Source organism: Dreissena polymorpha, chromosome 8 (assembly GCF_020536995.1).
Source record: "Dreissena polymorpha isolate Duluth1 chromosome 8, UMN_Dpol_1.0, whole genome shotgun sequence".
NCBI classification, from domain to species: domain Eukaryota; kingdom Metazoa; phylum Mollusca; class Bivalvia; order Myida; family Dreissenidae; genus Dreissena; species Dreissena polymorpha.
The window spans coordinates 25,930,446-26,074,624 of record NC_068362.1 but is presented as its reverse complement, the minus strand read 5'-3'; the positions used below and the strand labels follow the sequence as shown (position 1 = coordinate 26,074,624).

The 144,179-nt window shown below is 35.0% G+C and overlaps 4 protein-coding genes and 1 long non-coding RNA gene across 8 annotated transcripts; 2 read left to right on the top strand and 3 right to left on the bottom strand.

The window, feature by feature from the left end:
- Positions 1–51,502: 51,502 nt before the first annotated feature.
- On the bottom strand, positions 51,503–72,302 carry LOC127841620 (uncharacterized). 3 transcript variants are annotated; one of them, XM_052370582.1, is made up of 5 exons: positions 58,003–58,787; positions 57,322–57,448; positions 56,322–56,461; positions 54,041–54,218; positions 51,503–52,134 (listed from the first exon to the last, which is right to left on the bottom strand). In XM_052370582.1, exons 1-5 carry the CDS (start codon positions 58,360–58,362, stop codon positions 51,878–51,880), a joined length of 1,062 nt encoding a protein of 353 aa, XP_052226542.1. In that variant the 5' UTR covers positions 58,363–58,787; the 3' UTR covers positions 51,503–51,877. The 3 variants fall into 3 exon arrangements, with proteins under 3 accessions (XP_052226542.1, XP_052226541.1, XP_052226540.1); XM_052370581.1 differs by lacking the exons at positions 51,503–52,134; positions 56,322–56,461 and adding exons at positions 63,331–63,956; positions 72,043–72,302 and having other exon boundaries at positions 53,322–54,218; positions 57,322–57,456; positions 58,003–58,371; XM_052370580.1 differs by lacking the exons at positions 51,503–52,134; positions 56,322–56,461 and adding exons at positions 63,331–63,956; positions 72,043–72,302 and having other exon boundaries at positions 53,324–54,218; positions 58,003–58,371.
- A 2,085-nt stretch (positions 72,303–74,387) lies between these two features.
- LOC127843103 (uncharacterized) lies at positions 74,388–76,465 on the top strand. Its single transcript, XR_008032096.1, has 2 exons — positions 74,388–74,505; positions 74,958–76,465. It is a non-coding gene; the product is annotated as an uncharacterized LOC127843103 (long non-coding RNA).
- Positions 76,219–86,255, bottom strand: LOC127843102 (uncharacterized). Its single transcript, XM_052372916.1, has 5 exons — positions 86,136–86,255; positions 78,374–78,429; positions 77,927–78,007; positions 77,277–77,434; positions 76,219–76,877 (listed from the first exon to the last, which is right to left on the bottom strand). The coding sequence occupies exons 1-5, from the start codon at positions 86,154–86,156 to the stop codon at positions 76,822–76,824; spliced, it is 372 nt and encodes a 123-aa protein (XP_052228876.1). The 5' UTR covers positions 86,157–86,255; the 3' UTR covers positions 76,219–76,821.
- Positions 86,256–92,215: 5,960 nt separating this feature from the next.
- On the top strand, positions 92,216–99,469 carry LOC127840398 (uncharacterized; the record flags this gene model as incomplete). Its single annotated transcript, XM_052368810.1, has 3 exons — positions 92,216–94,368; positions 98,687–98,840; positions 99,203–99,469. Coding segments are annotated over 3 exons (2,574 nt in total), but the record flags the coding sequence as incomplete, so codon positions are not given.
- Positions 99,470–107,935: 8,466 nt separating this feature from the next.
- Positions 107,936–143,483, bottom strand: LOC127840949 (uncharacterized). 2 transcript variants are annotated; one of them, XM_052369412.1, is made up of 12 exons: positions 143,234–143,483; positions 140,789–140,945; positions 140,335–140,496; positions 138,540–138,698; positions 135,750–135,813; positions 133,177–133,264; positions 129,094–132,427; positions 128,191–128,317; positions 122,490–122,646; positions 118,497–118,605; positions 115,380–115,513; positions 107,936–113,845 (listed from the first exon to the last, which is right to left on the bottom strand). In XM_052369412.1, exons 3-12 carry the CDS (start codon positions 140,488–140,490, stop codon positions 113,812–113,814), a joined length of 4,362 nt encoding a protein of 1,453 aa, XP_052225372.1. In that variant the 5' UTR covers positions 140,491–140,496; positions 140,789–140,945; positions 143,234–143,483; the 3' UTR covers positions 107,936–113,811. The 2 variants fall into 2 exon arrangements, with proteins under 2 accessions (XP_052225372.1, XP_052225371.1); XM_052369411.1 differs by having other exon boundaries at positions 107,936–115,513; positions 143,234–143,482.
- Positions 143,484–144,179: the final 696 nt, after the last annotated feature.

The following is a 144,179-nucleotide window of genomic DNA, read 5'->3' as shown; positions in this document are numbered from 1 at the left end:
GGTCAAGGTTAGAAGGTTAAAACATGGATTTCTTGTACTTCAAACAACAGCAAACAAAAGCAAAAAGTAAAGAAATGTTTCCCTTGTCCACGCCTCTTCTCGTAAACAAACCAATGCAGGAATATTAATGAAACTTGCTAAGTGCTAGTACTAAGCCTAAATGTAAATTATCAGGATTTTTAGTTAGGTTAATGTCAGGGTCACATGGTTAAACAAGAAAAGTGTTTTTAGAAACACTATGTCCCCTATTGCGCCGCTTTGAAGCTATATATTTGACCTTTGACCTTAAAGGATGACCTTGACCTTTCACCACTCAAAATGTGCATCTCCATGAGATACACATGCATGCATGCAAAATATCAAGCTGCTATCTTCAATATTGCAAAAGTAATGGCAAATTTTAAAGTTTGACGCAAACATACACTCAAACCAACAAACAAACCTACAGACAGATAGACCTACAGACAGGGAAGAAACAATATGTCCCCCACTATAGTGGTGGGGGACATAAAAAAAGTTCTTGGTAGCAATTATTCCCATAAACCACTGAAAGGTGTCAATCAAACTTAGAAGGAATTACGCTAATGCTACATATTGTCAGGAAGTCTAATTTCGGTAACGGACATGACACCAAAACCTCCACAATCTGATCAGTGTAAACTTTTTATATAAATGATGATTATTTGCAAGTTAAATATTTACATAGCATTTTACAGTCTGTGATATTTTCTAATTTAGTATATGAAGTTAAATGTATCTAATCTGTTTAATTAAATAATGTACACATTTACATCCATTGTTGCAGGATCTGTTGCTGGGAAACATTCTGCTCCCCCATCGGATTTATGTACAATACTTTGTTGTCTTTCGGTTGCACAACCTGAAGAAAATAAAAGAGGCCCCCAGAGGGCCTAGGGGTGCTAACCTGAATAATATGCGATCTTAATAATTAGTCCCACTGGCAGGAATCTTGAAAATTTAACCTATTTAGAAAATTTTTAAAGTTTTTTTCTATGTACATATATAAAAATAATTTGACTGCTCCAGGTTGGGGATATTTTTTTGAACAAGAAAAATAAATTTAGCAATCAAGATGAAAATACTACGGTATAAATTGTTCATGCCAAAAACCTATTATCTATGCCTTATGTTTTCAGAGAAGGTTTTTTTTAGTTTTTACTAACTACATACTTTCTTGTATGAACACAATGGCCCAGCAGGACAGGGCAAATTTTAACCTGTGTGCCTAAATTTGAACAATATTGGCAGATGTCCACTTGGCAATGTTGTATGCACAATATTTATCCTATATGCCTTGTGGTTTAAGAGAAGACTATTTGTGAAGTTTTTTTAGTATATACATGTAGGGAAAACATATTGGGCCCCAGGGTGGGCCTAACTTTTGGCCCCAAGCCTGAAATCTCAACAATCTTTGTAGAAGCCCACTATACGAATGCCAAAAATGTAAGCTCTATGCCATGTGTTTTGAGTGAAGATTTTTGAAGGGTTTACTGTTCACATAGAGGAAAAACAGATTCATCACAGGACAGGGCAAATTTTGGCCCCAGCTCTGTTATGGAATCATTTTTTGTAGAGGCCCAGTAGACAATGTTTCATGCCATTTATACATGTATCCAAGTTAAAAATTGGACAACCGTGATATTTCGCAAGTAAATTGAGAATCATTTTCACTTACTATAAGAGACCAGTGGAATCCACCCTCATTGACTGCTCCAACCAGATGATCATACTCCAGTATCTGCACCTTTGCATAGAAAATAGTACACTTAAGACAAGAGCAACGCTCGGCGGAAGGTTCAGTCTTGAATAAATGGAAGCTTGTCAGAATTATTTTTAAATCACAAAGACCTTGACCTTTGACCTAGTGACCTTAAAATTGAGTGTGGTGTGTAGAACACATCAAAGTGCATCTACATATAAAGTTTCAAAATTGTAAGTGAAGCACTTTCATTTTAGAGCCAAAGTAAAGGTTTTAGCACGACACAGACGTCGGACAGCACGAGCTGGCTATGACAATACCTCGAGTTTTCTCTGAAAACAGCCGAACTTATAATACTCAATCAAGTTATTCTTGAAAATAACAATATAGACTTCTTTTAATCAATGCTTTATATACGTTTATTCATTGAGACCATCAAACAATTCCTAATACCGGTAAATACCAAGTAAATGCACAGATTTAACATGAACCTTCATGCAGTTATGACCATTTTTCATAATATTTAAAAATATTTCAATGCTTAAAAGTTTTTACATGTTCCAGCAACTGTCACAAAATCTCAGCCCTTTAATTTCAGGTGAGCTAAAATATGGTTTCCATCATATTGGTCAATGCAAAGGGTTATTTCTTAATAACGTTAATGTGCTGTCATTTTAATGTAAATGTTTAAATGTTCACGGAAATGCCTCAAAGTTAAGGTATTAAGATTTTATTATTGAACATGCTACATACCTCGCTTAAATACCTGTGTTTATCAGGGTCTTGTCCCAAAAATATGGCAGTCCATACTGTACTTGCTACATGGAGAACACTGCCATCCAAAGGCAAACACAGCAGATGTAAAAATGCATCCATTATCTAAAATTAAGTATTTAAGACATGCCATAATTAAACAATCATTTTAACACATGAAGTCAGAACAACCAGATATACTGTTATCATGACAACAAAGTTTGTGTGTTCATTGAAATGTTTTCCATTTATGTGTTGGCATTGTATATTTGTTTATATGTTTTTAATTAATTGGTTATTAAAATATATTCAATAAACTCAAGCCAAGCCAACAATTTCTCTGTTCAAGTAAGAAACAAGTACACATCAGTGAACAATGAAATAATAATAAGAACACCATGAACAATTTAGAAGCAAGACATGGATTAAATAATCACTGGTACAACTATCTGTGTAAACAACAAACAATAAAACACCATTTACTCTACATTATTAGAAGGAGACTATTATTTTCTGAATGCAAAATTAAATATATAAGGAAAATAAATATTATAGGTATTAATGTTCAAACAGGTCACACAATTTTACGGCAGTTAAATTGTAAGAACATTTGGTTTGATAAAAAGGTCACGAGGTCCGGTAATATTAGAATCATTTCCAAATTTGCCAAATTATTATCGGAAAAATCCGAGGACCGACGGTATTTCGGAAAGACTGCAATAGCAGAAACAACACATGTTCTTTAAACCCATTATGTCTTTCGCGTCTCTGTTCTTAAAGATCAATGGCACTGACATCTTCATATAAATATTTGATGCAAATGTGCCAAAAATATACCGTACATATGTGGTATGTAATTTGCAAAACTAGCATGATTTTGTAGTAAGTGGGAAAAGATTGAAGTGATAGAAAGTCCTGAATTATTTTTGATGTAGGGCCAACCTAGTCATGGTGTTGAGGAGCGATTGTGTTAAAAAATTATGCAAGAAACATGTAAATAATTATTTCAAGATAAATGAGATTTTCAAGTCTGCTTGCAAATTTTTAGCAAAGGCAAATTGACAGACAATACTTCAGTATGTTTTTTGGTAAACGTACAGCTTAATTAAAAAATGTTCACATAGTCAGTATAGTGAATCGATATGCATGACAATGTTCTGTGCAAGTGAATTTCATATAAACTTAGCCTAAGTCTTAAGCATGATTACTGTGTTCTAGAGCTTTACATTTGTTGGTCATGTCGATGTAATGTTTTAAATCTATAGCCAGTGGCCAAGGTTAACGATTCCGACAACACTTATTTGCATGTACATGTAACCCTTTTGGCTTTATCATCGTGAACTCACTTTTGAAGCGAGTCAACAGCATCTTGAAACCCATAGAGAAAGTGTAAACAATAAGCTAGGTGCGGTATTTAACAGGCACAAAAATTCGATTCGAAATATTAAAACACCTGTAGACTGGGGTGACCCACGTCTTGCCAAAATAAGGGCACCATATAACACACTATGCATCTGCGGAAGTGCAGGTCAACAGAACAGGAACTTCAAAATGCTAGAGGGGGGTAAACAATAAGCAATGTGCAGCATTTAACAGGCACATATCTTCGAATACCAAAATGACCATAAAAAAAACACTGGAATCGCACTGTTAAAATACCTGTAGACTTCGGTGACCCACGTCTTGCCAAAAAAAAACAAAACGTTCGCACGTTTTGATTTCTTCCTCTCTGATGTAATTGTCGGCGTCAAAAAAAGAGGGAAATTTTAACACCGCCATTTTTTACAACAGACTAAGTTATCTCCCTTCGTGGGCGGAGTTATAGAGAATACTAGGTTAGCGTTGAATACAGAGAAGTTTATGTTGCGAGGCTTAGAACGCCGGAAGCGCGAGCCTTTATAACCAAAGCATATACTTTTGACATTTAACTTAAATATTAAGAATGTACAACAAGCCATACACATATCGCACAGTTCATGAATAATCTGCTATGTTTGCTTTCCTATTTCACGTTAGGCATAGAGCTGTGTAAAGTATAAGATGGTAAAAATAGCACTACACTGGAATTGGGAACGTCCCATTTTGTACACGGGTATTTTCTACTCATTCATCTGTTGTGTACTGGAATGTTTTCCATTCTTTGTGTATTTATATATTAAATTATTTTCTCGTACAATAAGGGCACTTACCATAGATAAATAAAACATTGTGCAAGTTTAAACATAATTATGCCAAGGCTCGCGCTTCCGGCGTTCTAAGCCTCGCAACATAAACTTCTCTGTATTCAACGCTAACCTAGTATTCTCTATTGGCTGATTAATTTATTTGGAATACAGCGTTACCGCAATCAGAAGGGGAGCTTATTCCAAAGATGTTTTTTTTTTATTGTTTTTCCATTCGGTACCCCTCGCACGTTATTTGATTACGATTTCTCCATAGATGGTCATATTACAATCATTCATAACGTTAATTTATAGATGTTTGTGTTGTGACGTATATGGTTATGATTACCATATAAGGCAAAGACGGCCAGGGACCAGACGCGTACGGTCTATATTAATAGAATAACTTAAGCTTGTGCAATCTCCCAATACAAGCCCCTCAATGGCTACGACAGCACCTAATATTACTTCAAATCTAACCGTAATGTCGTGGAACGCCCGAGGGGTTGGCTGTCATGAAACCAATAACAAATTGTATGAGCTCCAAAATTATGTAAATAATAATGAGATACATGTTGTATGCATCCAAGAAACAAACTTTAGAAGCAAAAATAAACAAGTTCAATTAAAAGGATACCAAGAACCCGTGAGATCAATAGAAGGAAAAAAGGCAACGGCCACGGGGGTAGCTATATATGTAAAATTGGGAATCCCATTTACTGAAATTAAGATTAACCAGGATTGCCCGATTGAGTCGTGTGCTATCACACTCTACCTCGATAAAAACCTGTCCTTTCGTATCCAATGTGTCTACGCTCAAACTGTAGAAAATACTCTCAAAAACTACTCAAAATTTTTTCACTCTTTAGATCATAGACAAAACAATATTATCATTGGCGATTTTAACCTCAAACACCCTTGCTGGAACCCCGAGGGCGATCCACGATGTGATGATCATGCGGAAAATCTACTATTTTCTATTTTACTATTAAAAGTACTAAATAACACAAGCCTCAATTTCTTAAACGACGGGCAGGTCACGAAACTGGCCGACCGCGCCGGCCATTCTGACAGCGCGATCGATCTCGCCCTTATATCAGCTAAATTACAAGCGATAAGCGACTTTAATGTACTCGACAATTCATTTGGTAGCGACCATCTCCCTATCGTGGTGAATTTAAAACTGAAAATTGAACACACCCTTCCGCCAATACAACATAAGTGGAAAATCCATAAGGCTACACCTGATCAATGGAATAACTTTAAAGTTCAATGCAATAACGAATTTCTGCCCAACGAAGATAATACTGACTCTAACACTCACTTCCATTCCAATCTAAATAAACTCACGACAGCGCTAGACAATTCTATTCCTATAGTCAACAAAAAAACTAAAAAAATTAAACGCTCAGTACCTTGGTGGAACGAGGAATGTGAAACCGCTATTAAATACCGAGAAAAATGCAGGAAAAAATGCATCAAAATCAGAACGGGCCCCAAATATGAAAAACTTAAAGAAGCCCGCGCTAAGGTAAAACAAGTAATTAAAAAAGCAAAACTAGATAGCTGGAACGAGTTCTGTAACAATCTCTCGTATAAAACCACTAGCAAAGAACTATGGTCTCAAGTACACCGTATGCAAGGCAGACCGCCTCCTATAACTCCGATATTCCGCATCAATAATGAAATACTTGTAACAAACGCAGATAAAGCTACGGCCTTAGTACGCCACTACCAAACGGTAAGCAGTGACGAAGGCTACTCGCTTGCTTTCATAGCGCGAAAACTTAAAACTAAAAATGAATTTCCAGAATGGCTCGAATCTCATACACAGACCAAAACTCACAAATACAATTCGCCTTTTAGCTTATTCGAACTAGAAACAGCCTTACTGACTTGTAAAAACGGCGCGCCAGGTGATGATAATATACATTACAAAATACTGAAACAACTCCCTCTCTCTGCAAAACAAGAGCTCCTTGCCTTATACAATAAATCATGGGCCGAAGGCACCCTCCCGGATGAATGGCATGAGGCAACAATTATACCGATCCTCAAACCTAACAAACCCAAAGAATCTCCAGCCTCATACCGGCCGATCTCGTTAACATCAACGTTTACAAAACTAATGCAAAAAATGATTAAACCTCGATTATGCGCTTATCTTGAAAAACACAACCTAATTTCGAAAAATCAATCAGGGTGTAGAGCCCACCACTCGTGCGAAGATCATATAGTGCGCCTCGAAGCCGACATCAGAAGAGCTCAAAATCTAGGCCAATCGGTAGCAGCTGTTTTCTTAGATCTCACTGCCGCGTTCGATAAATTATGGAATGAACATGCGATCCATATGTTACATACATTAGGTATAGAGGGCACCATGCTCAAATGGCTCGCAGCCTTCCTCACAACGCGGAAAATAAAAGTAAGACTACATGACGCGACCTCCGAAACGGTCGACACAACAAACGGCTGCCCCCAGGGAAGTGTCCTCTCCCCCATATTAATTTCCGTTACAATGAATTCGCTAGAACGCACGATTCATAAACATAACGCACAAAATAAAACAGGCCTAATTGATCTTTCCCTCTTTGTAGATGACAGTGCCATATGGACTACCTCATGGTCGCCTAAACTAGCAATTGATAAAATTCAAAACGCCCTGACTGCTATAGAAACTTGGAGTGCATCATACGGCTTTCAAATTAATCCCTCTAAAACTCAAGCAATTGTTTTTTCTAACCGCGCATCCAAAACAACTTATAAAAAAATCACAGAACTTCCGCAATTAACACTATGTGGCGCTCCGCTTCCGTACCTCGACAAAATTACTTTCCTAGGAATGACATTTGATAAATACCTAACATGGGAAGAACACATCCTCAAATTAACAGTGCGCTGCCAGAAAGATCTTAATTTTCTCAAATGCATCCAAAAAATTACTGGGGCACAGACAAGAAAGCACTGATGAGTATTTACAAAGCCACTATCTGGGCAAAGATAAATTACGGAAGCATAGCATATAACTCAGCCAGCGATACACTACTCAAAAAACTACAAGTCATCCAAAACACGGCACTCAAAATAATCACGGGCACACGTAAAACCACAAGCACCGTTCTTATCCATCTCGAGTGTGGAATGCTTGACCTGGACCAACAAAGGCAAATAAATCAAATGAAGTACTACGCGCGCACTAATCCTATGGAAAACAACCTACCGATCAACTCAAAGGTCACCGAAGACCCGGCCTACCGTAAACCTAAAAGTCGCATTGGAGTCCCGTACGCGCAAAATGTCCGAGCGGTTAATTTATACTACAAAATTAAAGAAATTGAACTCCAACCACCTACCTACTACAGCCTTAGTGAAATAGTAAAACCCGACATCGACTTTCATCTATCAACACTGATTAAAAAATCCGAAATCGACTCCAATAGCGCAACCATAGCCTTAAATTACATAAATAATACATACGGCGGGTATACACAAATTTTCACAGATGGTAGTAAAAACGAGGATTTAAAATTAGCCGGCGCTGCGTACGTAGTATACAACCCTCAAAATGTCATTATTCACCACAACAGATTAAAACTTAAAAAAGAACTTTCCATATTTGCCTGCGAGCTAGCAATAATTAATGACGCAGTAAGGTGGCTTAACACGCTTAACACGCACGAACAGACTAACTACGCGATTCTAACCGACTCCCTTAGCGCATTGCAAGCACTACACGCAGGATCCTCGAAAACGCGACCAGATTTGATATACGCAGCTCTAAAAGGTATCACAAAACTGACTAATAAAAACATATCTCTTAAACTTATATGGATACCTAGTCATGTAGGCAAAGAATACGCAGATAAACTTGCCAAGTTAGGATCCCAAGACGGCCTACTCTCTGAGCTAAAACCCAGCGCACGCGAAATTATAGCCATTATAAACCAAAAAGCGTACAATGAACAGGACTACAAATGGTCAAAATACTGCACTGAGCATGATTTACCACTTATCACTAACCCCAGCCATAAGATCCATATCTATAGCCCCATTAAGCAAGAAGATAGGGCATATACGCGTATGCGCTTAGGGGTGACTAGGTTACACGGTGATAGCTACAAAACTGTTCTGTGCCCCAAATGCTGTGTCCCAGACACCTTCGAACATTTATTCTTCATATGCCCTCAACACGCGGCCCAAAGACTAGAACTAAGTGCAGGTATAATAGCAGCATATAACAATATTTCTGTTATAATTTATCGCAGCCTACTGTTAATGCCCCCGAACAAGATCGGATCCGTTATAAGACAACATGTTTTTAAATTTTTGCGGGATACGGGATATCTCAATAAAATATAAATACACTAATTACATCGCATATTAGACAAACAGTTAAAATACTCCGATAAGCGAGCTTCCACTGCGTATGCCTTATTAAAATAAAATATAAATATTACCAGTTAAATACACAAGATACATTGTTTCCTTAGCAATCTAAATATTATAAATATTACAATATAAATACACTAGATAAATTGTTTCTCTAATTATTAAACCGTAGACCCCGATAGGGACGCCGCGTTGGTGCGGGAGACGCCGCAAGGGAGTAAGTATTATAATAGTATATATATATGTATGTGTGAATGTCAGAGTTTAAGCCCTCACATAGTTGAAACCAGACATCTACATATCATCTGGACAAGATCCAATTTACAATTAAACACGATAAATAGCAATTTATGATCCATAAACTGAAAACCACTACCAAAGGACTGGAATTGATTTTCGTGAGAATTACGATATCACATTGTGATCATCAGGCTACAGTATAGCCCTCACAAAATCGAAACCAGATATATACATATTAGCTGAAATAAACTCAAATGAGAGTTGGAATCTCAATACAGCACCAACAACACACAATGCTAAAAATATATATATGTATTTTTTTTTTGAATCAGAGTTTATTTACAGGTCCTACCGGCCTCTTCACGAGGTCTTTGAGGTTCGACCTGATATATATATGTATTGATTTATCCCAAGATATTATATAGACATCATATATCCGGAACAATATCTCTTCATCCCCATACTAATAGTAACTTAAGGTTTAATTCCCATATATATTGCAAAACAAACATAAATATGCACAGAAAGGACTATTTTACGAACTTTGAGTATTTCCATTATCTCCCTTGCATAAGCAAGATATAAGGAAAATCGCATTAAAATCAAAATTAAGGGTAAAACTAGACGCATACCTGCACTTAATCTATAAAATAAAGCGATACAGTAGGGCATACTAACTATCCAGAGTCTTCTTGCATAAACTATCTTCCTTAGGCTTATCCGTAATAGCAAAAATATGCGTATAAACAAATCGCGTAACTTACAAAAGTGCGAATAAAGCGCGTTCCGGTGCCGGACTAAACACACATTTAGGTAACTACATAACATCTACCCTGTCTGCCGGACCCCGCCCGTGGACTATAGCCATAAAGGAACCCTCTGTGCGGGCACGGACGACGGTCACTTCCGTATGTCACTGGGGCTGCTCGCCCGGGCCAGCACAGAGTGAACCTACGGTATTATCACGGCCTGAGCATAACGCGGATATGACAACCGACCTATAGTTATGCGTCGCAGGGCATAGCCAACGGGTCACTCCTGTGTGTCAGTGGGGCCCCCTGGTCTGTGCCCTGTGACGACGCCACGGACGGGCAAGGGCTGACAAGCTACCCAGTAAAACATCAACAACACTCTCTTACTAAAACGACGGAAGGGATTACGGTACCGAATATAACTGTCAACCAAATCATGTAATGTATCGGCCGCCTGTCTCGTTAACAACCGCGACCGTACAACATAAACGCAACTTAACCCTAAGGGCACGCTACCAGAATCAATGACGGATAGGTACGCTTGATAAAAATAAAAACGAACATCTGTAACCACTATGTAAAGATATGGACAATTCTAAAATCCCCCCTTTGTAAACCAAAAAATCGGGCTAACAGTATCCGGGTTCCGCGAGACCCTCCCCCCCCCCCTGTGCTGGTCCTCGTTATTTTAAATTTTTGCCGCTGCACCCAGCACGCAGCAGCCGACGACGACGGTAGTGGGGTAAGCACGCAGACACTACACTTCCGCACAGAGACGGAAGCCGCATCAAGTGCGCACTCAGGTAACTCAATAGAGAAACCTTCAGTACAACCCCTTTAGATGTAGATATCACAATCATTTTATATATGCATTATATTAAAAAAAAATGTTGGATGGAGCGAGTCGGCTGGGGTGGTGAGGCGCCCCCTCCTCACACTGCGGCACAGTCGACACGACCCACCCAAGATTACCAAAAAAAGAAAAGTGATGATAATTAGTATATTTGTTTCTCAGTGTATAGATAGAATAACTCATTGCAGTCCATTTATTTACTAACCATTGAAATAGCCACAATAACACATAGAACTGCTGCCTCTGATATCATACATAACCCGAACCAGAAAAGCGCTCACTCTCCTTATACCAAACTACCATAACCACAGCCCATCTCTTCTATCATCAAATAAATGATCTATCAAAAACAAAGTCTGGCCCTCACAACACCACAGTGCCACAGGCAATCACCTCAGAAAGAAGAAAGAAAATCTCGAAATTGTTAAAGCCCACAAAACAAAATAGTCATCTTGGTCCATTTACACACACTCAGTCCCTCTCTTCTATCATCTAATACATGATCTGTCAAAAATCTAGTCTGACCCTCAAATCAACATACAACCATTACCCAAAATAGCAACAGAGAGTGCCCAAGCTACTATAACATATGACACAAGGCAGCAGATCTCTATATGTACCAATACTAACACTATATACTAATATGTTCTCAGCGAGAGACGCTACATGCCGTCCCTCTTGAAAAATACTGAAAAGAATTACTGTTTGCAGTTCATTGGTACACTAACCTTTATATGTTCCTATGTAGCCGGCTCGAGCCCTTAGCTCGACATACCCTAGACCAGACCACAATACTAAACCTGGCATATTACACAAACACATAGGAATGCTGTCTTTGCTTTTATAACCAGAAACACTAACGTGTGCGCTCTCCCTAATACCAAATTTACTCAAACTCAGCCCCTCTCTTCTTTCATCAAATAAATGACCTATCAAAACTAGTCTGGCCCTTACAACACCACAGTCTCACAAGACACTTAACACATCAATAAGAAAGAATTTACAAAACGATTGTCTGCCCCCCAACGAACTAGATATCTCGGCCCAATCAAACAAACATAGTCCCCTTCTTCTATCATCGTATACATGATCTTTCAAAAACTAGCCTGCCCTACGCAATAACATCCAAACTACATACCAAATAACAACAGAGAGAGCCCACGTTACCGCAAGTTATGGCACAAAACAGCAGAACTACACATGTATATAAACACCAATACTAACACTATGTACTAATATGTCCTCCGCGAGGGACGTTAAACGGGGGTGCAGTGTATCGGTGCTATACACCGGGCACTTAAAAGAACCAGGGGCGTCTCTGGAATCGGGGCGTTTCCTGTATCCTGCTCGAACCCCCACTAACACCTCTCATGGGGCGGAGAGCACAACAACCACACTTGGGTAAATGAAAGCTAGAACACAGGACATAATCTATAATACCATGAGTTTTACAAATTAACATCAAACATAAATAAATCATATGATATTTAGATCATTTATTTACTTTACCTATCCAATTATAAAAGTAAATACAACATAACAGCAAAATTAATACATCCCAGCTTGATACATGGTCTGGATGTTTGGCAGGCGGGTGGGAAGGAACGATGGTGACTCTGGATAGGGCTTTGGATGGCTCCGTGGTTGGTTCTCGACTGATTTGTTGTCGCGCGCAGCAAGTGGGTGGATGAGGGTGCTTGTCTCGGGGGTCTTCAGCGGTTGGGTGCTCGGGCCGGGGCAGTATGCGGGCGCGGGGGGGGGGGGGCTCGGGCTCGCTCGGCGTGGATGCGCTTGTGCGGGGGCGGCGGGTTCTGCGATCTGGGAACTGCAACAATATTCAACCCTTCACGACTGACCGACGACCGTAAATTACCGACAGACACCTCCTCTTCCGCTCCAGACAAATGCACAACAATCACATACCACACACTATACACAACCATACACAGATCACCACCAAGGAACCCGGAACGCACGGGCGTGGTGCTCTCATACGCGCCACCCGTAATGAGTGGGGGTGTGAGAGCGATACGTGTGTGTGTTCCGGGTCCTATGTACCGGGTGGTGTTGGGATGTGGGTCGCGTTGAGTGTCTTGTACATTAGTAATGTGCGGGACACTCGGCGGGATCCGCTCCTCATCACCACCTTTAGGTAGATAGCACATTAAGGTCTCATTGGCCAACGTGCAACGAACTCTTTTAAAAATTAAAGTATTTGGCGAATACCCGGGAAACCGGTGTAAATTTGACCTACTTTGACTCTAAAATTAATCTTTTTCCCCTGAGAGGTCACAGGGGCAGGTCGGGCTACCGTAACCTCGTGAAGAGGCCAGTAGGACCTGTAAATAAACTCTGAAACACACACGGGACCAGAGTCGCTCTGTTACTGCGAAGTTTTCAAGATGTCTGCCTCCAAGGATACTGTAAACAACATTTCAGATCATGAGTTTGGTAATTTTAATCTTCGGACACAAGGATGACGACAATTAAGGTATACTTACATAATCATTTATCGATTAACATTCCTACATAAAGTAAAAACCTTCAAACACCAAGGTAGTGCAAAAATCAACTGCAATCGGCTTGAACAAATTTGATGAAGATCGGATTAAAACTATTTGATTTAGAGAGAGTAAACCCTGTTGCACAGGCAGCAGTATCATAAATTAGCCCCCCACCCCCACCCCCGGGACACTCCCCCCGAGTTTACCCCAGGGGTTCCAGATTGTTAAATGTACACCTATTGTGTATCGTTTGACTTTTCAACATCAAATATTGACAAAAATACATTGTTTGAAAAAATAACCCTCGTATAGGTATTATATGAACCCCTGGGGTAAGCTCGGGGGGGGTAGGGTCCCCGGGCGGGGGGCAAATTTATGATACTGCTGCCTGTGCACTGTTGTGGACTAAGCCCGTCGCTCACCTGCACACAACATGTGTTCGAATGGTATGACCCATTTTAACTTGGGTATAAAACAAGGCACTGCCTCTTCTTATGTCTGTGTATTTGTAATGTTAATAGGCTTCTTTTGTTTCTCTTTTTTTTTCGCTCTGTTTCGGACAATTCCGAAGACGGTATGTAACTTTTTCTTCTTCTTTCTCTCTCTTTTTTAAGTACCCCGCATAGTCCTTCTTTTTTAATCTCTTCCTAGTATAGTCCTGGCAAATGTCAACCCTAGACTTCACCATGGTCAACTGAAAAAATAAACCAGACAATCATTTTCAGAAAATCGGCAAACGTTGAAAAATATATCAACTGTTCCGCTTTTATCTTTTAACATCGTCGGACACCCCCGGTCTATTCATTACGTTACTCTCCATTCCTATGAGCGGAGCGTAATCAGCAGCCGTTGGTATCCGACGATGCTTCCCGGGCGTCTTCATACAAATATAGCGGAGATAAACAACCTTGTTATTCCAGGAACATGTGGAATAGCGATGACGTCATATCATTTCACGTAATTCTTAATTATTACATCAGCTACTTGAATTACAAGTTTTCGTATCGGACATTTCAGTCTCGGACATTTCTTGCACCCTTATTTCTTTTCTTAAACTGAATACTTTTCCGGACATCTATGTCTTTTCTGGTTATAAATGCTTGTAATGTCAAGCCATTTTAAAAGAGATAAAAAATTAACCATACACTTATTGACAACGAATAGAATTGTCGTATCGGACATTTCAGATTTAGGTAATTAAGACACCTGAACTCACTCTCTCGTGTATAATTCAGATTTTTAATGGTAATAAGCAAAGTGAAACTTAAAGAGTCATATGATGCATTTCTTAGAGCTGCCAAACAAAATCGGATATCTTTCATGTGGGTATAAACGTTCTTGCAAGTAGCTCTGGAATATGTGGTCTCGGACATTTTATATGTGTTCTATGTTTAACGACATTAAACAGCGTGCGTGTTCAACTAGATATTTACTAACTTTTTACTAATTTGCGATTGGCAGGCTCCAAAGACCCGACTCTTACTAAAAATAATGGAAACTCGTTATTTTTTACATCCATAATGACAGAGTAAGCATGTAAAAAGAGAGCTTTCCTCCGACGACAGTCTCGAACATTTCATTTTTGTATCATTTTTACTTATTTAAGGCAATGTAAGTATCACCGACAACTTATTTTGTAGTTTTTCTTATTGATATAAAAGAAACAAAATATTTGACATGAAAGTTGGCCTGTCAAAAGAAAATGTTCAAGCTGTAGCCATTGAAAACTAAAATCCCAATTCCCGTGAGAATGAGTGAATAAGAAAGTGTGTCGAACTTACGCTATGATAGTGTTAATTATGTATCACGATATCGACAAATAAAAAGTCTTTATTGTAAATAATCTTGTTTATAGTGGTTAACTTGTATTCTATATTAAGTACTAGATCTGCGTTTACACTTTGTTATGGTCTTGATATTGATGCCCGCGATACAATTCATTTTGGAAACAATAGTGACAACCAGGTGATTTAACATACATGTACCATTGTCAAAATTAAGTTAAATCATGTTGACATTGGTGGGGTATCATGCACATGTAAATTCATTGGGCCCAAGTTGCAGAAAACAAATTCAAACAAACAACTGTACTGTTTACATTGAAAATTAAAAAAAAATGTGCAGATGAAAGACTGTCAGTCAGTCTGACAAGAACATTTTTTTAAACCTATTTATTTAAGCTCGATTGCATAGAAAGCCTAAAAGTAAGGATTATTTGAAACACTCTCAAGTCTGTTTCCTGGGTTTCAATTGGGGAGATCTAAAGAACGCTCCCACAGAGGGGTTCCAACCCTTGACCTCATAATCGCTAGGTGGACACCATATCCACTACGTCACGACAACAAGAACAGTTGATATCACTTCCAGTTTTTATATCCAGGGCCCTCAATCCACTTTAGGGGAAGCGGGTCGCTCATGAGGGGGAATTTTCGCGGCGTTTCTCTTTTTGGGAGATTTTTTTACTTGTCTCTAATTATTACATTTGTACATGTTTGCACTATATTCATTTCTTTTTTCATAATTAAGTATGTATGACAATATTAAATTGAAAACGAATTGAGATATAATAATCATGAGACACATCTTTAAAATATATTATTTTTTTAATCAGGGGGAATTTCCCCCCCCCCCCCCAAAAGGGGAAAAAAATATATATTTCAGGTGGGGGACTGCGAAATTCGGCCGCGGATTTGATAGATTGAATTATCATTTATTCAAATTATGCCTTTATTTATAACGGGGTATGGCAAGGATTCATCTTCAACAACACTATTCAACTGTAAAATACATTGCATCAACACTGTTTCCTGTTACTGTAGATTTTGACAATTTAGATGCATTTGTTTAGTCGGAGTCAGAATTCTGTCAGACTGTTTTAAATTTTGCAAACAATGTTGCAGGATACGAAAATGCATTTTTTTTATGTTCCTTACAAACTCAAAGAGTCTCTTGTTGACAATTTATTTTAAGGATTACATGTATAGTCACTAAGTGTTTGTGTTCATAGCACTTTATCATAAATGGTAATCATTATCTTGAAAATATTTGGACTACATGAATTCTTTTCTTATTGTGACAATAGTGGTTAAAACTGCATTGTAATGTTAATTGTACTAGTGCGTATACAATTTACCTTTTAGAATTACATGTGTAGTAATTAAGTGTTTGTTTTCATAGCTCATTATTGTAAACGGTACTCATTATCTTGATAATATTTGGACTAAATTAATTGTGACAATAGTGGTTAAAAACTGCACAATAATGTTAATTTTACTAGTGCGTATAAAATTTGTTTGTTTCCACTAATATTGCAAAAGAAATATTTCAATATTAATTAGAGTAGGTAGGTTGGCATTTCCTTTTTTAAATGATTTTTATTTTATACACAAGCTATTCCTTCTGAAACAAAGATATCCAGAGACAAAAATCTCCCAATTGCCTATATAACATTCTTTCCATATGCTAAAAAGTTGGCCAAATTATGTTTTTGAGATATCATAAAATGTAAAAAAGAAATAAAAAAAACAAGTACTTTTTATTTCAACGGCAATAAAATGCTTAGGGTCTGCTCCGCACACAAAAAGGGTCCGTCGGCTTTTAAAAAACATTTTTTTTTCGGCCTAGTTGTTCCTGTTGTGGATTACCCAGTTTCTGCCTGTTTCGAGTTTTATTTGTTATCCCAAAGTCCTGCTTTAAATATGTGTGGGACTATGTTTTAGCTTTGAAACTTGAAACTTGCTAATTTGATAAAACACCTATTTATATAATTATACTCAATGGCGTTGTACAAAACATATTTATGTACATTCAATTGATAAAATATAAGAGTGATTGATACTATTATGCAGCATTAATTAAAAGATTAATAATCTAAAATTGTGTGATATAAATAAAAATGCCGTACAAAACTTAAGCAATTAAACAATACCGGCTACAATATTCAAACACAGTAAAAGTAAAATAGTATGTAATAAATTGTTATAACTAGGTTTAAGACAATACTTATAATGGTTTTATGAGCAAATTTTTGGCAACATAAAGACACTGTATTTAATTAACTTTAAATGAACATTAACATAAACATTAGCTTTAATTAATAGTAAAACAGTATAGCTTTAATCAGGACATTCCAATTTCTATTAGGCAGTTTATGTCTGTATTTTTTCAGAAATATAAGACATGGTGTTCAAATTGAGTACGCATGTTAACTATAACCAGGGGAAGCATATTTCCAAATGGCTATTTGCAAAAAAAAATAACAATTTCTACTTTCCAACATTGAGTTTATTGCGCTTACTCTAAAATATCTCATTAGTTTAGGTTAGATTATCTTTTTTTTGTATTTATCCATTCAGTCATTTTATCTCAATAAGATTGCCACATTTTAAACAACTCTCTTTTATACATTGTTCTGGTGGACTGTATTACTGACACTCAAAATAGTGTAAAATGTTGTAAATTGTCATAAAACATTTCAACAAACAATTGTAAAACAGTTGTACTCAATCATGTTCAACTCAATTTGTTTTTATACATTTAAACATTTGTAATGGTATACTAGAGAGTCCTTAACAATTGTCAAATTATATTTTCAGAGTCCATCAATGGTTGTGAAATCAAGGATATTCTGGTTGTGAAATCAAGGATATTCTATTGGAAGGAAAGACATGAATGCATTCAAGTTTCCTGTGAGCAATATGATTTCCTGACTTTGCCTAACAGTATAAAACAAGAGAGTTAAACACTTGAAACTTATAAGATGTGCTCCAAGAACCTGAAACGGTAACTCCAGCTCTCTACAAAAGCATCATCTGGAATCCAACTATGTACAATCAAAAAATTAATGTGTGTCTTAATTTTGTCTTTTAAGAGCCCTGACGGGTCTTGAGATATCAGATGTTTTAAAATTCATTGTGTTTGTGCCGCAAGTTTTATGAACTGGTTATAAAGCTTATGTATAAAGAACCGTTTAGTGCCTGGTTAGCTGCAGTAGAGCAGTCATAGGAATTGGGAGATCTGTGGAATCCCTTTGTGACTTGCAAATTTTTTCAACCTGTTCTTAAAAATTGCTTAGTTGGTCAGTGTGTTAATATTTCAATTTTCAGGTCTGGTTTAAAGAAAGTTATTTAAAGGCAATGTGCAAGGTTTTCCTTAATAAAAGCATGTACACAGGAAAAAAAAGCTTCATATCAGATATTTTGTAATAATCAGTTTGTGGTCCGTCCATAGCTTAACATGAACATAGATATTGTTAACTTTTATTAGTACTATATACCAATAATAAATTAAAGGTTGTATCTTGCATCTTCTAATCCTTAAAGTGGCACAGTGGCCTAGTGTGTGTGTTGTTTATCTATGAAATAAGTTTATGGAAAATCTATTATATCTAAATATACTTTTCTATTATACCATAAAAATAGTCATGTATTAGTTTTAGTACATTTTAAAAGTACATAGGTGAGACTGTATCAATTTACTGATGTTTTTATCAGTGTGAATAATGAATAACATGTATGTACATTAAGGTCCCTTATTAATCTTTTGTTGAACGGTCATATAGAATGCAATGTATCTATTTTATGAATGTTGAAAGACATTTGTACAATACATTGCATATAGACTGGGACTATAAAAATGCAATAAACTTGCTTGCTAAAACATTTGAATGAAGTTGAAGAAAGGTAACTCTTTAGGGCTTAAAAATGGTTGGCAATATGGTTCGAGTTACTTCCCTTCAAGCTTACATATGGCAATTTTACGTAATACATTATGAGAACTGATTTTAAGTTTATATTACATTGGAGATTTATATTATCACCACGATTCATCTTAATCAAGGAATGACCATGGTGATTGGAGGATCTTTTCAGATGTGTAATTGTTTGCGCAATAATGCATTTTGTAATGCCGGACACTATATTGAAAGTGTATGACATTTTTGATAGGGTCGGTGGTGGTAATGTAGTTTTTACCATGTATAGTCATGATAGTCATGTAAAGTACATTGATAAGCGTTGAATAAGTCTCTTATAATTCCTTTTATGAATGGCCAATGCTGTATCTATAGCTTTATGTTTTATATATGAATTGTGAAAATTGTAAATATTGAATGAGACTATAATAAACTATAAAACGTGCACTTTAACGCTCATGTACATTTCATTCATAAATATTTTACCTTTACGTGTAGTACGATTTGCTTGTGCCTGCGAAAATTGTTCCGGGAACAATGTTTTATACCCCCGAATGGCGGCATATAGTGATCGCACTGTCCATCTGTCCGTCCGTCACACTTAGCGTTTAGGTTTTGAAAAATATTCATTACTTTTAATTGGCTTAAGATGTAACATTCATATTTCGTATGCATGTGTGTATGGACAATGCCTTTCCATACGCACACACATTTTGACCCCTTGAACTTAGTGTCCGCGTTTAGGTTTTGAAAACTGCGTTTAGGTTTCGAAAAATGCTCATAATTTCTATCAAAGCGTTTATCGTAGGCATATGTCTTCCTATGGAGACAGCGCTTGTTATAAGTATTAAAATACACCTTTTAACAGAATATTTAAACAACAAGGCATGTGTTTTGAGAAATCATTTAATAATTTTATTGTAATGGATAAAGTTATTTAGAAATTAAAATACCGTCCTAGCCGTCGATATGCCCCTTTTACAAGGCGATATATGTATCACAATTGTTGTACACTTCAAGGGACGATTAAATATCTCACAGAAAAATACTAGCAACGTTATTGAGGTATAAAAAATATTTTTTTAGTCACAAATATTTCGGAGGCCTTAGATAATTTACAATTATTAACAGCGCTAAGCTATGGCAAGCGGTTCGACGTATAATCCCAAGATTAGTTTCTCGCTTGAAGATTGCACATGGCTTCCAGAACCCAAGTTTTTATTCAATATCATAGGTTTCCACCAGAACCCAAGTAATAATAAAATGTGCATCAAACGGCGATAGCCTAGGTTCTTATTTGAAAACGAATGTTTCGACATACATTGAATACACGGGTCCTGCTATGTGCTTATGCCTACTTTTGAGAATCATCGTGAAAGTATAGACGTAATTAACGAACAAACATGCCTAAGCTTATTGAATTAGACAAAAAACAATCAAAACGGAAAAATTATATGTTCATGCGTATGGCAATGTCAAATCACGTCCGTACACTTAACGTCATTAACTTAGGAAAGGAAACAACAAAATACAAAGTTTGGTCTGATATACATGTGTCATTAAAGATCAGGGTGTAATTAAAGAGCATGTAAAGTTTTGAATATATATATGCTGAAACGTTATGTTATAATACACAAATGTTTTACTGTAACATAACTTTTTTTACGATAAGTGGTACAGAAACTACACGCCGAATATCTTAATAAAGATATTTCCTGTTTTTGTTAATGACAAACCATAATTCGTGTACAGTAATTTACGATCAATAACCAAAGAAACTCTATGGATATATTTAAATATACTAGTATGCTACTAATACATGTATGCAGAGCTCCAGATCAGACGCTTAAAGTCTTAAAGTCGTACAAAATGAAAAAAAGGGTTAGTAACAAACTTACATTATGTGCGTACGGTAACACATTGAAAAAATAAAATAAGAAATCAAAATTTGCGATCATGCGTAAAACTCAGTATCAATGCATATATTGTAAACATTTGATCAATGAGTTCTTACTCGTCTAGGCCCTCATTAAAATTATGAAATCAACAGCACTTTGACGTTATTATGAATTGCAGACCATCTTTAAAACAGTAAAAGCCAAACGTTTTCCATTATCTGGTCCTTTTTTCGCAAATAGTCTGCTGTAACGCGGCAATTGTCATGAGCTCTTCTTAGACTATAAACCTAAATGCTGATGTGCCAAAAATTATACTTACCGGTAAAAACGAATTAATAATACACTGTAAGGCTGGATTTTTTACTAAAGTGTAAACCAAGATTTTGCTGAAAAAAGTTATCTGGAACTCTGTATGTATGTTGAGAGGAATGCCATTACATAATTTCAAATTTACTAGAGTACACTTATATTGCACCACATAAAATGCTATAAAACTATAATATTGAAATGCACATATAAACTTTAATATAGATGGGTAGGTATTTCGTGTCAATCTCTTTCACATATGAAATAGCATTCGCTCATTTGGAAGTCATGCTATGCTGCTTAAAGTACATATAGATGCATGACTTAATTTAGATTAAGGAAACTTAAACACAAGGTATTTGCCAAGATTCATAAGAGTCAAATATATACGAGAAGTAAGAGCGTAATCGTGCGCAGCGAAACTTGACATATAGAATTGAACCTCTTATTTCTTTCTTTCGAATAGTTTCATGTCTCCGAACTTATATGCAATACGCACGGTGTTTTTATATGCGGATTAATACTCCGTTTTAGAGCCATAATTAATGAACGCATCAATATTTTCAAAAATAAACACCGGATTACCGGTAATGTACACCGAAATATGTTTACATACAGTTTTGATATAAACATTATAGAGCTGAAGGTTTTAATAATGCATATAAAGTCATAAATATACACCGGTTGTTTTGTTGTATATAAAAAAATAGACAAATGTGGAAAGTTTTTTTAAACTTTATTTAATTATGCAAGTAGAGCCTGGTAAAATAGCTCCCGTTTAAAGTATCCCTATTGCTTAAGTGCATTAATTTATATGAAAATATGGTAAATATTGTATTTATTTTTGTATTTTAGTACATAATTGTATTTGTATTGTAATTTAGTATGTATTTATAGAGTGGTATAATGTTGAACACTTGCAGACAGAGAATATAACCGTAATGCTCCAACATAAGACCCTGTCTGCATGGGACTTAGAGAGAATTGGGCTATGAAGAAGAAACATCCCCCCAGAGTGGCGTTAAGACAATATTTAAAAGAAAGTTAATAATAATATTTATATATCCAAAGGTAATGACGTACTTGTCGCCAAACAGTCACCTTTATAGGGCCACATAACAATTTGAAAGTAAAACAATGTACTTAAAATTAAACAAAACAAGTATTTTATACATAAAAGTGGATTATTTACATTATGTACAGTACTATATGCATTTATTTATAAGTTAAATTCCAGTTACCACCCTGGGGGCTAAAATGGGAAGTTTTGGAAGTGTAGGCAGGAATGAATGGCGGGTTTCCACTTTCCAGCAGGGGTAATACCACTAGGGTGATCTAAGGGAGATACTTTGTATAGGAGCACTATTTTAGGATGGTTTTGTCCCCTGGACCAGAGGGAGAGCATGGTAAATGGAAACTAATAAGAGTACAAATGGAAAGAAAAATAAAACAATATGATATTTGAGGTTCTTGCATATTTTCGATAGAATATAAAATTGGTAAAAAGACCAAATTATACTTGAATGCAGAAAAAAAAACACTAAAAGCTCTTGTCCCTCCAATATAACTTAAATATAGAGGATAACAAAAGAGAAAATAGTACAAAAGTACCTTATTTGCTATATAATATAGCAATTTTAACAAAAATTAAGGAAAATACAAAGGTACATTATTGGCTATAATGAACAAGATAGCAATATTAAGAAAATCTACAATAATACCAAAGAGTTGGTATTACCCAGGATAGGGCTAAGTAAGGGTTTTGTAAAGTATAAGGCCCTGCACCGTGCACTCCAGTCTGACATGGCTCTTCGCGCTTGAAGGGGAAAGGGTGGGGTGTCAAAGGGCAATGGAGGGGGGTGCAATGCAGCCAACAAATCCGGGTTACTGGACGGCCTCGTCCCTTCTTTTAATAAAAGCTGCCATAAAATATGGTTGTATTAAGAAACTGAAAATGTAAATGGCGAACTCGCGTTATACTAAATTAAAAAATGTGTTAAAATAAAGAATATCAGGTCAATGCCATTGGCCTGATTTAGAAAGGGCGGTGGAACAATACGCCCATTAAAAGCTAAAACAAAGTTGTGTCAAAGTGACACATATCCAACACAATTACAATAGGATTATGTCAGATCTGTGTAAAAAATACACGGTTTAAAAGATTCAGTCTCATGACTGTATAATTGGGTGGGGGTTGGCTGCTCTCCCTCCCCAATGACCTAGATCTTGTCAGTTATCTGACAGTCTAGAAGGTATTTGGCGAGGGCAGAAAAGACCGGGCCCCTAGCTGCTCCCTTGGGGTCTAGCACGTTGGAAAGGTTAAAACTAGTCCATGGGAGTGGAATGCAGCTTCGAGGTGGTCCCTCTGGTCTTATGGTTTTGACTGTGCAGCAGCATGTGGGGCGCAGTGAAAAATTACGGCAATTTAGAACTTTTCTTTTTTTCGTTAATTGTGGTTGACAATCCCTTTAAAGTCTTTGTGATCTGAACATTTTGTAATATTTCATTATTTTGCAAAGTACTGAGCAAAATAAGATATAATGGTCAGGACAAGATGTTTTTGGGTAAGGACATGTGAAATTTTGGTCCCTGGTGCGACCAGACAACTGGCTTCAAAAGTTAATGTCGAGCCCTGAAATGTACGATTCACTGACCATTTATTTACTCAAACCGATAAATATGACAAACTGTCACAAACACAAACAGCTGGCGATCTCTATCAAACTCTTAAAAAAGTTGGTTTACTAAGAATACATCTATATCAACTTAAACTTATCAAGTACATGTAGTTGTTTATTATTTTGTTTAAAAGATCCATGTATGAGTACCGGTTAATAAACTTTTGTAGACCACACTCGAAAATGAAATAAAGCTTGACATGATTTTGATATACATGTATGAGAGTGAAAATGTAATGTAACAATGACCCGATCTTATCCAGAAAATGAACTATAAAAGCGCTAGATGATCCAGAACGATTGGATGGACATCCTGAGTGCATGTGAAAACTGTTCAGACCACCTACTAAAGTATCAAACCAGAATATTGCTTACAATCTGCGATTTATGTTATAACATTACACACTAAATGTCGTATAGTGTCATTGACATGAAAAACTACAAGTATCAAATTTAAAAAAAAATGGGGGCGAAATGACCAGGGAGGAAACATCTTGGGAGCGAAACAATATGCGAAAATACTTTGGCGCAAAACGTCCACAAATCTTTAACATAACCGTTAAGCAACTCCAAATGGAGTTATTGTTCTGCGCTTTGCAACAGTGAAAATAATATATATGATCACTCATGGGCAAGACTGAACTTTAACTGTACGCAGTTGTTTACCACTATCAACAAAGCAAGGCTTTGGGGGCAGAAGGCTTTTAGCCCCCGATACTAAGGAATTATTTAGGATTAAAAGGGTTATTAGGTGTTGCGTTTTGTGTTAGGTGTTGCATGCTTAGCAACGACGAAAGTATATGCTTATGCATTCTTTTTTTACGTACCGGTTAAAGCGGGTATATACGATTTTTTTATATGTGTTTAATTGTAATATATTGATAAAATATGTTACAATAACATAAAATGGGAAAGAAAAATTATACATTAAAGCCGAATTTCATAAAATGCAGCAAAGACAAATTAGCGCCCCGAGCCGATTGTGACGTACATATTTTCCTACAATAACCGAAGCATTCGTCTTTGTATTAGGATCGGAGTTAGTGTTCGAGTGTCGTATGAATAGATATCGTTGCGGGAATTCAAATCAACCGTTAAACTAAGTTTAGCTTCACATCGTACATGTATGGTATACATGCTGGCGAATTCGGCTGTACAGCCGTTTTCAATTTCAGAATTAATTATCTGGCTTATTTCGCATTTTTCGACACATGTTCTTCTAAACTTTTATTTTAATTTATATTGAAATATATATATAATAAATTTTTACACATTTTATATAAATTCATAAATATTTGACAAAATCGTATATACCCGCTTTAAGTTCAATCGTCCCCACTCATGCAATAAAATAATAAGCTACCCTGGTCCATATAAACGTACTCCCAGAGCCTTTGATGATTTTTGCTATGGCGGCTTTGGGTTATACAGCTGAGAGTTAAATTATTGCAACTAATGCTACCCAAACCAACAAATATCCAGACATAGTATCAGCCATAATTAAATCTGTTAGCCATATATTTGAAATGATGGTCATCAAAATATTCAGTGACCTATTTATCAGACCTATTCACACACCCATGTGCATTGTCACTTTAAATATGTGCAAACACTATTAATCATATAATCATTAATTCAATTTATTAAAACAAAACTCGTTTCTTATGTTGCTCTATGGCTTCAATCATACGGACAATGATGTTAGCAAGTTCTTCCATCCTCGGATGTTCGGTGCACATTCTCCTAACATTCAGCAACAACGAATTAAGGGTAAGGAGAGAGTCGTTCAAAACATTCCTACTTTGATCACCAAGTAGAATTCTACCGAATAATAAAACAATTCTTTAGCTCTCTGAACGAATTGCGCCGCCATTTTCTTCGAATATAGCATTTACTGCGGGGTCAATATTGCTTTTTACAAATTATTTTACTTAATAAAATCATTAAAGGACAAAAACATATGAACAAACACATGAATAAGCTTATTAGCTATCTTTATTCTTCCGTATTGATTTTATTTAAATTTATTGTTTAATATTTAATTATTTTCTTTAAAAAATCTCGGTTTGTAGCGGCAAAAATGATTGGTTGAAAAATGACCCAAACAAATAAATGTAACAGCAGGCATAAAAATATACCAACAGTCATAATTTGTCAACGCTGTGACAAAATTGTAACCGCAGTGACAAAATTTATATCACCGCAGTGATAAATTGATTACCGCAGTGACAAAAATGTCACCGCGGTAACAATTTTGTCACCGCTGTGATATCTTTTTTTAGCTGTTGGCGTATCTGTACTTTTGACCCAGAGGGTACGTCATAGAATAGGGTAAGTCCGTCCCTTTGCCCTAATGTCAATTCATCTGTATAATAACGTGGAATGAAATATATAACAACAACGCCATAGATGAATTATATTCCAAATTAATCATTATATTTCAATTTCTTTTAATTCATTCATTTCTCCAAATATATAAATGCATTCTGATGGCTACATGATTGGACCTTTTTTGTCCGTTCAAATCTAAATCTATGCGAAGAGTTTCCAATTGTTCGACAAAACATGCACCTTTAAATTGACAGGTTAATTTTTATAAAATTAAATTCGCTTCTTTTCATTTCTTGATTGATCAGTAGTATGCGTCTCCGCAATCGCAATATTTACTGATTCAATGATGCAGGAAACGTGAAGACAACATTATTTACGTTAGACCGATGTTATATATGGATGACCTATATTATAATTCTCGAAGCAATGAGATTACACTTTTAATTGGCACGTTCGTCCAGTTCGACGGATGTTTTAGATTTTCGGACTTGATTATAATTCTCGAGGCAATGACACTGACTACTATTACATATTTAGTCTGTTAGAACATCTGTTAAAGTCTCTATAACGCTCAAAATAAATTAAAATTTCGTTAAGTATTTTGTAAAATAAAGTTAATACCTTAACAATCAGTGTTCCTTACAGCAATAGCCAAAATTTCAACGCTAGATGTGGTATGATTACATAGATTTTTGTAGATACAAAATGCTCGTTTTTATTTATTTGTGGCCACAATAATTCCCGCGAATATATCTATTCATACGACACACGAACACCATTTTAGTGTCCATGTGTCGTATGAATGGATATGCAAAACAATAATAAAACGAGCATTTTGTATCTACAGACATCTATTTTACCAGACCACATATGACGTTGAAATTTCGGCAATTGCAATAAGGAACACTGATTTTTAATTGGTAAAGTTTATTTTACGAACAATTGTACGAAATTTTCGTTGATTTGGAATAGTAATGTTACTTTAAGTATATAGCCTTGAGGAACATTTTGATCCTTCCAGTTACTGGTCTAGAGCAGTTTATCAATGTATGTTAAGGTGTGCCTGTTTTGCGAAATTTTATTGTAAATTCATATTCCTTATAATAAGAAATATATTTTTATAGTTTCCAAAATTCGAGAATTCTCTTATTTATAATTTTAAATGAAAGATTTATTTATAATTTCAAATTTATAATTTGTAATAAATACTAAAAACATTCATCACGTTGCATTATGGTAAAAGATGTATTTATGATTTTAACTTATTTATAGTTTTAATATTCAATAATTATCATCACGAAATTTTTTAATACGTCAGTTTTATATCGATAACATTAAATGCAATATGAAGTATGTATCGCATCATTTCGTTCTACTGTTTAAGCATTACGGACGATGCACCATGCAGGATATTTCCCATGTAAATGGTCTGCTTGGCTAACAAGAGTTAAACCAACGAAATAATATATTCATGATCGTCAATTAAATGACTTATTAGATTTATTTACAGCTTTTATGTGTTTTGAATGGCGAAAGCGTTATTCATATAAACGTTATAAATGTAATTTTAGATGCGACATTTTAAGATGTTATCAACAATTTAATGATGTACACAGCTCCTTCCTAGCTACTGAGCATGTCTGCTCCATTGAAAAGAAACATACTTATTACTGTCCTCACCAACATATGGACTATCGTTGTATCACACTTACAGTTTTTGTTGTAGTATATGTCCTTTTTAAAGCCTCTGTAACACTCCAAATCAAAATTTCGTAAAGTATTTGGTAAAATAAAAGTTAAACAATTAAAAATCAGTGCTCCTTATGGCAATTGCCGAATTTCAACGCTAGATGTGGTCTGGTAAAATAGATGTTTGTAGATACAAAATATTCATTATTATTTCTGCTTTGCATATGGTACTATTTTAGTGTTCGTGTGTCGTATGAATAGATATATTCGCGGGAAATTAAAATGGAATTAATTGTCATAAATAAATAAAAACCAGCATTTTGTATCTACAAATATCAATGTAATGAAACCAAATCTCGCATTGAAATTGTGGCGATTGCTATAAGAAACACTGATTGTTTAGGTGTTAACTTTATTTTACGAAATACGTTGATTTTAAAGTAACATTACTATTAAAAATCAACGAAAATTTCGTACAATTGTTCGTAAAATAAACTTAACCAATTAAGAATCAGTGTTCCTTATGGCCATTGCCGAAATTTCAACGTCAGATGTGGTCTGGTAAAATAGATGTTTGTAGATATATAATGCTCGTTTTTATTATTGTTTTGCATATCTATTCATACGACACATGAACACTAAAAAGGTGTTTGTGTGTCGTATGAATAGATATATTCGCGGAATTAATTGTGGCCACAAATAAATAAAAACGAGCATTTTGTATCTACAAAAATCTATGTAATCATACCACATCTAGCGTTGAAATTTTGGCTATTGCTATAAGGAACACTGATTGTTAAGGTGTTAACTTTATTTTACGAAATACTTAACGAAATTTTCGTTGATTTGGAACGTTATAGAGACTTTAAGCGTTATAGAGACCTTAAGCAGCTATGAGGTGTTTTTCATCGTTATATTACGCTTTGTAAGTTGTACTCGTACACGAGTGTTAGATACTTCTTGTTGAGATAGATAATTGAGATTAAATAACTCAAAAGAGCAAAGAAGCATTAAAGCAAACACATGCATAATGCACTATACAGATTGATGGTTAATTTTTTTTTGTTATAATATACTTCAATGGACTTTTTCAAAGACTTTGGTTTCTTGTGTGTTTATTGTTCATATCAGTTCATATTTATTTCTTCAAACATCGTTTACATTTGGAATAACCTAAACTTACTGCAGGTGCGCGATAACAAGTTTAATAACTGTTAAATGTGTTTTAAGTTCTGTGACATGTGGAAGCAAGAGCTAAATAATTGAGATTAAATAACTCAAAACAGGTATAAAAGCAAACATATGTACAATTTACTACAAAGTGTAAAGTAATAACACATTGTTCGTGGAGAACACACAGTAACAAACGAAGTTCATTTCACTTTTCATCGCGATTTATTTCTGTTGAATATTTTCTAATACAACAACGCTTGCTAATTTTCGTGAAGTACAATGAAGTCGGTTGACCGACTATCTTATGTTACGATCAATGAAGCCGTCGGCAGGTGCTAGAAAGAAATTATCTTATTTGACCATGTCAAATTATATTTTTGATGGCTTTTCAAGATAAGTAAATTTGGACTGTGTTTCATAACTAATCTTGTTTGACATCTTTACGTATATAACCTACCTATAGGCAGTCACGTTTTGATTTGCAATGTGATAATTGTGGTACATGTAAATGTAAACTTAACGTTCTCTTATGATTTGGTATATATTTAAATTAAGATTCTATAATTTTATTTAAACCCTTATTTTCTCTATAATTAAACATCTATTACATTCTATTCTTTATAATTAAACATCTATAAATAATCTCCAAAATTCAAGAATCCTATCTATGAAATTATGGTCGTTGTGATAAAGATTTATTAATAATTTCCTACAAGTATTACTTTATAAATACCAACTAAATAACAAAAGATTGATCGTTAATTGTTTTGTAGCAAGATACATGTACTTCCAGGGACTTTTTCAAAGACTTTTGTTTGTTTTGTTTGCTTTTTAGTTAATATTTATTTCTTCACATATCGTTTAAATTTAGCATAACCCCAACTTACTTAAGGTGCACGATACAAAGTTTAATTATTTTTTATGTTGTTTAATTAGTTTTGTGAAATTTGGAAGCAATATCTAACGCGCTAGGGCATTAAGGCTGTATAACTTATCAGCGTATTTAACATTCAATGTTATTAATACGCACATTTTGGAAATTATCAATGAAGAGCGTTATAAATGCTTAAATAGTTTACATACTTATATGAATGGTTACCCATACACGAAATTACATTTTAAACCCTTCTCCTGGTAAAAAATGTTATTTCAGTTGTTTTAAAGGGATCTTTTCACGCTTTGGTAAATTGACAAAATTGAAAAAAGTTGTTTCAGATTCGCAAATTTTCGTTTTAGTTATGATATTTGTGAGGAAACAGTAATACTGAACATTTACCATGGTCTAATATAGCCATTATAGGCATCTTTTGACGATTTTAAAACCTAAAAATTATAAAGCGTTGCAACGCGAAACGATTGAATAATTTGGAGAGTTCTGTTTTTGTCGTTAAATTTTGTGAAACTACGAAGATTGCTTATATAAGGTATAAAATACGTCAAGTATGTGTACTCGGCGGAATAGCTCAGTAGGCTAAAGCGTTTTTACTTCAGGACTCTGGCAGGACTCCAGGGGTCACAGGTTCGAAACCTGCTCCGGGCAATGTTCTTTTCCTTTTTTTAATTTTATTCTTGATTTTTTACTGAAGCCTTTACGATCCAATGTTTACATTTATCAATATAAAGCATTTAATGAATGAATTAAAAAATGCCAAAATCTGTGAAAAGGCCCCTTTAATACAATGTATACATACTGCATTGAATATATGACTCTTCTTTTTAAAAAATGTCATTTTGCCAATTTGTGAACTCGTTTTTTAATTAAAACAAGTATTCCACAAACTCTGTGGAAATGTATCCGTCCTATCCAGAATAACAGCAAATAATTACTAATGCCAGGAAAGCCTGAAAAAGAATGTAACATCATTTATAAAACACTTTTCGTCAAAACCTCAGTTATGTACGTGCACCAGGTATGAATAGTGCACTTATGCGGACTCCTACACATTATTTTGCTATTACGGTATTTTTAATTTAATAACATATTCTGTATTATCTATTATTTTGAATTATAACTCAAACTTATTTCGTAGCCTAGTGACTTCGAAACAGTTCCGGAAATTCTAACTAGTGCCTGGTCGTAGACTAGTGATTATCAATAACAAAAGACAAGCTGGCTTGTCTTTGGTCGGAGCCTGCTGACTCAACGATTGTCTGCTAGTTCATAGACTAAGCCTATTTAAACCCACAGACTTCCTGTCTGCCTTGTGACCAGTCGTAGCCTTTTAACACCCACATACTCCCTGTCTGAATTGTGACCAGTCGTAACATTTTAACACCCACAGACTCCCAGACAGACATGCTACTGACAAGATATAGACATGTTACTGCCAAATGGACTGCCAGACAGACGGGCAAGTTCCTGTATAGCCAACACCTAGTACGATCGGCCTTGATCAACATCAATGCACGGCTAACCATACGCTAATCATTCAGCGATACTTGGCATGTCTTTGAGGTATGGGCAAGTTCATTTTTCTTCTTTTCTATAGCCGTCTCGAGTTTGATGAAAATCTCAGAACATGAAGCATCTGCCAGCGTCGTCTCGCCCCTAAGAAGGAAAGAATACAATTCCTCGGCTTGACCCAGCAGTACTTAATCTCGGGATCTTACTGGGTCAGTTCGGCTATAAACTGGCTGTGCAGGCATTTGTCATCAAGTAAATGGCCCCACAAGGCCCTCTGGATAGCTTTCTCTGCAATAATGTGCATAATTACATTTGCCCCATATACAGTATCAAGAATATATATTTTTAAAACAGTGCCTTCCATGAGAGATCTTATGCCCCAGCAAGTTGATAACTTTATGAAAACACCCCAATATCAGAACAATGTTTTCAGGCAATTACTTTGTGGCGCCTCAATGATGATTATAGCAGCCTTCCAATACAAGGGTTTGTCAAACGTCACAATTGTGGGAAGTTTGTGCTTCATGACAAGGCAAACAAAGTCTAATGTTGACAGAATGCACGATTTGTCCCCAGAGTACATATTTATTTACATATAGACAAGAATTAGTGTATGCTATTTTCAATGCAAAATATTGTTGAACTTATCATCAAGGGAGGTAACTTTTTAAAACGTGATTTTATAAGACATGATCTAAGTCTCAAACAGAACACATATGCTAAGACACAAATAAAGCAATGCATTTAGAAATTAACAATATGTGCTGTCTGAATAAAAAAAAATTAACATTGTAACATGTTGTTGCAGAGGATTACTTCGAATAGCTTTCTCAATAAGGCCTTTGGGCCTCTTCAGCCGACTTAAACCAGGTTAAAGGTCTTGACCTATGTTTAGGTAAATAACACTGAAACGTTTGTCGCTTAGTATTGCGATGTTGAAAAAACATATCGGACGTACCGTCATAACTCTAAGATTTCAAACGCTTAAAAATAATTAAATGGTTTCATCTCCGAACATTTAGATACATAAAAATATTCCTAGAAGTCATTGTCCGAAAATTGGAGACCCGCTTAAAAAGGCATATTGCAACAACGATAGGATATTCCTCGATTTGACGACACTTCTCAAATTATAAAGTGTGCTAGTAAATACCACTTCGCAAAGTATTAAATAATTGAAGCTATGTTTGCAATGAATCTAAAACCATTTAATATCGATGATGTTGTTTTACAGAAAGATTTTAATTTGATCACCAAGTAGAAATAGGAGCATTTAATATTCCGTAGGATGACCCTCCACAACTATCAGTATAATCACAATCGGCAGTTGTTCCCGAGGTGATACAACATGAAAACGGTGAATATATCAAGAAGATTGCAAGATAACATTAAGCTTGCAGCTGAATCATATTTACCGTAAGTTTGTGTATTTCGAAGTTTATGAGGTCATTCCGCGCCTGAGGCGTAATAATTATCTAGCGTATGTCAGGTATACATGCCTACGTACCCAAAATAAAGCATGTTTGTGTTTGTGGTCATATGGACGCCATGAAGAATTTCTTCGATGCGTAATAGACTTACATTATTTTTAATTATCTAATTGTTTTATTTGCATCATAAAACCTATGTAAAGACACCAAAAATCAACAAATGTGAGTGGACACTTGCATAGTTATTATCATATGAGTTTTGTTCGCGGCCATCTTGGCAGACATTATGGATGCAATGTTATATTTCTGTATGATTTGATACACTTACACAATGTCTGATGATCCTTATGTGTTCTTTGACCCCTTAAACCTAGTATTAGACACCAAAATTATCCTATTTGAGTGGATACTCACATAGTTATGATCATAAATAGGTTTTAGCGGCTATCTTGGCGGCCATCTTGAAAAACCAATTTTCCGGAGGTCAAAGTTTGGTAAACTTGTGTATGTAATAAAATACCTTCTTCGCTACAAGGATCAGAAAAATACCTTTTGTAGCAATTTTTATAGGTTGATCTTTTTTTCATTTATTGACCCTACTAAAAGTTCCTTGTTACTCCTAAAGACACCAAACAGTCTGGCTAGTGCATTTGTTGTAGCCTAGTGGCTTCCAAAGACTCACAGGCAGTCTGAAGTGTCGGTAATTGTAGCCTAATAACTCTCAGTGAGTGTTTGTATTTTGTTTCCCGATCGAATCCGTATTGCTCTTAAACATTCTAACTGGCTCTTGAACTTAGCTCTGTGATTCCTAAAGACTCACATGCAGTCTTGCTAGTTATTTGATTTACCCAAGTTTATCCAAAATACTTACACACATCTTTGACATGAGTCTTGTTCTGAGAAAATTGGACATAATGCATGTGCGTAAAGTGTCGTCCAAGATTAGCCTGTGCAGTTTGCACAGGCTAATCAGGAACGAGACTTTTAGCTTTGATGACATTTTTCATTAAAATGAAGAAAAAATATAATTTAGGCGGAAGGTGTCGTCCCTGATTAGACTCTGCGAACTGCAAAGGCTAATCTGGAACGACAATTGACGCACATGCATTATGCCCAGTTTTCTCAGAACGCGATTCTTATTGCGGAGGCTTAGCTTGGTGCCTTTCAAAGTCACATGACTCTATTGCTAATTCATAGACGTAGCCTATTGGCATCCAAAGACTCTCATACAGTCTGGCTAGTTCCTTGACGTTGCATAGTGACTCTGTAAAACTTTCAGACAGCCTGACTAGTTTGTGAAAGTAGCCTCTCATACCTTCTCTGCAAATGCGCTTGCTGTCTGCAGCTGCGCTTTTCGCATTTAGCATAATACCCATTTTCGCATTTCGCGGCCCACGTATCATAAAATATTAATGTTCTGATGAGACGTGCACATGTTCAACTTTACTATTCTTGGTTCGGTTTAAGCTAATCGGTGTAAATGATAGTATATACACCTATTTGTCACATAATGTTTTTGGGTTGGGAATCGAAACGGCGACGTAAACTAAAGAATGATGTATAAAAACTACCTTCGTAATGACATGATGAGCCTTATAGGCAAAATGTGTCTGTAATGGTCAGTACTAGTATTTTTAAACAATCGATTATATTGAGATTTGTTCATGTAATAGCTTATAACGGTAATTAATAGATAGAACTTATATTTACAGGGCAAGACGACAATTACATCTTATTTAAATCGCAACCACCCGAATAAATAACTCAATTTATATAACAAACGGTATATATTTACAAATTATGATATGCAATATTGTATAAATGCATATAATGCTGCCTTCCATACGGAGATGCACTTTATACTCGTCACCGGTTAAGATCGGCTGCACCTGCACAGGAAGTGTGAATCGATTAACTGATCGCAGTGATATTCTCAGAAAGAACTATTTTAAAAATGAAATACAAAAAAAACGCATGTTTCGTTAAAAACGTATGAATTTAGAAGGAATGCCTCACCTGGTCATGTTAAATTAGTTGCCAATAGACTTGTTAATGTTATACGGTCGTTTATAGCGAAGGAATGGACGTCTACTATGGGAGCGTGCGTGACTAATTATTTACGGAAACAGCTATTACAGTTGGTGAACAAATAACTTTTCTAGAACTTTTCAATGAGATGTTTCCATCGAGTTCTGTCAAAAGAAGTTACACATATCAATCCACGGAAAAAACATGGATATTTGCGATTGAATGCTTTTGATAAGAGTTAAAGTTAAAAGTGCTCTACAAACAAAGTCTAGTCACACGGGTCGTTCACATTGACTTGTCGATGCCATACCACATTATGTCTTCTAATACAATCGAACGATACGGTTTGTGACATCGTACACTCAGATTTATTTGTCATGTGCACATCACAAAATCAGTATCAAAATGAAAACAATCCGCTTTGTTTACGCCATTTTGCTTCCGGTGTTCATAAATACAGGTTATAAGTTAGGAAATTATCTCCCTTTGCAATACATAGTAACATCAAAACCCGAATGATAATTCGTAAAAATGTCAAATAAGTACCTTTTAGTGATGAAAACACGATATAATGATTCAAATACCAAACGTCGTCTGCGTGGTCGCCATTTTTAAGGATTTTCTGTGAAAGTTAAGGAAGGTATGCAACTGCCTTACATTTTAAGGGGAAAACGCTTGACTTAAGGATTTTTCTAAGGTTAATTTCTTTATGAATAAGACCTTAGTTTTTTTCTTAACTTTGAGGGAAATTCCACTTAAAACTTAGGTTATTTTATAAAACTAAGGTAAAATTCCACATTAGGTGCTTTATGAATACCGGCCCAGACGTCTCACCAACTTTCAGAAAAAACACACTGCTGATAGTTAATCAATGCATTAAAGTTATTTTTACAAAAAAATCACATTTATAATTGTTAGAAATCTATGAAGTACCTTTAACAACAGAACACCTGCTGGATATCGATAACATAATTAAACAGACTAAGATTAAAAAGCGCAAAGCAAATCTCGGTATTACGAAAGTTTCATTGACAATTTATCGGTCGCGAAATTATGTGACAACTAATAATTTTACTACAAAAGTCAATAAACTAGCCACAAGGAAATTATTATGCGTCAATTTTATGGGGTGACTAACTGTTTATACCCCAATTACGACAATCTGAGTTTCAGAATGTGTATTCGTTTGAGTGTATAAACTATCGACATATCTACTCTGAAGTTTTAGCAGCGCATGCGCAGGAACATTTTATGAATGTTAACGAAAATACGATGTAATGTTTACTGCTCATATTTATTTTAAGCTCTCTTTTATTTCCAGATTTTAATTCTTTAAAATAAATAAATTGTTGCTCTTTTATTATTTAACGGACATTCGGATCGGCAACATAGCATTATCAATCGGCCCTGTCTTAAACGTTGGTCATGTCCGACCCTTTTTAGAATGTCTGCTCGTGGCATCGGAGATGCCTTTGTAACGTATTAAACGAAGTTGTTACATCAAAAACACGAAACATTCGCAGAATGTGTGCAGTTTTGGTTGTAAAACACGTAAAATTGCCGAAATTTTCGACAATGTTACCAAACGCCATATGCGTTTATACGTGATTACCTCTCATGAAAATAAAGCGCTAACAACTTAAAATTTCACGGAAAATTCGTCTTTAAAAGCTTTAGGGTCGGCGGGTTCTGTTTGGTAGGGTCGGGTTGCCCGAAAAACAGAATCCTTTTTTTTGTCCCATCAAAACTCGTAAACAACTGAAATGTTATCCGAACCCAGACATCCCAAAAATGCTGAGAGTAAAAACGCGTTCGGTTTGAGGTTACATGGCCGTCAACAGGCAAATCTTTGCTGGGAGTGAATATGTGGGCGCTAGATTGTAAAATTGATATATATGTCAGCCGCCGCAGCAATAATACCTTCGACTTTGTTTTTTATGTTGATAATAATAATGTTCTTTCTTAAAACTGATTCATGACCTATTTGTTTGTGCAGCTAAATATGGGGATAAGTACGTTAAAATTTGACTGTTTCAAACATATTGTGGCTTCTTTTTCCTGAACGTGCATTACGATGATCTGAATAATTAACGACATTGGCTATTTATCTAAACGATTTTATCAAAGACGTTAATACTTAATTTTCTTTTATCTCATTGAGCATCAACAAGTTTGCATGTTTTGTTAAGATATCGATATTGGAATACGAATGTATGGAAATGTATATGGTACACCCTGATACTGTGATGATGTCCACATTCTATGACGGCATGATATGAAAAAGGTGTCATGTCGCCAAAAATAACCCATCGTGTCGACTGTAACTACAATGGCAAGTCATTTTCAAAAGAGCAGATAAGTTGTCAAGACTTAAACAACTCGCATGTTGACATAAGCGCCTAAATCTCTGCCGATATTTTAACCTTTAGCCGTATTGTAAATTTATCTATTTCTGTGTTGTTTACTGTATAACGGCATATATATTGATGACTTGCAAGTAACATAATGTTGACATGGCGATATAACTGAAGGAGTCGATATAATTTATGTGGACAAAGGTCGTTGTTTAAAAATTATGGAAGCGTATATGGTGCCCAAATAATATGGTCATGCCGGATTAGTTTATATCGGCTTACTGTGAAATAACATTTTTAGTTCAGTTTTTATTGTGCTATATTGTTATGTTTATTTTTGCTCATTTTGAGTTCAGTTTTTATCGCAAATTTTCTATTGAGCGTAATTAAGTACTTTCCGTACGATTCATCCATACACTAGTTCTGTATGGCTTTTACATAGATAGTGACACTTTTGTTCAGTTCTTTCAGATAAACCAAATTGAGGGACACTTTTTTAAGTTAAAACATTATAGGTCTGTTGTTAATCTTGATTTTGTTATCCCCCGCCATAGGCGGAGGGATATTGTTTTGGCGTTGTCCATCCGTCCGTCTTTCCGGCACTTTTGTGTCCGGAGCCATACCTTTGAAGTGCTGTGGCGGATTTTATTAAAACGTGGTATGAGTATATATATGGATAAGAGGATGATGCACGCCAAACGGCATTGTACACCATCTGTTAATAATGGGGTTATGGCCCTTTATATCTTGAAAACAATGCTTTTTAATATAAGCTTAGAGCTTTATCTCCATTATCACATGAGTCAGAGGCATGAAACTTGCCATAGTTAATCTCAATCATCTGTGGGTGTTCACATTCAACACCCATAATCCTAGGGTCTAAGGTCAAGGTGACACATTGTGGTCAAAGGTCACAAATTTGATTCATTATTAGGTCATTCATTTACTATGCATCAAAGGATTTTGTAATAACTGCATTTTATTGTCTGCAAACCCATCAAATGAGTTATAAAAAATAATTGAGAAAAGGCACAACCATTCACTTATTGAAGTCAGCCTTTGTCATATAAATGTTCTGAATTATTTGCACACGAGTTTAACTCGTCTTTCTTTTCATATCATTCCCTCAGGTGAGCGACCTAGGGCCTCTTTGCCCTCTTGTTTGTGTTACTTGTTTTGTTGTTTAAGGAGATATCACTTTCTAACATACGCTATAAAATTAAAGGGATTTAATTAACATGTTTTCAATATGCATGTATCTTTCATATAATGTTTTTAAAATTATCATTTCTGGCCCACCATAATTTTTCAAGTGTACTATTTTTTGACTCCAGTTGTTAACATTTTTTCTTGCACAAAAGTATCCTTTCTCTAACATTATCTTCTACAGTAGTGTAGGTTCCAGCTGGTGTCAATGGATTTATGAATAAAACAAGAAAAAATGACTTCCAAAGCCCAAGAAGAAAGTGGTTTATAAGGTGAAAACATGTTATTATTGACTCTTTTTGAAAGATTTCATTAGAACTGGTTAATGTATCACTGAAGTATATGTTATTTTAATTGTGCACATTGTTCCAAACTTCATAATAGAATGTTAATATAAGCAATTACATTATCCCACCCACTTCTGACCATTTCAGAAAGTGATATGTCCTTAACTTTGTTTTCATTTGTCTTACTTTTTCTGAATAAATACTGAAAAACAGTTTGAAACTCATTAGCTGTTATGTGGTTTTATAAATCATCTTTTTAAATTTGATATTTAGAATAAGAGATTTATTATTTAAATTATCAGCTTCTATGCGAAGATTTGAAGCTCAACTTTTGTTAAATCTGAATAAAGTTTTTATTGAATCGGATTGTAATGCTCACCATTATAGTATCTGATTGATACTTCACTGCAGCTATTGAAGTGTTAATCTTGAACGCGAATTTTCGGTCTTTTAAATGTAAGATGTTTAGTTGTCTCCAGTTGAAAATGTATATGTTTTTTGGTGAGGAACTAATTTGCATAAAGCCGAATTAAATACCAAAACTAACCTACTTACATCGATGAAGCGAAAAAAAGAGCGTTTCAATTCTTATACATGTAATAACAATATCAGTCTGCATGTGCATATGTTTTCAATGGTTTGGCTAAAAGACAATATAATTTGGGATTTATTCGTGCATGAATTTAGTAAGCGCCTCCTTTTCCAATACGCGGTTTCGATTGTGTACATGTCGCACATGGCATAATTAATCCAAGTAGTCCCACGATTGATTTCCTCGTGCGCTTCGTAGAGGCAACTCGCTTCATTGAATATTAAAGCTCAGTCAAATGACATACTATAGCCAATTAGAATAATGTACACTAGTGAAACATAGGGCACTTGTAATTATGTAATCAACTGCAAGAAAAATAAAATGCCATTAAAGCGGGTATATACGATTTTGTCAAATATTTATGAATTTATATACTGTAAAATGTGTAAAAAAAAAACGTATTATATATATATATATATATATATATATATATATATATATATATATATATATATATATATATATATATATATATATATATATATATATATATATATATATATATATATATATATATATATATATATATATATATATATTTCAATATAAATTAAAATAAAAGTTAAGAAGAACATGTGTCGAAAAATGCGAAATAAGCCAGATATTTAATTCTGAAATTGAAAACGGCTGTACAGCCGAATTCGCCAGCATGTATATCATACATGTACGATGTGAATCTAAACTTAGTTTAACGGTTTATTTGAATTCCTGCAACGATATCTATTCATACGACACACGAACACTAACTCCAATCCTAATACAAAGACGAATGCTTCGGTTATTGTAGGAAAATATGTACGTCACAATCGGCTCGGGCCGCTAATTTGTCTTTGCTGCATTTTATAAAATTCGGCTTTAATGAATAATTTTTCTTGCCTATTTTGTGTAATTGTAACATATTCTATCAATATATTACAATTAAACACATATAAATAATCGTATATACCCACTTTAAAGGCAAGCGTTACTTTTATATTCGCCGTTCATTTTTGTCGTTTTACAATGATGAGTGCACGTATAATCGGCGATTAAATGCATAATTCGCTTTCAATAACACATTAATAATCCTGTTGAGTATATATTTACATGCAGTAGTTCAGTGTACGAAAAATTATCAAATTTGCATTTTACCCGCTAAACTTCCAGATAAATATTTTGGTAGCCTAACATTTTCAAGGACCTTTAATAACGTACCTTCTTTTTTTAAGAAAAATACTTCTACGAAATACTGTATTCAAATAACCTTATTATATAGGGTCATATAATAAGTATTGTAATAAGAAGCAGAAATACAAATCAAGGGACGTAATGCAAAAATATTATATAATGTAAGTACGCAGTTATCTCTCTTGCCTTATCGTTTAACGGGTGATATCCGCGTGTATGTGTTTTTATGAGCACAAACATTGATGTCAATAACAAGGTATTAATTCTCATTGTAAATACATCCATGCCTCTGTCGTCTTAGACTTTAAAAAAACATGTACGATAAACAAATACAAGTCTTATTACAGACAAAAATTATCTCAATCAAAATATGGTTTGTGTTTGGTCCCTTGTTCAATAAAAATCATGAATAATGTGTGTAGTAGTATTAGCAGCAGTAATAATTGCAATATATTATGCATAAGAAAATCAAGTACACAAAGTAGGAGCGATAACAGTTATATCAAAACCAAGTTACTTAAATTGTACTTAAATCAGAAGTAGTTATAACATTATTAAATGCTGAGCATTAAAAGCAAGCAGTAGGAGATCCATGGTATGATTCGAGTGAAGAATCTTTGCTGAGAAGCGGCGCATTTTATGACCAGGTTTAAGTTCTTAAGTATGTAACGAAATTACAAATTGTTCGTGGAAAACATATAGTAACAAACAAAGTTCATTTCTCTTTTCATCGTGATTTATTTCTGTTGAATATTGTCTATAACAACGCTGGCTAATGTACGTGTAATTCAATTTTACAGCACGGCGAACAATATGGCCGCCACGACAAGAAAACGTGACTGCTCTACTTTATTGTCTTTTTAGAACCATGAAAAATCAAACTGACCTATAGGCTGTATACAATTTTGATTTGCCATTATTAATATGTCGGTTGACCGACTCTCTTATGTTGCAGATGCTTTACAGAAATTATCTTATATGAACATGTCAACGAATATTTTTGATGGCTTTTCAAGATAAGTATATTCGGATTGTGTTTCATTACTAATCTTGTTTGACATCTTAAAGTATATACCTATAGGCAGTCACGTTTTAATTTGCATTATGTCCCGATTTAATGAAGCGGTCGGCAGGTGTTTGACAGAAATTATCTGTGTTTCATAACTAATCTTGTTTGACATCTGAAAGTATATGCCTACAGGCAGTCACGTTTTAATTTGCCGTGATAACCGTGGTACGTTTTAATGTAAAATTAATAACTTTCTCTTATCATTTGGTAAATATTTAAATTAAGATTCTATAATGTTATTTAAACCATTATTTTCTCTATAATTAAACATATATTACATTATTTTCTTTATAATTAAACATCTATAAATCTCCACAATTCCAGAATCCTATTTATGAAATTATGGTTGTTGTGATAAAAGATTTATTAAAAAATTTATACGATTACTTATTTATAAATACCAAGAATGTTACAAGCATGAAGACACTAAGATCAGTTCCAATGTATCATTCCTTTACTAAGGACAGTTACAAGAGTTACAGATTGTGTATAAACTTAGATGAGCTATGACAGATTCCCACGACGAGAGTCAGCTTCTAAAGTAAGAATATTTGAGCCTTGTTTTGAGAAAATACGGCAAAATGCATGTGCGACGACACTTTCCGCTTTTATGGTATTTTTAGTTTCAAGGAAGTCCCTCCTTACCGAAAATCAAGTTTAGGCGGAAATTGTTGTCACTGATTAGCCTGTGCGGACTGCACAGGCTTATCTGTGATGACACTTTACGCAAATGCATTAAGCCCAGTTTATCAGAACAAGGCTTATATTAAGATGAGAATTTGTACAATCCCCTAAAAGTGCAAGGTTCTTAAGCGTTAATATAAACTCTGCGGTTTTATTGATTTGTAAAGTTAATTTAAAGTGTATTTCTAATAATTACAGATGTCTGTTTCACGTACATTGCTCTTTTTCGTTGAGTGTTTTAATCGTTAAACATGCGATAAAACTTTTCTGCAGAAGTCTGCAATAAACAAAGGCATTTGTTCTTTTGATTGTTTTTGTTTTGTTTTTCATTTGTAAGATTTTTTACCGTTTTCAACAGTATTTCATTCCTATTTAGGATAACATTTACACAACTGACACGAGTCCTGGTCCAAAATGTTCACCTGTAATGTGTGCACATACGTATTTCAGTGGCTATCCTAATTGTATCAGATTAACCCATTTATGCCTAGTGGACTCTCCCATCCTACTAAATTGGATCGATTTATTTCTATATTTAGAATATTTCATACAGAAATTCCTTTTAGCAAACAGCGCAGACCCTGATGAGACGCCGCGTCATGCGGCGTCTCATCTTGGTCTACGTTGTTTGCAAAGGCCTTTTTTCTAGACGCTAGGCATAAATGGGTTAAGGTAAGATATTAAGATAAGGTAAATTTAAAATTGGCCGTCTAAGAGATTGCCTGATAAATGATGACATATTTTATAATGTCGGGCGGAGAGCGAACCCGAACCTATGGAACGCCTTGACTGTCTTATAATACCAAAACTTGTGATATTACGTCAATCTGACTCTGCATGAATGCCTGTAACCATTATATATATGCATAATCACAATATATAAATACATAATTTGAATATATACAGATAAAACTTTAATATATAAAGATATAATTTTCTTATATATAGATAAAATGTAAAATTATACAGATATTAATGTATTATACACAGATAATCTTCCATTATATAAAGGTATTTCTTCTTTATATGAAGGCAAAACATCTTTATATGAATGCCTGAAACCATTATATATATGCATAATCACAATATATAAATACATAATTTGAATATATACAGATAAAGCATTAATATATAAAAATATAATAATCTTCCATTATATAAAGGCATTCCTTCTTTATATGAAGGCAAAAGATCTTTATATGAATGACTGTAACCTTTATATATATGCATAATCACAATATATAAATACATAATTTGAATATACACAGATAAAGCATTAATATATAAAGATATAATAAACTTCCATAATATAAAGGCATTACTTCTTTATATAAAGGCAAAAGACCTTTATATAAACATAAATCGTAATTATATAAACACATATCGTCTTTTTATGCAGATAAAATTTGAAAAATACGTTAAAAATCATTAACGATAACATTTTATATACGAAGCTTTTATTACACACGGAAGACAATTTGTTCTGCATCATTTTACAACAATGGATATGGATTTGATACTTGAGCGACTTGGAGTGGAAGAAGGAGTGATACGGCGCTTCAGACAGGAGAAGATAACACCGGACATCATATCACTTATGTCACTGTACGACTTTAATTGCTTGGGTGTAAATGACAAAACAACTATCATGAAATTGCGTGTTGAATGTGTTTGTTACCGGAGTAATCCGTGGGCACATAATAATGATAGTACACGGTGTCGGAATATACGTTTTGAAATTTCAAGTATCATGATTGAAACATTGTTCGAAGCCGGATATTCAGTGAAGGACACTAGTATTGCACTTGGGGTTTCTGAAAGTACCTTATTCCGGAAGATGGGTCAATTTGGCTTGTCAAAGCTCGCATTTACAGAAATTGATGAAGAAGAACTAAACATTGTTGTTGCCACGACCATCACTGAATTTCCTAGGTGTGGAGAAGAAATGCTGCGAAAAGTTTTACTTCAAAAAGGAATTAAGGTACCATGATTTTACTATGCATAACTAGATCTTTTTATAATTGAAGGCGTATACGGTACATTGTTGATTGATTTTAGTAGACAGTCTATAAATAAACAGATACATTTGTCCGTGCAGATTCCAATAAAGTATTGTCAAACAATTGAAAACTAACTAAATTGTTAAGACTAGTTTTAGAGTACAGTTTGATTTGTGCCAAACAATCTTGGCTAAATGTAGAAGTAAATTAAAGCATATTCATTTTTGCATAAAACCAACATAAAGTATTATTTCTTATACAGGTTCAACGTTTCAGGCTTCGTCAGTGTCTGAAACACCTAGACGAAGATGGAATTCGTGCACGAAAAAGAAGGCGATTACGACGTCGCATTTACAACGTTTCAGCTCCAAATTGTTTATGGCACATTGACAGCAACCATAAATTAATTCGATGGCATTTTGTTATAATAGGCGGCATTGATGGTTTCAGTTGTTTAGTTACATATCTTAGATGCACGGACAACAACAAAGCGGAGACAGTTTTGCATTGCTTCAGAGATGGTGTTTCGAAATTTGGAGTTCCTGACCGGGTCAGATCAGATCAAGGCCGTGAAAATATGAAGGTTGCCGACTTCATGATAAATGCTCGCGGGACAGGACGTGGAAGTATGCTCACTGGTAAAAGTACACACAATCAACGTATTGAACGATTGTGGAGGGACGTGTATGACGGAGTCTTGAGTTATTTTTATGACTTATTTTACTTTTTAGAGGACAATGGCCGGCTTGACATTTTAAATGAAATAGACTTGTTTGCACTTCATTACGTATTTATTTCAAAGATAAATGAAAGGTTAAACACCTGGCAAGGTGCATGGAATCACCATCGAATACGAACAGTGAACTCAACACCAATGCGGCTTTACACGGCCGGTATGATGGACAACCCATCAGCACATGTTGATGATATTCTTCCAAACACTCGTACAGAATCTTCGTCTGATGAGGATATGGAGTCCCTGGACAACAGGCCAGTATTATCATCTCTTCAAATTAGTGTTGAAGAAAACCGGATGCGACGGCTCCACGAGCTATGTCCTCAAAACTGGAGGTCAAACAATCACGGCATAGACATCTTTTTGACAGCTAAACAGATATTAAGTGAATGACAACACAATTGATTGCTCGATTTTTACAAGCTGCTTTATGATTTCCAAGCGAAGTTTAAGGGGCCTGTTCATAGACGTTTAACCTTTGCAGAAAGTGTTTTCGTGACATCTATACCAACATACGTTTCAATTATCAAAGCAATTTATTTAGTCCCCGATATGTAAATTGACTTAATTAAATCTACTAAAACGCAAGTATTCATTTTTATAATATTTTGTACTTAATTATGGTTATTATAGTGTATTAAAATCTATACTTCAAGATACAAATGCACTTCCTTCATTTGCGCTATCAACGTAACATTTTCATTTTCAATATTAATTGGGAATGAGCAATTTTATGATGACGGAGGTGCAAATTCAGCATACTCCGCCTGCACATTATTTTATCACATGCTATACCTTGCTTCCCCATATTATACAGCCATTACGAATAGTTTTATAATAAACATGTGTAATATACCTTTAAGCGTTTTTATTGGCTAGTTTTCATTAAACTGACCACGTGATAATACGGAATATTACGCTAGTCAATTGTTTCAATTGTTCCGCCCCAGAGACATGCCTGTTCGTCCGTCGGAACTGACATTTACCCAGCACACTTCAATGTATGTGACCTACTTTTCGCCACTAATGTATACCTCAAGTTTGCACCATTTGATGACTAACAAGCATAACAAAAATAATCATATTTATGGTTTGTTACATTCATTTCCTCGTTTATGAACTACTGTAGGTCAAGAGGGTTGATGTGAATGAGGAAATACGGTGTTATTTTTGTCAACACCATTTCAATCATATAACGGAGTTCAGCTGCTTCTTAGTGCAACAAGCAAATTCGTTGAATTGATATCCCCCGCCAAATAAGAGCTTTGTCACAGAAAAAAGCTTTTTTTAAGATACAAAGGGCCATAACTCTGTTATTAACAGATGGTGTACAATGCCATTTGGCTTGCATCATCCTCTTATTTATATATATACTCATACCAAGTTTCAAAGAAATCCGTCAAAGCTTTTCCAAGATATGGCTCTGAACACACAAGTGCCGGACGGACGGATGGATGGACGGACAACGCCAAAACAATATCCCTCCACCTTTGGCGGGGGATAACAACTATGGCAAGTTTCATGGCTCTGGCTCATGTGTTAATGGAGATAAAGCTCTAAGCTTATAGTAAAAAGCATTTTTTCAAGATACCAAGGGGCATAACTCCGTTATTAACAGATGGTGTACAATGCCATTTGGCGTGCATCATCCTCTTATCCATATATATACTCATACCAAGTTACAATGAAATCCACCAAAGCACTTCCAAGATATGGCTCCGGACACAAAAGTGCCTATAGTAAAAAGCATTTTTTCAAGATACAAAGGGCCATAACTCCGTTATTAACAGATGGTGTATAATGCCATTTGGCGTGCATCATCCTCTTATCCATATATATACTCATACCAAGTTTCAATGAAATCCAACAAAGCACTTCCAAGATATGGCTCTGGACACAAAAGTGCCGGACGGACAGCCGGAAGGAAGGATGGACGGACAACGCCAAAACAATATCCCTCCGCCTCTGGCGGGGGATAATAAGTTAATGTACTTATTACTCCTCAAAACAGTAAACATTACTAACATGTCGGTTGATAAAGTAACCATTCTGCTGTCATAAGTTAAATAGCTTATGATGGCAGGGATTTGAAATGAGCTTTGCTTGGAACAAGGTTGAGTACAAGAGTGTTAACAAGCCCGTCCACATAACCCAGTCAATTTGAGCTAATGACCTAGTTTATGACCCCCATGACCAAGTTTTACACTCAGCCGAGATATTGGGATATATGTTCCAGCAAAGTTCCATGGAGGCAAAAGTGTGTCATTGAGATCTAGAGTGGACAGAAGCTAATACGTTTACATACACGCTGGACATAATTAAGGCAACAACACAAGCGTTTCATGAGCATACTTTGCTCAGGTTATTTTATTTACTTTCAATTACAAATAAAACAAATTTTCTTAAATAAAACAAAACATACATGGAAAACAACTAAAATATAGGAATCAAAACAGTAATAAAGCACTTTCATTTAAAAATCTTTGGCTCCATTGTTAACAAAGTTATCTCCTATCTCTATTATTTATTTGAAAAAATAAAACTAAATATAAAATTACTAAGAAATAATCCCCAATGATATTTACTGGCTCAAGAAAAGTTGCTGTATATAAATAATTTAGCAAAAAACCTACACTAATGCAATAAAAAATAAAGAAATATGATACATTATTTCAATCACTCTATTATGTATTTACAGTTGGTCAATTGAGATTATTTTGAATTTGTAAATAAAAGTTTCATGCAGCTTATCATTTTGTTTTCATATCTAGTTACAAGAACATAACAATAACACATAGAACTACTTACATAGCATGTACTGTGTTCACATACAAACACACAGTATGAACATGAAGAAAACAGCATAATCAAACATACCTGCACAAACTATTCCCACTGTACATACAGGAATCGAGCAAGATTCAAGAAGAACAAGCAAATTCGTAGAATTGATATCCCCCGCAACATATATTTTGTTCAAGGATGGGTGCAAATCGGACGGATGACGTACTACTATACAAAGGGCCATTACTCCATTATTAACAGATGTTGTACAATGCCATTTGGCGTGCATCATCGTCTTATCCATATATATACTCATACCAAGTTTCAATGAAATCCGCCAAAGCACTTCCAAGAGATGGCTCCGGACACAAAAGTGCCTATAGTAAAAAGCATTTTTTCAAGATACAAAGGGCTATAACTCCGTTATTAACAGATGTTGTGCAATGCCATTTGGCGTGCATCATCGTCTTATCCATATATATACTCATACCAAGTTTCAATGAAATCCGCCAAAGCACTTCCAAGATATGGCTCCGGACACAAAAGTGCCTATAGTAAAAAGCATTTTTTCAAGATACAAAGGGCTATAACTCCGTTATTAACAGATGGTGTACAATGCCATTTGGCGTGCATCATCGTCTTATCCATATATATACTCATACCAAGTTTTAATGAAATCCGCCAAAGCACTTCCAAGATATTGCTCCGGACACAAGTGTTCCGGACGGACGGACAGACAACGCCAAAACAATATCCCTCCGCCTCTGGCGGGGGATAATTACATATCTCATGCTGGCTGTCTATAATTTTCTTGGGCATTTTCATTTTGCTTCTAAATGAAGTAACACAGACTAACCTCAAATAACTAAACATTTAATAAGATTCTCAATTACATGAACGCAGCTCGTGTGCATACTTTCACAAAGTTGTACAAAAGAAATATCACATGAAGTCATTCAAACGGACACGGGCAACATGTTATTGCTAGAACTATACCTTTAGCTCATTAATTACGTCTTTACCTGCACCATATGGTCTTGTCTCAAAAGATTGCCATTCATGCTAAGCAATTACAAGTACAAGTCGCTGTCACAGACCACAAAGGTTATGCTCCCTGAATGTGCTTTGTCTCTAATTTTGGCAATACACCTACAACAGTGGCTGAAAAATGGAACATGTGTAAGGCTCAGAGAACTTGCGCTTAACAACATGTAATAACATAGGAATCTTTAAAGGACAATAACTCAGACAAGAAGAACTAACTAATTCCCCTACATGCCACATTGACACTGAATATTTAACCCGTTGTTTTCACAAAGTAAGAGAAACTAATTTTATTTTATTTTAAAGAATAATTTATTATCATGCAAGTGTGACCTTGACCTTGGAGATATCGGTGTTGGTCTTTCACCTGACATACTGTTCAATGATGGTGAACAAATGCACTGAGTCATTCACAAATCTCACAAGGAATGACATAGTTATGGCCCAGACAAGGTCAATTTATGGCCATATATGACCTTTGAACTGAAAATGTGACCTTGACCTTGGTGATATGGACAGAATTTTTTCGCATCACACACCGTGTAATGATGGTGAACAAACCTGCCAGATGATTTAAAAATCTCACAACAAATGACATAGTTATGGCCCAGAAAAACTCGTCTATGGGCATATTGACCTTCCAACTCAAAGTGTGTCCGTGAACTTGGAGATATTGACATACTTCTTTTGCATGATGCACCGTCCCATAATGGTGCACAAATTAACCAAGTCATTTTAAAATATTACGATTAATGACAAAGTTATGGTCCGGACAAAGTTTTGGGACAGACAGACAAAGTGATTCCTATATAGCCCCCCCCCCACCAATGGTAGTGGGGGTAAAACAGATGAGATTTTTTAAAGTTTTTCCTTTCGCTTGCCATGGCAACAAGAGCCAGAGTTATTCATGGAATGCTTTTGTTTGAAAAACTTTAAAAGAGCTTCATGCAAGGAACATTCTTGCCAAGTTTAATTAATATTGGACCAGCTGGTAAGGAGGAGATGTCGTTTAAGTAAATAGGTTGACACAAGATACAGGACGACCAACAAAGACAGGTCACAATAGCTCATAAGTAACAATTTGTGAAAAAAAACTTTTAAACAATGAAAAAGATATCACAAAAATATGACAAAAACATAGGGTTACATACCATTAGGAACAAAACCAAATTACACGTCATTTTTATGATTTTGATTTGGGGAAATGGTCAAAATGTTAAATATGAGGAAAAGTTACCACTGAGGAGATAATATGGTTTTTAAAAGTAAATTTGAAGGTAAACAGCATAGTTTTTCTTGGGTAAAAGGGTCAATATACTTTGCTGCTGCAAAAGAAGGAAACAAGCCCAGACAACACTTAAATGAACATCACATTTACAATGTAAACAAGCAAAATGTATTGCATGTAAATAAGACATAATTAACAACATGCTAATAAGCAAATTCAAAGAATTGATATACTTTACACATTGTGTACACTACAATACAGTAAAATTTGTAAATGTTCATGGAAAAAAGGCTTATTTTCATGCTCAACCAACAATGAACCTATCATTAAAAAAAACATTATTACAAAATTACATGAAGATTAGGCATCAAATTTGACCTCTAGTGTTCACATGGTTTTTCTTTTTTGACCTAGTGTTTGACATCTTAATGACCCAATTTCAAACCGAGTCCAGATATCATTGGGACTAATTATCTGACCAAGTTTCATTTAGATCGGACAAAAATGTAGACTCGAGCGTTCACATGGCATATATTGACGATGCACAAAAAAAAGGACTATATGCACAAAAAACAAAGGACTATCACATAAGCTCTACATAGGGGCTATAGTGCTCAGGAGAGGTAATAATGTTATGGGGACAAATGTGCTGACCAAGTTTCAAGATTGCAAAAAAAGGTTGGCCTCTTGAGGGTTCACAAAGTAAATGTTGATTACACCAATATAACTCACATACTACATTCAAAACATTTTTTACTACATACATATACACAACTAGAGCTTTGTCACAGACGTGACATATACCCCAAAATGCTGCAGTGACATTGAATATTTTGCACGCTGTCTTCACAAAACAAGAGAAGCTAATTTATGGCGATTTGGAAGAATGATTATGCCATTGTCTTTTATGGCCATTTTGACCTTTGAACTCTTGAATTCTTTTGCATGACATGCCGTCCAATGACTGTGAACAAAATTAATGTAGGGAGTCATTTTCAAATCTTACAATGAATGACATAGTTATGGCATGGACAAGCTCATTTATGGCCTTTTTTGAATTTTGAACTCCAAGAGTGACCTTGACATCGGAGATATCGACTTAATTCTTTTGCATGACACACTGTCCACTTATGGTGAACAAATGTACCAAGTCATTTTAAAATCTAATGATAAATGATATGGTTATGAACTTATGGTCCAGACAAACTTTCAGTTTAAAACGCAGTTAGTGACCTGTGACCTAGTTTTTGACCCGGCATGACCCATATTCAAACTTGACCTTGACAACATCTAGATACAACTTCTGACCAAGTTTGGTGAAGATCAGATGAAATTTTTGGGACAGACAGACCGACCGACTTGACCTTTGAATTCAAAGTGTAACCTTGACCTTGGAGACATCGACGTCCTTCTATTGCATGACACACCGTCCTATGATGGTGAACAAATGTACCAAGTGATTTTGAAATCTAATGATAAATGACATGGTTATGGTCCGGACAAACTTTCGGTTTAAAACGCAGTAAGTGACCCGTGACCTAGTTTTTGACCTGGCATGACCCATATTCAAACTTGACCTAGACATCATCTAGATACAACTTGTGACCAAGTTTGGTGAAGATTGGATGAAATTTTGTGACAGCCCGACTGACCGACAGAGTGACTCCTATATAGCCTCTATTACCAATGGTAATGGGGGTATAATTATATGTGAATGTCATTTTTTATTCTAAACCAAAGAATGTGTTACAAAATGCTAGATCAAACAAATTGAACAGTTCCTCTTGCAGTGGTAGTGGATTACTTTCATCTGGCAATGATAAATTCATTCTGTTTATGCAGGTATTTGCAGTGGGCAGGAAATTAGCACTTTCCATAAATTGAATGGAAGGCTGAAGAGCAAAGCCCAAGGCAGGTTCCTCCTCTGTACCAGTGGCAAACCTTAATATGCTCCCAAGATTTACAGCACCTCGTCTGCCACCTGAAGATATACATAATACTAAAATAATTTGGTAAATGTTAAACTGTTTATACACACTTACCACTCTGCAAGTGGCAATATTAAGGATATATCAACTGTTACAATCATGTGTGTGTGGGGGGGGGGGGGGGGGATTTTGATGTGAAATAACTTTTTAGGAATGATTTATGAAATTTTAAATTTTCATAATAATACTTACCTTGAAAATTTAATGGAATAAGCTAACTTACTTAAAACATCCAACATGCTTTAACAGTATTTGAATGCTTGCTTTACAGAAATTATTCTATAATGTTTTGGGCAAAATTTTCGTTTAAAAGGTATGACATATAATGCATAAATATACTGTTGCACCAACAGACAGGGCAAAAACAATATGTCCCCCAGTATAGACTGGGGGAGGTTCAAGGTTGATGAATCCGGAAGTCAACCAGTGAATAGTTTACACAGAAAATAATATGGCTGCCAAATAACATCACACACCAGTTTAAAATGCAGTTTAAGTATTGCCAGCAAATAAACACACCTTGCTGAACAATTAACAGGAGGGTATATATGGAGGCTTATAGTGGTACACAACTGAGACTATAAATAAAATGCACAAACAAGAGTAAAATAACAAAATAATCGTTAGAAGATCTGTGTAATATATATTACACAAGTAGTCATTTCGCTTGCAATTGGAGTGTTTAACTGCAATATAGCGATTGAAATACTAAGTACCAAATTATGCTCTCTGGTGATGACAATATCATTTAAGACAAGCATAGTTTGTACTAAAATATGCGTTGGACAAGACTACTTGGTTTCTAAAAGATGGACCTTTTTCAAATTAAACATAACCATTATGAACATTTGAACTCTTTAACTATGGTAATATACATGACCCTGCCTTTGTGAAGATGAACAAAATATCTTTTGACTGCTACTGTGCAATTGGGGGATAAATATAAACATTACCAAACACAGACAAGAGGATCAATTGACAATAGCCAGAGCTCCAGATAAGGATTTGTGAAATTAGTAACGGTACTGCCACTGACAGAAAGTACTACCCGTGTTCTTGGATATTGAAGGGTGCATAACTGACTTTACAGAAACATTTGCAGCAATTATAATTAATATATGTAGTTCTTAAACAGTTACTGTATTAGGTTTTCAATTCTGAATTATGATGCAAACCCAACTTCACATTAAAACTCATGACTAATACTATTTCTTCATTTTTCTTGACAAGAAAACACAAGCCAACTAGTAAGCTAAGTAAATGAACACTTATTTCACTGTCTCATCCGTTTCCCATCGTGTTTTCTAACGTTTTAAGCCATCGATGCAATCAAATCGTTTAATATCGGGGCGACAATGTCTTTTTCTGGGTTTACAGATTTAATGTCAGGATGGTTAGACGACACCGTATGTAGTCATTATTTGACAACAAAGTGTTGTTCTGAACCGCTTTCGGTTAAGCCGGCATTCCATTGCGCGCAGACATATTGTTTTTGACGGATTTACAAGTTACAGGAAATCACGCAACAGAATAGACAATAATATATGAACCCAGTCTACAACTTTTCGGTAATTTAAATTAACGAAAAAAGCCGTTAGGTTAGAGACCAACAAATCACGCCGCGCTGACGCAGACGAATCGGTACGGCCAGATTTTGTTCGTAAATGCGTAAATGGATATTAAAGTCGTAATTGTACGTCCAGTTTATAAAAATTAATGCGTAAATCTTCATGAAAAAAGGCGTTTTTACGGCTGTACGGCCCTTATCTGGAGCTCTGAATAGCGTTTGACAATCTTTTCCTTTGAAAAGTGGAGCTATTTAGACACAATTTAAGACTTTAGTGTATACAAAAAGGATGCATACCACAATTGAATGTATAAACACTGAATGGAACTTACTTGCAGCTTCACGCATGTATTTGATGAACAACGTGTATGTGGAATTCTCTCTCTGTCTTCTGTTTGACCCTTCAGCACTAAACTGTGGGTTCAATAGGTGTGTCAACATCTTCACCGTTAAAGGATTCGACTGTTGAGGTGTGAACAGGTGAATAACAGCTGGCAGTTCTTGAACAAGCTGAAAACGAAGGTTCAACAAAATCTTGCTGTTCAAAAACTTAAACTCAAACTGCAATTTCTATTGCAACTATACAGGATTTTAATGGATATACACATTCCAAAAACAAGATAGCCATAATATCCCTTAATCGCTCACGATAGAGTGATTGTTTTAAAATATAAAATTAATGTGCTCATAAGAATGGATTTGACTTTGTTATATTAAGATACATGAAATTAACTACATTCAATTTGTAGACCCAGAATCTGATAATGTCAAGAGTTATATATTCTGGTCATATTAGTCACATGGGTTCAAAACTTTGCCCTCTATTGTGTTAAAGATTTTGTAAAACAAGAAAGAAGGCAACTCAACTGATGGATATGATTTGCAATATTTAAATGCTGGACATTGGCCAAATGCTTTTGTATGCTATTGGTAAAAAAAGTTATACTGGTACATCATGATAATAATGTACAACTAGAGCTTTGTCACAGACCAGACGAATACCCCCATATGCCACACTGACACAGAATATTCCGCATGTTGTCTTCACAAAAAAAGAAAAGCTTATCCTACCAAGTTTCATGTTAACAGGTCAAACCAAACTCAAGTTATTGAGCGGAAACCATGATACGGATCAACTCTCTTTACTTAAGTCACAGTGACCTTGACCCCAAAAGCAGTCTGAGGCAAGGTCTCGTCATTAGCATCCTTTAAATCATGTTTCATTACGGTATCTAATATGAAATAGAAATTTTTGATCGGAAACCATTTTTCTATTGTTAGCCACGGTGACCTTGACCTTAATCTGATGCAGGGCTTTTTTCCAGCTGATTTTATAGCCGTTATTTGGTCATATTTCCAATGGCAAAACATATCCCAAATCGAGTAAAAAAATCCCAATGGATAGCCTCAGTTTTAAAAATTCAAAAATAATGAAATTTTTCAGTGCAGAAAAGGACTGGTAGGTTGAAATCACCATTTTAGTGATTGGTTTCAGCTCATGTCGTTCTATTTTATGATAAGTTACCAACATTTTCATAATTTTTTAATACTACTAATATTTTCCCAATTTGTGGTCAAAAGATGCTTAAATTACTAATTTCAAGGGTATAAGTCATGTTCCCAAAGTGGTGAAAAAAAGCCCTGTGATGGACCCCAAAATCAATCCCGAGCAAAGTCTTGATACAAGGCACTATCCTAGTTTCATCAACAGGTCAAACCAAACTCAAGTTATTGAGTGGAAACCATGAAACGGCCCAACTGACAGACAAGTGCACTCCTATATACCCCCCTAAACTTTGTTTATGGGGATATAATAATTGAATGGGAACTTAATTGTTTTACATGTTTTGTAATAATACATATATCATCCTTCTTCGCTGGTCAAATGCACAATTCCATTATGTTGAAGCACTCGTTTTGTTCATAACAAAGTCATGAATGAAGATATATTATTTCGGTTATAAAATAAATGGTATTGTCATGTATATGGGTTTGGTTAAGACATTTAAGTGGTAGTCTGCAAAACCACACATTGGGCTTATAAAAATGGAGAAAAAAACAACAACCCACCTATACTTATTTTAAGGGCCATACAATTAACTTTAAACAAGCTTACAGTTAGTATTGCACGCAATACATGTCCCCTACCATCACCTACCTGCATTACTTGAAGGTTAGCTGTGTTTATACGGCAGCATCTGCTAGATTTACAATGTTATTTGTGCATTTACAGTTACAGCATGCACGATAGTTGAAGAATGTGAATTTAATGTATGTTAATTGAAACCAAATTTCTATTTTTAGTAACAGTGACCTAGATATTTGACCCTTTGACCCCATATGCAATCCCACACCAGATCTTCCCCTAAGCTACCTACAGACCAACTTTCAAACAAATCCATCAGCCCTAAGTGAAGTTATCATCCGGAAACCACCTCGGATAGACACACGGACAGACAGACTGACATCGACAGACACTATAGTCCCCTCTGGAAACAGGCAGGGGACTAATAAGCATGTTTTGTATACCGTAATAAATGTTGGTTCATCCGCTGTACATTGGTTTAACTGCTCTAATCAGAACTTCTATTTGCAACATTCAATATTATTTACCTGAACAAGACCAAGACTGTCAAGACCTTTTCTTAGGTCCTGGATGTACTTGTCTACAGGCAGCACTTGATTGAATACTTTCTCCACTAGCTCTGCTGACATAATTCTAGGTAATCTTCCGTTTTGAATAGTGCTCAGAGCTGGAATGTTAAATGTACCTCAAAATATTTATATATTTTTGTACATGTCTCATTGGGAAATCAACTCCTCACCCAAGAAAAGTTTTTCACATTAGACTATGTAAATGACCAACTGAAAGCAAAATAGTTGATTTCCCCTCTAAACGGGAATCCTCACTTAACCTGAATTTCCTCTTGGTCCCAGGGCAATTTCATGGCAAGGGCATAAAAATGCAATAAAATATTATTAAAGTTAAAAGTTAGAAGGTTTTATGATATCTAAAAATAACAAGCTGTAAACACCTTAAAGGGACCATCAACTACGAATGATGAAAAAAGAAAAGTTCTAAAATAGAGTTCTAAGTTCTATGTTATATACCAGTCCTGGTATTTTAATCAAAATAAACTAATATAAATTGTACAAAAATACGTTATTTTAGAACTTTTCTTTTTTCGTCATTCGTGGTTGACGGTCCCTTTAAAACTGAGAATAAATTACCTTGCTGAAATGTGATATACTATCATAAATTTTCAGAATAAACAATTTGAGATGCTCATTAAAGTTACATTTTACTGCAGTGGCCTGTTTTTGAACAAGGATTTACAAATAAAAGCAAAACAGCACCACTTTGGCAATTATTTTAAATCACTATGGGGGAAATTTGTTTCTGAAATGGGAGAACGTCATTATATACATTTTCACTGTGCTTATGGGGCTGAATTTTTGCCTCATATATCAGAGTTCAAGAACCCTGTATGTACAACTGGGATAATGTATTTTTCAAAGCCTGAATGACTTGGACTTTGCCTTTGGAACACTAAGTACAGGCCACTATATGGCACTTTGTCCCAGTCAAATAAGCTTAATTTAATAAGTTTACCCAATATTCTGCCAACAGCTTCATAGTCATCTGACCACTCTCTCACTGGCTCGAAGTATTCTTCCTTAATGCAATGCAGGACAAGAGAGAAGAATTCCTTTCTTGGACCTCCAAAATCAGCAGCACACTGCAAAACTAAATGACAGGTACAACCCACTAGATTTGTTACAGACACTAATGTTCGCATTTTTTTTTACCAAAATGGTGAATCACCGCATGTTAAAATTGGGTCTTGCACATATACAGTTTTTCCTTATGACACATGTCCAGTTTCAAGTCAATTACTTACACAATTTATGAGTAGTTTGATCCACCTGTTGGAGCAGTCAGAGAGAGATGAACAAACCCACAGCCGACCAACCAACAAAATGACAACTACATACTCCCTTGCAAACTTCGTTTGCTGGGGTGTAAAAGATTACGTTATTCCCATAGCATGGCTAGGCAAGAACCCGCTGACACTAAAACAAGGAAATTCAATGCCCCAAAATTTCCAAACCTCTTTGCAACATTCTTTCTATATTTTTCAAAGTTTGAAAAATCATATTTATGAAAAATGTAATATAGTGAAACACAATAATCACAAACAGGGAATTATTTTCAGTGAAGTAGACTTGGAATTGGAAAATCGTATGGTCATTTGGGTATGTGGATTTTTTTCTACACTTTATATGTATTTACCTCTCCATAGAACTGAACTTCAAGGCATTTCCTCATGTCGCTTATTGCCCTTATTTCCTCAATTGCTGTTTTCAGTAGATCGCCTCTGTCTACCAAAATGAAATTGGTTTCACCATAAATGCCCGTAGATGATGTCTCTTCTGTTAGTTCTAATGGTCTCCCAGTGACAATCTCTTTTTGAAAGATCTTTAGCACATGAATAGGATCAGACACATCATTGGATTTACAAAATGTAGTACACTTTTTAACAATTGTACTTAAATAATCTCCATTATGCTGGTCCTCACTGCCCGGGAGTACATTGTCCAGGGTCACCATGGAAGTTATGCTGGCAATCTCTGGTAAATCATGGAATTCCATGGAAAACCCCTGAAATTGAAACAACTGTGGTGAGGGGTGTATAGTGTGGGGGTCTGGGCATTTATTACATTATCTTCCAAAAATAAGAAAAGAGGGCCTGAAAGGCCCAAAGTCGCTCACCTGAGATAACAAGATATTTTTGGGACAAATCTTCTGACCAAGTTTCACAAAGATCAGAAAATAAATGTGGCCTCTAGAGTGTTAACAAGGTTTTACTATAGCCATATAAGGAAAAATGCCCCGCCCCCTGGCAGCCATGTTTTTCAACCAACCGGCATCATTTTTGAACTAATCCAAGATATTATCGGGATGAATCTTCTGACCAAGTTTCATGAAGATCGGACAGTAATGTGGCCTCTAGAGTGTTTACAAGATTTTACTATAGCCATATAAGGAAAAATGCCCCGCCCCTTGGAAGCTATTTTTTTCAAGCAAACATAATTATTTTCGAACTCATCCAAGATTTATTGAGACACATCTTCTGACCAAATTTCATGAAGATTGGACAATAAATGTGGCCTCTAAAGTGTTAACAAGGTTTTACTATAGCCATATATACCCATATAAGGAAAAATGCCCCGCCCCTGGTGGCCATGTTTTTTAAGCAACCAAAACCATTTTCGATTTTCGAACTCATCCAAGATATCATTGGGACAAATATTCTGACCAAGTTTCATGATGATCGGAAAATAAATGTGACCTCTAGAGTGTTAACAAGGTTTTACTATAGCCATATAAGGAAAATAGCCCAGCCCCTGTGGTGGCCATGTTTTTCAACCAACCGGCATCATTTTTAAACTCGTCCAAGATATTATTGGGATGAATCTTCTGACCGAGTTTCATGAAGATCGGACTATAAATGTGGCCTCTAGAGTGTTAACAGGATTTTACTATAGCCTTATATAGCCATATAAGGAAAAATGCCCCGCCCCTTGGCGGCCATGTTATTCAAGCAAACGTAACCATTTTCGAACTCACCCAAGATATCATTAAGACAAATTACCTGACCATATTTCATCAAGATTGGACAATAAATGTGGCCTCTAGAGTGTTAACAAGGTTTTACTATAGCCATATAAGGAAAAATGCCCCGCCCCCTGGCGGCCATGTTTTTCAACCAACCGGCATCATTTTCGAACTCGTCCAAGATATTACTGGGATGAATCTTCTGACCAAGTTTCATTAAGATTGGACAATAAATGTGGCCTCTAGAGTGTTAACAAGATTTTACTATAGCCATATATAGCCGTATAAGGAAAAATGCCCCGCCCCTTGGCAGAGACAGATAAAACCTCAATACAAACAAGCAAATTCGTTGAATTGATATCCCCGGCAAATATGCTTCTGGACACAAAAGTGTTCTGGACGGATGGAGAACAACCTTTGACCTCAATGTGTGACCTTGACCTTAGCCCCTAGGATTATGGGTGTTGAATGTGAAGCACACCCAGATGATTGAGAACATCTATGGCAAGTTTCATGGCTCTGGCTCATGTGTTAATGGAGATAAAGCTCTAAGCTTATATTAAAAAGCATTTTTTCACGATACAAAGGGCCATAACTCCGTTATTAACAGATGGTGTACACTGCCATTTGGCGTGCGTCATCCTCTTATCCATATATATATACTCATACAAAGTTTCAATGAAATCCGCCAAAGCACTTCAAAGATATGGCTCCGGACGGACGGACGGACAGAAAGAAGGACAGACAACACCAAAACAATATCCCTCCGCCTATGGAGGGGATAATAACTCATGACTGCATGCTTTAACAGGACAATACGAGATGTGCCCCTTACATTACAATACATGACATCCCCTTTTCTTTTTTCTTTTTTAATTATGATTCGTGCGTGATACATCAACTACTGTATTGTTACATAAGTGAAAAGGTATATGAAAGAAAGAAATTAACATAACCTGTCGTAACACATTATATATTACATCTCTCTTCATAAAATCATAATGGGACTGTGTCTTTTAAAGGGGCCTTTTCACGTTTGGGTAATTTACAAAATTGAAAAAAGTTGTTTCAGATTCGCAAATTTTCGTTTTAGTTATGATATTTGTGCGGAAACAGTAATACTGAACATGTACCATGCTCTAAAATAGCCATTATATGCATCTGTTGACTATTTAAAAACCCGAAAATTATCAAGCGTTGCAACGCAAAACAAATTTGGAGAGTTCTGTTGTTGTCGTTATATTTTGTGAAACTTAACAAGGATTGCTTATATAAAGTATAAAATACATCTGGCATTGTATCCAGAACAGGGGCGTAGCTAGCATTTTTTAGCTGTAGGCCCGGATATAATACATAAAAACGGGGGGTCCGGATGTCCTCCCCTGGACAATTTTTAAATCCTATAACGCCTGTGGTGAGATTTGAAGCTTATCTAGACAAATAATAAGATATTTGCCGAAAATATAAGACTTTTGCCTGTTTTTCTTTGATATTTTACTGTTTATCTCGATGTTAGTGAACTAAATTTTACTGTATTATCTTCATACCAGAGAACTAAATTTTAAAACAATATGGAACAGAGAAACATTTAAAAGTGTTACACCACACTTATTCACAAGTCAAACCATGAAAATTCTTTCCAATAATACTGGCTGCATGTCTATAACGGCACCGTAACGTGTTGAGTGTTAAACTAACTTATAGTTCATCTATTACACTAATTATTCTAACAAGTGCATCAATTACAAGAAATCAATATTTCTACACTTAACTGAGGCAAATGTGTTGATGATTTCATTGATCGAAACATCCGTTTCTCTGTGATTTAATTTCCGCGGTCATTTACATCATTCGGAATGTGTCAGAATTGATTGTCTTAGGATAATGTCAACATGAAATGCAGATTTCTAACCCCTCACCCACCTCAGGGCCAACATTTTAATGTTTAAAAAAAATGTAGGCCCAGGCCTGCTTTGCCTAAAAGCAGCTTTATATCCAATGTTTACATTTATCGATACAAAGCATTTAATGACAAACTTCAAAACATGCCAAAATCTGTGAAAAGGCCCCTTTAAACCTCAGAGTTTTAAATGGTTATTGAAAATAGAACATTCCATATGAACAAAATTCAATTTAATTAATATAGAACTTCTTTTTAATTAAATAGTGAATTGAAGTTCATTAAATCAAAATATTAAACAACATGTACGACAAAAGTTATTCACTAAAATAAATGTTCCCTATAAAGTTTCCATAAAATTGTCTCTGTTATCTCAGATTCAGGTTATGTTCAGGACAAAATATTTTTCTAACAAATGCCAGATATACTCATCTCAGGTTTCAGCTAGGAAATGATGGCAAACTGTGTTCACAACAAAAACAAGCTAGAAAGTAGATACACCTAAAATCAAAGCGCTGAAGGCACTGATATTGTTGGCTATTGCATAATCTTAGACGCAACTCAGTTTTCAAAATTATGTTATAGCTTTTTATATGTCAAGTTTGAAATGAACACAACCCATTCAAATTTATAAAGAGTTTGTCTTAAAGCACAGGTTGAGATGTGTTTTTTTTCTTCAAATACTAGTAATTAATAAGAAAGATAATTTAAGCTTCATTTTGGAAAAACAGGGCTTAATGCATATGCATTCATTGTCATCCCAGTACCACAGACTCTAAATCTTTAAACGAAAATCAACATAAAATCAGAGGGTGTCGTCCTTGATTGGCTTGTGCGCATTGCACAGGCAAATCAGTGTGCACAGGCTAATCTTATTTGACATGCATTAAGCCCTGTTTTCCCTAAAAGCACCAAATATGTACAGATTTTGAATGTATTTGAAGTTTGAAAGCAAAAGCCTTGATACTTTAGAAGTAAAGTGGATCTTAACACAAAATTTAACCAAATATTCAAAGTTACTAAGTCAAAAAGAGCCATAATTCTGTCAAAATGCCAACCAGAGTTATGCAACTTGTCCTGTACAGTCCCCTTATGGTAATTAGTGTTGCAAGTCTGAAAGCAATAGCTATGATACTTTAGGAGTAAAGTGGATCAAAACACAAAACTTAACAAAATTTCCAATTTTTTAAGTATGAAGTGGCCATAATTCTGTCAAAATGCCAGTTAGAGTTACATAACTTTGCCTGCACAGTCCCCTTATGATAGTTAGTAAGTGTTGCAAGTTTATGAGAAGTGCTAACAAGGTTCCAGGAACATCCATCCAGACAGATCTCTGGACAGCACAAAAAAAAAAGTTCCCCCCCCCCCCCCCCCACCAATATGGGGGGGAAACATAATTTGTGCAACTTTATTTATTGGTGTTAGTGCAAGTTATTGACACGACACGAAACCATTGCAATTTTTTGCACATTCACACACACAAACACACGGACAGGGTAAACACTATATGCCTGCAGCCATTTCATGGTGGGGGCATAACAACAAAACATTGCTACTAATCCAAAATAACATAATTATTTATGCATTAGTTGGACATAAAAATGGTTATTTTTTTTATTTTTTATTTTTTCTTGTCATAATTTGAACCATTGATTTTAAATATACATGTACCTTTAAAAACGTGTAACAATTAAATTAACATATTGTATTTATTTAAAACTTGACACACTGTGCACAGAAAACTGACAAACGCAGATAATCTGCATAACAGTGATTTTAAACAATCTAAAATATGATTGGGAGAAAAACTGCCGCAACACCCCTTAAAACAAAAACTGCCGCAACACTCCTTAAAACAAAAACTGCCCACAGACAGGGAGCAATGACTTCCAACTGACTGTCTCCATTAAAATATAAAGAGAACTGACGAAGCCCCTGGTGGCTATTTTGTTTTATAGAACAAAATTTCTCTGACCAAGTTCAATAAGTATTTTAATAATTAAATCTGTGTACAGTCTGGTTTTGATTATAACATTTTTATAAGGCGAGCAAATACATGCAAGTGTATTCACTTATAAATACCGTAAACAAAGTGCACGTACCTGTTGATGAATTATCTCTGAAGCACTTTCAGGAAGTTCTTCATCTGAATTTCCCTGTGAAGTATACAGGTACGTTCCTGTATGGTCCAGATTTGTGGCTATACAGGACTCAACATGGTTACGTATCTGACCTAAAGAAACGTCCTGTTTGCATATGTCACACTTTGTCATTAACTCTGTTTCTTCATCTTCTGTTACTACCTCAACCGTCAAACACTTTTGAATGGGTCTAATATAAAATTTACCTTGAGGTCCTACAACACTTTTCAATGTTTTAACATCCCATTTACAATTAAGTTTTTTCAATTCTCTGCACGAACTGTTACAATGTAATAGCTCAAAGCCCCCACACTGTTCAAGTTTTGTAAACGCTTTAATAAGAGTGTCGTGAACACTTTGTTCTTTTGCATCTCCTTCAAAAGTTACTTTTTTCAAACCCAAACCTGCCTTGTATAAGCATTCTTTTTCAGCACTGTTAGGTACCTTATTTTGATGATTGTTTGAAAGGCACATAAAATTAGCAGTCCAAGTTCGTGGACGTTTTCTTTTGCCTATAGAAGTACTGGTACTAGGCTGCCTGCACCTACTTGGCATAAATAAAGAGTTCCTTTCTCTTAATGTAGCGTCTGAAAAAAAAAAGCCAAGGTTATCTTTCTTACACATTATTAACTGCATTCTGAAACAGAGATGAATATTATTTTGCTGTTCACACAATATATTAATTTCAAATATCTAGAGCACTACAACATATGACAATGTGCGCTGCAGCACTGAGATATTCATTGTGTTAGCCAAATGAAAAACACACACAAATGAGCAGTTGTGCAGAGAAGCTCTACAGGCCTTTTTCTAGAGATTCTGTGGGTCAGAATATCTTACTGATTCCCAATGCAAAATATGACTCAATATGTTTTCCTAATTTGTAGGCAATTTTCCAAATTATATAATAAAAGCCAAAATAATATGTAAAAAAAAATATCTTATAACAAGACGGCCATGATGGCCCTTTATTGTTCACCTGAGGATTGAGTCAACATATTTTTGTCAATATTATAATATTTTTGTCAATATTAACATGTGCCATATTATTTCAATATGGCACATGTATGTTCTGAACAAATTTTATTAAGATTGGGTCAAACATGTTGCCTCTAGGGTAAAAACAATCTTTCCTAAGATTTGACCTAGTAACCTAGTTTTTAACCCTGGATGACCCATTTTCAAACTCATTTGAAACTTCAATGAGAATCACATTCTTACCAAGTTTCATAAAGATTAGGTAAAAAATGTCACTTCTAGGGTGTCAAAAAGCTTTTCTAAGATTTGACCAGTCCTAGTGACCTAGTTTTGGACCGCAGGTGATTTTTTTTTCAAACTCGTCTTTAAAGTCTGCAAATTCATATAACAACCCGGAATCCTCATGGACGAGATTTCTTAATAAAAGATTTCATTCGGAACTCGCGCACTGTTGTTTTTTTCCGATTTCTGAGCGCGCGCATGGTCTTGAGCAAATAATTTTCTTCTATTTTTTTAGATGACATTTAAGGAAAAACATCGCAATAGGGCTATATACATTGACATATAAATAACCAACTTATACAGGCTTTTTCCGCCCTATGCCACGGGTCCGAAATTCGGCCCCATTCCCAATGCAAATCTGGTTGTTTTTTTCCCAATCGAAAAAAAAATTCCCAATTCCAAAAAAAAAAAAAAAAAAAAAAATTTTTTTTTTTTTTTTTTTTAACTTAAAATATATAAGTTTACCTGATCCGGTGTAGAAAATAGAAAGTGTTGCATAATTTAATTATCTGTTTCCTTGAATTTGTTTTAAAAACTGTAAAATATGTTAATTATTTAAGACTTTCCTTATTTTCCTCAAAATCCGGCGCTTCACACGATTTTTTTCACCTCAAAAAAGGCCAGGCCTTTTCCCCAAATTCAGATTAAAAAACCTGCACTTATCTCACACGTCCATAATACTTTGTAAAATTTTAATAATAAGTTATCAAAATAGTCGTTATTTACCAGTTAACGGCTTCTTTGAAATATAAGAAACACTATTTACATGCGATCATTTTTCCCAATTGAGCCAATTTTGCGAATAATTTAGTTCCCAAAATGGGGGTTTTCACGACGTGAAATTCCCAAAATTCCAGTGTGGCGTATTCCCAAAATGGAGCGGAAAAAGCCTGTTATATGAATCAATATATTAGTTCTAGTACTACGAATGGACTGAGGATATTTATGTTTTTGTTGTTTGGTACTTGTCTTTATTATTACCAATACATGTGAATAGTTTAATATATATACGATAAAGTAAATGTCTTTGTATTTCCGTTGACAAACTTCCATTAAAACTGTATGCCCAGGCCTACACACAATTGTATAATAATGCAATGACATAATTACGTCCCCAAACCTGTTAATATGTTTCAAATTTGACCCCAGGGGCATAATTTGAACAAACTAAGAAGAGAACTATTACATGTCACTACATACCAAATTTGGTAGCCCTATGCCATACGGTTATGGACAAAAAGATTTTTAAAGTTTTCCCACAATAGGCCTTATATAAGCATATGTTCAATTTTGTGACCCTCGGGACAGGGTCAATTTGACCCCAGGGGCATAATTTGAACAAACTTGGTAGAGGACTATAAGGTGTCACTACATACCAAATTTGGTAGCCCTAGGCCCAATGTTTATGGACAAGTAGATTTTAAAGTTTTCAAAAAATAAGACCTTTATAAGCTTATATTCAATTTTGTGACCCCCGGGGCAGTTTCAAATTTGACCCCAGGGGCATAGTTTGAACAAACTAAGAAGAGAACTATTACATGTCACTACATACCAAATTTGGTAGCCCTATGCCATACAGTTATGGACAGAAAGATTTTTAAAGTTTTCACAAAATAGGCCTTATATAAGCATATGTTCAATTTTGTGACCCTCGGGGCAGGGTCAAACTTGACCCCAGGGACATAATTTGAAAAAACTTGGTAGAGGACTATAAGATGTCACTACATACCAAATTTGGTAGCCCTATGCCCAATGGTTATGGACAGGAATTTGTAAAGTTTTCACAAAATAGACCCTATATAAGCATATGTTCAATTTTGTGACCCCCGGGGCAGGGTCAAATTTGACCCCAGGGGCATAATTTGAAGAAATTTGGTAGAGGACTATAAGATGTCTCTACATACCAAATTTATTAGCCCTAGGCCCAATGGTTATTGACGAAAATTTTGAAAGTTTTCACAAAATAGGCCTTATATAAGCATATGTTCAATTTTGTGACCCCCGGGGCAGGGTCAAATTTGACCCCAGGGGCATAATTTGAAGAAATTTGGTAGAGGATTATTAGATGTCTCTACATACCAAATTTAATAGCCCTAGGCCCAATGGTTATGGACTGGAAGATTTTGAAAGTTTTCACAAAATAGGCCTTATATAAGCATATGTTCAATTTTGTGACCCCCGGGGCCGGGTCAAATTTGACCCCAGGGGCATAATTTGAAGAAATTTGGTAGAGGACTATTAGATGTCTCTACATACCAAATTTGATAGCCCTAGGCTAAATGGTTATGGACGATAAGATTTTGAAAGTTTTCACACAATAGGCCTTATATAAGCATATGTTCAATTTTGTGACCCCCGGGGCAGGGTCAAATTTGACCCCAGGGGCATAATTTGAAGAAATTTGGTAGAGGACTATTAGATGTCTCTACATACCAAATTTGATAGCCCTAGGCCCAATGGTTATGGACCAATGATTTTGAAAGTTTTCACAAAATAGGCCTTATATAAGCATATGTTCAATTTTGTGACCCCCGGGGCAGGGTCAAATTTGACCCCAGGGGCATAATTTGAAGAAATTTGGTAGAGGACTATTAGATGTCTCTACATACCAAATTTGATAGACCTAGGCCCAATGGTTATGGACGAGAAATTTTGAAAGTTTTCACAAAATAGGCCTTATATAAGCATATGTTCAATTTTGTGACCCCCGGGGCAGGGTCAAATTTGACCCCAGTAGCATAATTTGAAGAAATTTGGTAGAGGACTATTAGATGTCTCTACATACCAAATTTGATAGCCCTAGGCCCAATGGTTATGGACAATAAAGTTTTTGAAAGTTTTCACAAAATTGGCCTTATATAAGCATATGTTCAATTTTGTGACCCCCCGGGCAGGGTCAAATTTGACCCAAGGGGCATAATTTGAAGAAATTAGGTAGAGGACTATTAGATGTCTCTACATACCAAATTTGATAGCCCTAGGCCCAATGGTTATGGACGAGAAAGTTTTGAAAGTTTTCACAAAATAGGCCTTATATAAGCAATTGCATATGTTCAATTTTGTGACCCCCGGGCAGGGTCAAATTTGACCCCAGGGGCATAATTTGAATATGTTTAATTTTGTGACCCCCGGGCAGGGTCAAATTTGACCCCAGGGGCATAATTTGAAGAAATTTTTGTAGAGGACTATTAGATGTCTCTACATACCAAATTTGATAGCCCTAGGCCCAATGGTTATGGACGAAAAGATTTTTTAAGTTTTCACAAAATAGGCCTTCTATAAGCAAATTTTCATTTTTGTGACCCCCGGGGAAGGGTCAAATTTGACCCCAGGGGCATAATTTGAACAAATTTGAAAGAGGTTCACCCCAGGAACATTCCTGAGAAATTTCATCAGAATTGGACCAGTACTTTAGGAGAAGATGTTTTAAGGAAAAGTTAACGCACGCACGCACTGACGCACGCACGACGGACACAGGACCATGACATAAGCCCCGCTGGCCTCTGGCCAGTGGAGCTAAAAACCCAGACTGGACCGAGTTCCGAATTACAACTATTGCATTAGTCAAAACTTACAAGTTATGCTATTCCAGATATGAAAACACTAACACTGTTTGGATTCCGATTGTAGCCATATTGCACTGTGTTTATTGAAAGCTGCATAGTGTTACGTCATTGGTCGTTTATAAATAACTTGTTTATCTATACATAGGATTGGCATTCCTGCCATAAATTTTCAGACCAAATCTGGGACTTTGACTTCAAATTACCGGGACATGTATACATATAGCGATATATATAGACATACATGTACGATATATGCACTTTTGGTACGCATTTTTTTCGCGATATCCAAGCTATGTAATTAGGTAAATTTCACATGTAACTTACCTGTAATAAACAAAAATTAACATCCATGAGATCAATACACAAACAATAAGTCCAAACGCCTATCGGAAATACACTAGATCTATTAACGTCAAATTAAGCATTACTACTTTCATTACTAGATACAAGCCACATGTTGTTGGTGTTAGAAAAAGGTTGTGAAGTTGCTTTTGTGTACATGGTCACATGATCTGCAGGAAACACGTGGGCGTATCAACTGCCACATAAAAACTTTGTAGTAGATCTTTACTTTTGTATGAAAATTATGTAGCGCGTAGTTGTAAAATAAGGTGATCTTTACCGTAAACGATACTTTTACAGATAAAATTTTGTAAAACAAGCAAAATGCGCCTTATTGGTTATGCCTATACGTCCCTGGTTATGCTTTTTGTCTATTAGGTAGTTCAGTGCTGATTTGATTTACATTCACTGTACATGTATACACTCAAACAAGGACTGTGTGCAACACATTTGCCAGATTTCCGATCCGGGACATATGGCAGGTATGGGATTGCATTTGGATGAAATTAATATGCCAAGAATATCCTGTCGATTTAAGATGAATTTTTTTATTTTGCCATGTGTGTTTATTAATATTTTACATTTCAGAAAGATTTCAATTGTGTAGTCCTTTTTGTTAACCAGCATTTTTTTTCCTTCTTTAACTAGTACCGGGGAACGGTACCTTTCCCAAAGCCTACCGGAGGCTTCCCAATTTTAGCACCGGACTTTTCCCAATCTCCATATCTACCGTTCCCAACGATCCTCAGTGCCTTTCCCAATGGCCAGTGCCTTTTATGTTCGCTGAAAATATCTTTTTCCCGTGAAAGAATTTCATCGTTACATAAATCAGTCTTCCTTACATAAATAAACTTTATCAACACTAATTTTTATCAGCAATTTCATCAAAAAAAAATCTTAATTGGACATCATAATGAGTCAATTAACGCCAAATACTACCGGAAACGATTAAAGAAAGAAACAATTACCAGCTGTTAATAGAGTTTGAGCGATTGCTTTTAGTTAAATGTAACTTTGTGCCTGTGTCACTGTGAGGAGAGATTAGTTTGACTTTGATCTGATTATCACCTGTTTAGAATTAAACATATAATTTGATAATTCCTTATTATTATTTTAAATTGTTATTAATTGATATCACTGAAAATGTTAACACAAAAATTACTTTCCAGGGCTTGTGAGACTTTTAAGGGCTTAAACACAATTATTAATATCATATTTTATGCAACCCCAGTGATAATCATTAAAAAAAAATCTATTGACAGGCACATTCCTACTGAAGTGGCAATTACACAATTGTGGTGAGGATTTCCAAGTGTTCTATTATTATAAATGTTTGGACTATATACAATTAAATCACCACATTGAGTTCATTTACAACACAACACTTTGATAATATTCTTGATCATATTTTATTTTCTATTTAACCACAAGTTTCATAATATTCCAAAATAAGCTATTTTTACTTTAACACTTAATATTAAGTTCTTTCCTTATTGCTGGTCTAAATGCAACTGATGTTTACTTCTTGCTGGTCTTATTGCAACTGATATTTACTTCTTGCTGGTCTTATTGCAACTGATGTTTACTTCTTGCTGGTCTTATTGCAACTAACTCTAAAATCCCTAAAAACCGAGAATTTCTAAAGTATCTGGTGTCTGTCATAAATCAAAGAGATACAGAATTGACATGTTCTCTGATTACAATTAAGAGAGAGCTTGGAAATGTAAACATCTAACCCCATTTGAACTAATTAATAAAGCCATTAACCCAAGTTTATCAGTCCCATCGCCATGCTCTAGGGAGTCTACAGGTCAGGGAGTCAAGTATCAGCCCCACCATGATGTCTGGTAAATTACTCGCATTTCGCGACAACAATTTTCACATGACATGTTATGATTGTCAAAATATCATCAATAGTAGTTTTTCTGTTAAAACCTAGAGCTTAAAATGCTTTGTGATGCAGAATATACATGTACCCCCTAATGATAGATAAAATGCATTTTAACGATTCCCAATTCATCAATTTTGCAACTCGATTTTTTTCCCAATTTATTGATTTTGCGACTTGTTTTTTTCCCAATTTGAAGATTTAACGACGCAAAAATTCCCAATTGGGGAAAAAAAACGCTGTTAACTGATTTTACAGTGTTGTCATTATTAACCGATTGGCGATCCATATCATCGGTTGAAAATCTCGAAAAATCGGTTGTTTTTTATCCGATAGTGAATTAAATTAAGTGGTGTCACACCGCATTGTTTTTATGAAACATCGTTGACGATTCGTTGGTCTAAAACAAAAGAGCCAATCAGAAGCGTTGTAACAGAAATATTTAACACCGCGCCGTTTTTGATTAAAACATCGTTGACGATTCGTCGGTCTAAAACGAAAGAGCCAATCAGAAGCGTTGTAACAGAAATCAATGTAAATTCAGCATGGAGTCTGCGTGGAAAGAAACGAAAAATAAACCTTTGAGATTTCGGATTTAAAGAGAAATCTAGTTAGAAAGAAAATGACACAGTTGATTTTTCTTCCTGTTTATATTGTTAGTTATTGTTCAATAACTATCTGTTATATTTGTTTTGGTTCTCGTTATCTTTTTTGCGCTGTTTTAGATCGGCTTCGTTCACGATTGTTGTGACTTTTCTTAGTGCCGTTTGTTGTTATGGTCTGATCGCTGAAAAGGGGGTAAGTTTTCCGCATTATCAGAATTGAACTTTCGAATTGTATTCAACTTTTTATATTTTTCCACAATCACCCTTGCTTGAAGTTGTTGTTTTGTAGTTATTACTTTGTTGCGTTTTTTCCCCATATAGATCTAGTTTTAAATTAAGTAAGGATTGAAAGCTTCTTACATTATTACTTCGTTTTGCCATTGTAATGGAGCAGAGGACAAATGAGGAGGACCCCTAGACCCCCGGCTTAATCTGTTGCTTTATTACAAAAATCTGTTGTTCCAAATAATAATGAAAACACTGATTTTAGCAAAAGATTAGAACCTGCACATAAGTATCTTTTCATCCGAAGTAATTTATATTTAAGAGTAAGAAACAAAAACAATGTGTATTTTGTTAACAATATCTATTTTAAAGATCTACAAAGTGATATTCTGACATAATTCGCACACTTTAAAGGGGTAATGGTGGTCTTTACATGTAACTAATGATAATTGCATGTGTTAGCAAAGATTAAACAGGAAGAACTGAAATAAAATTTGAAAAACAATTTGCAATAGGAAAACGATCGTAAATTAATCATTATTTGAACTATATAAATCTAAGATGGCACAACCATAATTTTGATTAAAATAGTCCAGTTTAACAAAATAAATCAAAGTTTCAAAGGAAAAACATTTATATTTTGCTGTTAACTTGACTTCAAATGGCCTTGTGACTTGTTCATTGGTTTGCATTGGCATGTGGATTTGCTAACGACAGACAGGAAAAACAATGACACTGTACTGAATAACCAAATAAACATTTAATAAAATATATTAGAAAAGTGTACCTGTCGAGATCCTAGATCCAGATGCGGCCGTATCGCTCTCAGCCATGGGCATGATGGGCATGGATTGCCATTGGCAATGCTGCACTGCATTTTTAAACTTAATTCTTTCACCAATGGTCACCAGACCTAAATTTGTTAACTGGTTATCTTCTAACGATTTACAAATCTCAATAGAATCTATTTTTTTACTCATAAAATTTTGATACAGTGAATGTAAACCAATTGAATGCAAAACACTCCTTACGGCGTCGTCTGCCATGTTGTAGAGGTTAGTGTTATATGCAGACGTGCACAACATATTGAATTCAGAAAACAGATTTTTGTGCAGATTGTGTACACGTGATGAACAGTGGGAGATGTATATTCTGCGGCTGTATTAAAAATTGTTATGCAGATTTTTAGTGCAGATGATGATGAAACCGTATTCGTCTGCGTCAAGAATTGTGCAGACGTGCAAAACAGATTGAGTTCTGTATACCGATTTATAGTGCAGGTTGTGCAACTTCTATTTACATGTAAGCGTTAGATGCAGATGTGCACAACAGATTGAGTTCTGAATACAGATTTATTACTAGTGCAGATTGTGTAACTTCTATTTACATGCTTCAATACAATCTTCGCAAGTTTTGTACGCATGTTATAGCGTTGGGGAACAAACGAGCACCTATAAATCTGCAACCAGATAACGTTTTTATCGTGCGTATACCATTTAAATCTGGTTTATACGAGATTGTTGCTTATTGATCTGTGTTCACTGAAATGCGCGTATACGGTCTTAACCGCATTTTATCCTATAACCAGATAAAGATCGATAGTATAACAACGATCGTATAAACATACGGCCTGGTTCCAGTGAAAGGCACATAATTTAATTGTTGGGTCGACGAAAACTTCCCGGAGGCCCTGCCACATCCCGGCTTCAAAATCGACCATGAATTCTTTCACTCGAGTTTCGTTATGGAGGATGTCCATGACGCCTTTGAAAACCTGGAAAATAATTGGAAAAATGACGCGTGTGTTAAATCATTTTTATTTTTTTATTCATGATTTTATTGATTTTATTAGTCGCTCAACTTTCAAGTTTGCATGAGTGTGAAAACATTCACAGGCTGTGAGCGAATGTTTGTTAATACTGTATATTTAAGCATATGTAAATATCCGTAAGGGTACGAACTGTAAGGGTAATACAATTACCTGTGTGTAGTCTTCACTGGTTTTTCTGGCCATCACCGCAAACAGTAACGGAAGCTGCTTCATGTCGTCACCGGACCTTACGATGAGCAATAGTTTAAAGCGGTATACATCACCCAAATAACGCAAAGATAACGGTCCAGTGACTTCTGACATTTATCTGAAAGGTTTTATGATCGTTATCAGGTCGTAAAACACATCTGTTATGTGTCACCGGATTAACGGACATTGGTTGATTACCCGATAATATGCAAGTATCCAACAATTTAGATTCATTATTTATGGGGAAACAAAAGCTGCCTGACCTAAAAAATGTAAGACACAACAAATAATTATATTATAAGTTTACTTACCAGAATCACAGCCTATGTGTTGCCATCGCTCGCAGGCATCGCAAGAAACAGCACGTTGCCTCTGCCCAACTGTCTTTCCACAATGTATACAATTTGCCACTTCTGCCATTGCAGAAACACAAACACAAAACTAACTAACACTAGAAAATTATTGTATCCGACATCAAATAAGCACATATATGTTTGAACACATGGCAGATGCACTGAAACCCACACAACTATATAGCAATCGTATTCCAAGTCACAAATAGTATTGTCCGACACAAACAAAACACATACTTTGGGCTCATTCAGATACGCTCTTTATATATAGTCAGCCCTTATAATTACTTTGCAAACAGCATTGTTGTCTGGTTAAGCGTCAAAATAAACTATTAACATTTCACACGTTTTCAAAACAAGACGAACTAAATGGGGCTTATTTTAATAAACACAATCATAAAAAAGCTAATAACAATTTATTACTAAACGCAATCCGGTATGTAAACAATTATTGAATTACAAAGTTTTACAATATGAAATGAAAAAAAAACATCATACAACTACATTTCCTAAAAACAATAATCACGAATATTAATACATTAAACTTAACAAATTTTATATGAACAAAATTTCTATAATACTATATATAAGAAACAAAATTGGGGCGAGTTGTCTTTCGATTGGGGCGAGTTGTCCAACATATTTGGGGCGACTTGTCCAGATTTTCGGGGCGACTTGTCCTGGGGCGAGTTGGCTTTGGGGCGAGTTGTCTGGCTCCCCTTTATACTATCGCTATTTTTAAATCAGATTTGGGTTTTTCCAAAAATTGGAGAATCTGTTTCTGTCAACTACGGAAAGATAAAATCGTCAAAAAGTGCGATATTTGATAATTGTTAATAGAAAAATAGAGGAAATAATAGGATAAATAGAATATTATGTGAGTTTTGGATATATGCGGTCTTACTTGCATTACAGAGCCAAAGGAATCCTATCAATGTGCATGCCATCGAATCAATATATTGAGGTGGCTTATTCGCTAGTAATTGTATTTAATAACTAATGACATTCTATGTATATGCGTCCATACAATATTCGCATGGCTTTTTACGTATTTAATAGCGTTGTGTGAACCTCTATAAATCTGCGTCAAGACAACGATCACATCTTGCGTTTACTGTTACATTATGGTTTTATAAATAAGGACCCATACTTAGCAGTGACCAATAATTACATGTACTAATACAGTTTTTATATAGAAGTAATGTACCATTAAAAGTAATGGAGCTATATGATTAAATTAGGGTTTAATAAGTTCGATATTGTACTCGCGCTAATCAAGCAGAAATGAAAACAAAGTGCATACAATATCATGTTTAAATTTCACTTCAGCCACCAGTGTGAGCAAGTTCTAAGGGCGTCGTTCGATCCTGTAAAGAAACGTATTAAAAAATCGGGGTCAGTCGGAGTTCAACTAAATACAGACGACATATATGACAGCAACCCGCTATAAGACTTCATGCGCAATGCTAAACATTCGACCAAAAAAGTAAAATTGAAACAATCTGTTCATCAAAGGATGTCCATACAGATCATGAAACCAGGAGCCCACCCTATCCCCGTCGCTCATTCTCCCGCTTGGAACTTCAGCGGACTCCGGATATCATTAGGGAATGATGCCTTTTTATCATATCTCAACAGTAATGAAGTTGTGTTTTTAAGAAAAACCTGAATATCGAATGAGAAAACTAATAGTCAAGAACTAATTAAGTGGATTCGTAAACAGATTGAACAGAACAGACAATGTTTGAAGACTTTTTCATAAGTTCATCATCTTTAATACATAGAATTATAAATTCAGTAATTTCTCGTGTCACTATACAATTATAGTAACCAAATCAATAATACACTAAGCATATATGTGTGTATATTCAATGCAACAACATAATAGCATAGAAGAACAACGGTTTTGAAAGAAGAAACACACTAATTTAAAAGGCAGTAAGGATACACTATAACCATTCATTCATAATGGTTTGTATGGTAAACTTTTTACAAAAATACCAACAAGAAACAATAAATCAATTAATTCACATAAAATGACTGGAATGTGTTACAGAAACTAATTTTTAATACATAAAATTATAAATTTAGTAATTTCTCGTGTCACTATACAATTATAGTAAAACCAAATCAATAACACACTAAGCATATATGTGTGTATATTCAATGCAACAAAATAATAGCATAGCAGAACAACGGTTTTGAAAAAAGAAACACACTAATTTAAAAGGCAGTAAGGATACACTATTACCATTCATTCATAATGGTTTGTATGCTATACTTTTTACAAAAATACCAACAAGAAACAAAAAATCAATTAATTCACATAAAATTATTGGAATGTGGTAAAGAAACTAATTTAAAATACATAAATTTATAAATTTAGTAATTTCTCGTGTCACTATACAATTATAGTAACCAAAATCAAAAATACACTAAGCATATATGTGTGTATATTCAATGCAACAAAATAATAGCATAGAAGAACAACGGTTTTGAAAAAAGAAACACACTAATTTAAAAGGCAGTAAGGATACACTATTACCATTCATTCATAATGGTTGTATGCTATACTTTTTACAAAAATACCAACAAGAAGCAAAGAAATCAAATAATTCACATAAACTGACTGGAATGTGGTTCAGAGACTATCTTTTAAGGAAGTACAGAGCACCATTAATTTAAATTCAAGCATTTTTCACGCACTTTTCAATGTTAAAAAAGTGAAATTCCAGCAATTTTCCTATTTGCAACTGTAAAATTTCTTGAAGTACTTTTTATTGCAATTCTTACAAATATATTTGTATACATACATAACAATAAAAACATGTAGTTAAGCATAGTTGTGCTTATTTAATTGTGAAGCATCAGCTGCATAATTCCAGTCAAAACCCGAACCAGAAAGACTGTAAACAAACAGTGGGTATCTCCTCATAAAGGAGGAGCGATCAATATCATCGGATGAAATAAGCGGAAAGCTTGGAAAGAATATTTTAAAAGATTAAATATGGTTTAAGCACTTTTAATTGGGATTATTTCATTTTCAAGCACTTTCATGCCAAATTTAAGCACTTTCTACGCACTTTTCAAGCCAATTTCTTGATTTACAAGCACTTTTTAAGGTCTATGGTAATCCTGACTGTCACATCTCGATATGTAAAACAAATAACAATATGCAAAAAGTTCGATCACATCACTTCCCGACAAGGTGTTGGTATTTCTTGTTCAGTGTATCCTTTTTGGCTGCACCTATAATACAAAATCAAAGCATTTAATAAAATGTACTGTGACATATAATAGAAATGTAATTAAAGCAAATTCTGGGCTACTCAACTAGTTTCATCATGTTAATACAGGGAAACTGGTGAATAATGTATTTATATTCTATAATGTAATATACAAGACCATGGAAGCATGATTAATCTGTTACAATTATTTACATAATGCTTATAGCTAAGAATGTGTTTCTACACATCTTTTTACTTCTGTCTTTTAGCGCTTAGTACACAATCATACTTTTGTATTGATGCAAATTTATTAATAATATAGAATTTCGATTAATATATTCACCCTCTTGTATCACCAAATTTTCTTTAGAAGTGTAATTTCACTATAATATGACAGTATTAAAATATAAACAAAAAGTACCAATCGCACAGGCAGCGCGCATTGCTCTTAATCTTGAACTATCAAGAACGGAACAACATTCAGCGTTGGCATTTTCATACGTGTCCCCTGTATACGCTTGGAATATAGCTGCCAAAGCCTCGCGTAGCAAGACATCTTCCACGTAGACTTCCACCAGACTAGTGATGTAAAATAAGATGTTCTTAATATTTAAGGAATCGATCTGCCAAAGCACACTCTAGGCCGGAATTGACAAAGCTAATAAGGAACGTCGAAATTATTGGTAAAATTAAAGATTACATTTTCTTTGTAAAAGGCAATCTTTTCTGCATTCAAACTTAAACAAATATTAATCATTTAATCACTAATAACTTGTTTTATTTAAACTTTTAACATTGTAAATTGAATTAAAAAATATCAACACGACGAACAGGTCATTTACGAAAACACATGGGAAACTACAAAATGCATCTTGATATGTTATTTTTGATATACACACGAGATACTTGAGAACACAACTTACTGTTTATCTTGACTGAGCATTGTTACCAGCTGCTTACTGTTTATCTTTACTGAGCATTGTTACCAGCTGCTTACTGTTTATCTTTACTGAGCATTGTTACCAGCTGCTTACTGTTTATCTTTACTGAGCATTGTTACCAGCTGCTTACTGTTTATCTTGACTGAGCATTGTTACCAGCTGCTGGTCTTGAAGACCACTCACTTTCCGAAGTGTGGACATGTATGGCTCACTAAGTATCAAAATAAATACAATTACATATAACACATGAAAAGGTACAGGGTTGCGCATTAGCATACACCAAATAACAATTAAGCTTAATGTTGTGTTAAAAAGAACAGTTGATATCAAACTTCAGCATGTGAGTTGAGTTGAACGGCATTTTATCAACTATCCTTTGAATTTAAGAAGATTAATGGCTAAACTATATTTTATTTAAAAAAGTGTTTGTTATATGCAGTCCTCAAGTATCGACAAATTCGTATAATAAAACAACTGTGCCCCATGAATCAAAAGTTCCACTATTCTCAGAATGTGAGTGTATTTATTCAACTCATGAATGCGATAAGAATTTAGCAATAAATATGAAAAAAATAACCTTTCAATTTCCTCCAGAAATGTTTCTTTGATATAGAAGCGGACACATTCTATTGCCTGTAAAAAAAAATAAGAACGTTTACGAGCGTAGTGAATTTACTTATAACGTGTTTGAGTTAATCACAATCGGATTGAAATATAAAGTATTAAATATTACTATTAGGACTGAATGAATCTGTTAAGGCACATGGTTAGACATAAAACAACTACTTAAAGTTTACCTTCTGTCGTCTGGCTTATTGCAAACACAATACATCCTTTGCGCGCCTTCTTTTTTTTCCGTTTGAGGTCTGTGTAAATAAACGAAGAACGTTGGTTCTGAAAGAAGAAATAAAATACCATATCATTACAATTTGGAGGTAATAAAGGCAATATGGCAGGACACCGTTTGTACTATTATACATAATCATGCATATACAAGCATTTAAAAACACATACTTTTACAAACTGTTAAGCAAACAAGCTCTACAATTACTAAAATATATTAATACAGATGGGATGTCGCAATTTAATTGTTTGTTATAGCGTACGAAAAAAGCGAATATAACATAATTATGTGATGAAAGAAAGGAAACATGTACACGTGACATTTTAAGAAAATATATATACCATTTATGAATTTATTTAATAATTGTTTAAAACAATATTATGTGAATGGGTAGCGTTATCACATAAGCATTTTTTTCGAAACTCAAATGAATAAAATACACAGACTCCTATAATAGCATAAATGCAATCGAAAAAAACAACATACTATCTAAAATTGTGAATTACAAACCTTTCGTTTTAACCTTTTGTTTTGAACAACTTCCTCTTCCACGATTGTACAAGGCAGTGATGCTAAACAATAATTAATATATTATAAGATATTGCGTTTAGTTCTGAATTCTTCTGAGTTCTTTAACAACTGAACAAGTGAAAATATACAGCTGTATCTATCACTTATATAACACTTAGCCCAATACACTCTTTTAGAATAGGTAAGCGTATTGTGCTGCTGACTGTAAACATATGTATTACATGTACCTGTAAAACATTTAACGACGACACGAAAAACAAGTTGTTTTGTCGGATTTATCACGAGTGGTTTGTAATAAGAAAAATGACATATAGATTTATAACAGAGATACGAGTGCGGGAATTCATTTAATAGTGTATCTAATAGCGAGATTACTTTACGTGGTAACGTCAATTATTTATTTTAAAGTGCGATGGCGTTAGTTAAATCTGCTTTGAATTAACGCATGCTGATATCATATATCAAAATTTCACTCAGTCTAAGTATTTTCATGCCTACAACGTAGTTTCAACAACACAAATTTACGTCTAGCTGTACAGTTTGTTGAACGAAAAATATAAACATAATCATAAGCCAGTGATTGATACATCGCTTTGTGCTGTCAACTTGCAATTCAATTTGAATAAGTGACAAACCTGTAGCGTTCTCTGTTATCACTACGTCTGTGTCAACAACCTGCTTCAGGTCCTCAAGGGTCTGTGTAAGAGTATTATTTTTTATTTAAGCGATCCCACAATTTCACGAGAAAAAGATGTGCGTTGTTAATTTACATGGTCATATTTATTGGGCACAAGACCGTGCTGATATTTCCGATTTTGGAAGTACGCTTTTATAGATAAACATACATACGTTTAGCAAAAAAGGCGTGTTTCAATTATAAAATGAAACCGTGATTGAAGAAAGGTAAAAATGTTCACTGTAAAATATAATTACTTGATAACAAAATCAACCTTGAAAACTAGATTGTGCTTAGTATTACAATTACCTTCACTTTATCAACCCATTTGTATGCGTTTGGAATATCTCCCCTGTCTTTCCTTGCAATAGTCTAAAATAAAACAAAACAAGCATTACGACGGTAGAAATACAGTAGTGGAGGTATTAATGTTGATTTTCTTAAGTTTCAAAACCGGATGGTAGCTGTAAATGGTTTAAATACTAATGAATATTTTTCATTTCAAATATTTTTTTTAGTGTTAATTATGATGTTCAAATGTGTATCTAGCTGTAAACGTACCCAAAATCCAATCCTGCACAGCATGCAGGAAAACTGCTCCCCGCCGTTTAGGATGGCCAGATCATCTGCTATGCAGAAGGTTTTTAAATGGAAACACCTTCCACAAGTATCACACTGCAACTGGAAAGCGACATTAAACTTTTTTTTAATAATACCTCTTGCAAAAATATCGCTTTTGAATCAATAAATAATGCCGTTAAAACAACCCATATCTACATTTTATCACATACCATAGTTATTAAGATAAAAGATATTTTTATAATTAAACAAACATCTTGGATGTATAATTCTAACCTTTTGTTCTGCTTCATCGACTGCATATCCGCACTTCGGACATGAATCAATAAGGAAGTCTGAAATAAACATACAAAATCAAGAGATTACAGCCGCATAATAAATTTGATAAAACTATACATTATTGAAATCGAAAAGAAACCGAGACTTACGTTTGAATGAGACTAACTTCCTCGCTACAGAACATCTCTTGTCAGTCAAATCCTGGCGTGTGATGTTTTCCATTTCAGAAAAGTGACCCTTAAGATGGCATTCCGCAAACTGAAAAGGGGGAGGGTAACAATAGTGATAATGACTCCGTGTATGCTCATCCGTGGTCTCGCAAAAGAATTTTGTAAAAAAGTGTTAAATTATATTAATTGTCAAAATAGTAAACATTTATTTAGTCAACATCTTACGTTAAACATCTAGTTAATAATAGGCAAACAGAAAATCCGGTATTTTTTCTTTTAACAATCAGAGTAAATGTTTCAAGTAAAATTATTAAAATATTATTTCACAATAACTTATTGTAGCATGTTAAGACACAAGATGTGTTTGTGAAACACTATGTCCCCTTCTGAGCGATTTTGACCCATATATTTGACCTTTAATCTTGAAGGATGACATTGACCTACCACCACTCGAAATGTGCAGCTCCATGAGATACAAATGCATGCCAAATATGAAGTTGCTATCTTCAATATTGCAAAAATTATGGCAAATGTTTAAGTTTGGCTCAAACAAGCAAACCAACAAACAGGGCAAAAACAATATGTCCCCCAGTATAGACTGAGGGACATAAAAACGATGATTATATCGCGATACATATATATAATATATATATATATATATATATATATATATATATATATATATATATATATATATATATATATATATATATATATAAATCTATACTACCATTAAGCAATACACTCCGCAGTTGAATGAATCGACCTGGGATGAGTGCTCCATTGTCCCCGCATGCCACTGGTGTTTCACTTCTGCATCCGATGCGTGACTGCACTTGGCGATAAAGGCACTGAAATTCAACTGCCTAAATTATGAATAAGGACTCAACAGAAAAATGTACACAATAAAGATAGCGCTCATATTTTACTAGCACGTAGTTCCGTAAAGCAAGTTAAAACGACTTTTAAGAGTACATCGGATTTACTTCAACATACCAAACACGCTTCTATCTTCGTGGCTTTACCATCTTATTTCTTACAAGAATTTTCAAAGAAATAAACTTGCCAAAACAAGTGTGTGCGTGCGTGCGTGCGCGTGTGTGTTAATGTGCGTCCGCGTGTGTGTATGTACATGTGTCTATGTGTGCGTTGTGTGTGGTCGTGTGTGAGTGTGTGCGGGTGTGTATGTATGTGTTATATGCCACGCATTGAATAACAAGTGTTCACTATATTGTTAGACTTGAATTTGTAAAAGTAAATACGCACCACATAGCCTGCCTGGTAGAATCGAGCTCCGACGGTTCTGCATCCGCAACCGGATTGTAGAAGTAAATTATTTTTTTCTCCAGATCGAGAACCTTAAAAAAACGTGATTCGAATATAATATCTCGTTATTTATGTTATAAACAATATCGTTTTTCTTTAACAAACCTAAAAACCCGAAATTTGATGTTTAATATTTCATACACCGATTAACATTTATAAGAACAGTAAATGGAAGTCCAGATTTTAGTGGTGGAGGAAATTCCTTAGTGGGTTGATAAATAAATACCCAGAGACATCAATACAAATACTAGTAAATAAATAAATATGCAAAGGATATGTGTTGCTTGTTGTATAGTATCACTTTAAGTTCACGAGTGAACATAACAATTAATATTTTACGAGTGGCGCAGTTACGATTGAAAATGTTTATTTTCTACGATAACGAGTGGATTAAGCGATTATCTACCACTAACAGAACAAATATTTTGATTGGATGGACTGAGCAAGTTCTTGATGTGAGCTATTTTTATCAACTTAGGTCCGGCGTCCGTCGTCGAGCGTCGAACGTTTAGCGCGTTGCCACTTAAGAGGTCACATTTGTAATCCAATGTAGATTAATTTTTGTCAGAATGTTCAACTACACGATGTAAAGGCTCATCAAAATCTGAGTAACGTGCGTCAAAAAACTAGGTCAACACGCCAAATCTTAGGGATAAAAAAAAACGTGAGCAATAGTACAAAAACAACACTTTTTACCACAAGCGTCCAATGTGAACATCGAGTGTGTGCACCAACGACAAATTTATAGCCTTCCAACTGAAATTGAACAGCACCGTAACATAAACTATCTACGTATATAATCGACTAAAGTCATTGAACTCGTTGCAAATAACGGGGAAACTTTCAATAAAAGTACGGCTGCTCGTCATTACATTTTTTTATTTTTTAGCATCAATACAATATCATAAAGGCGGATTACCAAAATACTCTTGAAGTTTTATTTTAAGGCACCGTAAACTGCATGGTAAACAATCAATTATATCCCAATATACTGGTACTGTCATTTAAAACAAAGCACTTGCATATGAATACTATACTATCTACGATATAATTCAATTCCGTATTTTGTTAATACACATACTTTACTTTCATTACAATGTTTATAAAGTCCCTTCACTCACTGCTCTACAAAGTAAATACTATACAAAATAGTGTTGTTACTGTACCGCATATGTTATTCTGTCAGTCTGGGCACCTCGTAGGATGGTGTGCATTGTGGAGCTCACCAAGTGCAGGACTTTTACGCCCAGAGCGGCCAGTTCACAAACGAGGAGCTTAAGGTATGAGTCAATGACCTTAAACGAAAAACATGATATATATTATAATATTGACATTGTAAAATACTTCAATAGTCACATGTACTAAACTGTATTCTACTGTTAGTTTTTTCGTTATCATTGATAGTCGACCAGACAGATGCGTCATAGATAAATTTGAATTATTAAGAAAGATATAAATATAAAATCAATATTTTATAAGTGTATTAATGTTATTTGTTAACATTCGCAAATATATGGACTCATTAAACTTTTCATCGAGTCAATTATATTGGTTCTGAGTTCAACTAGACATGGTTTAAAAAACGAGCTCGTTAAGATCGCATATATCCGACCGTAATTGTAGCAGAAAAAAACTGACTTAATGATAAAATATTGGTGGTAAATCAATGGTTTATATCTTACATTGTCTGTTAGCCAGCCAGCTTCATCGAGTGACCGGATGTCGGTGTCGGTCACAAGTGTACCGCACACCTTCGCGACGGGCACGTCACAATCCCCTGGCAAATTCCACAACAATTGGATGGCTTCAACTGTAATTATGTACAACACATATGAACTAGTTTCTTAGTGTAGATTTCAGCACAGTCGAATAGAAAACAAGTTATCATCATATGTTACGATAATATTTTTCATATATTTTAATTAAATAGCATTAAATTAAGATTTTAACTAAATAAAATAAAATGAACTAACATATACATGTATAAATATTACGTGTCTGCGAGCGAATTGTTCCCGTATTTAGAAATAATGAAGCACACGTGCTTGTTTTTAAAGATCGCAGCCGATAGCACTACGATGATATTAAAAAAGAGTGTGCTTTTGCATTTTTGATAAAAAATATACCTTCTGCATCAACACTGCACTTTGGTTGCGTAAATGATCGCCGTTCGGTGTCGATTGGAGCATCGTGAACTCGCATGTCTTTTAAAATAAAGACAATATATTATATTATTTAGTTTGTTATTATAAAATGTTATAACAGTTGCATATATAGACATTGTGTTATGAAAGCAAAACACTGCGCGTAAATCGATTGACTGTCTTTTTGTACGCCAATTTTAGCTTGTACTCTTATAATGAGAAGACAAACCAACCATAAATATCGACGACAGAATCAAGTGGCACAATGGTATCACCTTTGGATATGGGTACCTCGCGCATGGGCACCTCTGAGAATAGAAATCATTACATTATTCGTAACAATACTTGATGCTCAAATATAAACGATATATAAAAATTCACAATTTATTTTTCCATTTTCCTTCACTAAATATCAATCGACCGTTAAACACAATCCACAAAGAGAAATATCAAGCGTACTACATACCTTTATATATCTTCCTATTCTTTGTGGGTTTGCGACGCAATTTCAGACTTAAAGTCCTTTTAAGCACTGGTCTTTCGGTCAAGGTGCTTGATTTTGGAATAGCACTTATGACTTTATCTAAGTCATTGATGACATCTTCTAGGACGTTACGTTCTTGAATAATGTAGCTCTTTTCTTTAAGAACGTCCAATTTTTCCCGCAGTGACTTTTGAAGGGAAATTGTCGATACTTCTGCAATATATTAAATATTATCTGCATCCACTTATTATGCAGAAGTTCAAAGAGACTAGAACGGTTTTGCTTATTTACCAAAGAAAACAGGATATATATCAAACCAACGATATATACAGCGTTCAATCTAGGGTGTATATTTTATTATTTAAAAAGTGTTTTTCATTTCCAGGTGTTACTTGGTTTAAGCGTTATTTTCCGCCACTGTTATCGAGCAAATTTAACTTTGAACAAGTGTGAATCAACAATGCGCAATAATTTTAAATTTGTAAATAATAACTATAAAATATTATAGTTGTTAATACAAATAAGACCGACGGACAGACCGATAGTTAGCTAGTATACCTTTCTGGTGTACAGCAGTCTGTGAGGGGGCTTCTGAAGAGCTTGCATCATTCGTCCCATACAAGGATACTAATGCCGGCTTATCAGTTTTGTTCGTATAACATTCCGTGTCAACTGAAATATAAATTAATGTCAAACATGATACCAACCGTTAAAATGTTACATTAAAATGGTGATAAAAGCATCCGCGTTAAAATGGTGGAAATAATTCGGTTGATAGTTTTACGTTTTGGTCGTTTTAATCGCAGATGACACGTGGAAAATATTACAGAGGGAAAGATATGTCAGTTTAAAATTGATACATGTAGTCGAAAAAGGAAAAGTAGTTCAGATGATATTAGATTATTACATTATATCAGATGATACAATACCAGGGGAATTAAAAATTTCAGTTTCCTTTCACAAACTCATTTTCGAGTTATAGGACATTACATGTATATTGTATATTAATCAGTCAGGTGATTAAATTTGTCAAATAAAAGTCATTGGCTGACAAGTTCCAAGTATGAAAAAAATTACAAAATACAATTTTCGTTTTGCGATACCGACGTTGTTATATAATATCTTTCAAATGGTATTTGTTTCAATTCAAAGACAAACATTGAAATAGACATATTCATGCTTGTGCAAAGAAAATTGTGTGATTTTTTACAATTTTAAATTGTTAGCTTCTGTGAACAGCAATACTGGATCAAGGCTTATATATTGGTGAAAAAAAATATGTTATTTAACATAACCTTAAACATACCTGCATTTGCGTAGTCGACATTCAAAAAGGGTGATTCTCGGACGCTTGAGCCTAAAGCATCCCAGTTGTACGAATCGCCGGATCTCAATACAGAAAACATATGTTTGCATTTCAACACATACAGATTGATAGTGCTGCATTAGTTTTCCGTCGAAATTTACCACATATCATACGTAGATGATTAGGTGTTCATATCGCATTTAATGAAATAGAGACCGTATTACCATACGTGCAGATTTTTAGGGCTCCATTGGTTCTCAATCGCAATTTTACAACATATTGAAACATGTGAAGATTGTACGGATGTAGTTACATAAAGTTTATTACATAAACATTCTTCAATAAACAGACAAATAATGTTTATTAAATTTTTATTAAATAAAATTCATACAATTAATAGTTGTAATCGGCATCTAGAGATCTGTTCCGGAGAATACACCTGCATACAAACTGAAAATACTCAATTTCTGATGACGCATACACACTGGGATATACACTCACCGACAGTCTGCTCTATACGATAGTATTTGCAAGTCTGCACATAACATTAACCTGTTGTAGACGTAGACTGTAGATTACCGCGCAATTTTCCGGTGCGTGCAAAATATTTGGCTTGTAAAATTCACTCTTTAGTAGTAGTATTATAATGAGGAAAGCACTTTATATAATGATGAGTGACCAATACATAAATAACGAATAGCTTCGTATATTAATGTCTAAACTTCATATAAGAAAATTAAAATACATATATCTTCATATCAATACATAATATCTATGTATCGAGGTATAATACATATATATAATACAATTTTATCTGTATCTCTCAATGTTTTATGTATATATAAGGATCTTTTATAATTATTGCATAACGATTTATGTTCATATAAAGATCTTTTGCCTTCATATAAAGAAGTAATACCTTTATATAATGGAAGATTATCTGTGTATAATACATTTGTATCTGTATATTTTTACATGTTGTCTATATATAAGAAAATTATATCTTTATATATTAATGCTTTATCTGTATATATTCAAATTATGTATTTATATATTATAATTATGCATATATATAATGGTTACAGACATTCATATAAAGATATTTTGCCTTCATATAAAGAAGAAATGCCTTTATATAATGGAAGATTATCTGTGTATAATACATTTGTATCTGTATATTTTTACATTTTATCTATATATATTAATGCTTTATATGTATATATTCAAATTATGTATTTATATATTGTGATTATGCATATATATAATGGTTACAGGCATTCATGCAGAGTCAGATTGACGTAATATCACAAGTTTTTGGTATTATAAGACAGTCAAGGCGTTCCATAAACCTTTATATATAAAATACGGAAAAAATATTTAAAGATCCGTAAATAATTACGGATCTTCACCTGTATAGAGCCTTGAAGGAAACATAACTGGAATACATTAAAATATGCAATTGACACTGAAAGCATGCTCATAATTTTCACATAACGTATTTAATGAGTGTCCCGTAAACTGCGGTAAGATACGTTAACAAATTTTGGTAACACATATTTGGCATAAATTATGTAAATATAGTGTGAATTATATGTATATGACATTGACAGTGGTCACATGGTATGTTTATTATAGTAATACGACTCATTGTTTGAGAATTAAAACACCACAAATGGACGAAATTCGAATTGTTAATTGTTGCGTACATTTTGTGTAAGATACTTTAACACTATCGACTGAATAATCCAAATTAACACAGCTATGATATTCCAGGTTAAGATTCCTTAATCGCCTGCTCTATAATGACACGATATAGCACAAATGTTGTAATTTGAACAACAAACATTATGATGGTAATAAAAACTAAAAAATTTGGTAAGATACGTTATGGTAAGAAACGTTAATATGCTTTCATGTAATCACTTTCCTATTTGTCAAAATCCTATATTTAGATTCTTTAAACCACACACGTGCATACAGTCCTACTCAGTTACTCCCAGGACGGCTAGATTTTAGCCATCGGCTTATCAGCAGAACTAATTAGTGTTAACTGTTCTGTGGTCATAAAGCACACTCCCCTGTCAGGCTGACAACAGCCTGCTTGGCGATAATAAATGAACCCAGGTGTTATATCTGGCCAAATCTGAATATGCTGCAACATGTTTCAGAGAGTTATCGACCAGTGTAATTATCAGTTGTGCCAAATATTCATAGCCAATACAACATTTATTTTGATATTTTATATTTATAAAACAGGTAAGCTTGAAATTTGTTAGTAAAATAATTTTATGTTCACCTTTGTTAGATTTTACATTTGACATGTAACAAGCACCGAAAATGTAATATGAAATGATTGAAATTAAAACTTATAGAAGTTATTATGATTTTAAAAGATAGTTTTCTTTACTCTTTCAGATTGAGAACCAAAATGACTTTTCATATTCCATCACTGAGGTAACTTAGAATAGTTTTTGACGAAACTGATTCAGAATATATTATCTTTGATGAGTTCAAAGCATTTCTAAAAAACAATAAGTGTGGAGATGAACCAGCAATTAAAAGTGGCAACATTTCCAGTTGGTTAAAAGGAACAGATCACAGTGTAAAAAGTGTTGAAGGAAAACCTTTATTTAAACTGGAGAGCATATAGTGCAATACTGTATGTCATATCGCGACACACATGAAGTGTGTAGACAGGTTACGAAGAAATTAAGGGGATATTAGTTAAAGAGTCAGAGGAAACCCCCATTACATCTACATAAGAGATATACAAACATTTAGTTAATGCTGATTTTCTATCTAAAGTTCTTTTGTCGGAACTTAAAATTGAGGAATGTGGCATTACAACATTAAATTCATTTTACAAAAATGAGTTTACTGAAGAAAGCTGGAGGAAAATATGTTTCTTTGAAATGCATTTATGAGAGAAGGAGATACCGTCATATATGCCTACAATAGCAAAAATGTTGCTTTCAAATTTTGAAGCCTTATGCTGCATAATAACATTTTACTTTAATTCTGATATACATAATGTTTTATTTTGATTGTGTAGGAAGTTGTAAGGGTTCGAACACATGATATCGATAAGTTTATACATAATGTTAGTTATCGTTAGTATTAATCATTATTAAAATCTAAATGATCAGGTACCGTATAACGGCGAAACCTATCGACTGACTTTATGTATCTAGCCTACATAGTGTTGGAATTTATGTCTTGAATCTGAATAGATGTACAATTTGTGTAAGTGGTTACATATTAAAAAATAAGTGTACACAAATACAAGCATGCTGTTATTTTACAGAGAAGAATTTCAAACAATAAAGTATTCTTCTTGTTTTTCAGAAAGAAACATGATGTTTGATGAACCAGTGCACAGATGGATAATATGTTTGAAGTAGATCAATGCAAAATTCATGTTGATAAGACTTTAAGTTGGGACATTTTGGTATTTAATAATTATCAACCACAGGATACTACATCTAATTAATTCATTTAATTATATAATTTAAGTTCAACACTCCACTAGCAAATATCATGCTGGATACTCATGCTGATAGTCCTGTAAAGTTGTTTATTAAAAAAATTGTTTTTTTAACTTACTGATTAGTAACATGGTTACCCGTTATGTATATTATGTGAACATTTATTATGTGAATTACAAATGTGAATTTGGTATTTGGTGTATAAATTAATGTTTTTTTTCCATGAAATGTCCTTGCAAGAAAAGTTTGGGTTACAATCATGACAGTACTAAATATAAATGTATACGGCAGCTTATCATTCTATTATTATAAATTGACAAGAATTCTATAGAGTTTATGTGGCATACTATTAATGCTATTTCAACTTGTTTATATGAACATTAATAGATGTACATTGAAAAAATAAGGAATATTCAATTGCTTACTTCTGAATAATTTGATAATTATGTGTAATAAAAAATATCTGCATTATAATTTTATATAACATAATTATAATTATGCTCTGAGATCATTACATACTATTCGCATATTCATATACTTTACATAACATAGTTTAATTAACATGTTGTAAATTCAATAATAAACTATGTACAAGTTTTGATCTGTTTTTTATTTTATTTTAATCCATCATTCAAATACAAGCACGATGCTCTTTATTAAAATGTGCTTTAGTTATTTAATATTAATTAACTCTTTGATACCTATTAAAATGCATGCTCCTGTATTTTTCTACAATCAAATTATTCATTTAGTGTGTGAGCAATGTTTAAAACCCTCTGAAGTCTCAGCATTCTACACCAGTATCTTGTAATTAGATATGGCCAATAAATCCCCTCTTGTTATCACTTTCAACAGTGATCAGCGCTTCACACCACTTTGATAATGACCCCTACAAAGTTAAATAGATTAGCCCTGATCTTGTTGAATCTATGGAGAAAGGAGTAACCGAGTAGGATAACTAACATGAGATAGACTCGACAAAACCATGTTCTTGGGTAATTACCATAGTTTTGTAGACAGGTTGATTATAATTTGATATACATTTTGATTTTGGACCCGTGGTAAATTAAATACGTTAAAGCTTGGATAAGTTACCGTTTTAGAATAATTCGTTTTGTGTTTTACATGATATTATACTTTAAACTTAATATTAAATGTCTTGTTAATGAATAGATGTGCTGTTTAGTGCATAAAACGTAACAATCAGGCTTAACGTATTTTACATAAAGTTAACGTATATTACACGCTCTATGTTATGTTTAGGGCACAATGTTTATAAGATGAATTTTATTCTGTCCGTAAATGTGTGCTTGGTTGATATTACAAGGGTCAAAATTACATTACAATGTTAGTATGTATATAGTTTGACGGAGTATTAGGCCTTGTGTTTTTGATATTGTATTTAACGTATCTTACAATTTTGCTAACGTATCTTACATTTCTATCTGAACTACACCTTGGATATAATCAGAAAGAATACAGTGATAGGGAAATAATTTGAATGTGAATGACCTGCAGGGACATGGTAATGTTAATAATTGGACATGTTACAGTAGTAGATGAGCTTGATACCTTCATGAAATGCGCAATGACCTAAAGCAGTTTGTTTATAATAAACTGCACAATCTGTGTTTCATGGAGAATGTAGACTTTAATAAACGTATAATAATCCCATTAATGAAGACCGCTGTCTTTTTTTTAAATTTATCATATCTAATAACTGTCACTTTGTTAGTACATGATCTTTTCTTGGCACTGTATACAGTTAAGATGATAAAAAATATAATTAGAAAGAACTTGACAACGAGAGTGCTCCTACTGTTAGATTTCATACGGTTTTTATATACATCACATTTATTTAAAATTCATTGTGATCTTACTTGATTATACCGGTATATGACTACCAATGCGCTACTTATAATGTTTGACTTCTGGCATACAGAGTTTGATAATGATCTAACTTGATTCTTTTACAGAATAAACAATGAACTAAAACGATTTGTTTTACACATGTAGCAATTTGCATAATTTCTATTTTTCATATAAATTTTATAGATACAGCCACTGCAATAATCAAACATCGACTAACTAATAGTTTAAACAGATATTGAGCAACATACTAGGCACGAAGTTGTTCTCTAAGAAAGATTCACACTGTAAGATACGCAAACATTTGTAGTGGCATACAATGCCAAAATATCATTCCAGTACGGCTTACATAGGATGATTTGAAACTCAAAATGCATAATGTATATATATAAATATTTTTTCTAGCGTAAACTAGAAAGCATCTTAAAAAAGGAGTTTAGTTGACACTAAGATTAAATTTAAGATACGTTAACAATTTCATGTTCTTTGCAGTTATTTCAGCAAGTGGTCTTGTTTAGACTTTTAAAACGAGTTTACTACTAGAGAAAGGCAAGTCAGTCCTTCATTGATATGTTTTTGTTGTAAAATGTGCTTTCTGCAATGCATGATATACGTGTGTAAGATACGTTAAAAAGCAGTACAATTCCTTTTACCAAAATATGAACCGTTCTCTGCACACATGAACTGCAAATTATTTCACTGTAAATGAGATACTAATTGACTGAAATTATCAATCAGTACAACATAAAAGACAGTTCCGAATCCTCTAGCTCAATTTCTGCCATTCTTACCTCTGATCATGTGACCAATGAGGAACTGACTATTTATAGACAGTGGGCATTTATTTACGAATGCATAATTAGAAATGCCCACAACGTAGACACAATTGTAACCGGAAGCAAGATTGACCTTTCTGCATCGACAGGAAGTGACGAAGACCAAATGTTACAAGTCAAAGACACAGAAATCGTCACCTCAGTAGACAGTGATGAAAGCATGGCGGGAAATGTGATCATCATGAACACAGACAAGTGTCCACCAGGATATATGTTACTGAATCCGTATAAGCTTTCTCTGAATGAGATGGCACATGAAACTAGATCATGTGTAGAAGCCTGCATCCAATCAAACAATGTTCTTTATTTGTCAAGTGAGACTTTCATTAATTACTATATGAATATGATAGTAGGAATGGATAAATATTCCCCACCTTCTTTCCACGCCGGGTATCCACTGCGTCATGGTCCATGCGTCATGCTGAATTACTCCAAATATGGAAAGGATTCAGAAATTGGTATTGGTTTGAAATGTTCCTCGTGGCCCAAGGATTCAGTGGAGTGGATATCCAGGAAACGAAACTCTAACTGGCCAAACCAACTGTTGATCAACAAAATCAAAGTTATGCCCTGTCATGCTTTACCGGTGGGTTGTATGCAGTCTGAGAATTGCCATCTAGAATGGCGGTTTGCCTTCATCTTGCCAGAGCGAGAGCTTATCTGGAATTTCAGCGATGTTCAAATTCAATGCTATGTTATTTTTAAAACGCTGAAGAGAGAGGTTCTAGATAAAATTGTCCCTGATGAAATTAATTCTTTTCATCTGAAAACCATTGTATACTGGGTATCTGAAGAAATCCCTGTCTGTGATCCATCAAATTTAACTAACTCTGTGAACGCTTGTTTATCTTTCTTGATCACATGTATCCGGAAGAGGCACTTGTCGCATTATTTTCTGAGATCTCGAAATCTTTTTACGGGCAAACTGGAGGAAGAAATGGTGAGGGACCGTCTCATCTCGGAAATTGAACTCATACAGGAGAATATCATTGGCTTTTTAATTAACTGTGAGTGGTGGTACAAATGCGGTAGTAAATTTCTATTATCACTGCGGTTGTTTGTACAAAATGCACCAAATGTGGACTTTCTTTCTGCCTGTACAGCTATTTTGGAAACTGGGAACAGGAAATTGCGACGTAACAAATATACCCATGCCCGATGTCTCAGTATGGAGGTAACAGTAGGGATTATGTTTTTGCAGACAAGTGTTGAAAGTTTATTGAAAGTTGCTAAAGAAGTGGATGAAATGCTGAAGACATTGATGGGTGACTTTGCATTGAAGTTCGTGTCCATTCGTATTGGAATGATCTTTCTTGTGGAAGCTAAGAAAACAGCGGATCTAGAAATACGACGTAAGCTCATCTCTGAGTCAAAGCGGTGCTTGGAAGCAGGATTGCAACATGATGTTCTGGCAGCAAACATGTATTTATTAACGTATCACTATCAAACAAGAAATTATAGTGTTATCCAAAAATTTATGAAAGACCTATTTGGCAGACGTGCAGCTATTCCATACAAAGGGACACCTGGCTTATTTATTTGTGGGAAGCGTTCATTGCTTTCACCGGATATGGATGAAACTGTAACGGTAGAAGATATGGCGAATGAAAACGATCTCGCTTTTGATGTTATGTTCAGTTGTTCGGATATATCTTGCGTGCCCCCTGCTTTACAATACGAATGTGCTCTTTTGGGTGGGAGATCTAATTGGTGTTTTTGTTCAGTTAATCCACTTGTGTATGGCTGTTATGTGCAGTTTCAGGTTGCGTTCAACTTAAGAGATACAGAGCAATTGTCTCTATCACTAAGACATTTAAAGTCGATGGTGTTATATGTTGAAAATGGGGAAGAGTGTTCGAGTGGAATGCCTGTAGAACTTCATCGGCATTACAATATCATGGGATATTGTTACAGTATGATCGATGATGTACCGAATGCCATAAAGTGGCTTACGAAGTCTCTGGAAGTCTGTCCAATCAATGGAAATGCAGCAGCATATCACTTATACATTACTCTCTACAAACTATTTTTGTCAGCACTAAGGTGGTTACGTTTACAGATTTTTCTAATAAACGTTTAAACGAAATTAAATAAACGAAACGTTACCGTTTAAACGGTATCCCTATGACCGTTTAAAAAGCATCGGTACCATCGCATTTCCAAACCGAAAATAGTATTTTATTTCCGGAAGTAATATTCAGTGCATATCCCATTCGCTCAATGACGTCATATTAAAACCATAAAATATTATAAAACAGACCATCCGAATCACCACATGTGTATTCGTCATTCTATAAAAACAATTTATAGAACGTCGAAAATAATGTAAAATCAATGAAAAATACTGTTTCCGAAAACGACACTCAGAAACAAATGCACGTATTTTGCATATAAAATACAATGCGCATATCGTTTGACCGCAGAAAATGAAAAACCAGTTAACTAGCAAAAACGTAATCAATATATAATTTGGTGAAAATATTGCTTTTCAACATGCTACCGCAGTGTTTGACTTGGCTAATCAATCACTTTAAATATTTCAAGATGGCGGCATATGCACTGTTTCGTTGCCAAGTTGTAAGATTTTCGGAAAGTAGCGAAGATTTTCTGTTAGTTTCCGTTCATGTCTGTGCCATCCGCAAACCAATCAGAAATAAATTATTGCCGAATTCGGCAGCCCGGATTTACCGCAAGTACCCGGATTTCGCAGTTTGTCATCGATATACTTCGTACGGCTAATCGGCTACGTTATTTGCACCTCAATATTTATTATATTGATATTGACTGTCGTTTAAACGTTTACTGTTTTGGTAAACGTTATTCAGATAAACACGAAACGCGACCGTTTAAACGTGACACCCTTAGTCAGCACTCTAAGATCAAACCAGTAGAATGCTCCAAATTTGTTTTAGTTTAAACATTAGCCTGAACATTGTTGACACTATAAAATTTCTAGACAAGACACTCTTCTTTTTTTAATCAGGTGAATCAGAAGGTAGATCGAGGAAACCAGTTAACTTGTAATTTGAGGTATTTATTGAATAAAAGTTATCAGCTCAATACCATTTGTAAAAGTATATATATTTCAAAGTAAGATACTGCTGAATGTAATAAGGAGTATACAAAAAAATGCCAGAGTAACTCATAAATTTCCTGTATGTAATATTGATTGACAATCACTTTTAAATTAGTTTTAATAGATTTATTGATTACAATTACATGGGTAATAATTTGGACTGTAAATCTGAATTATGGGGGGCGCTTACTTCCACCGACCCGAAATGTTCAAAAATAAAAAGTATTACATATTTTACCCTTCCATGTTTAATGCATATATAGAGCATATTCACTGTTTTATTGTTGCATATGAGATTTATTTCTCGAGTGAAACAAGATTTTTTAAATATATTTTCACAAATGCGATACACGAGCGAAAATATAAAAAACCTGTTTCACAAAAAATCATCTTGTCTGCCCCTGGTTATTAAGTAGACAAACCAGTAGCATGGTAATAATGAGCAAGGAGGCCTCCTCCAAAATTTTAAAATTCATGGCACCTGGGTCAGGAGTTCTGGTAGGGCTCTATTGATCATATAGTGAAGATGCATTATTTCTTTGAAGATCTTCTTGTCTGTCCCAACGCGCATTATAAAACAATCTCGTCAGAATGTTGTAAAATTCGTGATGGAGTACGGCGCCATTGAAGAAGTGTCTAGTACTTGATCGTATTGATATTCACAACTGAAACAGATAGAAGATGTACAGGATGTACTTACTCTATTAAAATTATGAATGAAGGAGAACTTAAAACTGACATATTTATAAATGATTTCGAAGTCGTTCTATTCAGTAAGTCCAAAGTTATCAACGACTTCGTCAACGCTGTACTCTCTACTACATGTTGATAAATTTACTTGGTTATTTCTCTCTTCTAGACGTTTATACATAAAAGATTGAACATTCATTACCAAAACAATATCGTCGATGTCAAATTACCCCCAACCATAGTGTGCAGTCTATTTATTTCATATAAACATACATTGCATATACTTTTTCTTACGAATTGCATACACACCGAGTTCTAGATGACCACTGACGCATATGACGTTTCAGTACCACGTGACCCCTTTCTAATTAGTGGAGATTTTTACCTCGAGGGCTCTATAAATTTTTTAGTGAAAATCTCCATCTTTACCCCTGGGTTTTATTTTATACTTCTATGGAACCTTTATAGTACGTGTTGTAAAATTATCACATGCACAATTAAGGCTTTTGGGCCTCCTGTTTTACTGGTAGCATAAAAACAAGGATTCGTATACTTACACTTTTTCTGAGATAACTTGCATAGATGGATATACAAAAATCCCGAAAACAACCTACTTCGTTTAGTGTTTTATCTAAGCCTATTCAGCGTGACGCCGCGCTATCCCCCTTAATAGCGCCATGCTGCCATTTTCAAGGCTAATTAGGGCCGAGTGCCCTTTTTTGTATATGAATCGAGTCTTATCTGCTTTTGCAAATATGTGCTATCTTCGTGTCCCCTAGCCGCATTAATAATGCATGACTGCGTATGACGCAATTTACAAGAGTGCCGAGTACTCGAACAGTGCTGTAAAAATCGATAATCAACCAGTGGCAATATTATTCTCCAACTTCAACGAGACACGTTAACTCCGCCTTCGGCATTACTGTGACGCATACGTCATTTTGATTGGCTAAGCGGCATTTCAAAGGAAACCAATACGAAAAAAGGATTTTGTTCTAAAGCCAAACGGGGTGGATTTTGTGTCAACGTTTTAATAATAGACAGGTTTCAAAATGAAAACCGAAAAGTCATAAGTAGTCAACCAATGGTAGCCTTTTGTCAGAAATTAATAAAACAATGACGATACAGACTCCTTGCGGAGGTTACATCCCTGAAATAAACCATGCAGTTACAATTCAAATCCTCTCAGATTTTAAAGGATGTTCGTTTATAACTTTTTTATTTATAACTTATTTAATGAAGACCTGGTCGATGAGTGGAAAGCCTGCATATACCGGTCGTTAGTTTGACTCGCATTGTCATCATGAGCACGAAAATATTTTACGCTGTTTGAATTATTTTTCGTTCAATGATGATAAATTAATGAATGCAATTCCAGGGCCGGCTCCAGAGAGGACATAACTGGGGGGCACACAATTTGTTCCATAAAACAAATGTGTAGGGGGGTCGGTGGGGGGGGGGGGGGGGGGGGGTCGGCGGCCACAAGAAGTCAGTGTACAATGAACGGTCATATATCAATACGTTTACACTTAATATATGTGATTTCAACATAAAGAAGTAAATATAAAACGCTGTCTGTTAAAGATATTTAATTTTTATTTAAAATTGTAATTGACATTTAACAGTACAACAAGTCACAAATTCACTGTGGCTCCAAATGGTAGGGGGCTTGCAGCTAAATTTAACCACACTGAGCTGGTAGGTGGACTCTAACAGTCATCTTCATGATGAGTTCTGAAAATAAAAAAGTTAGAGTATATAGAAATGTAAAATTCAGTCGAATTAATTATGCAAACATTTTTCAAAATATTCATACATACTGTTGGTCTGATCAATATTTCAATTACCATATTTTATCAGAGCATGATAAAATGTGAATGTTATTAGTTAAAAATGCAAAAGATGAAAAAAATGCACAAAACATTTGATAAAATTCAATTTTAATGAAATTAAATTTATGTAATAACTCATTACAGTACATCATTTTTAAATAGATATGGATGTGTTTAGGACGGAGTAGAATTTATGAAAATGATATTTCATTTTCATACAAGAGTTGCAGAGTACTTTCTCGCAACATTTTGGGAAAACTCCCGTTTCAACACCATTCGCATCGCAAGCCCTCTGTGATTCGCCGGACGGAAATAAAGAGGTGGAAACAGACGATGGTCCTCATGACATCCATGTAATATTAGAAGGGCGCGCATGAAGAATTATTGGCTGAAGAAGATAAAGAGAGTGCTGATCCTGATGAAGCAGATTATTTAAAACCTGGTAACGATGCAGAATTTTCAAAAAATATATAGCAAATCTGCTCTGAAGGGTGCGGTTGCAACCGCGTGTGCGCTAAAGCACGTAGTGCTGAAAAGGTGTTCGAACATATTCTTAACGTCAGAGAAATGGAAAAAAATGCTGAAGACCTTTACCTGAGGGTCAAATTGCAGGACGACAGACGTTCCGATGTCACCAAAAGAGAAAAGAAAAGGCAGCATAATAGACACACGTCTAAGTTCGTCTTCATGGGCAGACGTCCTAAGCACGCACAATGCTTCGAAGACGTTCACTGTGTCGTGGCATATCTACTGAATTATGCAGAGCGAGAGAGAATTCCTTTGCCAGCCGCACCACGAGGGCTAATATTCCACCAACATACCTGCCGGCGAACACAACAAAACTCGACCTATTTGAAGATTATGAGCGGAATTTAGCGCCAGATATAAGGAGTCTCAAACTCACTGCTTTCAAGTCTGTTTGGTCAAGCTGCGTGCCGCATATGCGGATTGCCTCTCCTCGCGACGATATATGTGCCAAATGTGAACATGTGCGGAATAGCGTAGTTGACGCTGTAGATGACAATTGGCCACTGACGCGTTCGGTGACCATATAAGACAGACAAAAGGGGTACCTCTACTGATACATAACTTGTACCTTCATTTATATAAAGATGTGTGCAACTTATCATTACAACTTTGTTATAATGCAGTATATGGCATATTTAGGAACAACGGAACACCAAACCGATTGGTACATTAGGTATTTGTAAGTGATTCATATGAAATAACATTCTATAATCGCTCTAATATAAACAATTCATTTCTTATGTTGCTTTAGGTACGGGAGCTGCATGAGTGTGCGCGTAGAAGTCGAGAGACGCCCGAATCGAATGCTGAACGTTACCACCATTTCACGTTTGACTTCAGTGAGAGTGTGAGTCTCCCACATCATTACAACCAAATGGGCCCGCTGAATTTTCTATCCCTTAGAATAGTACACATCAAAGAATTTCGCTTAGATAGTGAGCTACGGCAACTGAACTTTGCCTGGATGAAAATGAGATCGGAAAAGATGGCGGCGACGCTCAATGCCTTAATGCCGTGATCTCCGTGATCGATTAGGCAATCCATCAACTTTTGCCATTCATGCTGACAATTGCCCAGGTTGGTCATCGTTTTGTGTGGTATTTTTCTCTCAAAAATTTACCGATTCAGTTTACGTATTCGAGAGTTTTTGAAGACAAAAATGATAATGGCTTCTGTATGATTTTAGTCTTTCTGTTGTTGTTGTTTCTTCAAAAGAGGCAAAAACAAAAATCGCTTCATGTGGCGAGTCCTGACTGGATCACAACAAACAATCGAATATATGGTGCAGATACCAGGTTGCTTTAATACCTTACGGATGTATATGAGTAATGGATTAAACTTTCAGTATGGCTATCTAATCGTAATTTGTTAGCGGATAAAAAAAACGTATGGTTTATTTTTAAGAACAGGACAATAATCAAAAGACAGTAGAAAACAAACAATAACTCTTTAAACAGTAATAAATCTTGAGGGCCATTAAGTAAGTACATAAATATTTTTTTCATTCCATGTAAATCCGATGCGCATCTTCATAGGCCACGCCAAATGCCACGTTGACGCTCAATCTCTTGCACGACGGTCACATTACATTCACCTCTGTGTTGGGCTCAGAACAGACTATTGTTATGAAAGCGTCTCATTCATGTCATGATCATTCCAAGCGTTCATCAGTGAGGTTACACTATACTAAACAATCTCTTGAACGACGGTTACATTGCATTAACTGCATTAAAGAAAACCATCTCATACCATGATATCTTATATCAGTCTTAATTAATTATTATAAAATTGATATGTTTTTTTATGTTAAGAAACCGACATACATAAATACGTCGAAGCAATGCCTAACGTCACTCAATAAAAAATATGTACAATTGTTTACATTTGTGAAGTGCGTGGAATGATTACATCTGTGTAAATGGGCAATAAGATAGTTCCAAAAAATTGCATTAAAACTCACAAGTTTGTGCACGATTTATCGTACATTTAAAAGTCATATTTCTTAATTAAATGCATGCGATCTTAAATATCCACTCATATATACATTGTATGCGTTTGTTCGGTTTTAGCTATTTGGTAGACAAAATGGCGTGCTGAGCCTTATGCAGAGTTGTATGTGAGAGCAAGGAACGACAACTCTGCGTGGAGATTGGTTGACGCTTAGCAGAATAATGCAGAGTTGCATTCCACCTTTACTTTGTAGAATATTGTAAGTATATATATATATTTCATTTTTTAATTTTACGAGGTAAATTACTAAGCTATAATCGATAAAAAATTAATTGATTTTAACTGAAGTAGTTCAGAAGATATTCAATGGAGAAATCTTTTAAAATATTTTAGGCCGTGGCATACTTTTTTATTGATAAGTTTATATTTGCCTTTGCCTGAAACTGTAATTATTTTACATTTCTATTTCGTTCGGTGTATCTAGAAAGTACATTACAAGCAGCTCCAATTTATATTTCTTATTCAAGAACCGAATTTCCTACCTCAAATCTCCAAGTTCACTCTGTATTCTTCTTTCCATAAATGGTAGCCTTGAATACGTCATCTATCGAAGTGTGTTTTTGAAACATGTTTGATACAATGTCTGCGTCGTGTGCTACATTATCTTTTCAGTTTTAAAACATCACAACAACGTTTTTTCTATTTGGTGTGGATTTTTCAGTATTTTAAAGAGCATGATGTAAAATCGCAAAATGCATTTTTCCAAGAGCCATGAAATTAATTGCTTTATATTTTTTAACAAATTAATAAACAAAACAAAATAGCTGAAAACGTGAAATATATCGCAAGTTTAAGCAAGTGTTCAGGGGCATAATAATCCCATTGTGCTTACATACAGGATTAAATGAATTCATAATCATCCATGTATTAGAAACAAACATCACTACTATTCGTTTTACAGGCATGTACAATTACATGCTACCATGTTTTATATAAGTCACTTATTTGTATTGTTAAAGTCTTGTTACTAGCAGTTAAGAGGATAACCTTTTTTGTATTTGTTAACCTAGTTCTTTTGTAAGTTTATATAACTTAACTTCATCAGTAAACATGTTTGTTTTACAACAATACATGTGATTTACTTGTTCCTCTTATTAAGTATAATTAGTCATATACATTTTTAAAAAGAAAGAAAGAAATGAGGCAATCTTCACGCAGAGTTGTCTTTCCATGCTCTCACATTCAATCTCTGTCATCACAAAATAAATTCTACCAGATTTGGGAGGATTTTTTTAAGTATTATATTATGAAAAGTAGAATCACTTTCTTTTATATTTTGATAATAATAAATAGTGTATAAGTTAAGGTTCATAACAAAAATAATTATTAGCTAATTAAAAAAAGTAAAAATAACTTTGAAAGTTTGAAATAAAATCACATGGTATTGAATCCTCAAGATTACCGCCATTTGTACTATTTCATAACAGTACGATTTCATGGCTACAAACAAATTAATTGCCTATGATCATGATTATTATGTTCGAACTGAACTGCTCCCTTATGATAGAAACAGTATTTAGTGTGAACTATGTGAAAGTTTGTATTGTGTACCTTGTTCAGGAATGACACATACGTTTTAAAGTATGCAGTTGAAGACAAAAATAATGGGAGCAGCATTTGGTAGTGCAGTGGTTGCAAGAGGGCGATTCCTGGTGTGAGAAACGTTTTGAAAATGATTGAAGAAATTGAGAAAATAGAAAGTCAGTTGATCAAAGTTGATCAAACTTGGCCCAAACTCACAGTTAAAACAGAAATTGAACTAGACCAAGCGATTTTAGACATAACTGAATATGAAAAAGAAAGATAAATGTTCTCATGTATAACTTTCCTGAATCAAATGTAGAATCCTCTGAGTAAAGAAAATCTCATGATGTTGTAGTGGTGCAGGATCAGTACAGGTAAATGATATACCAAAAATATAATGAAAAAAGGAATACTAGACGACCACCTGTAAACGTAGTTCGAAAATGAGAAAGAAAAATAGAAACTCCTTATAAGAAATAATTTGCTTAAGGATCAAATCCAGAAAACATCTGACTATACAAATAGGCAGCGACAATTGAATATCAGAATGAAAGAAGAGGTTGCTTAACGCCGTGTGATTGCTCAGATATTTCCCTTAAGGAATCTGAAAGAGGAATTTTATTCCAAACAGAAAACACGATTTCTTATGTTTCTCCATAAATTCTCTAACAAGAGATCGAGACCTGGAAATAACATAAGCCCGAGCCAGTCACATTTTTTTCTCATACAAATTCTACCTCTAGTCAGTCATCCATAGATGGACAGACTTTTATAAACATTCATTTGAGAAAAATCTGCGATCGAGACCTGGAAATAACTTGAGCCCTAGCCAGTCACTTATTATTTCTCATACAAATTCTAACTTTAGTCAGTCTTCCGCAGATGGTAAAGACTACTAAGGGTGCAAATGGCAAGGGACCCTCATTTAGGGCAGAGGGACCGGATGTAGTCCGGGAATAGGTCACCGTTAGATTACATGAAAGACAAAGTAAGCCGTTCCTCAAGTTAAGTTGAAGTTAATGTTTCCAGTTCATGAAACTGTTTATGTCTTTGACAGCAGTTCGGTTTGTTTAAGAATCCATTTTGGAAGGAGGTCAATGGGAATAAAGCAAAATTATCTAAAGACAATTATAATTCCACAGTGACAATATGCCATGATGATAGTAATAATTTAGATGTATTTAGTGTTCAAGTGTTAACACTTCGAGTGACACTGCATTATATCTAAGTAGTACCAGCTTAAACTCTCTTGCAAAAGACAGTGAAATATTTGGGAACAGTGATACAGATGTCAGTGAAATTTACATTAGCAGTCCAACCATCTCTTCTAGTAACCATAATAACTTTAGTATTGAACATCATGAAGGTCTTAAATGTCTGTACTTAATTATTGACAATTTAGGCAATACAAAATAGCTGAACTGGAACCTTAAGTTAACATTAATCAACTAAATATAGTAAGAATACCAGAATGATGTCCCGAGACCGGAGACAAAGTTGATATTTCCAGTTATTTACTGGAGGATTTCCCGCAATGCTTTAGTCCTAAATGAAGTGAAAATAGAGATGCAATTTAATTCAATATAAATGGTATATATGAAGGTAGTTATCAAAATCTAAACAATATTAACTGTAAAGAAAGCTGCTTATGCGAAGTGAGAACTGACAATGAAAATCTTCTTAATGGTCTAGTGCAGATATCCAAATTCTGACCAAGAATAGCAATCAAATGAGTTAATGGGTGCGATTTGCCAGGTAAAGCATCTCAAGAAGATAATAATGGTTGAGTTCGATTATAAAGATATAAATTGGGATCATTGGACGTCTTCGGCTCCTGAGACCTGCAGTAGTCATGAGTTTGTTGTGGCAGTCTGGGACAGTGTTTTTGTGTTCCAACATTTGAACTTCTACACAAGATTTAGAAACTCTCAACAATTGCGTGTACTTAATTTGGTATCTTCAATTGAAGAGCAATTTAATAATAACTTACAGCACTTTACCCCTATAGTTAAGTTTTCATGTTGTCACCTTCATTATTGACTGTAACTCTTAAGTAAATTTCCTGACAAAAAATCTAATATGAAAAGGAGCTATGATGCAATCACCACAGAGTTTACCAGTGTTAGGTGGGAAAATGATTCTTTTTGGAAAATCTGTCAATTAAAGATGGATTTATATAAATGGCAATATGCATACCTGTATGGATAAATATATCCTTAAGATAAAAGATAAAATTAGAACATCTCAAAAAGGACAGCTCTATATGGATCACAAAGAATAACTTAGGGCTATCAAAAAGAAACACCGTTTTTGGCAATAGTATATGAAAACAAGAGAAAAGAGATGAGCTAATTTACAATACTACACTAGGGATACAAATGTTTCTTCTCATAAATTTAGAAGAGCACAGGCTGATTTCGAACAGAAGATATCACAAGAAAATAATCAAAAGGACTTTTTAAGTATGCAAATTCAAAAAGAAAAGTTGATGTTGGAATAGCAAAATTGAAAAGAACTGGATATTTCTTAGCAGAAGTTGACTATAAAAATGCTGAGGTGTTTGCTGATAACATAAAAGTTGTTCAGCTTAGCTGAAGTCCTTCGGGCAATGACCGAATTCCAGACAGATACTGGTCTGTCCAGGTGAATTGATATATGGTTACTGAAGTTCAATACCGCGAAATCCAACACTCTTCGTTATGGTATACATAACCCAAATAGGAGGAGGACCTGATGAAAAGGAAATACCAAATAGTAAAGAAGAATGTGATTTTAGATCTTGGAATACTATTTTCTACTGACTTGAAATATAGTGATAATATTAATACATGTATTACCAAAGCAAAGAGCATGATTGGGCTTGTGAAGAGAACGTTTCAACATATAAATACAAACCAATTTAGAAAACTCTATAAGGCCTTGATGAGACCACATCTTGAGTATGGAAACCTGATAAGGCACCATAGATTAAAAAAAATATATTGAATGTATAAAGCGGGTAAAACAGAGAGCAACCAACCTAGTTCATTTTGTCCAACATTTACCATACCCAGAATACTGGATGTTTTAAAGATTTCAACTTTTATATATAGCGTCGTTTCCATGGAGACATGATTGAGGTGTATAAGCTATCCCATTGCAAAGAAGATATTGATAACGCACAGTGTTTTCTCTAAATCCTAATTTAACAAAAGGGAACTTACTTAAACTTAAGAAAAAGTCATTAAAGGCAGATGTCAGGAGACACTTCTCAGAGAGGGTAATCACACCATGGAACCTCTTACTAGATGAAACAGTAACAGCACCATCATTGAACACCTTTAAGAACAGAATAGACACGTTCATGGCCGTTCATTAATACACAGTAATGCCGGATCGAACTTGGACCAAATTTCATTTGTGTTCATTTGTTACTTGTACAGAAACAGTATTCTCCACAGGCTACACAGACGTTTATGTCAACATCCCTAAGTGCAGCATGATGGCACACAATGAGGACTTGATCACATATTTTTCAGGGAGATGCATTGTAATCGATATAACAATCAACAAAAGTAATATTGATTTAAAACTCGAGCAGGCAACCTCAGAAATACAAAGCACACTTTTCAATAGCAATGGATGATTAAAATATTTTGTAACGCCCACAGGGATCTAGCTGGACTGACCTTATCAATGAAAACACATATTATTTTGACAAAAATCAGTTTTATGCCTCAGCATATCTTTGATAGTGGTATCCTGATTAGGTTCTTGTTGCGGGCGTTGCTGGCTTGTGAACGACTGATTTATTTGTGGCAGTGAATGAAGAACAAGCCTTACTGTTGGACAGCATCAAGGTGACCATAGCCTGTGCTCACACTTCTGATATATGGTCACTGGAGATTAACACATACAATGTCAAATAGAATTGAGCTGCATTCTCGGAAAACAAAGCTTAATGCATGTTTGTAAAGTGTCTTTCCAGATTAGCGAGTGCAATCTTCCCTGGCAAATCAGGAACGACAATCCACCTAAACTGGATTTTCGCTAACGAGAGATTTACATTTAGCGAAAATAAAAGCTGAAAGTGTTGTCCCTAATAAGCCTGTACACACTGCACAGTCTAATCTGGAACAACACTTAATACATATGATCTAAATTACTTTTTCCCAGAGCAAGACTCAATTTGTTGTTTTTCTTAGAAAAGGAGAAAATGTTCTTACTATCAATGCTTGTGTGTAAATTGAGATTGGAATGTTTGATCAGATTATGAAATATTGAAATATAGGACAATACATAAATACATGCATTAATCAATTGATGCTGTTTTATATGTGCATTCGTGAATTATACAAATATTAAGGAGAACTCTTTGACACATTTTTTCATAATTTTATTTGCCATCTCGACAATAGAGTATTCAACTGATTAATAGCAATACGGTTCAAGTGACAATGGTAAATACGAAGTAATATAAACAAATGTATCTTCTTTAACACTGACCAATTGATTGTAGTTGACAATATTAAAACAACAGAGGTAAACACATTTGTAGATAAAGTAAGCAATCCACCATATAGAGTATATGTAACAACTTTCAAGCTATTGCAAGATGGCAAACTGACCTTATAAACAAGTAAAGTATGGTAATTCTAAGCCTTATTTTACCATGCTCTTGTAAAATTGATTCCATGTGTCACGTACATTCACTTAATTGATGTTTTTCTACATTGGGCATTACTTTGAAAATGTGAGTATATAAATTGGACCAAATTTGTGTTTAATACAAGTTTTATAAATTAACATACTGCCAAAGTCCCAGGTGAAATGATATCATAAGACCTGCACCATGCAAAAATGATTCTTTAGCCAGCGAAAGTCCCGGCCAGTCTTCACATCTGCAGTATGGTCAGGGGCTACACTACAAGTTTGGAATAAGACCCATCTTTACAGGATGGCGCGTCTTATATTGGATTACAGAGCAATATAAGCTAGATTTACCTCACTGAGCAAGGGATGGAAGAATATCGTCACTCTTAACAGCTCATATTGAATAATCTTGTATATAACCTGGGGATAAAAATATCTGGCTAGTCTAAATTTCATGGCAATTTTCAATTTTGTTTATGCTTTTTGTAATATTCCACATAATCCGCACATAATTATTTCAAGTATTTGTGGATTATTAGAATTTGGTATAAACAAATCTATGGTTTAACTCGATTTTTCAAGTATTTGTGTGTAAAAATATGTATTATTGAGAATTTAAGCATCGAAGTCGGCCCAACATATATTACTCGATGAGATATTTCTTTTGAAATCAGTGACAAAAGGGTTTGAAAAATGTTGTTTCGTCATTTTTAGCTCAGCTGTTCTCCGAGAAAACCCAAGGTATTGTCATAGCAAGCTAGTCCACCGTTTGCCTCACGCTAAAACCTTAACATTGGCTCTAAAATCGAGTGCTTCCCATAAAACAATGAAACTTCATATGTAGCTGCACCTTGATTACTAGGTCAAAGGTCAAGCTCACTGTGACCTCTAATATTCTTCTGACAAGCTTTCATTTATTCAAAACTGCACCCACAGCTGAGCGTTGGCAACCGCTATGCGGTGCACCTGTTAATTAAGATGTGTTTTCAATTGTACATTTTCTAAAATTGCATGTTCATTTTTAGTTCAAATGTTTATGCAATAATAAAATGCTGCTGTTAACAAGTTGGGAAGTTTGTTGTGTAAGTTTGCAGTGATAGTTCTTTTTAATAGCTTATGCATAATATATTTGCAAAGAGATGAAACATGGTAGATGCATCATATATGCTATAAACATATAATATGAACAACCTGAATACATCATGATGGGTATAAATCAACAAATGATGAGCCAATACTTTAAAAGACAGTTTGTGAAAATAGGCTGTGCAATAAGGTGTCATAGTAAATTATACAATTATTAAAAACAAGAACTCTGTGACATTTTTTTCCTTTTATTTGCCATCTTGACAATAGAGTATTCAACTGGTTAATTGACATACAGTTTCAGTTACCATTGTTTTACATGTAGTAATATAAACAGAGGTTTTGTCTTTAACACTGACATATTGTTCGTAGTTCACAATCTTAAAACAACAGAGGTTAAAACATACATAGTTAAAATAAGAAAACCACCATATATTGTAGATGTAACACTTTTAATGAAGCTATTGTTAGATGGCAAAGTGACCTCGTGGAATAGTAAGGTTCAGTAAATGTATATCATGCTCTTGTACAATTGATTCTTTTCGTCAATGTACATTGACTTACCAGATTTTTTTGTTTTTCATCTTTAGGCAAAAGTGTGCAAATGTATATGTTCAGTTTACACTTATTTTAAGTCTTAGAAAGTTTTGTTCATTTACATACTGTACTGCCAAAGTGTCACGTGAAACTACATTATATGACCCATGTCATGCAAAAATAGGTCTCATGCCACATGCGGCAAACGTTGCTCCAGACCAGGCTGCACATCCGCACAGTCTGGGAAGGAGCTACCCTAGCCATATTTGGCATTTAACCCATTTTTACGTGATGACACGGCTTACATGAGAATACAGCGCATTATATTGTAGATTTACCTCACCGAGCAAAGAATGGAACAATATCATCACTGTTAACAGGTAACATTAAATAATCTTTTACATAACCTGGTGACAAAAAAATCTAGCTAGTCTAGATTTCATGGCATTTCGTACATTAGAACAGACTATGTTTTTTTATACAAAATTGTCTGCAAGTTAATGTCTGCAAGATTAAATTAAGAAATTATCTTTATGCCATATAATTAAATAAGAAACTTAAAATGCTTAAGCAAATTGTTGAAAGGCTGCAAAAATAGCTTCGCAGTGAAAAAAAACAGCTGCTCACAATCTTTTGTTTGGATTGATTTTGTTTTTTCTGGAATTTTACAATTTACTTATTTAATTTGTAAAATGAATAAAACATTTTTAAATAACATATTTTAAAAGCACAAACTTGTCAAGCAGCAAAATTGACTTTTTGAATGACAACTGTACCTGTACTTTCTACAGAATTCCAAAAATACGTCTAGAACAGTTCAAACTCATGTAAACATGGTTCAACTCCTAATCAATTAAGCTTGCCGCCTTATCTGAACTCTTTAACTCTTAAGTATAGCAAAGGATTGTTACAAATAATTATTCAGCCATCCTTGGGTTTGGCTAATGCACAAATGAAATTTCTCCCAGCTGATAGAAATAATACGTACAGGGTTTCAAACAATCCTCTTATCTGTAAGTCTAATTTATCATTTAATTAGAAGAGAAAGTAGCTTAAAAAATAATACGTACAGGATTTCCAACACTTCTCTTATCTGTAAGTCTAACTTATCATTTAACGAAAAAGTATTGTTCTTTTCCATTACTGTTAAAACAGAAAATCAACCATATATATAAAAGGATCAATGCTGGGATCACCATCAATGCTGTGACCATTTTTGTTAATCTTGTGCAATAGCCAGCCCCTGTGCCAAACCAGACAGCAACTTCTACTCTTTCAGGAAATTCCTCTAGCCTTACATATATGTACATTATGTACTAAATACATGGATGAACAAACACCACATACAAAAATCATTACAAAAACTGAATACATCTATAATTGTGAATGTTTATTGTGATGTTATAATTCTTGCAGTAATGCAAGAAACTATTGTACATATTAGATTGTTTATGTTTCCAATATTTTTTATGTTAATTTATTGACCTTATATCTGCACTTAAGAGTAAATAAACTGTACAACTAACAGTATGTTTCTGTCTGCGCAATGGAATTTCAAATAAAATTTCTCTCCTTATGAACTCAGTATTTCCAGTAAAAATTTCCATAACATTTTCAATATAATTATCATCAATATATAACCAGACTGTTAAATTTATATATATATTGTTCATTTGAGAGAATAACATCTTCTATACACCTAATACCTTAAACGACAAACACAAAGTTAGAATGAACAAGCTATAAACATAATTTGGCATAATAGCTACATAAATTACGTAGCTCTACGTACTAATATATAGCTTATTTCATTAAAAAAGCTGATAGATACCAAACTATCTCTTGGTATTCTATCAAAATGACGATCACTAACTACAGCAAAACCAAACTAACTGGGTCCCATCCCGTGTCCCTTAATTACGATAACAATCCATTAAAATGGGAAACTACACTTCAGGTAACAGAAGTGAATTATGGTTCATTTTGGTTTCGATAAAATGCTTAATATAATAATTTTCTGCTTGGGACTGTCATTCAAAGAAAATTAGTACAAGCTATTAAATATGCATCTTCTGTTCTCTTCTTTTCAGGGACATTTGTAACACGTTTCACAAGGATTGGTTTCACTATAGTTATCTGTATTAAGCTCTACACTGGGTAACATATAATGGTAGGCTTCTAAAATATGATCGTCCCCCGAAAAGTTCCAAAAAACATGTGTATAAGTAAACAACAATTAGCAATCAATACAAGTTATTAAACACGACATTGACAAAGTACTAATACGCTATCCAATGCAATTCAGTAACTACTTAACCTTGTTCTTTTGTACTGATGAATGTCTTAAAAATATGCGTTAATTTGATAGATGAAGGATGCTTCAATCAGGCAAAAAACATATATAATGTATTATTCATTTGGTTAAAACTGTATCATATTCTTCTGTTAAAAGTCTTCTGGACTAATAGTTAAACATTATAATAAGGTATTAAAATAGTATTGGTAAAGACTTTTTTAGACTCAATAAAAAACTAATTAGTTTTAATGCAGATGTTTTTAACTGGCACAAAACATTACAATCTTTACCTTATGATACAGTCAAGATGTTCTGGTGTTTAATATTTATATTACTTGCATACAACATTCTTATAAAAAACATTCCACATATGCGTGAACATGAATGTGTTTAACTATAAAAATGGTATGCATACATTCTGCATAGTTTGGTTGAATATAAATGGAAAAAAAATTCACTCAACTTGTATACACAAGACATACAGTTATTCTGATTTAATATGTAAGTGTTCAGTAAAGGGATAAAGCACTGTGTGTATAAAGTCTCTAAGAGTTTATGGTCAACAGCAGAAAGTAATAATTTTCTGGATTAAAAATCCTTGTTCTTTTTATTATGTTTTACAGTTAGTCTTTTCAACTTAAAAACATGTATTTTCAATTTTTGTAGCAATTCTTACTAAGATGTTAATTTTAGATGAATTGCATTTCACTCAAACATGATATTTTTGCTCAAATAAGCCCCTGTGTATACCCACCTAGCCAATGCAGGCTTAATTACTGAGGATTTTTAACAACTGGGAAAATTACACAGATTTAAATTTCACAGTAAATGTTATCATTACTAAAATTTGTTGTACACAGTTTAACAAGACTGACTCCTGCACGGTACAACATATCAATACAACATCTACAAACAACATATCGATGAACTCCCCAATATTAAAGTGGCAAAGCGTGATAATACAAACACAATAACATCTTTTTTTAATTAGTTTAGTGTTTTTTTATATGAATTTAGGAGACTAGACAATTGATAAAAACATCAAACTTATGCAAAAAACAATTAATGCTTTTTGACTGACATCTTCACATATAATGAAACACGTGTAATATCGTGATATCAATTTTTTTCCGCTTTTCATTTGAAAAATAATAAAGCTTTTTCATATAAATTCCAATTATGACACAACAATAAATTACGTAAATGACCAAATAAGGCTCATAGTTAATGACACTAATTGGTAGTTTAAGATTTTCAGCAAAATAAAAAACAAGCCAATTTATTAATAAAACACCCACATACTAAGCTATTCTCCAAAACAAATAAACATCAACACAATCACAGACCAAGAAAGATATAATATACATCTAAAACATAGACACATTGTTCAATTTGCAAAATCATTTCCACAAACCAGAGCAAGGACCATTTGGAGGTCACAATCTATGAGCCTCACTTTAGAAGTAAAGTTAGATATTCACTTCAACCGCTTCATTGACTTTTTGCAGAATCAACAGAACATATATGCAAATCCAACAATATTCTGAGCAAACTTTGTAAAGCTGAGCAGCAAACTAGATTTATCGTTTGGTTTTAGTAATTTAACATTATTTCCATCTTCAGATTTTTTTTTGCTCAAACTTTCCTAGACGACCAATGTGCTTTAAAGGGCTATGTGCATATAACTAACAGTAACAGACAAGTGCCATACCTTAGTTTGGCTCATTTGTATGTCTGAGCTTTGTCTAAACTAATACTTAAGACTTTAGCTCAAAATGCTCAAGTGCTGCAATTCTAGAACAGTTGCCAAATTGTATCACACAAAAATGGCATGAACTTAAAGAGGGGTTTGGAAAATCAATTTTGCAAATCAAACATGTTTTAATCACAGTATTACATAAACCTGTCTACAAACTTCCAATTACAAATATACACTATAAGTACATGAAAAAAGCATGAAAACTGTTAAACATAAGATATAAAATACTCGCCTCAATATTTCAATCATTTTTACGTTTCATACAATAGCATTTTTATACAAAACTAATGTTCTGGCTTAAAAAAGAAAAGCAAACGAAAAAAATGACACAGTCTTCATGTATGGGAGCTGCATTAAAAAAGATCCTTGACCTGGCAAAACTGAGCTAAATGCAGTCTGCACACACCAATTAGTGATGACACTATCTACTTTTTTGAAATTTTTCTTTAGAAGGAAGTCTCTTCACAACTAAAACCCAGTTTAGTCCCTAATTGCAACCTGCGCAGGCTAATCTGGGACAACACTTTAAGCACATGCATTAAGCCCACTTTCCCCAGAATAAGGCTCATATAAATTCCACAGCACAGATTCAAGTCACTGCTGTTACTGAAAATACACTCTTAGCTACACCAGTGGATAAACACAATTAAAAATACGATAGTTTTTTCCAACAAATAATGAAAACTAACAATCAGATCTCTTTTATATTGCAAAATTCTTTATTTATTTTACAGCTTCAATTTTCATAATCATTTGATATAAGTTGAATATCCTTATCTGTGGAATGAAAAGTTCCAACCTCGAAAAACTTTTTTCGTAAAAACAAAATTTTCATGAGCATCACATTTTGATATTAGATCTCTTTTTCTTTTCACTGAGACATCTTAAAGGATATCCAAACAATCCAGAACATTCTTTCTCATTTTTTTAAAACTAAAATAATCAAGACAAATAAAAAATATTATATAATTGTTTTAGCTATACATGCTACCAATATTTCCCGTTAAACACAAGTCAAACACACATCCGTATATGGCAAACTGTTAAATCATGAAGATTAACAAGCAAAATCTCTTTAATTTGTACATATAGAAGAAAGAAAATCATGCAGGAAGAGGTCAATAAATGAAACCTTTCAAGGTTTCATAATGAGGTTTCATAAAATCATACATTAATAACAATCAATTAACAATGTTTGTAATAAATAGTAACTAGACTAAAAATTAACATTCAATGGCTTGATAAATGACACAATGATAAATGAAACAGTTTAAAGAGCATTGCCTGCCCTCAAAAATGTATGGGTTTAAATTTTTTATGCACACACAAACAGATTGCGAAAACTGACAAATGAACCATAGCACAAACTAAGGTTCAGTCTCAATTAATATTTGTCATGCACACTGCACAATTCAAATAAATTAATGGTTAGTGCTCAATTTTACACAAATAGCACAAATATACTTCCTTAAATCTCAAACAAAAGGTAAATATTGAAGTTGTTGATGTGTTTTTTCTAATTTGATAACAATCTCTTGCCGATCAGATATCTAAAACAATAGAAATTGAAAAAAATGTAACAGTTTCCTCCAGTTTTACACTGAAATAAATCTACTTTAACAAGAATTTCTATGCATACAATTTAAGCCTATTCTCAAAACTCAGTTATGCTACAAGTTCATGTTTTGTGGGCAGAAACACATAATACAGGACATTTAACTAAGTATGAATCATGGACAACAAAATCATACATTGAAATCAGTAGCATTTCACTCCAAAAACACAAGTCATAACTACTTAAAAATTGTTTTAAAAACGCTTCAAGTTCCTTGATGTCCCTATTTTGCATTATTGATGTCAACTTATGAAACTGGATTCAATAATATACACATGCACAATAATAATTAAACAACACAAATTAATGATGACATCAATGCAAGTGCCAATCACATTGCTACACTAACTTAACATCAATACTTCTAACAGTAACATCTAATTTGAACAACAAACGGTCAACAATAACGGGTCAACATTAACGAATCGTCAATGTTTCTCACAAAACCAAAATCAAGTGAGGTCACATAGCAGCAACCAAGAGCAACACAACATGTACTAATAGTCAAACCATAAGTTAAAAAAAAAAATCTTGCAATAGCATGAAATGATGTAATACGTATTAAACATTATATCTGAGTTTCGCTCTGTGAAAACGGGGTTTAATGCCCATGCTTATAGTGTCGTCTTTCCCTTTCATTATATTTTTCATTTAAAGAAAGTCACTTCTTAACAAACAAGAGATGTGTTTGTCAGAAACACAATGCGCCCTATTGCGCCGCTTTGAAGCCATACATTTGACCTTTGACCTTGAAGGATGACCTTGACCTTTCACCACTCAAAATGTGCAGCTCCATGAGATACACATGCATGCCAAATATCAAGTTGCTATCTTCAATATTGCAAAAGTTATTGCAAAACTTTAACCTTGGTAAAAGTTGTGTGACACACACATACAATGACTTACTGACTGACTGACTGACTGACTGACACAATGACAGATAGACAGGCCAAAAACAATATACCAACTTTCTTTCGATCCGGGGGCATAAAAAGTTGTACTGCAAATGCTAATCTGGGATGACACTTTAAGAACATGCATTTAACCCTGTTTTCCCAGAGGGATGCTCTTTTATAATATGAGTCGTGTTCTGAGAAAACTGGGCTTAATTCATGTGCGTGAAGTGTCGTCCCAGATTAGCCTGTGCAGTCCGCAGAGGCTAATCAGGGACGACACTTTCCGCCTAAACTTGATTTTCAGTAAGGAGGGACTTCCTTGAAACTAAAAATACCATTAAAGCGGAAAGTGTCGTCCCTGATTAGCCTGTGCGGACTGCACAGGCTAATCTGGGACAACACTTTATGCAAATGAATTTAGCCCAGTTTTCTAAGAACAAGACACATATGTACTACACATTACAATATTTGACAGTATTACAAGTGTTTTTTTCATATATTTGTTACATCAGATTCATATATTTGTTAGCCTAGATGCTGCTGCTACATTTGTCCACCACTGTAATCTCACACCTGTTTTCCTTGTTGCTATGCCGACGGTTATTACCGCGGCGACCTTTGTTGTCCCGTTGCCCGACACCTCTGAGATTCTGCGCCTTGCTAGGCTTCAACAACTTCTTGTGGTGGCACACCGTTCCATTCATGTTCTGAAGTGCACAAGTTAGTTAGGTCTATCAGAAAAAGCATCCCATACGTGTGGTCCTGGATTCCACATTAGGCAGAGAAGGCTTCTGCCTATGGGCCCACAACATTGAGGGGCCCGTGAGACTGTGGCAAAAGATTTCTTAGCCTAATCTTATGATTTGACAAAGCCAATCTTTTAATATAAATGTTATGTTCCGATTAAATGCTTGACATTGTCTAACCAAGTGAAAATCATTTCTTTTATATCTTACATGTATGATAAAATATGACGTTTTGCAGTGAAATAACAGCAGTGAAAATAAACACATTATTTTCACCAGTGAAAATAACACATTTTTGGAACTACTTTTTCTATTTTTAGATTATCATATAAAGATTTATTCCCTTGTTTGACCCACTTAACAAGTGCTTGCTTGTTAAAATTGACATTCCACCGAATCCAACAAATTTTCTTTTTATTGCATGCCTTTTTTCACCGTTTATTTACATTGTTAAAGAGTTTAACCGGAGAATTTCGCTAGTATAACAAACACTAATGACGTCATTTTGTGTATTGAAATGTATTGAGGCTCGCCACGGGAGAAAGGGTAACTTTTCAGCGAAAGGGAAACAGCTGTTAATTATTTTTTTGAAAAAGGGGCATAAAGAAACAGAAAATGTGTTCATGTCAGTGTTAGATCGTTTGTTATTTCACCAGTGATCATAAAACAATAATATTTTCTATGATCACTCGTGAAAGAACAAACGATCCTCCACTGACATGAACAAATATCCTCTATCTATTACTTGTAAAACCATATTGATTTGATGGTGATTTAGTTTTCAAGATGTTCATTGCCTATGGGCTCCACGTTGCTTTGTTCAGTACTGCATACTGGTCATACGATATTAATGTTTTATAGTCAGACAATATTAATGTATTATGGTCAGACAATATTAAGGTATTATGGTCAGACAATATTAAGGTATTATGGTCAGACAATATTAATGTATTATGGTCAGACAATATTAATGTATTATGGTCAGACAATATTAATGTATTATGGTCAGACAATATTAAGGTATTATGGTCAGACAATATTAAGGTATTATGGTCAGACAATATTAATGTATTATGGTCAGACAATATTAATGTATTATGGTCAGACAATATTAAGGTATTATGGTCAGACAATATTAAGGTATTATGGTCAGACAATATTAATGTATTATGGTCAGACAATATTAATGTATTATGGTCAGACAATATTAAGGTATTATGGTCAGACAATATTAAGGTATTATGGTCAGACAATATTAATGTATTATGGTCAGACAATATTAATGTATTATGGTCAGACAATATTAAGGTATTATGGTCAGACAATATTAAGGTATTATGGTCAGACAATATTAAGGTATTATGGTCAGACAATATTAAGGTATTATGGTCAGACAATATAAAGGTAGTATGGTCAGACAATATTAAGGTATTATGGTCAGACAATATTAAGGTATTAATTCAAAAAAGGCATCACATACTGGTAAGAAGAACATACAGGTCCGAAACCACATTCTGGTCAGAACATAGTCAGATCTCAATTCAGAAAAGGCATCACACGCTGGTAAGAAAATGATAACGTCTCAATTCAGAAAAGGCATCACAACAATGGTAAGACAAGAGGCCCATGAGGGCCTGAATCGCTCTATTGTTATAAACACTGTGCAAGTTTGGAAAGAATAAGATGGAAACTGTGTACTTAATCGCGCAAACAAGGAGAATTTTCTCAAATTCAAGGGGAGATTATTGTGTACTTATTTCTCTGATACTGCTCATATTCAATAGGGTTCAGGTCCTCATTGATATAAAGATACTGTGCAAATTTGGAAATAATTGGATGAAAACTGTGGAATTAATTGCGTAAACAAGCGGGATTTCAAAATTTTCTCATATTCAAGGGGAAGTCATTCTGGACTTATTGTTTCGATATTGCTCTGTTTAAACAAGAAATGTGTTTGTCAGAAACACTATGTCCCCTTCTGCGCAGCTTTGACTTTTTATTGTTTTGTTTTTTTACCTTTGACCTTGAAGGACAACCTTGACCTTCCACCACTCAAAATGTGCAGCTACATGAGATACACATGCATGCCAAATATAAAGCTGCTATCTTCAATATTGCAAAAGTTATGGCAAATGTTAAAGTTTGACCAAACCAACAGACCAACAGACAGGTCAAAAACAATATGTCCCCCACTTCAGTGGTGGGGACATAAAAAGGGTTTGAGTCCTCATTGATACAAAGACACTGTGCAAGTTTGCCAAGAATTGGATGAAAATTATGGACTTAATGACATAAAAAAAACTGAATTTTCATTTTTTTCTCGAATTCAAGGGGAGATAATTCTGGACTTATAACTCCGATATTGCTCATTTTCAATAGGGTTTGACTCATCATTCAGATAAAGACACTGTGCAACTAGAAAACACAAAACTTTGAACTATATATTCATTAGGGGGAAAACAAAAAAAAAGGCCATAGTTCTGTAAAAAAAATTTTAGTTGGATCAAAAATTGGTTTCCTTACAATCATGAACACATTCATTTCATCAGCTGTGAAATTTAAAGTGATTTGATACCAGTTATTAACCAGGAATTTTAAAAATTGTGCATGTCAGAGTGGAAAACAAAGGGTCTTAATTCTGCCAAAAATCTTCCCAGACAAAATAGTTTTCTTTGCAACCATCTAAGCATTAAGGTCATTCAACTTTGAAAGGTTGTGCAAGACCTATGCAGTAAGACACAAGGTTGAAAAATTCAATTGAATGCTTTTGATCAATTGATTTATGATTATTTAATCATTGCTTTGAGAAGTATTTTAATGTCATCTTCAGTTTTTGTTTTTTAAGGCAGATCAAACAAGAAAATATCAAATATCCAAATTGTAAATCCATCTTAAGTTTTCTTTACACATAATCAACAGATTGATATAAAGTCCATATTCTTACCTTGACAGTTAGTGACAATTCAGGGAATTCATCATTGTTGAGGTCAAAGTTGGCTCTGTCAAGGTCACGTTCTGAGGTCACTAGGTCATCACACAGAGGACTTGATTCCCTGAAGAAAATACATCAACATATACGTCTTTTCTAACTAAAGTTTTAAAATACTGCAACAAGACAAACATAAATAATTATTTAATTCGCATGTAATAAGATATTTTGACAACAATCTTAAATACAAACTAGAGCTTTGTCACAGACGTGACGAATACCGCCACATGCCGCATTGACACAGAATATTTTTCATGTTGTCTTAAAAAAAACAGCGGACACCATGCTCAATGTCTAAAACGCACTAAGTGACCTTGTGACCTGGTTTTTGACCCTGCATGGCCCATGTTCGAACTTGACCTACACATCATCTAGATACAACTTCTGACCAAGTGTGGCGAAGATCGGATGAAAACTACTTGAATTAGAGAGCAGACACCATGCTGAATGTGTAAAACGTAGCCCAGTGACCTAGTTTTTGACCCGGCATGACCCATATTCGAACTTGACCTAGACATCATCTATTTAAAACTTCTGACCAAATTTGGTGAAGATCGGATGAAAACTACTTGAATAAGAGAGCGGACACCATGCTCAATGTTTAAAACGCACTAAGTGACCCGTGACTTAGTTTTTGACCTGCCTTGACCCATGTTCGAACTTGGCCTAGACATCATCTAGATACAACTTTTGACCAATTTTGGTGAAGCTCTGATGAAAACTACTTGAATTAGAGAGCGGACACCATGCTCAATGTTAAAAACGCATTAGTGACCCTGTGACCTAGTTATTGACCTGCCATGACCCATGTTCTTGAAAACTTCTTGAATTAGAGAGCGGACACTTAATACGGACGGACAGACAGACTGACAGAGCGACCGACCGACAGACAAGCTCACTCCTATATACCCCCCTAAACTTCGTTTGTGGGGGTATGACAATTGTTTAAGTACTAATGAGCATACCAAAAAATGAAGTCCAAGTTCAAAATAACTTAACACAATTTCCACCAAAACAAAGCTTGACAAAAATATAATTTAAAGATGCCTTCAGTTATTCAAACATAACTTATATCATGTGCTTTCATGGTAATTCCAGGTATTTACATAGCCCATAACAGTATAATATTTATTGAACAACAAAGCAATATTTCCTTTTTTAACTAATTTACTGTTGCATCACCTTGAAAAATACCTACAGCCCACCATCCCCAAGAGGTTTAGCAAAACTTGAGCCTCATTCTGGAAAATTGGGCTTAATGCATGATCATAAAGAGCCATCAAAGATTAACAAGACCTTTTCACAGTAGTGCCAAATCCCCGCCGAAATGTGTTTGTTTGTATGAGAACATTTGTTTTAGAGAGTAGAATAATATTTGTAAAACATGGCACCTGTGTCATCTATTTATATTTCAAGGATCAATTAGTTATTTAGTGTTGGAGTTATGCTGTAGAGAATAAAATATATGGAAATGAAAAAAGGGAGGTAATTAAAAAACTATGGCCAATAGAGTTATGGTTCATGTTCACTGCACTTCTCCTAGTTGCCATCTGTTTATATTTGTGGTTTCAAGTAAATCCCTTCAGTTGATATAGAGTTATGCTCCGGACAAAAATTTACTTTGAAATTAAATAAAGGGAGATAATTAAAAAACTAAGGTTGATAGAGTTATGGTTCTTAGTCACTGCACTTCTCCTACTTGCCATCTGTTAATATTTCAAGTTTCAAGTAAATCACTTCACTAGATTTAGAGTTATGCTTCGGACAAAAATTTACTTTGAAATTAAATAATGGGATATAATTAAAAAAACTAAGGTAGATAGAGTTATGGTTCTTAGTCAATGCACTTCTCCTACTTGCCATCTGTTTATATTTAAAGTTTCAAGTAAATCCCTTCAGTAGATTTAGAGTTATGCTCTGGACAAAAATTTACTTTGAAATTAAATAAAGGGAGATGATTAAAAACTAAGGTAGATAGAGTTATGGTTCTTAGTCACTGCACTTCTCCTACTTGCCATCTGTTTATATTTCAAGTTTCAAGTAAATCCCTTCAGTAGATTTAGAGTTATGCTCCGGACAAAAATTTACTTTGAAATTATATAAAAGGGGAGATAATTCAACAAGAGCTGTCAGAGGACAGTGCGCTCGACTATTCGAGTGCTTGACAGTATAATCTAAGCCATCATGGGGAAATTGTTCATATTCAATAATTTATTAGACAATCTTTCAAAAATAAAAAAGGAAAAAAAAAATTGTTTCGGGGGGGGGGGTGTGTTGTTTTGTCAAAGTAATAATAAAATGTGATCATAAATAAAGAAGTTATGGCAATTTAAGCAAAATGTTCAATTATCTAAGTGTAAAAGGGGCCATAATTATGTCAAAATGCTTGATACAGTGGTCTGCTCTTGTTAATAGGTTGGAGTCATGTTGGTAAACAAGAATACAACATATAAAAGCAATATGTCAAAGGATATAGGAAATATTTTGGGTAGTACGCAAACTTTAACATAGATTTATCAATAATATGCATATTCTAAGTATAAAAGGGTCAATAATTATGACAAAATGCTTGATAGAGTTGTCTGCTCTTGTTTATAGATTGGGGTCATGTTGGTAAACAAGTATGCAAAATATGAAAGCAATATGTCAAGGGACATTGAAAATAGTTGGGGCAGTACGCAAACTTTAACATTTGCTGCATATTCTAAGTGGAAAAGGGGCCATAATTATAACAAAATGCTTGATAGAGTTGTCTGCTATTGTTTATAGGTTGGGGTCATGTTGGTAAACAAGTATGCAAAATATGAAAGAAATATGTCAAGGGACAAAGAAAATATTTGGGGTAGTACGAAAACTTTTGCATGCTAACGCAGACGCTCACGCCGACGCCGGGGTGAGTAGGATAGCTCCAATATATATTTCATATATAATAGTCGAGCTAAAAACTAAGGTAGATAGAGTTATGGTTCTTGGTCACTGCACTTCTTCTAGTTGCCATCTGTTTATATTTCAAGTTTCAAGTAAATCCCTTCAGTAGTTTTAGAGCTATGCTCCGGACAAAGTTTCGGACAGACGGACGGATGGACAGGACCAATTACTATATCTCCTTCGAAAAAAAATTCGGAAGTTTGTCATTTAATGCTTTCTATTGATAAATGTAAACATTTGCTCTAAAAAGCTCCAGTAAAAAAATCAAGAATAAAATTTAAAAAAGAAAAACAAGAGATGTGTTCGTCAGAAAGACACAATGCCCTCTACTGCGCAGCTTTGAAATATTCATTTTTTTTACCTTTGACCTTGAAGGGTGACCTTGACCTTGAACTTCTACCACTCAAAATGTGCAGCTTCATGAGGTACACATGCATGCCAAATATCAAGTTGCTATCTTCAAATAAAAACCCTCAAAAGTAACCCTCAACACGGCTCGAACCACTGACCCCTGGAGTCCTGGCGTAAAAAGTCTCCAACTTAGACCCCTCAACCATTCTTCCGTATACCATGTCAGATGTATTTTATACTATATATAAGTAATCATCGTAGTTTCACATATAGCGACAACAACAGAACTCTCCAAATTATTCACTCGTTTCGCCCTGCAACGCTTTTTAATTTTCAGGTTTTTAAATCGTCAAAAGATGCATATGATGTCTATATAAAAGCATGGTAAATGTTCAGTATTACTGTTTCCTCACATAAATCATAATTAAATCGAAAATGTGCGAATCTGAATCAACTTTTTTTAATTTTGTCAATTTACCAAAACGTGAAAAGGCCCCTTTAACTCCAGCTTTTCAAGAACAAAGCTCAAATCATGTCATTTTCCCCAGACTCTACCTCATGGTATTTCATTCCTCTGCTATAAAACTGCACTATTTTCCCCCAAAATGAAAGCAAAAAGCCCCATACCAGAGATGTGAAAAAAGACCCTGATGTGTGGCCCCAGTTTACCTTGCATATCCGTGCAAGAAGGGGCAAAGAGGACCCTTGAAGCAGAGTCCTTCCTCCCAGAATCTGCACGTGATGTTGGAGATATCATGGGCAAACTTGCAGTCCGCACGGCGACAGTTGCCCTCCAGGTAGAAACTGCATGGCTTACGTTGAGTGCCTGGAATGCAGGTATAGCACAAATTGGACCGATCCCCTCTCTGGGAAAATGGGGCTTAATGCAAGTGCTTTAAGTGTCATCTCATAGTAGCATGTTCCAACTGCACAGGCACATCTGGGACAACACTTAACACACATGCATTAAGTCCTTATTACCCAGAGCGCAGTTCAAATGTATAGCAAAATGGAACTAGACATGTGTACATAGGACACAGAATAATCAACATTCCACTTTTGTATTTGTGGTCTACAAAAAACAAGAGATGTGTTTGTCAGAAACACAATGACCCCTATTACGCCGCTTTGAAGCCATATATTTGACCTTTGACCTTGATGGATGACCTTGACCTTTCAACACTTAAAATGTGCAGCTCCATGAGATACACATGCATGCCAAATATCAAGTTGCTATCTTCAATATTGCAAAAGTTATGACCAAGGTTAAGTTTTGAGACAGACACACAGACACACACATACAATGACAGACAGACAGGCCAAAAACAATAAACCCCCGATCATTCAATCCGTGGGCATAAAAACACCAAAATACCCAGGTATGCAAGTTCACAGGCACTAAAATTATTGTTTGAAGTTTAATACCGCTAGCAACAATACTTTTTTATTAACACACAACAATAGCACTTTTTTTACTAAACAAGAGGGCCTGAAAGGCCCAAAGTCGCTCACCTGAGATAACAAAATATTATTGGGACAAATCTTCTGACCAAGTTTCACAAAGATCGGAAAACAAATGTGGCCTCTAGAGTGTTAACAAGGTTTTACTATAGCCATATAAGGAAAATGCCCCGCCCCCTGGCAGCCATGTTTTTCAACCAACCGGCATCATTTTTGAACTCGTCCAAGATGTTAACGGGATGGATCTTCTGACCAAGTTTCATGAAGATCGGACAGTAAATGTGGCCTCTAGAGTGTTAACAAGATTTTACTATAGCCATACATGTATAAGGGAAAATGCCCCAACCCCCCTGGAAGCCATTTATTCAAGCAAACATAATTATTTTCAAACTCATCAAAGATATCATTAAGACCAATCTTTCTGACCAAATTTCATGAAGATGGACAATAATGTGGCCTCTAGAGTGTTAACAAGGTTTTACAATAGCCATATAAAGCCATATAAGGAAAAATGCCCCGCCCCTGGTGGCCATGTTTTTAAAGCAACCAAAACCATTTTCAAACTCATCCAAGATATCCCTGGGACTAATCTTTTGACCAAGTTTCATGATGATCAGAAAATAAATGTGATACTATAGCAATATAAGGAAAATAGCCCCGCCCCCGTGGTGGCCATGTTTTTCAACCAACCGGCATCATTTTTGAACTCGTCCAAGATATCATTGGCATGAATCTTCTGACCAAGTTTCATGAAGATCGGACTATAAATGTGGCCTCTAGAGTGCTAACAAGATTTTACTATAGCCTTCTATAGCCATATAAGGAAAAATGCCCCACCCCTTGGCGGCCATGTTTTTCAAGCAAAGTAACCGTTTTCAAACTCATCCAAGATATCATTAAGACAAATCTTCTGACCATATTTCATCAAGATTTGACAATTAATGTGGCCTCTAGAGTGTTAAGGTTTTACTATAGCCATATCAGGAAAAATGCCCCGCCCCCTGGCGGCCATGTTTTTCAACCAACCAGCATCATTTTCAAACTCGTCCAAGATATTATTGTGATGAATCTACTGACCAAGTTTCATGAAGATAGGACAGTAAATGTGGCCTCTAGAGTGTTAACAAGATTTTACTATAGCCATATAAGGAAAAATGCCCCACCCCTTGGCAGCCATGTTTTTCAAGCAAAGGTTACCATTTTTGAACTCATCCAAGATATCAGTGGGAAAAATCTTCTGAGCAAGTTTCATAAAGATGGGAAAATAAATGTGGCCTCTAGAGTGTTTACAAGGTTTTACTATAGCCATATTAGATAAAATGCCCCGCCCCCTGTCGGCCATGTTTTTCGACCTACCGGCATCATTTTCAAACTCGTCCAAGATATTATTGGGATGAATTATCTGACCAAGTTTCATGAAGATTTTTACTATAGTCATATATAGCCATATAATGAACAAGAGGGCCATCAGGCCCTAAGGCGCTCACCTAAAAGCCAAAGGAACTTGACTATTCTGAAAAAAATGCAAGCTGATTCATGAAGATTATTTTGGACCAAAAAAGTGACTTTTAACATGTTTTTTTTATATTTGACCTTGTGACCTAGTTTTTGAGCTCATATGACCCAGCTTCAATCTCTTGCAAAATTTCATTGGGACAAATGTTCTGACCAAGTTTCATGAAGATTGGCCAATAAATGTGGCTAATATAGTGTCAACAAGTTTTCACTAAAGCCATATAAGGACAACTGCCCCCCCCCTGGCGGCCATGTTTTTCAACGAACCATAACCATTTTCAAACTCACTCGAGCTATTGTTAGAAAAAATGTTCTGATCAAGTTTCATAAAGATTGGATAATAAATGTGACTTCTAGAGTGTTAACAAGGTTTTGTAGTTAATAGCCATTTAAGGAAAAATGCCACGCCCCCTTGCGGCCATGTTTTTTAACGGATCTCAACCATTTTTGAACTTAGCCCAGATATTATTAGTTCAAATATTCTGACCAAGTTTCATGAGCATTGGACCACAAATGTGACTTCTCGAGTGTTAATAAGGTTTTACCATACAGTAAAGCCATATAAGGTAAACTGCCACGCCCCCTGGCGGCCATGTTTTTCATTCAACTGGAACCATTTTCGAACTTTTCCAAGATATAATTGGGACACATGTTCTGACCAAGTTTCATGAAGATTGGACTAAAAATGTGACTTCTAGAGTGTTAACAAGGTTTTACTATAGCCATTTTAGGAAACTGCCACGCCCGCTGGCGGCCATGTTTTTCAACCAACCAGAACCATTTTCGAACTCTTTCAAGATATCATTATAACAAATGTTCTGACTAAGTTTCATGAAGATTGGACAATAAATGTGACTTTTAGAGTGTTAACAAGGTTTTACTATAGCCATATAAGGAAAACTGCCCCGTCCCCTGGTGGCCATGTTTTTCATCCAACCGGAACAATTTTTGAACTTGTCCAAGATTTTATTGGGACACATGTTCCCACCAAGTTTCAAGCAGATTGGACTAAAAATGTGACTTCTAGAGTGTTAACAAGGTTTTACTTTAGCCATATAAGGAAAACTGCCACGCCCCCTGGCAGCCATGTTTTTCAACCAACGGAACCATTTTCGAACTCGTCCAAGATATTATTGAGACACATGTTCTAACCAAGTTTCATGAAGATTGGACAATAAATGTGACCTTTAGAGTGCTAACAAGGTAAATGTTGACGATGCACGATGCACAAAGCACGACGGACAAAAGGCGATCACAATAGCTCACCATGAGCACGTTGTGCTCAGGTGAGCTAAAAATGCCCCGCCCCTCGGCAGCCATGTTTTTCAAGCAAAGGTAACCATTTTTGAACTCATCCAAGATATCAGTGGGACAAATCTTCTGAGGAAGTTTCATGAAGATCGGAAAATAAATGTGGCCTCTAGAGTGTTAACAAGGTTTTACTTTAGCCATATAAGGAAAAATGCCCCGTCCCCTGGCGGCCATGTTTTTCAACCAACCGGCATCATTTTCGAACTCGTCCAAGATATTATTAGGATGAATCTTCTGACCAAGTTTCATGAAGATAGGACAATAAATGTGGCCTCTAGAGTGTTAACAAGGTTTTACTATAGCAATATAAGAAAAACTGCCCCGCCGCCTGGCGGCCATGCTTTTCAACAAACCAGCATCATTTTCGAACTCGTCCAAGATATTATTGGGATGAATCTTCTGACCAAGTTTCATGAAGATAGGACAATAAATGTGGCCTCTAAATGTAAACAAGATTTTACTATAGCCATATATATAGCAATATAAGGAAAAATGCCCCGCCCCTTGGCAGCCATGTTTTTCAAGCAAAGGTTACCATTTTTGAACTCATCCAAGTTATCAGTGGCACAAATCTTCTGAGCAAGTTTCATGAAGATGGGAAAATAAATGTGGCCTCTAGAGAGTTAACAAGGTTTTACTATAGCCATATTAGGAAAAATGCCCGGGCCCCTGGCGGCCATGTTTTTCAACCAACCGGCATCATTTTCGAACTCGTCCAAGATATTATTGGGATGAATCTTCTGACCAAGTTTTATGAAGAACAGACAATAAATGTGGCCTCTACAGTGTTAACAAGATTTTCTTAGCCATATAAGGAAAAATGCCCCGAACCTTGGCAGCCATGTTTTTCAAGCAAACATAATCATTTTCGAACTCATCCAAGATATCATTGAAACCAATCTGCTGACCAAATTTCATGAACATTTTACAATAAATGTGGCCTCTAGAGAGTTAACAAGGCAAATGTTGACGCCGCACAACAGACAACGCACGACGGACAAAAAGCCATCACAAAAGCTCGTTGTGCTCAGGTGAGCTAAAAAGGGTCATAACTCTGGTGAGGTGGAAGAAACTTAACTGGTGAGCAGGTAAAATGCTCTTCAATACCTATGTATGTAGATTGTAGATTTTCATTACTGTAAAAGCAAAACTTGTACATTAAGCTCAACAGAAAAACTTGACAGACAAGACAAGCGCATGTCCCTGTCTTAAAGTCAGCGCTTACTCTGCAATTCCCATAGTAGACAATGGCTTCAAATTCGGCTAAAGAAAGTTCTTTTGGGCTACAACTTTATCTTCATAAAAACCTAAAATAATAGCCAAAAATAGAAGAATTTTGCCATAGCAAGGTGAATTTGGCTTAAGAAATTTTTGAGCTAGGGAAGCCCTGAAAACGGGGGTATAGATATACATGTAGCTATAGCACATATGCATTGGAAAAATGTAATGCATGTAAGTACTTATGATTAATTAAAGAACCTTCAAGCACTTTTTTTCCTCGATACTCTATGTAAAAGGATATGAAAAATTAGAGAGAGATTGGTTATGCTTAATATTATACCAGATAATCCGTATTAACTTATCAAAATGATGTTCAAATTTAGAAAACAGATTTTGAATCATCTGACATTTTAATATTAGTATTCTATTTGTTGACCCTGATGTTTATACTGATACAGGAAATGACCAATTATTACCCTATAGTTATTTGTCATTCTTAATATGACAACTTATTCCCGAATGATTCCAGCAACATGTACGCATCACAAAAAACCTTCATACGAGAACTAGAATAAAATAGCAATAATAAAAACCATGAAAACCTACCCCAACTCAAGAGCCTATTGTCAGGGCTTTTATTACCATTTTTGTGAAGCAGTCTTGGCCCTTTAATTTGACAGAAAATGAGTCACAAACTTTTCAAAATTGTGAAAAATTAAGTTACAAACTTCGTAAAATTGTGAAAAAAAGCAGTGAACTTCTTAAAATTGAGGGAAAAAAAAGGTTGTAAAATAGTTAACATTTTGAAATGTGTGAAATGCACGGCCTTCTAAAAAAAGAAGAAGCACCGACTGCTACTTACTGGATGGTTTCCTGGACTTCCAGAGGGCGTGAAAGCTGGGATCCAGCCATTCCTTTTCCAGATCAGTCAAGGTCACGGCATCGTCCGGCATTGGGGCCAAGTCAAAGGAACCGTATGACTGCTTGTCCTAGACAAATATTACAAAACAAATTAGGACTCGTTCAGGGAAAACTGTGCTTAATGTATGTGCGTAAAGTGTCTTCCCTATAAACTTGTGCAATCTTAACCAACTAATTAGGGAGGACACTTTCTGAATACATTGATTTTCATTTAGAAAAGACTTCCTTTAAACAAAACTTCCATAAAACAGAAAAGAGTTGTGCCTGATTAGTCTGTGTGAATTGCACAGGCTTATCTGGTTTGACACTTTATGCATTAATATGCATTCAGTTCAGTTATACCAGAATGAAGTGCGTATAATAAAAGATGTGTAAAGCTTATCCATAAAGCTCTGATGTAAAATATAAAATGCATAATATCAAAGGTAATTTTCAAAATGCAAAATATCAAAGGTAATTTTCAAAATGTTACCAAACATTCTTATATAGAACAATTCTAAATTAAGTTTTGAGTATCGAATATAATGATTTTTGAAGGAACACAAATAATTTCTGTTTCACAGATTATTGTTTTGCAAAAAATCAATGAACTTGCAAGTCTTTCTTTGAAAAAAATTCATAATGAAAATTGAAATGAAAACTCACATAAAAAATGTTTTAGCAAAACAAAGAGTTCAAACTTGTAAAGTTGTAGTCTTTGAAATTAGAAAATTGTTTTCCTGTCAACATTCACCTTGTAGTACATGGAAGTGCATTATTTGGAGTGAAAACAGAAAAATATTTGTGTGATATGTACTTTAAATTTGTAAACAAAAACAAATGGCTGAACATTATTGAACCTTACCTGTTCAGAAAGCTTTGGTTGATGGTCAGACATCTTGTTCTTATGTACCAGCTTTACACTGAAGAAATCAGGGTCCGCAGCAGAGCTCACTTCTTCATCGCTTCGTTCTGCAACGTCAACAACCTCCAGAAAACTAGCATGGCCATTGCCACAAACTTCTACAAGCCCACATGGCAACACTATTTCAACCTCTTCATCATCAGCTGGGACTGCAGAGACGTCCAAGGCCTGTTGCATACAGTTCAAATCTCCCTCTCTGGCAAGGTTCTCAAAGTATATCTGGCTGTACACAGTATTGCAGGGGGGCACATTGTCGTATTCCTCATCTTCAGCGTACTTGCAATAGCTCTGCGCAGTGGAATCCATTTCAATACCTACAGACAAGTATTCATGGCCCGTCGTGCCCCAGATGTTCCTGTATTTATCCGCTTCCGACTCATGCCCGATGAACTGCGTCTCCGACCCTTCATCTGGCTTCCCTTGATGAGACCAGGCATGCCCGACAAACTGCGTCTCTGGCCCTTCTTCCGGCTTACCAAGATGATGGCACCAGGTTGCAGCAGAACTCTCGATGGGAGCATCTGTCCATATGGCATCTATCGACTGATGAGCCCCGCTTTTCTGTCCATCCGGCCAGTCTTGGGTGTGGGGGAAAGTGGCCATGAAGCTTTCCACTCTGAAATCCGCGACGTCCCCAAGATAGCCGTTATCTGAACAGGACCCATCCCCACTGTTTTGCTTACTGTGATGATAAAACACAGCCTCAGCCTCATTAGCAGTACACCGAGGCCGCATATTGTTTAGCCCATCAGATTCAGGATCAAAGCACTGAGGGCAGCCATAGTCCGTTTCGTAAGCAGAGTCTGTGTTGGCTGTATCCAGGTCCTCACAAATCGGGAGGAACTTTTCAGCCCCCAGTTTCTCGCCCATTAAGTCTTCGATTATACTCAACGTAAGATTTTCTGGTGTATCCCTATCCTGCTCTGATTCCCAGACATCCTTTGCCACTGGACTTTCCGATTTTTCCAAGCTTTCCCCTGTCTGAATACTCTTACTGTAATTCTTCAACTTGAAACTAGGCACGAAGGCTTCTTCGTCTTCGATGTCATCGGCGACGTGGTATTGCTGGTACGGAGTCTTTGTTGAAGGCAAACCTCCGAACAGATCGTTACAAAGCTGCTGTTTGGGTCTCGTACACACTGCCTCTGGGACATGCACTGGCGTTATTGGACGGAAATGCGTCTTTGGAGAGAAGTATAAATGTTCTTGAGGCGAACTAGTATAACCCTGGGCATCATCAATTAAGTCTTGGCGAAACTGCACCAAATTTGGCTCGCTTTGAACGTGTAACAGCCTTTGAGGCACATCTTTAAAGGCCGAGTGTTCAGAGGGTACCAGCTCAAAGCTCTTGGACAACTTTGGATTGGCCCTCTTGGTTGCGTGATCCCCTTCCTCCCACAGAGATGGGACATCCCCCATGGACACACTGCGGTCAAAGAACTGGAATGGCTGGCAGTACTCTGTATCACATTCGTCCTTCTCCATGAAAGAGGACCCGTCTGTATCAGCGTCGGACACGATGTCAATAGAAATCCTCGGAATCAGAGTGTTTTCATTCTGCTCATTGAACGCGCTTTCAGTGTCAGAGTTTTGCAAGAAAATTAAAGTGTTCTCTCGGAGCAATGCTGGGCCATCGCAGTTTAGACTTCCCCAAGGTGAGACCTTATTACGTTTTTGAATATTCACGTCCCAAAGCTGAAAATAAGGGCTGGTACCAAAGGGCTGCCAACATAAAAGGTCGTAAATGCTTAAAACGGGTTTCCAGAAGACCTCTTCTAGATCTGCGTTGTCCGGAGAGCTGTCGAATAAAACCTGATTCTGCCAGTAAGTGTTTATACTTGCTCGTCTTGGCATGTTTGCGATTTCTAAACCTTCGTCAGGTGTGACAGATTGCCAGCTTGGAGTTGAGCTGTCAAGGAATCTTGCCATGTAGTCCATATCGACCAAAGAGACTGACACAGTATTCTCACCTGGATTGTCAGAACTGTCTACAGGGGTTGGAGTGTTGGTATCTTCATGTGAGTCCAGCAAACAAACATCTTGGCTACCATCCATTGATAAAGATTGCAGAGTATGCAGATGATCGTTATCAGCATTATCGTGATCTGCCCATATTGTCTGGTAGGTGGCAAAGTTGTTTTCATTGAAAACTGAGGATTCATAGTTATCAAGCGTTGAAGATTCAGAAAGAAAAGGACTTGAAGACTTGAAAGGGAGGATTTGAAAATTTGCATCATCGCCATCATGTTCAGACTTGCTCTCACCTGCAGAAATCACTTGGGTCAGCCAATCTGGAATGAGGACTGACCTGTCGAAGATGTCATCGCTGTGATTTGAAGTGACACTCAAGCTTCTAGAATGCTCGCTGACAGGGCTAGCAACAGAGCTTGACGCTGAGTTGATGTTTGAAACATGCTCCTCTTCGACAGCGGGCGAAAAAGCTGGATTGCTGTTCCGTTTGTAAAGTCGAAGTTTGGAGTGGGTGTTCCCCATCTGTTCCTCTTCAGTGGTCAATATGGCACCTATAGGCTGAGTGTACCAGATTTCTTGCTCCTTTAGTTCAGGACTGATGTTCTGATCTCTAAACAAAGTTTCTGTCTCCAAATTTGATCTCGAATTTTTACTGTTGTTCGTCAAGGTGTTGTTGTTTACGTTCGGTTTAGGTTTTTCATCATCCTTGAGTTGTTTCTTTGAAGTATGCAATTCTTCAATCGGAATCGGAAATTCATCAACATCTTGCAAATCTTTGTACGATTTCACTGGAGTAGGCAGAAGCATTCCTTTGAGAAGGGATTCCACTCTGTTGCAAAGCTCGTCGTTCTGTCGTATGGGATAGTCTGAAATGAAGACAAAATCTTCATCCAGGATATCCAAATTCTGCAAAATTACAGGATCCAGTTTAGCAAAACCTGGTGGCCATATTGGAAACTCCTGCGGTTTCCAATGCTCCTTCTGGGAAGGTTTACCGTTCCGACTTCCGCCTGTCGATCGAGACTTATCCTTTTGACTCTTGCTGTTACTACGACTCCAGTTCTCCCTATAGGATCTGCTGTGACTTTTCTTGTGCTTCTGTTCTTTCGCAGCAGGAATCGCAACAGGCTTAGTAATCTTACGGATTTCAGCTTCTTCGCTCGCACTAAGGGCCTCCTCGTCGGACTGTGTTCGGGCTTGACTCTTGTAGACTAGAGGGTTAATACGCCAGACAGTGCTCGAGGGGGACGGGTTCCCAGAGGAGACCGTCCCTCCCTGCAAGGCTGGAAACGCTGCGTAGTATCTGCAATAAACACAAAAAGAAGATGCTATGGTTTGCTGCAATTCTTGAAGACTATTAAATACATCTACAAAATAGTGTTATGTATAAGATTCCATGTACAACAGATTCCATCTACAAAGTAATGAAAAATATTGGAATTCAAGAAAAAAGAAATAATTTACACTTTAAAATTAGATTGATTGTACAATTTTTGACAGACATATCTTAATAAACAATTGTTAACCATCAGTTTAAACAGAATGTTCTCTTGCTCAGAAATGCCTGATTATAAATGCCATAGCCTATTATATCCAAAAAACTAAGCCAAATATGTTGTGTGACTTTTAAATCCATTTTATATAAACACAATGACTTACGTTGTCAAAGACAGGATTGCAGATAACCCTTTACCACTTGGATACGTATTTTGACAAATTTGTAGACCCTTAAAAACTTAAATTTAATCAAAGACCACCCTTTACCACTTGGATACGTATTTTGACAAATTTGTAGACCCTTAAAAACTTAAATTTAATCAAAGACCTTTCTTACAAGATTCAAGTTTTAAAGGCTTCATTTCAAACCCTTTGATACTGATGAGCAGCAAACAGCATTAAACCTGAACAGACTGCGAGTTACTCGCAGGCTGTTCTGGTTTTATGTTGCTTGCACATAGCCATTTTTACCTTTGTTTCTGAATGGGAAAGGGTTAAAACACATTTAAGATTTTACAATCGCAAGGACCTTTACTTAGTTCAATGTGTGTGTACCTTTGAGCAGGATTTTTGAGCTCCACAGAACTGTCATCACTGTCCTCACACGTGCAGGATCGGGACTTGGAAACTGGACTGGCAGAGGCTGAAATGCATTGTGTATGGTTTGAAATTCTGAGAAATAATCAAGAATACCATGATAAAGTCTTTATACTTGTTCATATAAAATAGACTTCAGTCCTTTAATTTAAACAAGACATGTGTTTGTCAGAAACACAATGCCCCCTACTGCGCCACTTTGATTTTTTTTTACCATTGACCTTGAAGTATGACCTTGACCTTTCACCACTCTGCAAATGTGCAGCTCCACGAGACACACATGCATGCAAAATATCAAGTTGCTATCTTCAATATTGCAAAAGTTATGGGCAATGTTAAAGTTTTCGGACAGATTGACAGTCAGTTCAAATGCTATATGCCAAGCTTCCATGGCATAAATATACAGGAGGAATTCAGGGCTCCCGTCAAAACTTTCTTTAGCCACATTTACAGAATTTCTTTTTATTTTAGCTTTTTATGAGGAATTATGCAAACAATGTGTAGTTAAACGATTTCATTTATTAATTTTTGCCAAATTTGAAGCTATCGGCTAATTTTGCAAATTGCAGATTAAAGGCCTGGCAATACATGCTATAATTTTGACGTGAATAGCCCACACTTGCTCTAACATAGTTTTATTATAAATGACAAAGGTGTCTTAGACAAAAAAAAATTAAGAGTTATCATCCGGAAACCATTTTTCTAAGTTGAGTCACCGTGACCTTGACAGCCATTGTGTGAATACGTTTTTTGGCACTGTGACCTTGACCTTTGACCTAGTGACCTGTTATTCAATAGGTGTCATCTGCGAGTCATGATCAATATACCTATGAAGTTTCATGAACCTAGGCATAAGCGTTCTTGAGTAATCATCCAGAAACCATTTTACTATTTCAGGTAACCGTGACCTTGACCTTTGACCTAGTGACCTGAAAATCAATAGGGGTCATCTGAGAGTCATGATCATTGTACCTATGTAGTTTCATGATCCTAGGCATAAGCGTTCTTGAGTTATCATCCAGAAACCATTTTACTATTTCAGCTCACTGTGACCTTGACCTTTGACCTAGTGACCTGATAATCAATAGGGGTCATCTGCGAGTCATAATCAATGTACCTATGAAGTTTGATGATCCTAGGCATAAGCGTTCTTGAGTTATCATCTGGAAACCATTTAACTATTTCGGGTCACCGTGACCTTGACCTTTGACCTAGTGACCTGAAAATCAATAGGGGTCATCTGGGAGTGAATATCAATGTACCTATGAAGTTTCATGATCCTAGGCCATCTCGTTCTTGAGTTATCATCCGGAAACCATTTTACGATTTCGGTTCATTGTGACCTTTGACCTAGTGACCTGAAAATCAATAGGGGTTTCCTGCGAGTCATTATCAATGTATCTATGAAGTTTCATGATCCTAGGCATAAGCGTTCTTGAGTTATCATCCGGAAACTATTTTACTGCTTTGGGTCACCGTGACCTTGACCTTTGACCTAGTAACCTGAAAATCAATAGGGGTCATCTGCGAGTCATGATCAATGTATCTATGAAGTTTTATGATCCTAGGCATAAGGGTTCTTGAGTTATCATCCGGAAACCATTTTACTATTTTGGGTCGTGACCTTGACCTTTGACCTAGTGACCTGAAAATCAATAGGGGTCATCTGCGAGTCATGATCAATGTACCTATGAAGTTTCATATCCTTGGCATAAGCGCTCTTGAGTTATCATTTGGAAACCATCTGGTGGACGGACCGACCGACATGAGCAAAACAATATACCCCCTCTTCTTCGAAAGGGGGGGGGGGGGCATAATGAGAAAACTGCCCCCCTCCAAGCAGCCATGTTATTCAACTGACCGGAACCATTTTTGAACTCAACTCTCTTATCAAGGAAACAATTGTTCTGAGCAAATTTCATGAAAATTGGGCCAAAAATGTTACTTCTACTGTGTTTACATTTTTTCACTATATACATATAGAGAAAAATGCTCCGCCCACTGGCGGCCATGTTTTTTCACCGATCCCGACCATTTTCAAACTTGTCTGAGATATTAATAAAACCAATGTTTTGACCAACTTTCATGATGATTGGGCAAAAATTGTGACTTCTAGAGTGTTTACAAGGTTTCTCTATAGCCGAAAAAGGAAAACTGCCCCGCCCACTGGCGGCCATGTTTTTCAACAGATCGGAACCACTTTTGAACTCAACCAAGATATCATTAAGACAAACATTTTGACAAAGTTACATGAAGATTGGGCATGAAATGTGACTTCTACAGTGTTTACAAGGTTTTTCTCTTTTTTTACCTAGTGACCTAGTTTTTGACCCGGCACAACCCAGTTTCGAACTCGGCCGAGATTTCATTGGGACAAAGCTTCTGACCAAGTTTCATGAAGATGGGACAAGAAATGTGGCCTATAGAGTGTTTACGAGCAAATGTTAACGGACGGACGGACATACAACGGACAAAGACCGGTCACGAAAGCTCACCTGAGCAATCAGGTGAGCTAAAAAACACTGACTTACCATGTATCTCACCGTCCTTAAGCTTGGAGCAGAGTTCATCCACCAGCGTGGCAATGCCAGACTTCTGTAGAACAGACAGACATATGCAACTTGATTGATAAATTCCACATTCACATGGAGGTGTTCTGTCAATAAATTGATTAACAAATGGCTTAAAAACAAAATATGGTGGGAGAGAAATGTCTGCTTGTCTTATGTTTGATTAAGTCAGTTCACTTAAACAAATCGGACAAACAAGGCTCCATTTTTGTTAAGTCACGTAATTTTTGCTTGAATTGACACATTTAATTACTACATGTCGGTATACTTTTTTTAATGGAAATAAAATAACATGTTAATTATTACAATAGGTCTTAAAATTGTATCAATCAACAAATTACACTGAAAACAGTTCACATTAAGTAGTATGCAACAATAAACAGTCATATAAAAAATACTTGCTTACTTCACACAGAGTTATTATCTTTTTGTACTTCATAATAATTTTTATGGAGTCATTACTTTTTCAATACCACTGTTACAAGATGTTTCACTTTGTTTCTATACATTGATGTTAAAATCAACATAGATATAGGTGTAAGTTTGTGCATTTAACTTGAAAATCTATCAATACAAAGCTACCATTGGTTACTGAAATTCACTTATTTGCCACTTAAGTAATTAAAGACCAGCAGGTACAAATTAGTTAATTAGCATTTAATGACTGATGTCATTAACAGCATGTACCACTTGCTGTGTAGTCTACTGCATACTTCCTGTGTTTTTTTTCTAAATTAATTGAAAGATCTATTGTTGACATTCAGTTGAATGATAAACTTCCTGGCAAGTTTTAGGAAGTGATAAAATCAGTGTTAACAGGATATCTAATCTAGACTGACATATAATTCAGTACCCAGCTAAATTAATTTGAATTAAATAATGTTTACAAAGTATGCTGTTCACATAGATAAAATTCATTGTGTTTGCTGTCCTTTTTATATATGTATATTTTGAGAGTTTGATGAAACGGAGCATTATTACATCACACATCACAACAAAAGTTAATTATCTTTACAAATAGCAAAGAAAGATATATCAAACAGAACCAACATATCAACAGTGTTGTGATGAAATTGGTTATCATTAATTAAAATTGTTGCACTGATGTTGTGTTTATTACAATTTCCCAACACTTGATGTAATATTACGTGCAAACAAGCATGTATAATGGTATATTGAGAAAGAACTGCTTTCGTATAGCAGACAAATCCCTCATAGGGTCACACAGGTATTGTCCTAAACGTGAAAGGTCAGGTAATAACATTGAACGAAAGCCTGGCATTAAATAACTGGTAAAACTTGATCTGAAATGAATGATTGCCAATGAACTTTAATAAATCTCATAAGTTAAAAATGATGATGTTTACATCTTATTTTTATCTTTCTAAAAGATGATTAAATTGGATTATTTTGCCCATCATCCTTGTGACAATATTAGAGCTGTTTCAACATAAAACTGCACTTATTTTTAACCCAAAGACATTGACAGCTACATGATGATTATAATAAATTTCAAGTTTCAATGGCATGAACAATCGCTCCACATATATTAAATATTGTATGTGGACAGAGCAACAAACTAAAACACCCACCAAAATACAGAGTGACTCCAATATACGTTTTTTAATATATCCCTGTCACATTTTTACTTGTTGATGTTAAAATTTTCCTAAAACAAAGAAAATCATTGAAATCATTGAAATCTGTATTAAGGACACTGATGTTCCTATATCATACATGCTGCATAAGCCATTTCACATCACACATTACATTCATACACAAACATATGGATAGGGTAAACAAACCCTTCAGCCATTTCAATGATGGGAATCTAGATACATGTATCATACATGCATACACACAATTCCAGTGTTTTTGGGGGTAACATTTGGGAACGTTGTTTCTTAATGTCAAAAACAATTATTTCCCATGATGACTGCCTACAATTCCTTTTGTGAATAAACTGCAACATTTAGTTTATTTCCCTATCAGCTGTATGGTTTGAATATTTTGAAAATATATTGTTGAAAAAAGTTTTTTTTTCAATTTTAAAGTAACCTGTACCATAAGTTATCACGTATAATGCACAGTGTTTTACCTCCACATTTCAAATTCAAAAGTTGTAGCACGTTATACATTCATACAATGCTATCCTGGTTGCTGTAAATTGCGAATAATTCATTTTGTTATCGTAAATATTCATAATAGCCAACTTTTTTTTATTCCAGAAAACTACACACTATAATCTGAGACTGAAGAGGCCATTGTCAAAACAACAAAAAGTCAGTAACATCAGATATGTATGGGGTAGCATCGTTTTTTTTTACAAAAAATAAAATGTTCGAATAAAATATGTAAACATGTCTTTGTTTGTGTTTGTGCACTTCTATTAACAGGAATTTTTGGTGTTTTCTAGTTTGGTCCAGATTTTTGGCGCCTTCATTGACCATCACATTCACACATGTGAAGTTTGACAAACCATAACCCCACTAGTCCAACATAATAGATAAACAGTTTTACTTCAATACTGAAATATCTCAACAAATGTAGCCCTGACGCCCATTTGCTCAAAGTCTATATTCAGCATTCAAATTTAAAGCCCAGGCTCTCATCTAGGAAGAATGACAGGATGTACATTAATTCTTATTTTCGCATGCTTTACATGTAATTCATTTAAACTGTAAATCTGTTCCAAGATAATTACAAAATCTGAAACCAAAACAATCAAACCGCCACAATACACGGATATACCTCGTCACTGACTGCAGTCAAGCATTGAACGGCGGCTAGTTTTTTGCGTTCCTCACTTGCAGACTGTGACCTCTGCTTCTCCATTGACCTACGACCCTTGCGTTTATGTCTGCAAGGAGCCTCAAGGTCAAAATCTAGGTCTTCCAGGTCCTCGTCATCCTAAATTTAATAACAATACATTCAAGCTGTGCTCTCAGCAAATGTGGTTTAATGCATGTGTGTGAAATGTCATAATCCTGTGCAGTCTTGACATGCTCATCAGGAAGGACACTTTCCTCTTATACTTGATTTAAATTGAGAAAGACTTTTTAACAAAAGAAATCCCAAGCGGAAAGTGACTGCACAGGCTAATCTTGGATAACACAGTATGAACAAACATTAAGATGCGTTTTCTAAGAGCAAAATTCAAATATAATATTAATGATTATTTCTTTGTTATTTGAACTTTTCAACAGCCAGTCATTTCATGATTGTCACACTTTTCTTTGGTTAGCTGTCAGTCAAGTGCTGATGCGTATGCCCATAACTGATAGTGCTGCAACAATATACTGGTATATCGGTATATATGGAAATACGCAATCCACATATTGTGTTGCAATACGATTTTCATCATACCTGTACGAAAATTCTACAAAAATTCATCCAGAAAAGCCATCCGAAATAATGATATCAAGGTAAACAAAACAAATCAGTGTTTAATAAAATAAATTGTTACGTAAAAATAGCATTCTAAAAAGTTTATTATACGGAGTAGCCTTGTTACATAGGAGTCTGCAAGATCTGCTTTTGCATGTCATACCAAAAAATTTGTACAAAAGGCTACAATTGCCAAAAGGATATAACAAGAACCTTAACAAACAATACAAAGGTTATGTTCATGTAATTAAGTTGGTTTTGGTGATTAGCTGGCGAGTTATAATTCTGGTACAAGTTAGCAATATATTGCAATACGGGTTTTTGAACAGACAATATATTGCAATACAGCTTTTGGAGTAATGTTGCAGCACTAATAACTGAAAACTAAAATACTTGAATCTGAAAAAATACATGTCAAAATATTCACTGTTTTTGTTTTTTGTCAAGATTAGAAACTGAAAGGAACTTACTATGGATATAGACACTTATTCAAACACCTCTGGGTTGATTTGCAGTGAATAAAAATGGTATAAGTACTTCAATATTTAAAAAAAAAAATTACATGCATAAGAATGTGAATGGATAATTATAGCTATTACATGTATATTGAAGTCTATGAAAGATTTTAGATTTAAATTTATTTTAAGATTAGTAACTTATGTCACCAGGCTATGGACACAGCAGCATAAACAAGCAAATTCATTGAATTGATATCCCCTGTCAATATGCTTCTGGACACAAAAGTGTTATATTTAAGACTAAAAAAACATTTTTTCAAGATACAAAGGGCCATAACTCCATTATTAACAGATGGTGTACAATGACATATGGTGTGCATCATCCTCTTATCCATATATATACTCATACTAAGTTTCAATAAAATCCGCCAAAGCACTTTCAAGACATGGCTCCGGACGGACGGACAGACAACGCCAAAACAATATATCCCTCCGCCTATGGCGGGGGATAATAAATTTGACTCATGATGTTTCTAGGGTAGACGTGAGTCGACTCACCTGTACTAGAAGGCTGATGACTCACCTGTAGTTGAAGGCAGATGATGTATCTGGTTTATATTACTCAACAGTAGTAGAAGGCTGATGACTCACCTGTAGTATAGGGCTGATGACTAACCTGAAGTAGAAGGCTGATGACTCACCTGTAGTAGAAGGCTAATGATGTATCTAGCGTAGACAAGAGAGTCGACACCGTGCCGCTCCAGTTCCTGACGGAACCAGCACTGCACGGCGCTCGCACACAGCCTGGGCTCCATGGAAAGCCGATAGTCGGGGTACTTCATGGGCAAGAAGGGCATAGGCCACTGAAACATGTTCAAAACTATGTTTTCCCAAATTCAAAATGCCTTAAATTCAAAATTTAAGGTTTCCAACCAGAAGACTTCCCAGTATTCTCAATTTAAAAGTATATCTTAGCAAAAAATAAAATACACCAAGTTCCCAATTTTAGTCAGAACAACACAACTAGTCACTATCCACAGACTCGGGCCTTATTCCCAGAATTGTGCAAAAAAATACTTAATATGAAAGACAACTAATGAATGCAGGTTTTTTTTTTAAATGTTATGCACTGTAAATAAGGATGCTGAAATTTACCAGGTATATATTTAGCAATGCAGAATAAACATGGCGTGATGACGATATATCTAGAGGAATAAATTATCCTTAAAAGAGGGCTGAGGCAGGCTACGCGTACACAGAAACATCTCTACACCCATTGTGTCTAGCAGGACAAGGTAACACAATATGCGACCTGAAATCAGAAGAAAAGAAAATTTTAAGATATTTCTTGTATTATTGATGCAAAACTTGTATTATTAATAACATGAACATTTAAAAATTTAGATTAGCAGGTTTTAGTGACATAAGGTAAGGTGTCAAACTGCTGCAATATTTCAAAAGTGTTTGGTAATTGTATTGGTGATATGTTATCTATCATGCAACTGCAAACTGCAAAGTCCATAGCTTGATCCCTACTCAGACAGCATACCATACAACAAGACACAAAATTATATGCAAATTTGGACTTGCATAAATAAAGTTAGCTATGTAAAGCCTTCGGTAAAAACAAGATAACATAGCAACCAAAGAGAGTAAGTTGACAGTAATTCAGAGTAAACAAAAAACCTAAGAGTTATAATTATTTTACAATGAAAATGTCTTGAAAGGCCAACATTCCTTATAAAGTTATATAATTATTGCAATTAGGGGGTTGTAAACAATCATCGTTGTTACTTACTTGACTGCTCTTTGGGACAGTTTAATTTGATTCTAGGCTAGTAGAAAATGCAAGGTGATTTAAACGGCTAACACATATGATCTTATTTTAAACAGCCTGCACTTTTGACGCTGTTTGGACAGAACCACAAAATTGTCAATTTAAACAGATGCCAGCCAAGTTGTTTTGCTAACAAGCTTGACCTAAAAGGCAAGTGCATGACAAAAAGGGCCAGTACATAATAAAAATTTAAAACTTCTAAGGAAGATCAATACAGATTTATGGCATGCAATAGAATTAATTTTCACTGGTGTTTCTGTCAACATTTACCTCTTAAAAGAATAAGCTGGCTATTTGTTCTTGCTTTTGTCATCGCAACGGGGAAATGGACAAACAAACATTGCACCACCTGAGTAGTTCTGGCTACCATAACTTTAAATGTCGCTTTTTATGATTTTTGACTGGCGCGACTTTATAGTTATGAACCAACCCCATTAGGAAAGTCAACCAGAAATTCCCGAAAAGTTGACAGTTAGCAAAGACGGGTCCAAAACAGCTTTTAAATGCAGTTATTGGTCCAAATCAACCACTTGATCGGAAAGATTGACATTTTTCACATTAAACTGATATATTCTTTCACAAAATACTATCTTAAACATTTAAAATTTATCTATTCTGCTTTTACATATCGAGAAAAACAGCGATGTGACATACTTACTTGAAATGCGAATCTCCCGAGATTTCACGGTCATATGACGTTATTTCTATTTTTAGTAACATACCATGTGCTCGAGTGTTTTCAAATTCAAAAAGACATTTCCCGGTATTTTAGATTATTCTGGCTTGTTTTGTAAACAAATTGTAGTGTAAATACAAACTCAAAGTAAATATTATTAAAACAACCTGATTCACACTGAAATCAGTCTTATAATCCACCAGACATAAGTTGTTTATCACAAATAATAGATTTCAGAAAACGAAAGTAATGTTTACAATTTCAGCAAAATATGTCAAGGTCGATCCGAAAGTATCCAAATGAAAACTCGTCACGTGACAAAGCGACAATGGCGTCAAAATTGTGAATTTCAGACTGATGAGAGTTATTTTCATATATTGTAAGATGCATTTGAAACATTTGAACCTTAAAATAATCCCCGATGCAGTAACTTATATTCATTCACCAATATATGTAGAAATGTATCCAAGAACATGAGATTTCTTTGATTTATAGCGTGACATAAATATGTTATGACTCTGGTTGACTTTCGATACGGGGTTAGCTTCAGCGTACAGGTCTGTCAATACTATATAAACTGTACGCTGAAGTTTCTTTAGCTACCACCTGAGATGAGATTTAATTTCATGAGCTATTAGCAGATGGGCATTTTTTGCAAACTTTTGCTTTATGCCTATGTTAATTAGTTAATAACTAAAAATGTAAGAATAAGGTCTTGAAATGTGGGCCAAGGAAATTATTTGACAGCAAATTATTCAAGTGCATAAACCAGAAAATTCCAGATTTTATTTAAAATGGTTCATGTTTATATAAAAAAAAAAAATTCTACTTTACAAAATGATTAAAGCAATTTATACAGTTTAAATTTTATCATGGAAATTCTATTTTTGAAAATGATGAGGGCCCAGGATGACCATGAAGTGGGAGGGGCACGTGACCTGTCAAATATGAACCAGCGATACAAATACAATAATTTCCTTGATTTCAAAAGAACTGAAATGCAAACGGATCATTTAATTATTTCATTCCATAAATGAAAGTGCTTCTTGCTGTTATTATACACAAACGGGATAGAAAACGTAAATACCAAAATGTATCACGCAATCGGGTATCATCCTCACAGGAGGGTCATTTTGACACGACTCATTCCATCACATCCATGGAATGAATTTTGTTCTTCTTAGCACACAGACATAGCCTACACACCGAACACCATAGTTTGACTAGTTCCAGTTCCTGCAAACAAGAATCTAGCACATAATTTGACGATTTCACCGTCGCGAAAACGTCAGGCAATGTTTTCACTCCTGACGGAAGTACTTGAACTGCCAAAACCTAAACACATTTACGAAATAGTCCATACAAGCCATTACATATTTAAGAACAATATTATTTTTGAGGCACAAACGATTTACTGGTATGCCTTTGATCATTTTATTGCAAATATTTGTACAGTTGTACACGATATTATGAACATATATTTTCGCAGACAAGTGCGAAATTTGCGCATTAATATATAGGTCGAGTGCACTATTTCTTCACCATGCAGACGTTCTCTGGCAACGAGACTTTTCGCGCGAAATTTCAAAACATTCTGCCTAATCAATTTATTACAAACATAGTTATTACTGTTTCTTTTTGTGCACATCATACTGTAATATGATTATAGGTGCTACCTAATTTACGGGCAAAAGCTTTTTGATTTTTTTTGATAACCATGTATTTTTAATAATTATATGGACATGATTGTGTTCAAAATATTATAATTGTTGCAATAATTAAGTAATGCATCCAAAAAAATCAATGTAAAAACGAGTTACATGTTCCTAGCTTAAAGATCTGGCATCTTATATTTATTTTTTTCTAGCCACAGGAATTTAAAGCTGGTTCGGTGGCTGTGGTATAGTGGATGGGGTGTCTGCCAACTGGCTTAGTCACTGGGAGGTCTCTGTATTGATCCCTTAAGTGGGTGCATTCTTAAGATAACCCTAAAGAAATACTATGGCGTACCATTTGGGTTGAAAGTCAAGAAG

Bases quoted from the DNA above. Each gene is read 5' to 3' on its own strand.
- LOC127841620 (XM_052370580.1), bottom strand. From the start codon at position 72,301: ATGGCAGACGACGCCGTAAGGAGTGTTTTGCATTCAATTGGTTTACAT. The intron at 63,957-72,042 runs GTACACTTTTCT...TTTTTTTTTCAG, and splicing joins TGGATCTAGGATCTCGACAG to ACGCTACATTAAGAGAAAGG. The intron at 58,372-63,330 runs GTACGTGCACTT...TTTCAATTTCAG, and splicing joins CAGAGATAATTCATCAACAG to GGGTTTTCCATGGAATTCCA.
- LOC127843102 (XM_052372916.1), bottom strand. From the start codon at position 86,156: ATGTCGACTACGCAAATGCAG. The intron at 78,008-78,373 runs GTTATTTTTTTC...TTTGATACTTAG, and splicing joins TTTCTGGAGGAAATTGAAAG to TGAGCCATACATGTCCACAC. The intron at 77,435-77,926 runs GTAAGCAGCTGG...TTACATCACTAG, and splicing joins ATGCTCAGTCAAGATAAACA to TCTGGTGGAAGTCTACGTGG.
- LOC127840949 (XM_052369411.1), bottom strand. From the start codon at position 140,490: ATGCCCTTCTTGCCCATGAAGTACCCCGACTATCGGCTTTCCATGGAG. The intron at 132,428-133,176 runs GTACACACACAT...TGTTTATTGCAG, and splicing joins CTCAAAAATCCTGCTCAAAG to ATACTACGCAGCGTTTCCAG. The intron at 128,318-129,093 runs GTAAGGTTCAAT...ATATTTGTCTAG, and splicing joins AACCAAAGCTTTCTGAACAG to GACAAGCAGTCATACGGTTC.